Here is a 144,179-nt window from a genome sequence, read left to right as displayed (position 1 = left end):
GTTCTTGCAGCGACTTCGGTAATTTGCATGTCGTAGTGGCGCGGGAACTCCGACAGTTGCATTGAAGAATCATTCAAATTCCGCAGCGACAGCTGCACGGTTGAGGCCGCATATATGGACAGGCTCTGCAATCCCCGTTCCATGCCCCCCGTAACTCGAGACGTTAAAACTCCACAAAGCACTGCCCGTTTGTCCTTCGAGCTTTGTTTACCCAGTTTCTTCCGGTTGCGATCGCCGTTCCAAGAGTTTCTTTCCGGCCTTTCCACAGTCACCTTGGCGAGCTGTCAGTCGAGCATATTGCGTTACGCTCTTGAAACGAGGCCGCCACGAGACAGCAGTTCTTCGGCTAGCAAATTGGAGTAAGGAAATAAAAACACTAAAATGCGACTCGGGGTCGCGAAATTCGAAAGAGTGTCTCTTTCCGTTGGCGACAGTCTGGCGCCTCGTGGTTTAAGAAGTTGAAAACTAAACGACGCTCCTCAACACACGTACTGCTTCCCGCACAGAAAGCAAGAGGGATCGATCAAAGAAGGCAAACAACAATACATGGAATGCGCACGGCTCTATTTACACGCGGTCGCACTATGTTATCAGCAGCCTGGAAGATTCTGGGTCAGTTGAAGTTTACCTTCGAAGAAAGATAAATGAAAAAAGCCATTTTAATGTTACGTACAGCCTGAGATTATGTTCATTCGTCTGCAGTTCGGCCTTTATTTACATTGACGATGCGCTTCTTACCCAGACATTTTTCTAAAGAGACTGTTCCTTTTTTTTTTTTCGCAGTTCATATCCTGGTTACCCAACTATCTAGATGAAGAAAACAAAGCAATTGACCCTGACAAAACGAGTGAAATGCGTATGAAAAGAGAAATTTCCTCCGCTATCATGAACATAAGTCATTTATTCTCGTTCTCTTGGCAATAACTTTATTTTGTAAAATCTTAAAACAATATTTCTGGTGAAGTGGTTTAACGCAGAAAGTCACTATATTGCACTGAAACAGACAAGTGTGTTGATTCAGCATACTAAAGGTCACCTTGCACGGTGAATGTTTATTTGTTCAATCATTTATATGTTTATTATATGATTGCTATGTGGAATACCATGAACTTGAAACTCGAAACGGGAGAGCATGTGCATTCAATGTAAAAATTCCAATTACCTGAAACCTTGGGTAAAATGACAAGAAAGCAAGCCCTCGTAATAATCAATACAAATTACAAATATAGAGGTTTATAAAAATAATGTCTGCTAATACAAAAGTACCAATGCTACAGATGATAAATGTGTCATGTAAGTAAGGTTGTTGTGAGTTTAGTAGTAATGTATTTTATGTATGTATGATGTACTTGCGCTCGCCCATTCGTCTGCAAAACTGAATCTTTTCGCGCACAATTCTGGGTGCTTTTATTCATTTATACAACAGTACATGTTCATCTTCTCGGGAGTCCTGGACTCATGATCAGAGCTTTGTATATGTTCATTCTGACTGTGTTCAGGGTTTTCTTGCACATTTTACCATTTCATACTGTTTGCCATGCTAAGAGGAGTAGCCGGTGAAGCTTAAAGGCGCCAACTTCTGCATTAAAACCGATGTCATAAAAATTAGGAACAGAATAATTAGTTAGCTTATACAGTAGTAGAAAACAAACTGCTGTGATGATGGGAATGTGTCCCCTGCGGGGATTATTTTAATCAAAATTAATTTGAATTAATAAAGTAGTGCTAGCGAATGGTTATGTGAGTGTGGCGACGCTCTAGCTGCGTGGTTTATTACGTAATGCTGTGCTCGTATACAAAGCTTTTCGAAATATAGCAAAGATACGTTTAATTGGGCAGCCGCACTCACACAGACAAATGCTGTCAAAACCTTAAAACTGGGGAGAAGGCTTCACGCTCGTTCAGAGTGTTTACATGGGAAGCGATAAGTGTTATATAGTTTGGCATCAATGCTTCGGGGTCGAGCTCCTGACCAACTACCTTCGCTTCCATCTCCCTTCACGTTCGCAGTCGCCGTGGTGGTGGCGTTCTTCATCTGCTGGGCCCCGTTCCACGCTCAGCGCCTGATGGCCGTCTACGCCAAGGTGCCGACGCCCGCGCTCGAGATCGCCTTCAACCTGCTCACGTACGTCTCGGGCGTCACGTACTACGTGAGCGCCACCATCAACCCCATCCTGTACAGCATCATGTCGCTCAAGTTCCGCCAGGCCTTCCGGGACACGCTCATGCGCTGCTGCGGCCGCCACCGCGCCACGCGCCACGGTAAGTCGGTCGTGTCGGTCACCTTCCCGTCGGGCTTCCGGTCCACCTTCCGCTCCTCGCTGGCCTTCGAGACGTCCGACTTCACGCTCCTCACGGACGGCGGACCACCGCCCCCGTACACCGTCGAGGCGTTGCTCGCCCAGAGGGCGCGAAACGTCATCGTCTCCATCGACGAGTGCAGCGAACCGGGGACAAGCAGCAGTCGCAAGGCTAGCTCCATTTCCAACAGCAGCCTCCAGATGGTGCCCAGGGACGCGTTCGAGCGCGCGGAGCGCCTCTCCGATCGGATGGTCGAGCTAGGTAGCTGTGGTTGAGTGAGGCCCCGAAATCAATCGATGGTCGATCAGCTTAATTTGTTTGCGAGGAGCGACAGACGACGCTACAGTCGGACCTGTCAACCACTCCCGCTGACCTGTTCTGGGACTCTGCACGAGTTTCCATCCCGGTCACGTGGCTTCTTTCGCCAGTCGGGAACTTGTTTAATAGGCAGGGACTACACCCGGAAGTATCGACCAAGTCCTTGGAATACTGTTTCGTCAGCCTGGTACTGACGCCGGTACACGCCGCCACTTCCCTTTTACCATAGAAGGCAGAATCGGCACCGTCAACGCAGGCTCAGTCTATGGGCGTGGCCGATTTTTCGGCGTGCTTTTGGGACGCCTGCGTTTTATGACCGAGTTTGAGCGCAAATATCTTGGACCTCGCAGCCCTCTTGGTGTCTTCGGGCTCAGAACAACCATGGCCGGTTGTTCCAACCCCCACCTTCTGATCTTGTACAGGCGGGGTCGGTTTCTCGTCCTCAGGCTTTTGAAGTCGGTGGCCGCAATCCAGGTTTGCTTTCTGCAGACGACACACCCGGCGTGGCGTTTATGGCTTTCGGCACTTCTGCACCAGGTGGTCCGGGCCGTTGTTTAGAAGTCCTGGATTTTCTCACTCACTCCCCACGTCACCCTCAGTCTCGTCGTGATGACTTTCCAATTTACCACTACCGACTGCTTCAGCTTAAACGAGTAGCCTTGCCTGCGCTCCACCTTGTCTTGTGTGTACACTGTGCCGGTAATTTACACCAATTAGCTTTACCTCAAGGCACGCGACCTTAATGAAGCCGGAAATCTGGCCATTCAGTTATCCTATATAATTTTAATTATTCATAAACAGTAATAATTTTTATGACATACTTTGCGCGTAAGCCAACTACTAAAATACTGCAGCTGACCAATTTTATATTAGAACCACAGTGTCATTTTATTGCTTCTTTCCACGGTAGCCACTCTTTAGCTTTCATTGAAGACAATTAATTTCGACGTACCTATGGAGCCGCAGGTTCATTTCACGAGCTTTTAGAAGGATCACAAACTGCCATATTTTTAGAGCGCCAGTACACAAGGCACGGCACGCTTTAAGATCATCGTAAGAACATGACTATTTACAAGGCACGTTCTCAACGCTGACGTCCACATATATTTAGCTCGTAGAAAAAGGTGGGGATAAGTCAAGGCACACGTTTGTCCTCTGTAAAGTTTGCCTGACGCTGATCTCATTACGTTTCGCGACGCTGACTCCTTTGCTGTCGTTATGGTGTATAGACTAGAAAGTGAAGTGCATAGATAGGGCAGTGGTATAGCCGTGACGTTCGTAACCTCGTACCTAACCTCCCCTCTCTCTCTAGCGTAGGTACAAGTGTTTTGGTGTCGTCTGCTCTCCGCGAGTTTATCCGTTAAATGTATTTGCCTAGAGTAGTAGAGTGTGCGCGAGTGCATGTGTGACGTTGGGTCCTCCGTTTTAACAGCAGCCGTGTTGCGTCTGCTGCTTCCGTGATGTCGATGCACGTTCCGTTGGAGTCAGCTGGGCTACGGCGATTTCGATTTGCGCTGCCCACGTGTAGCGGTTTTGTCGTTCTGGCGTAGCAGTCTGTTGTTAAGTGTACTCCGTTTGTACAGCTGCCATTGTCAAAGGTGGCTCTTGCCTTGACAGTGGCAATAACTGTGTTCGATGTTATCGTGTACTCAGCTTTGTCCTGTGGTCTGATCAGTGTTATCTTCCCTTGTGGTGAGTGAGTGTGTACGTTTGAGGCAGAGAGATGGAATCCCGTCCTGACTAGCTTATTTTTGAGACAGAAGTTTGCAGGGGTGGATGAATGGTATTTAAAGAGTATTACTTGCGTACTTGTACTTGAAGGGTTATATTTGCCTGTGTTTAAGAGTATTTGAAGATGAATGTCAACAAATTTTAATCAAATCTATTTGTCTATACTATAACTTATGCATCACAACCGTTCAGTGTTTCTTTGAACTTGGTTTCTTTCAACGAGAGGCTGTAAAGACCTTCTAACCAGGTTTCGTCACTTAATTTATGCAGAGCGTATTTTTCTAGTAGAGATTAATCTCCAATCTGAAACAACGTCATCTGTCAGCCTCACACCATTCTGCATTCCGCAACACATAGAACGGCCTGGAAGCTATAAGTGTCAGAAGAAACCTTGACATAACTTTTGTGATATCCGTTTGCCTGTGTTAAAAACTATTCCTTCGTGTTGAGACAGAATGTGTAACGTAAATGAATTTATTCCATACTTCACAAATCAACACAAAGCAAGTTTTTGAATACTTGTTAAAGTAATTGACAGTTGTATTTTTTTCTTATCAGGATTGTTTTTTCTTACAAAAATTGAGCCTAGAATTCCTCTTAAGCAATTCTAGGCTCAAAACTGCCATGCCTGCGGCATGTGTGAGCAGATGAAAGTACCACTTGGTTCAAAAAAAGCAGGCTTCCCTGCAATGCATAGTATGCATGCTACTGTCGTTAGAAGCTTAAAGGCTGAGTATGGTCAAGCACCCAATTCAATAAAGCAATATTTCCATGCTTCATGTGGAGATCGTCTCACTCGCATGTGTACTCTGAGATGATGCTTGACCATCGAAACACAAACTACTAACTGAAATTACAGCACAATCAGCCTGAAAACTTCGCAGCATATGGGAAGCAATAGGAGAAAGTTTGCTTGCGAACAAAAAAACACTGCCATTTTTGCTAGCCAAACAAGTTTACACATTTGGAACAAACTAGCACCAATTTCTCATATACTGTCATTTCCATTTACGCCCTAAAGCAGCTTGCTAGCACTAATAATTATCATTAGTAAAGCTTCCATGAAATCTTTCCAAAGCAGCTCACGTAGCTTGCAGATATTAAGGCTTAGCAAAAATGTGCAGTTGATAGGTAATAGACAAGCAATTTCAACAATTCCGCATCGTAGTCGCGTAAATGCATTTTGCACTTGTATGCTTTCAAATTGCAATGTGCAGGCATAGTCTCAACCTAGTACTCACTCTAGACGCTGCTACAGTGCTCAGGTCACGTATCACCGTACTAGGCAAAACTGAGGTAGCTACCCTACTTCCAGGAATGAGCTTGATGTTCTATGCTTTTGCACTTTAAAGGTGTACTTTAGAGCTAAACGTCTAATAATACTGAAGAGATTTGTCCTATCACAATCTCTAACCGTAGTGCTGTCAGCTGTACGCGTGCACTATAGCAACCACAAACGCTTTGTCTCAAATTTAACGTACAAGAGTTCCGATACAGTAGAGGTTACCGATGATTACTCACTTCTCTGTCGCATTTTGTGTTCGATGCTGAATTGTGCCTGAGAATATGTTCAAATGTGTGATCATGCCACGCATCAGGGTATTTGATTAAAAGCAACAAGCAGTGTAATTTACCGCAAAGCACGAACTGGCGTCGGTGTTGTACTTATAGCAGCATGTCGTATCATTGCATGTTTGCTCTTTCGCATTCACTTCAATGTTGTATCTGTCAATGTCGCACAGGAACAGCACTGTACTCTGTATCCATTTAAAACGTGCAACATGCGTCTCTGGACTTACGACCGCTGCTTTTCATGGCTGAGAAGGCATTCAAAGCAAGAGCTTTGCCTAGTTTGAAATGCTTTCTAGGCAAGTTTGATTTAGAAAACTCCTGAAAATATGTCTTAAGGGACACGCTACAGACACGTGCATATAATCATGGCCTCTAAACTGGCCGCTATCTCAGACACTTGACTTATCTAATTGTTTTTGGCAGAATAAACCGTGCTCCATAGATGTTACTATTACGCCAATTAAGGTAACTTACGTTTACGGCGCACGTGGTTAATGCGCAGAGGTGATAGCGTGACAAGTATTGCAATGATAAGCTGCTTCAATGCTGTGCATCACGGTCATAGGTCCAGAATGAAGCTCGCGCTTATCGCGTCACTAGCTGCAGTCATCTTTCTCTCTCTGGCGTGCCTCTTTCAATGCTTTTTTCTCTGCCTGCTGCGAGCATTTTACCCTCCTGTCTGTTCTTTCTCGGCCATGCTAAATAAACCTCTCGGCGTCTGCCTCACATCACTTGCCTCCGTGTGTGTTCCTTTCCTAAACCCAGTTCAATGCATCGTGCGTCATTTCCGCTTGCGTAATCGCCTTCACTCCATTTCTGTTTTTCCTGCGTTACTGGATATCACAAACACACACCTTGCCGAGCCAAATCTAAATTTATTCCGTAGTCTGCGCACAGTTCGCAGTGTCAAAACTTAGTTGTCCAAAATAAACCTTTGCAATATAGAAAAAAAGTACTTTGTGAAATGTTTCTCTTAATGAGACCCAGATGACAATATATACTCTGCTATCTTCATTGCACAAATCTCCGCTACTGTCCACTACAACTGACATAAAAAAAACAAATATGTATACTTAGATAGCTAGAAAGATATTGATAGTTTCGAGTAATATTAGGCTGTAGTAACAAAAGCTTATCTCATGTTTATTTCGTGCAGTTGATCTAAGGTCATTCGGGCGATGATTTCTTCGTTCACACAGAAAAAGCACCAAAACTAACATATATACCACAAACGTCATTATGACAGCTATGCTTAGCTCATACGTTCATTTTCGTCTCCCCTGTCACCTGAGTTATCTTCTCTTTCTTGATGCCCAGTTATTCCTTCCACGAACATTTCAATTGCACCGTCGGAGACAATAGTTTAGCCACCAGAAAAGTTTCAGTAAGCGAAACAAAATAATCATACGAGTGACCAATGTTGTGTGGTCCCATTAGGTCAGCTATGAAACAACCACGAAACACCATCTGCAAACCACAAACTCATTGTTTCAACCTCTGTAACAAAACATCCCCACTTTTTTCAGCTAGCTTCACCCCTTTTCGCTTTCTGTACGCCTGACTGCCCTCAGAGACGCCAGAGACGTGTGCTAATGCTCACTGCGATGCCGCCCCCTTCTTCGAGCACTCATTGCGACCTTGTGCTCAGCTACCCACTCTGCAGCACTGTCCATCCGTGCCTGCAACCCTTCTCATTAGAGTCACAGCGTGCCTGACTGCATGCCTATCCTCCTACAGCTTTGGCCTTCACGGAACATCAAAACACCATACCAAACTCTGGCTACCAAGGCCGAGCGCATACTTTAAGGGAACAAGAATTTCTGCTTCTAGACGCAATCGTATTACCCACTCGTTAGCCCATTACACGTTTTTTCACAGAGATTCTTAAAGTTGTGGCAATCCATCACTGTCAACTTAGGGTGGAAAAACGGGTCGTGCTTCCTGACTGGCCGTCGAGCTGACCTCGTGAAGAAAAAACAACTAGCTGTCGGAGACACAGCATAAAATCGGGAAATGTACAAACTGCTAACTCGTTATACGGCGCAATTAGCATTCAAGAATGTCCCTCCTCACTTCTGTCTAAACAAGAATGCCCTGTGATGTAACAGGGTGTCTCTCTTTTGTTGGGTTAACCATGGCGGCAGCTGAAATCTGCAGATACCTTTCATATGCATCGATCTTGTTAAAGACCCGTATAACACTCAGATTTGTCAGTGATGCTCTTGGGAGTCATGTTTTTGGTTAGCGGGCAAAATTACAAAACACGCGGAAGCTTTCAGTGACTCTTAACGAATTCCCAAAGAATATACCCTGTTCTCTTGTTCCCACTCCTTGTCTTTAGAATGGAACTCTGCGGAGTGCTACGTCTCGAACCACCAGCTTCACACGACACCTTCGACTGTGTGAAGGTCGACCTTCGCTGCCAAGGACGGCATCCTCCTATTTTTTTTTTTTTTCAAGACTGTGCACTGTGCCTGTGGGAATGACCTACGCGAACGTCATGAAAAAAAAAACTTCTTGGACGTCTGGCCACTTAGAAGTGACAATGGTGAACGTGTTCCAGCTCTGAACAGACTCTCTGAACCAAGCAACTGAAACGAGCTCACTTTGGCTTGACCATTGCAAGAAAGGTATTAGACCTACGAGGCTTAGCGAGAGCTACTCTGACGACGAACGCAGTGTGTGCAAAGCTGGATAAATTAGGCGAAACTAGACCTAAACTCCAGCAAAATCATGTCTTGATTCAAAGAACTGAGCAGTGTTACAAGAAAGGCTGTCCTAATGGTCAGTGAAATTTGTTCAAGGCATGGCACTGTTCGTTCGTTGGCTTTTTAAAACAGGGTACATTCTATGCGGTAATCCTAAGCTGGAGTGAACAACATCGTGAGAGTAAATTCGAGCCGAGCATCTCAGTGACTTAGTCATGCAACTTGTAGCGCTGTGGAGCCGAGGGGAAAGCCTAATGAACATGGTGAAAATCTTCGGAGAGGTCCACTGCACAAAGATGACACTTTGTTCCCAGCCTTGAAAAATCTTTATTCGTATACTTGTCATGGCAATTTGTCCTAACAACGTGCTCTTCGCTTAGCCTGAATCAGGAAAAAATTATTACCGGCAAAGCTGAAAACTGAGCGTTGAAAATTGGTTTTCCGTTAACTTATTCATTTGTGTTAGCCCTTACTCTTGAAGTACTTAATGCTCAATCAAACATTAAGTAATTAACTTATCGCTGAATAGAGTTATTCCACTCGGTTCACGAAAGGCATGCTCCTGCGTACTTGTACTGGCTACGATAAAATCTCTTTATTCTCTCACTTTCCGTACATCAGCCATGCGATATGACCACAGTTTCCGTGCATGAGCAAAGCGCTTTCGCAGCCTTCCTGTGTGGCACATGAGTGCTTTTCGACATGACGGGCAGCGTACAACAAGACCTAACCTAACGCTCACGCTAGTTGACGCTCTGATCATCAAATCGTAAGAAAACCTGAATACAAGAACAGAGCTCCATGGGAAGTTCCTGAGCAAAACTTTACCTCTTGTTTTCGTTACATCATTGCAGCTCTCTTCATACAAACCCATGTGCGATGACGCTAAAATAATGAAGAAACATTGCGACAGTTAACTGATCCTTATAGTACTTTAAAGAATCTGAGTTGGCTAGGCAGAAGCTTCCTTTTTACTTCTCAAAGAAAGGTCATGTTCTCTTGCAGATGATAATATGAGATGGTTCATTTAACGGCATAACGTGCGCCAGAAGTTCATTAAAATAATGGCACTATGGTGACATGTCATTCAAGCCGAACCAGCAGCAGCTTCTGAGGTTGCGCGCGCTGTCGCTATCAGTGCCATAATATTTCGGGGAATGCACACTCGAAGGCAAGCAAACGAACCTAACATCAAGGTTACGCCATGTCATAAATACCTCTTGGGCGATAATCTGTCGTTTTCAGAGCAGCATCAATAAACGGAGTTGGAATGAAAAATTCACTGAGCTGGTATAAGGCAGGCCCTATTGTGTGGCACATGTGTTGGTTGGAACTTTTTTTTATCTAGTGACGTGGCCGAGACGCTAGTGTTGTTGGTGGCTCAGTTGAATCATGATCCGCGCACGACTTCATAGCACTCAATAATGGTACCTGAACATCCGCATGATGACCTTCCATGTAGGGTGACGCAGGCCTTAACCGCGGCCTCTTTTCTGGTCCTATCACTATTAAGCCGGAGCAAGGACCACCCTAAACGTATGTGTCATGGGGATGTCACGCTCAAACTAACTGCACACATCTAAGAACGAAAAACCTTCCAATGTAATTCAATACGGCTGTTTTGGTGACACACCGTGAGCACGGGGCATTATCGAAACAGCAGCTTGGGCAAATGGTAGGCAGCAGGCTTACTTTTTAAAAGGAATCTTTCAACACTGCTCGTCGGACAGTGATTCTTTTACTACTATTTCATTTCTTAATTCAAAGAGCTGTCTCTTGACTTCCTCTTTTGGCATTGTAAAAGCTTTTCACAAAACGTAAACATACACAGTTTAGTGTTCAGAACGCCCTCTCTAATGGGCATTAGCGGTGACGGTGCTCCTCTAAGTGTTCTCATCAATTTGTTCGTCAACGTAGTTTGTTTATTTGCACGTTGAAAAAGGAACTGCGAGAGGTGATATTTGTGAGAGGTGATATTTGTATTGTCTGTGGGATGACCCACATGTGCGGTTTTTAAGATTAATACATGGAAATGGGGAAATGGTATTACAGAAAGGCCAAGAGAAGGCATTGAACAATATGTTTTTGAGGACACTCAAACAATATTACGAGAGACAACTAAGAATGACGCGATTAACTTTTAATAGACCTATGGTACTCACATTTAATAGACCTATGGTGTTCGGTCATCAGACCTATGACGACCAGGTCCTATAATTGTATCATGCACCATTCTTTTAAATCTTTTTTTTTTCGTTGAAGAACTTGGCTAACGTTAGCTGGGACACCCTATACACGGGATGCAAGGGTGCGAGGAATTAGGATAACATCGAGAAGGTACTTGATACCCTTTTTGTGAAGATTAAGTGTCCTACAAAATACCGAGGAATATATATAGTAATGGACACACAGTTCTCGTACAGCAAAATGACAATGTTTTGCAAGTACGCACGTTCCATGTCGGAAAGAATATGCTATGTCTGCCTGAATTTCATAAAACATGTCGACTAAGTCCCAGTTAGAACAGTCTTAAAATATCATCCACCAATTTGCCTTCATAGTTCTGTAGCACCATTCAAAGAGAAATTCGGTCGAAAATAAGTTCGCCCAATTAAATCGAGGACCCTTGCAGGAACTGTCCTTTCACTTTGTCATTGTTAAACTAAATGCCTGTAAAACCCCATAGCGGTCATTTATAATCATGTGATTGCCCTAATTTTTATCGCGATTTTTATGTTTGCTAAGTATACAGTTACTCATACTAAAACGGTTACTTACGGATAATACATGCAGGCAGAGATAAAAAAAATCATACCTAATACAGGGTAGAAAAGCATTTCCGAGAACACAAGCCTGCCATTTTGTCTCAACAAAATCAATGAAACGAGCCTGACTGTATTGCAAGTTGGACAACTTTTCACACAACTTTCTTTTTTGAGGGCAGGGGGAGGGGTAAGCACAGTGCCAACAACTATGGCGTAAGCTGCTCTCACGTCAGCTAAGCTCACGTAACTGCTTGGCTTACAATGTTTTTATAAATATATTGCTATTTATTGCCATAGCTGAGCTCCATTCGCACGCTTTCAAGATGTCAAGAAAACCACAATTTGGTTGGAATAAGCTGGAACTGTCCTAGTCGTCGTAGTGCTATGGTGTTCCCTCAATGCTGCAGTGGCAAGCGTATTGGGTCTGTGTATGTTTAACCTCCAGTCCCTGAGAGACCATTCCCTGTGGGTATTAGGTCCAGGTACAGAAGTAATAAAGGAATAAAGCTTGTTTGGCAAAAAACGCGTCTCACTGACTTACACGTATAATAACAGTCTACAAATCCCACGTCGAGGTCTCCGCCCATTTGAAGAAGCCTCTCATGTCTGTTTTTTTTTTTTTTTTTTCTCACTGTGCATTTGTTTCTTGACAGAATTAATGTTCCTTTAGAGTTGTCGCTTGATCTGCTGCACAGTTGCTTGGTTTAAAAAAAAAGACATAAACAAGGGAGACAGCTGTAATAAAAAAATTCAAATGAGATTTTATTTTATTCTTGTGCACACCAACTATAGGCGCAAGCGGTCACATGAGTCTACATCGACGGCTCTTAAATGGCTGTAGGAACTTCGCAATAGTCACACTAATTTCATTTTATGATAAGTGTGGTGAATTCGGTTCAGAAACTCAACGCAGATGCACGAAAGCTTTAGGACAGGAACAAACAGCGCTAAGGCAGGACGAAGTGAGTAGACGTGAGGACGAAGCGATTTGTGAAGCGTATTGCATTCAATCGCACGGAAACTCCTGCGTCAGCGTACCCTCGGTTTCTCTGCATAGCTTCGAGATTAACTACTTCTTAAAAACATGATAACCTGCTATGACGACGCGCGTGATGTGATGATTTCATTCCCTCCCGGGCGCAGAAACCGTGTTTTTCCGGCCTTCTGCGCTGAACCTGTGTTTGTATATATTGCTTTCCCGGCAATGAACCGGTGGTTGTTAGTTCAGCGCCTTGTCTGTCTACTCACTTCGTCCCGTCCCAGTACTGTTTGTTCCTGTCCAAATGATGTACCAACCAGCCCAAACCAGCACACTCCTTCACAAAAGCTTTTCCGCTACGAACCACCATTTCAGGCCTTTTCAAAAGTAAATTTTACTTTGCAATCTTTGAAGTCGTGGTAATATGTTACAATAACGGACACGTGGCACAATTCGAGTTAGAACAAACTTGTGCAAGCGCCTGCCTTGACATTTTCAAGGATTATAAGCCTCGCTGAGAGCAAAGTAATTTCAATAAGTGCTCAACACTGCGTTTAAACTATGCCATGAAGATCATACAAATTCTGGTTCACATGCATTTGCATAAATATTGCTTGCTTATTTGCTTCAACAACGCGCGCCTTGTGCACCCTGACGTCTAAAAATCTAAAAATAAAAGGTTATAAGCCAATATAGCCCAAAGGATCTCGTAACACTTGCCGTTCCTTATCATCACCAGTTTTCGGTGGTATATATTTATTCAGAAAGACACACATACAACTCCAAAACCAATAGTTCAAAGGTTTTGTGAAAGCAGTAAATTATCATTGTTTAGCTCACACCTTCGCGTTAACCATGCGTAAAGCAGTGACAATTTGATTTGTAATGCAGCACAGACACTATCGTGTTTCTGCTCAGAAAACGGAGGTTTAATAACAAAGGCGCATAAAAAAAAAGAATGCACCAGAGTTGTCTGTGGATCAGGTGAGCAGAACAGGAATGGCACTTGTCCGACAAAAAAAATCTACAAGTGAACAGGAAATGTGCAGCGAAGTCGCCGATGGGACGAATCCATTAGGGAATCATAACAGCACCATACAAGGTAAGTTCAGCACAAGACCGGATCCAACTGCTCAAGTGGCGAAAGGTTTGTCTCTTTGATTTGAATTCAAGTTAAGAAAAGGTTTGCACAGACCTCAGCAGATATCAGAAACAAAACTCTTAAAACCGCCCTTGTCTTTAATTGGCATGGCGGCAAATGACATGGCAGATGCCACGGCAGGGGTATGGTATGGTATGTGGCTGGGATTTTAAATTTTCTAATGCGAACCAAGCGTTTCTAACGCCAGACCACGGCATTCTCGCTAAAGTGCGAAATGTAGAAGCATTTTATGGCAGCTTAACGCATGCTTAACCACTTCAGGCATGCTTCCTGGATGAATAGAGTTTGGCGTTGCAACGATTGAATCACTAAGCGTGGCAAAGAAAAGGTCGATATATTTGCGTGCAGCCCGATTTCCATGCGGTAAGTAAACCTGAAACACCTTTAAAGAGGAATATCAGTGGGTGAGCAGTCTTCAAACATCGTGATGTAGTATCAACACATCTAAACGACAAATCCGTTCTCAAGTGATTTTGTAAATGCATTTATCGGAGGAAACGCAGGTTTCTCATGGTCATCGCCATTACGTTTCATTCAGTTTCGAATGAGCCATTTTTGTTTTCTTCTGAAACCACATGAAAAATGCGTATCAGTTGCTATCAATGTAAAACGTTAATGAACTTGGGGTTTTACATTATCAGAATTTGGGCTAGATGCTAACAACTAGCTGCATTAGTTGTGACATCCGCAGGAGGGCGGCAGATTCATGAAATGGAAATGCAACATGCGCCTTTTACCTTTTCGGATAATATTTATATTTGCAAAATGCCTGTTTTTGTAATTTATATTGCTCTTGGTGACCAGCTGTTTGTACCTACTCCCACAACGCGCATTTATGCAGAACGCGTTCATTTACAGTGTGCCCAACGTTTCGGCTCTGTGCTAATCTACCTCCGAAGTGTAATAAATGAGCTCAATCAACCTGCATATTAAACCTACAAGAGTCACAAAAAGTCAACGAAACGCGTAGTGCACCAGTCACACAACGCCAAGGAAACGAAAGGATTTACGTGTACCACCCCTTAATAAGCGACACGGTGTCAGCAGAACGTCAAAAAGAGTGCGTGTGCTTAGACGTTAATTACAATGAAGTGTTCACCCTCTTTGATAGCCTCGACAACCTCGCGAGTGCACTATCCACCAATATTTGCTGCAAGTGAATCCGCAAACCTTACCCGTGCAAGCAACGAACGATACATCAACTACGCTACCTCAAATGTCCCCTGATGTAAAGATTCAAACACTGATACAATATACTCAGCAAACGTGATTCAATAGGGAGAAAGCATTGCGTAACATAAACCGCGAGCGCTGACCTCGAGAATTGAATGCCCAGCTCGTCAGTCTTGGGAGCTTCCTTTTCAATCGACACGTGAACCCACAAAATAAGCTTCCACGCCTTTACAGGGCTTTTACTGGCACCATCGCAGCAGCTATATAAAATGGACCTTGGCGGTCTAAGGAGCTGCGCCTCCGTCTCGTACTCGGAGCTTTGAATGGAGCCTTAATATGGCATCTGTGACGTCACTTGCAGCGACGTCGCTTGCAACTACAGAATTGTGCTAAAGCTAGAAGTAATTACATGAGCTTCACAAGTTCGCAAAATGACCCGTGCGAAAGACTTGCATCACCAACCACCACAGCCTTAACTAGCAAATATTTTGCTGGCTATCCAGATCAGCAAAAGCATGGGCGCCCCGGACTGATCACAAACGACGCCCACGTGCAAGAAGCGTTATGAGTTCTGGCTCCAACAAATCGGATTAGATCAAAGTTATCAAACATCAAAACGGTGTTAAGAGCACAGCCAGAAATTCCATCCGACGGGACGTGACGAGAAGTCTGTGCTACAGAAACTTGTGCTGAAATCTGTGCTCCAGATACAAACATTGATAGGCAGTCTCAAATAAATCACGTTCTCCAAGCAATTAAAAACAAAACCGTTAAGATGACCTGCGTACAGTAAGTCCTTCGGTACTATCGGCGTTAAAAATTTACAGGGCACCTCATCTGAGACACAGTAGAATCGCTAATTCACCTGGGAACACGTGCAGAATGGGAGCCATATTCTGCAATATCAAGCGTGACCAACTGTTCCGATCATTTAGAGGTTGCATTCCAGAGCTCCATACTGTTGCCACACCATGCACGAACATGAAGCACGTCGAGCAGAAGGTTTCAAATTGACTATCTCGCGTTCTCTAGTACACGACGAAATATTACCACAACTTTTTTTTCATTCTAACATCTTTAACTAATTGCGGCCGCCACAACTAACAATTCAACCAGCAACATCGCTCACATCAACAGAACGTCATATTCCATGAAGTTGCCATAAAAGTTTACTTCACCGAAATACAAGCCCCCAACATGGAACAGTTGCGAAACACGGTACCACCCCCCCCCCCTCCCCCCTTAATGAGTTTTCAAACCACGTTTGGTCTTTATTTGCACATTACGCATGTCACTTCAAGGCGACAGAGCGCAAGTGATTCAAAACGCCATTATGCAAGGGGCAAAGAACTGCCGATCCAGTGAGCCAACTACATCCGGGCGCTAAGGGACAGTCTTGCAACTGCTAGTACAGGCTTGCACTTAGGTGTCAGATTATGTAAGTACATAATGCGACACAAAGAAAGAACGGAACACACACACAGCGCTGTTTTAAGCAAGAAAACAAAGTACGCAAAAGATAAATGACACTGTAAAGGGTAATCGATAAATTACCATCGGTCAACAGAGCAAATGCCACGTGGCAAAAAGCGGTCTGCAAACCAAATGAGAAATTCAGTGTCATTCCACTCAGTTGTGTATGTGGTGATCGACCGTTGTTCCGGTGACACATTCCAAGTCTGCGGGATCGGGGCCACGTGTACGGCTATGTGCGGTTAGCATTTCCTTCCGCCTCGCGGTCCTGGCTGGAAGCACGCTTACGCTTGGCATCCGCGGTCCGCTCATCGTCGGTGGTCTCCTTTCGCCGCCGCCGCGCCCACCGACGGCAACATTACTACGGTATCGCAATTGGGGCTGATATAGGAAACCTACAAACTATGAAGCAGACCACACTAGCGAGTCTTTTTCACTGCTGTTCAACCGATGAAACTCCGCGACACGTTCTGTGCCCTTTAGTTGTCAAGGGTTGGTGTGCGTTCATCCGAGCGAAAGCTCTAACTACAGGACGCTGCAAGCACAGGGGAAGTCTTTCAACTGACATCCTGAGCAAAGTGAAGCCAGTGTACACAGACCTCTGTTCAGATGAACTTTTGACGAAGTGTCTGCATGTCAAAACGCAAAATGCCAATATATGTTATAATGGGGTGCTTTTGCAACGTGTGTATGTGAGCTAGGGCATTTTTTTTAACTTTTCGATTGTGTATGTCAGTTAAACAATGGAAACAGTGGCCTACTCGATATCTTGAGGCAGGCCGCCGTTGATCCTGGCTGCTACAGCACAGTAGCTTGTCTCAGCAGGGACCGTGCACGCCTGAGCAGTGCCGACCGTCAGTCGACTGTTGACGAAAAGCACGCCCGAAAGAAACGAAGAGTTAAACACGATCTAAAGGAGAACTCGCGGCAACTAAGGAAGGACCCACCAATGAGCCTGGAGGGTTCTGTTATGTCTATGTCTATTAGTTATGTCTATTAGTTGTTTAGGTAGTTAATTATTGTTTTTCTCTAAACCTGATGTTCAGATATTTTCGCTGCGTAGGAGCACGTAACTTTTCAATAAACCAACATTTTTCAATGAAACTTTCAATGCTTCTTTCTTAGGCATTAGGCTCTGCAACGAACAATGAGAATTGAAAACCATGAATAAGTGTTGGTGTTATATGGTTTCAGTTGAAATTCGACCACCTGAAGCGACACAATGTTTGGTTTTCGGGCTATAAGATTGATGACAGCGCAAAAATTTTAGTTCACTGCACAGCCTACATAATGCGTCTTTCAGCTTGCGTTGAAAAGCTTGGCTTTTCAACGCAAGAAAAGAAAATATAAACACGGTGCAAGATACAAGAACTACAGTGTTCGGACGTCGGAGGTCTGGCGACCGAACGCCGTTGTTCTTAAACTGCACTTGCACTATCTGTATTTTATCTCTTTTTTTTCGTTGAGCAGCTTAGCTAACGTTAGCGGAGACACCCTATGTTCCCCCAAAGCGCTTACAAGCCATTTTCTATTCGTGTGGTAGAATCAGCTGGCGTGAAGGGCATATTTTGAGTAAATTTTATTAGAATTATTTTTATAGGTTTTCTTTTTCATAACACACTTGAAGGGCTTTTAAACAGCCCTTCTGAAGGCAGACACAAAACAATCGCTTTAGGGTCAAATTCTGAAAAGATTTCTGAAAAAGTGGCGACATACCTTAAGTGGGGGAAAGTTTTTGAATACGGTGGTATGAGACACTCGGATGACCTTGCAATAAACGAACTAACGGTTACCAATAAAAATGGGGAGTTCAGTTTCAACGTTACGACGCACGTTGCCCCAGGAACACAACGGAAGACAGAGGAGCGCCGACTTGGCCATACCAAAATGCTTTTCGCACGACCAACTAGGGTGCAATCTTGAACGCGTTCCAATATGGAACGGAGGCAGTCCGTTCCATCGAGCCGCACACGATTGGTCAATGTCCAGGCGACGCATCGTGCCAAGGGATGGTATAATACATTTCTTTCGCTCAATTCCATACCTTTCTTATCATGCAACGGTCACAACGGGTAAATTCTGGTGACAATGTCGGCGAGCACCGCTCGGACCAATAGCGAAGCGCGATAAGGAATAGCAGTGGAACACAATCGCTGCATCATCCTGGCCCAGCTGTCTACAGTGCTCTCTTCCACCGTTTTTGCGCCATTGCAGCATACTCTCTCCTTCCTTTCTTCTGCTGTGTGTTACCACGAAATATACGTACCGCTGCACAAGCCGGAGCATCAAGAAGAAAAAAAGAAAAAAGGTCGCATGCCATCGACGTGTTTCAGCTTGTCGTTTGCAGCTGGAAAATTGTGCCATGCGTTTATCGCTGTTCCGATAGCTCGCGTATTGGCGGTGCAGGATGGCAGAGACGCCACGCAGCGTGGCTGTAGCTAGATGAATATGTAATATTCATATGGAATTACGAGCGCCCACTTTGTAACGCTATGGCGCTGGAAAGATCTTCTTTACCGTTCTAATTAATTATGGGGTTTTACGTGTCAAAACCACGATCTGATTATAAGGCACGCCGTAGTGAGTGACTCCGGAATAACTTCGACAAGCTAGGGTTCTTTGGCGTGCACCTAAATCTAAGTACACGGCCGTTTTCGCATTTCGCCCCCCATCGAAATGCGGCCGCCATGGCCGGGATTCGTTCCCGCGACCTCGTGCTTAGCAGCCCAATATCATAGCCTCTAAGCAACCACGGCGGGTTCTTTACCATTCCCAGGCGCTTATAAAGCACGACGCCACATATGTGTTGCTCCACGAAGTTTGAATCGGCAGATGTCGTAAATAAGACAGCCGTATGAGGCGATTCGGCATCTCCGTCTGTCTTACTCCGCGCGCTGGACGGCCAGTTAGGCAACAATACACGTTAGAAAAAGCGTCGTGCCTCTAAAACCCTGTGGCGTGCAACATCTGGCAGCGTCGCCCAAATCCACGCCTTCGAGAACGCTGCCTGCTGGAATGCCGTACGCATTCTTCTGAGCCGTCTGCGAGGAGTCGCAGTCGCGTCGGTGCCGAGCGTCATAGAAGCATCGGAAATTACACAAGCAATGGGTCGCCACCGAAGCTTGAAATTCTGTCTCAAATTGTAGCAGCACAAGGGACACAACCAGAGGTCGTGACGTGGAGAGGGATTACGAGTCCTACACGTCGTCATCGCTTAAGATGATTGTCAAAAACGAATTAAACGTCGGGGTCAGAATATCCCAATAATTAAGCGTCCATGTTAACCTCACTTCAGTTGACAATGAATGCGCGCGTGACCAACATTAAAAATTGCCCTGAATGCAAGTTATCTCGAGGGGAGTAAACTGCAATTACAAGAGAATATACTGCCTAACTTTGTTGAGTAAAGGGAGCCCGGAGCCTGCGAAAAAAAATCGAGATTTTGTCGGCAAACGGATAGAATTCAGCGACAAAGTGTAGCCGTAAGCTGTAGTACCTAATCGCTGAGCTAAGCCACTCCTTGTCGGGGCTCGGCAGTGACGTAATGCATCTAATTAGTGGTTTAGGAAAACGCGGCGCCTCGGAACGCCAACGAAGCCCAATCGACTCAGTACCAAGTGCCGACTCGGCGCTGTCTTCAATGTCACGTCCTATAAGCCGAAGCTTTAAGCGAAGTCATTCACACAAATTAGTGTTAGCCAAGCGAACAATGAATGTCAGCGCGGTCGCGTCACCCGAAATGCCTCCTATTGTGTATCGACGCTTTGTCATTCACGACATTCCAAACCACGCACATCTCAAGCTGGAGAAGACCTTGCGAAAGAGTTAGACCTCGAGAACGCTGACTTCGAGACTTTGACCCCTGTAGTTCACTAACCCTCGGTTCTTTTTTTTTTCAGACCGTTAGTAAATTCAAGAACAAACTTCGCCGCCTACTTGTCAAGCCGACCATCATTGGTCTCGAAGCTTCCATGCGGCCGCTATTGCTTCTAGGAAGCAATAGCGGTCGGCAGTTCACAGTTAATTCAAGACGCTTTGTGAACCTAGAAAAGCCGTTCACAAGACAACAGTGAGCAATGCAACACTGGCTATTAATGTTGACTGGCTTGCTGGCGTCGCGGGTATTCACGAACCACGGTTCCGCACGATAAGTTTGTGAATACGACGACGAATAAGTGAAGCGAGCTGTAACTTTTGTAATTGCATTCGGTTTTTTAAATAAACTGGGTATATTAGGTGCTCTACCACGATTATTGCGTCGTGGTTGAATTAAACGCCCGAAATCGCTGTAAGCAGAATACACAGGTGGCAGTAAACAAGAATAACATTATCGTTGAACAGCAAAACCCGTCCAACCGGCGCTTTTGTGTCGAATAATCGCAACAAAGCAATGAAAGTCATTCTAAAAGTGCAGTATATGACGTCGAAGACACTTCACGACAACTACATAGGGCAGTTACGAAACGGAGCGGTGACAAGACTTCAGTACACACAAGGTTCTACTGCCCCATTAAGTGGCGGGCGCAAATCGCGTTTGCAGTGAATCTCTACACGTGGCAATTAACGATAGTTCAGCGTACTATGCTCACAGCGTCTCGTTGTGCAAGGCGTGTGGGAGAGCGAACAATGTCGTAACTTTTCACGTGGGAGCCAAGTCGCTAAGTGCTATCCTCGCTAACGCCTGGCGTGGACTCCGGTTTGCGAGCCTGCTAGCGTGGGTCCCGTGCTTGACAGGAGTATAGAGAGACCTTAGAGGCGTCGTGCGAGGCAGACTCGAGAATGCCAAAATCAGTGTCGCAATTATAGACGCCGCGCGCTGTCGATTTCTCCCACTTGGCTGTCAAGTTAGTAGAGGCAGTGGGAGCTGCATTCAGCCTTCAAAGGCAGGATATAAGATATGGAGGAAATAAAAAGCAACACACCAACCTTTACTGCAGCAGGTGCGCTCTACCGACGACGGTGCAGTTAAGGAGCGGCTATCCAGTTGTCTTGGCAAGAAAACGAAACACAAAGGAGACTCTACTGTGCTATCGCCCGCATTATGAGCTACAACGCGCGAGTGCGTGAGAAAGCGTGCTCCCAGGTAGGACAGTAGCGTCGATCTCAACGGAGAGGGTCCTGCTGTTCCCGTTTCGAACATCACCCCTCCATGCCTGCTTTCACCCTCTCCGCCCGTTTAGTGCTCGAAATATTTGGCCTCGCAAAAGCGATAAGGACAGACGGTCGTCAGCTACCTTGCGCGGATGAAGTCCGGCGTTTCCAGCGTGCCAGGCAGCAGCCAGCGAAGTCGGATGCGTCACGCCGGTGATGACAGGAACGCCGAAAATGTAGGTCCCTGTATAGTTAAGCGCGTTGAACGTGCCCACCGCAGCAGCGCGTCGATGAACTGTTGCCGCAGCGCATGCGCACACGGGCTCGGCGAGCGAGTACTTTTTCGTTTCGCAAATGCGCAAACTCAGCAGTGGCGCTGAGCTGTGCTCCCTCAAGGGCTGCAGAAGATGGCGCCCACCTTTCCTTTCTCAAAACGAACCACTTAGTTGCTCAATCTCTTCTTTGCACCCGAACAGAAAGCCGGCCAGCCAAGCTATCGCGCGACGCACTCTGGTCTAGAGGCTTTGGCGCGTGATAAGACATGTTCGATTCCCGCGCTGGCCACGCCAAAGCACGCCGAATTCCGCCAGTCACGCTGGCTGCGTGGTGACGCTAGTGGCCACCGTGACACTACACTGTAGAGCGCACGATTAGCGCTAGATAACTGTGGCGCGCGCCCACGTTAGGGCGGACTAAATTCGCGCCTTAAGTGTGAGTTATGCGTCATTCATAGTTCCGAGCGCTTCAACCAGTCAAATATTGAACAGACAGCGAGTTCGCAGCAACGTCTCTTTATATGGCGATTGCACGCAGAAAGAGAGGAAGGACAGATGTAGGCATTGGGCTGTAATGCAGAAACGCGAGTGACGACGCATCGAGAGGTGATAAATCAAGCCTAAAATTATAAGGTGACGGCAGTTTTCATTTCCAGAAGCATGAATTATACCAAGCTCGCGCAAGAAGTTCCACCGGTCTGTTCAGAATATTTTCGTGAGACAAAGTTTCCCCCGTATTAAAAAATCCCACGCTTGACTTGAGTTAAAGGACACCTGTCATGAACGTATCAAAGGAAACGCAATGAGCGTCTTGGTAACGTTCCGACCAGGAGCTATCCCATCTAATCTCTTGTTCCTCGCTACTTCTTTATGGTCACCTGAAGATCAGTTAAAAGCATCGCTTAGCATTTTGTAGGACTATGCAAGTGCATCGGTAGTTAAGCGACGCTGTCCCTCGTTGTTATTACAACGAAGCTTCCTCAACCTGCGCTTCGCTAACACTCCGCGTCAATTCTTGACAAGTGCATCGCCTTCGTGAGCCAAGCGGTGGCACTGCGCTCAACTCGGTGAAGTGGAGGAAGAACTTCCGAGTCGAAAATGGTTTCAGAATACGACGGATATCTTGTATCGGCTCATGATGTGCATAATTCGGACCACTCATCCTGCACCTCTCCCACACTCTTCACTCTTATGAATATCTAATCAGCCCTGATCGACTGGGGCATTTGACTAAAGGTTGTGCGCTAAATGTTCTCCACCACGTGTTCACCAGAGAAATTGCCAAGATGGAAGCCGTTAAGTATGCGTCTTACCTTAGTGGCCACAGACCGCGACTATGCGCAAACACGCAAGAACCTGATTTCATGGAGACGTCGTAATCAAAAAAGACATACCATGTGTGGCGTTTAAATGCACTGTTCTCCAAAACTAAAGAAGCTTCGCTTAAATGACAAACATCAGGGACGTGTTCTGCTCGCCTTTTTTTTAACGCCAAACTGTGGGAATAAACTTTCAAGGATGGGTTTGTGTATGAAATGCGAAGCATTTCTTGGCGAACATTTCCCACTTTGACAGTATCTATCTATCTATCTATCTATCTATCTATCTATCTATCTATCTATCTATCTATCTATCTATCTATCTATCTATCTATCTATCTATCTATCTATCTATCTATCTATCTATCTATCTAGGCACGTACGTCTTGGTGCTCTCATGGCCGTTTCGTTTACTTGGGATGTACCAAAATTAGCATAGTGTAATAAGAGTGTATTACGAACATAAATGATATGTCATGACATGAATGTCATGACATGCGTGTCATGTAGGTCGTGAAACAGCCGCATAAAACGACAATGACCCAGCGAAAAAAAAGATTAACACTCAAAAACCACTGAAATGGGTTCGGACGTGAGTACTAAGTGAACTAAAAGGCTAAAGATTGATGGTCGAAGTCATAGTCATGACCATGACTCAGCAAAAATGACAATTAGTCAGCGAAACACTCAGGAACTAATGGAATGGGTTCGGATGTGGTACTAATTAAGTGAAAAAAATACGAATGATTGATGGTCGAAGTCATAGTCGTGAGCATGACTAAGGCTTTCGCCTTAAGGTCTCTTAGGCGTAGCTAAAGGGACTCCAGAGGTCTCATGACATGAATGACATGACATGCGTGTCATGTAAGTCATGAAACAGCCGCCTACGTCTTGGTGCTCTCATGGTCGTTTCATTAACTTGGTAGGCTCCCCGCGCACTGCTTCGAATAACACCGATTCCCACAGGGCATGGGATCTGCCGGCTTTTCTTTTTTTTTTTTTTTTACAGTCTACCTTGTCACAAAAAATTGCCCGCCAATCCACCCTGTGAAGGTGGTTGGAAAGCGAAGCTTTTTACGCCACCCTCACGGTGACTGCGGCGCACTTGATATTTCACACACTACAACGTAACTTTAACCACGGCCTTTATTATTATTTACTTTACAACAATGTTCACTACTGCTTTATGATCGGTGTGATATACACTACTAGACTACCCCATAGGACACGGGACCGAACGTTTCTTGTGGTCGCTGTTTCACTGCTGCCAAGGCGCGTGCAAAACCGACCATGCTTCTCCAAATGTTGCTTGTTGCCTTTAGCAGCCAAAAGATTGTACACCCGAGTAAGGTTCCAAAATCTTACAGCTTCTGAGCGTCTGTCGTCATCAAGGTAGACATGTTCCTCCGGAAGGGGCATTTATTCCAAGACAAACCAAATCATATCACATGTAATCACAATATTGTCGTACAACACAAGAAGTTAAACATACAATGAAATATACAGAAAAGGATCTCAAAGTAAGGACCCTAAAAAGCAATTACTATACGAAATTAACAGTCTAAAAATAATTTATTGAACCAAGTTATATATAAATCTTAAACGATGATAAAAGAAATTGAAACACCATAGCAGTATCAAATGCAAATTAAAAAATACATTTCGATCAATGCAAGAATAAGGAACAAAAATAGTACGAAAGACTATCAACCACAAATAAAGATTATTAAAAATAAAACCTTACCAGGGATAACTTAAATCTAGGATATGATTTAAGAATTTCAAAGCATCTGGCAAAAGTTTCCATAGTAGCTTTAAATGCCTGCCGAAGTAATTTTTCCATTACTATATTACGCACTCTAGGGAATGAATACAGCGAATCTAGTGGAATATTATTTATCGATAAATTACTTTCACTAAATACGAAAGAAAGTTGATTAGTATAATATCGTAATAAAGATTGCGTAAACAAAATCTTGTAATGACGTCGTTGGGAATGTACTATATCAGAAATGTACAAACTACCAGTGGTGATACCAAATAGTTCTGAATGCGCTCTGTGGGAGACCTGTGACAATTGCGTTTCCACAAGCGATAATTTTATAGTTGACATGAGTGTGTACAAAAGTTCTAAGATCGCTTAAGGGATTAGACTGATTTACGAGGAGAAAGATATAGCCGGATATTAATTAGAGCTGGTACACAAAACATTTCCCCGTGAATAACGTGGTAGCGGAGTTTTTATATTTGCATCTAAATGGAGCACGGATAACAGAAACGAAGTAGCAGGGAGTTATGTAATGAAAATCGAGTTAACGCAGGCTAATGCGAACGTCAGGTTGGCTGCGCAACTTCACACATCCGCCGCCAGATGTCGCGAACATTGAGGGTGGCCCCGCCCCTCGGAGGCAGTACTACGCATGCGTGGCCCGCGAGACGGAACGGTGGGGACCGGAGCCGGAGGTTCCCGTGGCCAGGGGCCAGTGTAGAAGACCTCGCACTCGTCCACGGATCCCTCGTAGCTCGTGCTCACGCCTCCGAACACCATCACAAACATGTCGGCTGCAATAGAAGCGCGTGGTACAGTTTATTGCTCGAGCTAAACCGACCGAGCCCTTCAGTTCCAAGGACGTACCATCTGGCGAGTGACGTCAAGACGCGCTTCAATCAACAGGAAAATTAAATTCGCAATCACGTAACTAGATTTACGCGCTTTACGTGTCATCTGCACTGTATCTCTGTAACCGTCGAACGTGTCTGGGTGACTACAGCTCCAACGTGAATAGTTGTTACTTCTCCAGACATCATTGTTTTTCTCTCGACGGATATTTCTCAACCATATCCATGACAGCAACGGTGCATACAACTCGCATTTCCAGCATACCCTGAGTAAGAAAGAGCAATGAATTAGAAAGAAACTACCTTATGTATGCGAACTAATCCTCCTGGAGTACCTAAAGCAAACAGAATTAACGTGTTACCGGTGGCTCTAAAACAGACCAATTGAAATGAGGCCGCGAAGCGCCCGGGGCTCAAACCCACGGCTTCGTGCTTAGCGGTAAAACGCTATACCCACTAAGCCACCCACGCGGGTTGTTGCCTTTCCATTGCGTTCCTGTCAACATAAATTTCATCTGACAGTCCGTGCCCATCTCGTGTGTTTAGCGCTGCTCCAAAAATGAAAAAAAAAAGAATAAAGGAAAGCTTTATTCTACCTCAAAGTGCAGCAACATTTATTCATCTCGCTTCAGCAGTCGTGTAAAACATTTAAGTGCGCAGGAAGCCGTTACAAGTGTTTACGGCCCCATTTATTGAAGAAACCTCTGTGGCGGAGCGGTCCTGGTGCACCAACCATTCTACACACAGGCTGATTGCGTTCTTTGTCGAACATTGCGCTCGTAATGCATTTCTCTTCCTGATGAACGGCGCTAAAAAAAAGCTCCACTGCAGATGCATCTCATGCGTATTTGACTATAGTATATATGTCCCGACCTAAGGCTGCCTGCATCTACCGACTTCTTAATGTCGCCTCAAACGTTCAAGGGCCACTAAAGCGAAAGAAGTGAGTTCAGCTGTATTATGGTAAATTGCGTTCTAACAATATCAAAAAAGTATCTCTAATTACCACAAGAAGAGTTTCGGCAATACAACAAAAGAAAATTACAAAAATGAATGATTAGGGACGACGCCGCCTTCAAGTTCTTGCATAAGCAATGCCGTGACGTCATAGATTTCGATGGCGCCTGCTGTGGCCTAGTTAAATGCTCGTCGAAAAAAGACTACAATGTGTTGTAAAAGAGCCGAAGTCTAATCATAGCAAGTTACGAGAACATTTATTGCGCCAATTCATGACGTCACACTGACGCACCGGCTTGGGTTTTGACGCGAAAATAGAAGCAGGAATGTTTTGCCCTCGTTTTCTTGTCTACTAATCAACCTGTTTACGCGAATTTAACGAATATAGACAGAGTTTAGGAAGAACTTGTTATCAATCCAAACTGATTACATGTTTCTCATTAGTGTCCTCTGTCCATCTGCGTCATCTGCCTCCCTCTTTAGTGTCCTCTGTCTTCCTTCCTTCAATGAACCCGGTCAGTCCAAATTCGAATAACTGTTCGACCATCTCTTTCACACTTAGTGGGTTCACATTTGCACTCGTGGCGTGTCTATACATAAGTACGGTGGCCCGAGATAGCTAGAGCTTCCACCAGTACTACACTTCACCCGCCGCGATGGCTTAGCGGCTACGGCGTTGCTCTGTTAAGCACGAATTCGTGGGTTCTATTCCCGCCTGGGACGGCCGCATTCCGATAGGGGCTGAATACAAGAATACTCGTGTACCGTTGCAATGGGTCAAAGAATCCCAGGTGGTCAAAATTATTCCGCAGTCCCTCCCTACAGCGTGCCGCAAAATCATATCGTAGTTTTCGCACACAAAACGCCAGGATTTAAATAATTTAAAAAACTACACCTTCATTGCGCAATTCTTGCGGTATAACACGTGAAATCGTGTCCTAACTGCAGCGGCAAGACACCCTCAAAACCACGGGACATGAAATGACGCAGGCAAGGCAAGTTCTCGTTCGAAATGTAACTATACACAAAGAAGCGATATATATATATATATATATATATATATATATATATATATATATATAGAGAGAGAGAGAGAGAGAGAGAGAGAGAGAGAGGCAAGACCACAGTCCGATGGTCACGCTCGGTGGCGTGAAGTATAGAAGTGACGGTGTCGCAAACGTTTCCTATAGCGTGGCGAGCCAGTGTTGCCACTTATCAGCAATCCGGTCCATGTAGCACCCGTCTGGCACGTCGCATTGACGTCATGACGGTCTGAGTCACGCAGTGCATTGGCGTAATTATAGAGGTTGTGCGGTGATTTTAAATCGGGTTTTCAATTCGTGTAGAAGGAAAATAAAAAAGACATGTAAAAGCGTATTGGCAGGCGTTTTCAGGGCTGGCTTAACGCTAACGCTTGTGTAACGCTTGCGTATTCACTTGTGTAAGGATGATGTGCTGTCACTAAGCAAAAACTAAATAGTTTGCATAAAATCTGTCGAATTAAAAAGAATCTCAAATTTTAGCAGCTCATAAGTGGAGAATCTTGATTTAATCCCTGACGCCGCCTGACGCTGCAAGCAAAACCCGCAGACTGGAGGCTCCGACGTACTACCCACATTTCCTGTTAATCAATTTTTCCTCCATTTATCTCGAATGATTTCCTAGGAAGTGAAAGCACTGCAAAACTTAGGTTCTAAAAGGACGAGTTTCCTGGCCCTTTGGAAACACATATAAGCAAATTATTGAAACAGCAAATCATAGTGATTTTAAAGGTGACGGATTTGTGTGCGCATAGCTAGCTAAACTGCAACCGTATTTTGTATATGCAATTTTTCAAAACCCACTTAACCAGAGTAACAAGCACCCGCATTGTGCTACCTAACATTTTCATTTGGCGCAATTTACATACTACCTAACCACGATTTGCGAGATTGCCACATGTGCGTTTGCTGTATAGTTATCGAATTGCAGACGAGCCTTTTCAAAACACCTGCTGAATTAATGAAATTTGCGAAATAATTGTTAGGTTTTCAATTTGTTTCTTTTCAATTCAACGAACCTCATTGACACCGTTTAAGCACCTTCCTATTTGCAAGGTTTCTGTGTTTCAGATTTCATGTGTATTGAATTTATAAAGAAAACACCCTTTTTTCAGATCAAGCTCGAACCGTCACGAGACGTTCTAGAGTTCTTAACTATTTCGTTACCGCGGAAAATGTGCTCATTTTAGGTGATTTTATGTGTTAACATTTTATCTGAAGACTTAGTAGCCGCATCGTATACTGCGATACCTAAAATTACAGCCTGATAAATGGTCTTTTGAATGAGTGTAACGCACGTAATAATTTCTCATGCTATTTTTGAGAATTCTTATGTGAAGCTTCAAAGAACCACCTGAACGAACACGAATGAAATTAATACTTTGGTATTTTTAAAATAAATACTGAAAGAAAGAAACTCTGAAGTACACTAAATATGCACCTGGTTCCCACTTTCCAACTTTTGTCAGATTACGCAAAAAAGATTCTTATGAAAATTTGTTGGCATCAGTACAAGCTACAGTGATGCTAATGCAACGCGGGAAAGGAGTAGCTTCGCAAATGTGAAAACGGGTAAGTTCCTAGTCTACAGGTAGGTTTTGTTTTTACTCATTGCAGCAAGCACCTGATTTGTTTTGTACTGCATCCTCTGGGCTCACAAGGCAATGATTGCCGGGTCAAGGAGCATGCAGAAGCCTCCTCATATTCGATTATTGTTTTCGATCAGCTTTTCTCTGCAATCAAGATGGTCTAGTGCGCGTTGAACTGACGCTGGAGCCTCTACGTGCTTTGTTCCGTTCCTATGCAGTGAGGTACAGTAATGTGAAGTGTTGGACAAGATATTTTCATTAAATTATGGGGAATTCCGTGCCAAAACCACGATCTGATTATGAGGCACGCCGCAGTGGGGGACTCCAGATTTGTTTTGACGACCTGGAATTCTTTAACGTTCATCCAATGCACGGTACACAGGCGTTCTTGCATTTCGCCCCCATCGAAACGCGGTCGCTGCGGCTGGCATTCGATCCCGCGACCTCGTGCTTAGCTGCGCAACACCAAAGCCACTAAGCAACCATGGTGGGTAGTGTTGTACGATACTGGACAGTAATGAATAAGGGCGCTTGCACAGGTGTTCAACATGTAAGCGATTAGACAGCCAATCAAGCTTCCGTCGAAGGTCGGTCTGAGATCGACTGCATGCTTTTGTGTGAGCGAGAAGCACCCCACACGACAGGAAGAATTGCTCGTAATAATTTGTGACTACGCTGTCGAAGTGCTGATGGATAAAAGCAACCCACAGTTTGAAAATAAAGTTGCACTTGATATTAGTCAAACACAATTATCAAAATAACATGCACTCATGAGCCCCTACCATTGTTTGAAACGTCTTTAAAGTAGCCTATACGTCGGATCGGAAATTTGACAACCCGAGAGAAGCTTCTGTGTCTTCACTGCTGCTGTCATTTAAAAATTACGTTGTGGAGCCAACCAAAGCGCACATCCTGTGCCTATTTATTGAAGAAGTGCTAGAGAGCACTGGAGGCCACTTTCGACGACACCTACAGTCGAAGTTTTATTTTCCCGATTTCCCAACCTGCCAAAGATTGTCTTTTTTTTTTCTTTTTGTCAAGACTGGTCAAGTGTTTAATAGTCATTTTAGACCATGCATGATGTTGTTAGTAGCAAAATTGGAAATGTTAAACAAATTAAAACAAGCACGACAACTGCAAATCAAATTGACTAATCTGTTTCTTAAATTGATTAATCTGGTAATGAAAAGGTTAGGCAGCGTCAAAATTTGGACTGTTGTGCTCCCTATAAAGTTTAAATTTTTCATCACATTTGCCATCCTACACAAGTTGCAGCAGCTTTTCTTTTTCTTTTTCAAAATTTGCCTTTAAGAATACGCATGGAGGAAGGAAAAAATTACCTCCATGAGAATACGTATTCCGACAAGCAGTTCTTTGATGGCTGTTTTCTTTTTGGCAGGCATATAGCGACAATCTCTTCATCGCTAAAGATAACAATTTACTCTTTACCAACAGTGTGTTTCTTACGTAGCCAGAATTTGAGCAGACCTCTGTAGAATTTTAAATTTGTGCAGACAGAAATTGTCCAGGCAGCACGAAAGGCACCAGAGGGCCTCTACAGAGTAAAGGCAAAAACGAACATGGCCTCTGGGATTGGGTGGTGCGCATTGTCTTGGAGGTCATGACTTAAATCTCGGAGGTCATAAAGTCAACAACATGCTTTTCCCGTTTCCAGTGAGAGGGAGCGACATGCTCGCCAGCAGCGATGAAGAGGTCAATAAAATTGCCAACCAGGCACAGGGTAAGTCGACAACCCGGAATCATCAAAATAAAAGTGGCAAAAACACACAGTAAATTGGATGCAAATTGCAAATGATGGAAACAAAGAAGACCATGGAGATTTACAAAAATGTCAAGAAATAAGCTGGAAAGGAAAATCTGTACGATAACACAAAGAGCAAAACCTTGCCATTTGGGGCCCGAGCTTGTTTTCTAAGGACAAAACTACCGGAGTATAAATTCGCCACAGGATCGAGGTGTGCTGCAGCAAAAATCCGGAGACAACACATCACATCGTAATGAAATACGAAGGGATTCATCCAGTGAGCTTCCATAAGTACTGGGATTTAAAACAGATGGAAGCATTAACCCGGTCAGCTGTCGAATAAGCAAGATATGTTTATAGTATTTCTGGAAGAAAGCAGAGAAGAAATTTACAAGACCGCATTCGTTATAGGTATAGTTAACTATACAAGGTGTCCCATCTAAATTTATCCAAGCTGTTCCAAGAATAATATTATATTAACGCGCCAGCGTTAAGGGCCCCGTGTCGCAGAAAATCCGGCGTCGGTGTCGGTCTCTTCGTCGGCGTTAAGCATCGGCGCTTGGCAGAAATAATAATGCCGAACCACATCATCCAAAACGACCCGTCCGTCCACACAGGCCCTCCGTGTGGCGTAAGGCGTTAGTGAACGAAATTTTAATTTCTCAAAATAAAATTCGTCAGAAAAATCATCAAGTACGACTTAACCACAACCTACAGACGTGAGAGCGTCGGCTTGCAATTTGAAAATATGAGAAAAAAACTTGATAAGCAGCCAGGGATCTTTGAATGCTATCGCGTTCCACTCTTTAAGGCGAAGCTTAAGCGTCCTCCAATTCTGATGGTGTTTCGTTGTATTTCGGTTCTAGGCAACATTCAGGGGAATGTTGAGAACCGAGCCTTTCTAAATTTTGATCGGGCCCCATGTCGCAGAAAATACGGTGTCGGTTTCGGTGTCAACGGCGTCCAATAACGCTATCGCGTACTCCAAGTTTTTTTTTTACAAAATCACGGTGCAACATATAATTATTACACCTGCGGGGTTCAACAGTCAGACCTCTGACAATTGAAAACCGCTGGTTTTATATTACGATCTTGCACCGCATTTTTTTAGTTAGCATGGCTAACTTTAGCTGGGACTTTAGCTAACTTTAGCTATACAGGCTGTAAGGAGACAAACAAAATGCAGGACTGATAAAAAAATGTGGTTGATCCCTCTTATATAGGAATCGGTATAGAACACGAAAGTGAAACGTGTCTTCACAGAAGTAGTGTAATGTTTATTGCACATTGATATATAATGTCTATTGGTGTTTTGTGGCTAAAGCGCCCTTAGGCGTTGATGCACCCACGCTGACGCCTGGTGGCACGTCTCCTCCATCACGACTACCAACGTCGATGACCATGAGCAACCGTCGTGCATATGGAAGCTGCACTACGCTGCACACGCTAGCACAACGCGAAAGACGAAGCACGTAACTGACACACTAATACAACGCGCAAGACAAAGCACGTAACTGAATCGTCACCGAGTCAAATCAGCGCGTACAGCGCGTCGTAATTGCAGCCTCCGCGATCAACTTCAGAAACATTTTCAGAGCTAATTGCGGAGGCCACGCTCCGCTGTGCTGAGTACGGTGAACGCCACCTAGGTGGCGTTGGTAGTGCTTCTTGATGCCAGCGTCCCTTCGAATGCTGGCATCGAGGCGTCGTAGTGCTGAGACCACCGAAGCGTTCACTGTCGGTGCGCGTTAGTGTCATAATGCAGTACTTCTCCTTTCTGCTCGTAGGCGGCGGCACCGCCCCGAGCAAGAGCGCGGGTACACGGAGGAGTGTTAGATATATAAGGCCAATGCCTCCTAAAAAAACTATGCCTGGGACGTCGCTTGCTTTGCCATTGGAGGTACGCTGCCGCGCGTTGCGAGCGGGCGCCGCGTGTTGGCGCTAGCAACTGTACTGCCGGAGTGACGCTGTCGGCAACGCTGTGTCGGCGCAGCTGACTACGCCACTTTAACTACGCGTTGTGCAGGCGGTTGCTTGCGCGCTCGTGGCGTGCATTGGAGGTACGGCGTAGAGCGCGCGCCTGCTGCGTGACAAAATTTTTCTTCGAAGGAAGACCAGCTCTGGGCCGTCCGGCAGAAGATGCCGCCCGGGTCAAGTCCTAGCTTTTTATAAGCGTTCGGCCGTCTTTCGACAATGCCGTGTAACGAGTTTTGAAGTTTTGAGCATTACAGTCACTTGGCGGATTTTCGAAGAAGAGTTAAAATTTTGTCAGGATTAGTTCGTGGTAAAAAAAAAATGCGTGGCGAAGAGAGCTACGCTCAAAATTTAACTCGTCTTTAACTCGTGTACAGCGTCGCGTGGCTAGCGCGTTGGAGATGCGTTTGAAGAACGCTGGCATTCTTTCTGCCGACGGTCAACCGCGCATGCTGTGTTTGCCGCTGCCGAATAGTTTCGCCAGAAGCTCGCTTATGGGCACAAGTTCGTCCAAATAAAGGCTACTGCTTTCCCTAGTCACCTTCTCTCTTTACCTACTGACAAAGACCGTCACTTCAACGCCACAATATGTAGCATGAATGTCGTCTGGTGAAGCAAAGATCACGGTAGGCAAGGGCGGGCGTGCGTCGTCTGCTCGAGTTACCATGGCATGGCGACGCGCCGCCGCCGCAGGTGTGTTGCAAGCGTTCGACGCGAGAGGCTCTAGGGGTTGTACTAAGTGGAGAGGAGGAAAACGGAAAGGGTAGGGCGCCGCGTCTCCGGCTCACGTCCCAGGCATAGTTTTTTTTAGGAGGCAATAAGGCGCGTCTGTGTAGCTCTCTGCAAATGCGTTTGTGGCGCAATGGGTTAAACGCTCGGCGATCTATCGTCGCGGACCGAGAGGTCGTGGGTTCGATTTCCAAATTTTGCATGTTTGTGGAACTTTTTCTTCTGGTTTCTTTCTTTGTATTATGTTCGTGTACATTGTAAGCTGACGTATTTCCGTGACGGAAATACGTCAGTGAAGTCTTAGTGGACCCCGGCATAAAACACTTTCGTGTTAAAATGTATAGATTACTTGATTAGCTCAAGCAAGCTAGTTGACTATTTGTCGCCGTCCTGTTTCGAAGGGGATGCTAATAAATCATTATCAACGTCGACCGCGGCAGCCGTAATCAATCTTTGGAAGGCTGTGGCGCCATCTGTGTGTGACTTGGAAAAGCGCGGACTTTGGTCTCTCTGCTCGGTCAGCCGAGGCGCCACGGTTGCTGATCAGTAGCGAAGCGAGCAGATTGGCGGTTCTTTTTCAAATAATAGTGCGCGGGTGACTGTCTCAAAAAAATTAGAAAGTCGAAATCAATGACAGCATAACTATTACACGCAGCAACAGGCTGGCGTCTTGTTTATTTCCTGGCATAAAAAAATACAGAGGTCAAGAAGGTCTAATCCAATTACAATGTTTTAATTGTTTCCACCTTACTGTACTTTGATGTCTCGCAGCAGTCCCTTTTCTTGTATGCAGGGAAGCATATAGTATGGCTGGTAGAAGCCAGTGACTCGAAGATGTTTGCTCTTTCCTACCAAATAACAGAATAACAGTGGAATGCAATTTTGTCTATAGTTAGAACTATCAGAAATGGGAAGGGGAACCGAAATGCTAGTAAGTCGTAAAGGTGCATAAAGGTAAAGGTTAGAGTCACTTTGACGCTAACACAAAATTAATGTGCCTCAACTATTAGCGTATGTAATCCCTGCTGAGCAACAGTGACTAGCTTTAACTAGTTTCCATTCAGAGTACCCAGAAGCCTCGAATATGAGCGCGTTGTGCTAGTGAGTTCGGAGTCAAAGCGCCACCTCTAGAAATCGATGCGAAAAACTCTGGAAGTCAGTATATTGCCTACGAGACTTGCGGCACGGTGCAAGGCGTTGTGCGAATGATTTCGGAGGCAATTTCCTACCTCAAAATGTAGTCCGTAATTTGCGGTTGCATTGAAATTGCCGTGTCTTTCTACCAGAAGGCGCGTTTTCTCTGAACAAGCTCATTTCTACTATAATTTTCCTGCACACCACTGGAGATCTCAGAGGCCAACATATGCTCCCGTTCACGACACGAAGTTTGCCGAATGTTTCCACTAGGGGGCTCCCATTTCGACAACAAATTGATCTGCGTATGTAGGATGTCTGATTTCAGCCACATCTTTGATGCGCATACTTTCGTACGGCGTTCGCCGCAATAGCAGCGTCGTCAACCAGTACCACCTCGTCGACCACCAGGAATAGAAAGAAGTCTATTAGGTCTATTTTGGCAAGCACGCGTCTTCCACAGTTGTCTTGTTCTTGAAGCCGCAGTGAAAAAGAATGTCAGGTGTTCGGTTTATTTTATGATGGTACTGCGCGAGCGGTTGCCTTTTATTCGCGCCCATGATCTCAAATCACCTGGAAAAGCCGTAGACAGTTCCATCAGTAACAATCGCCCCAGGCGAATGGCATAAATTTAACGACTGGGCAAAGTGGTACGCTCTTCAACCACGTGTGCTTGTTTTCAGCATCACTTTTGAAAGACAACGTGCACATCACCCGAGGAGATTCAAAGCTCTATAACCCCCCCCCCTCCCCTTCCCCACAAAAGGCTGCTTGTGACTCTCGAGTTAGAAAGCCGGCGTAGATGGTTAGTACAAGTTATAACGATCAGTCCAACGCAGGTGGTACACTGTTTTGAAGTGAAAGAAACTGTCAGCATTTTTGCACACGCAATGCCTCCTAATCATGGTTGTTGAACAAATATAAAAGGTGAAAATGAAGTTCACTGGTCCCTTATCGCGTATTGCCACACACGCAAAAGCACAAAAATTGTATGCCTTTACATTGAGTCTATACGTGTGAACACAAATGTATAATTTATAACTTTTAAACAATCAAGGAGTGCTAGAAAAGACGAGAAAAAATTACTAGCACTAGCAGAACGAGCAAGGCCAAACTATGTTACTGAACAACAAGCTTGCTATCCGTCTCGACTTCATTACCGATTTGCCCGAAGGTGGCCCATATGCCGTTGTGCTAACTCTCCGAGAGCGCTTCCGGGCATGATTGAATGCTCCCGGCTATACAGTGGTCACTGCCACGGAAGTAATCAAACAGTAATGATGCGCTCGGGAGGGCAACGTATAACGCAACGAGGGAATGAAGGGTGAGCGGCACTTGAACGCAGAAAAAGAAACAAATTGATTTCTCTGGTCTGCTTGTGCTTAGCACACTTCACTCTCTCACTCAAACGCGCAATGTACTTTTTTTTTTTCCTAGCTCGAGTGCGTGTGTGCATCGAAGATGCGAATTTCTGCTTCGAGTGCGTAGATGCTAATGAAACCCTGCCCTTGTGCATTAAGATATTTTTCACGCAAAAACAAATGAAAGATATGGCAAGCGACGTGAAGTGCTTACGCTTCGGATAGGATGCAGCCCTAAAATTTGATTCATCGCCCGAAGCGCCAGGAGAAAAAGAGGGCACCACTGGACGAGCTAACGATGATCAAAAAGGGCTTGAAGTTACACTTGCAAAAGCATTGGTACGGTAAAATATTTCAAATTAGGTAGAAATAGACGGTTTAACAAATAAAACAAGTTTTTTTTTTATGCTTAAGCTGCTCCTATCTATTCGTTGCTCATTTTGAAAAGCAAAATTACATTTCCGTACGTGCCTTGCTTACAGATAGTATCGTTACTCTGAGGAGGGACTGTGTGCTGCAAGAATTAGAGGGGAAGAAGCTCGGGCGCTTTTCTTCGTCTTCATAAAAGAAAAATATGTTTAAAAAGGACTGGCCATTTTACTCTAAGCTACCGCGCATACCAACTAAGTCCTAAAAAATATTCGAACTCCTATATGCACAATTAAACATTCGATTCACATCTAACAAATTACCCTGAGTGCTCGTCTTACCTTTTCAGACACTTATGTGGCTTGGTTGTGTACGCTGAATTGATAACGCCGTCATTTGGTGAAAAAGCTGTAATTACCAAAGTGGAGAGTTTATTGAAGCGCAGTCGATAGCTTGACTTGGAAACCTTTGCGTATCCAAGCTTTCAATGACACAGCGACAAAAAAAAGAAAAGGAGAGAGCTGCCTGTATTCGCAGAAAGGTTCTTACGCTCAAGCTGTTCGTAAGATCACGTAAAAGCCAATGGCGATATTCGACATATTAGACAAAGCGGTTGGCGACAGGAAAACAGCCTCCCTGGGATTTAAGAGAATAATGTGTGTATGCTTTGAGCATGCGCTGGTAACCCTACGTAAATATTGAAACGTTCGCTTTAAAAAAAATCAGAAGTTTGCGCCACGTGGTGTCCGTGTTTGTCCTTCTGTTCTTGCTTGCCAAGTGGTGCGCATGCACCGAAGTTGTGATTGATTGATTCATTGAATGATTTACCGTAGCTGGCAGCCGGAAAAGCGTGCCTGTTGAGGGAAAGGACGTCGTAGAACACCCAGGTATCGTCGTCGAGAACGTAGATGTTGCACGTGCTCCTTAGTTTGCCTCTCTCGTCTGGAGTCAAGCCACCACAGAGCCAGATTTGGTTGGCACTGACGGCGCCAGCTCCAAAGGCGCAAGGGAAAGGGAGGGCAGGCCCTTTAAAGCACCTGCAAGGCGAATTTTAACAGCGAAGCTGTTATAGCTGCAGGAGAAACGTCCGAAGTCCGCAGAGAACTCCGCGCCGTTGCCTAGCAACAACCAAGCCACAGCTGCGCACCACCTGGCCCAACCTAGTAGCGATGACGTCACCTCCCGTTGCCTAGTAACCGCCGGCGCAGGTGCACGCTCGCTTCGCCCGACACAGACATCCGCCGAGCTCCCGCCAGCTGCGCGCTACTGCGCATGCGCCGTGACGTCATCCCGGCGTGTCGTCTGCTGCGCGCCGCCCGTACACTGTGCATAGCTTTTGTCCCACTTCCCCTACGTAAGCTCGGACTGCAAGTGCTTCGCGAGGCGTTCCCCGATGTCACGGGCCACGAGGAAATTCTTAGCATCCCTTGGCATTACTTCGTATAACTTCGTATCATCACTTCGTATAGCCACGACCAGCTAGGAACCGATCAGCTCCGCGGTGTCTTTAGCCTTGCGCCACTAGTGCAAGCTACGCCGCATTTTTTTTTTCAGAATGAATGAATGAATCATTTTTTAGAGATGAGTAAAAAAAGAAAAGAGTGACTTAAGCGAAGACAGACGTAACTGAAATTTGATCTGTTCTGATCATCTCTCAGGCTCAAGAAGCACAAACAATATCTTCACAGCGTGTCATCGCAAATCACGTGGTCTTCTTTTTTTCCGAGATCTGGGCCGCTTTCCTCGGGGCTTTCACAAAAGCTTCCGGCTTAAATTCCGTGTTATTTCCGAATGCAGCAGATTTTTCTATCAGAACTTTTCTAACCACATTGTGTGTTGTCTAATGGAGCTCTTTTGGTAATTTAATGCTTGCGTTGCCACTTGTCTTAGACATTTACGTCGCTCACTGCTTTGCTCAGTGTTGCAGGGTGCACTTCGCTACGTGAGAGCTAGAGTCAACAACCTTAACCGGCATTGTTTTTTTTTATGTTTAAGCGCAGCGAGGCGTATTGTTTAGAGGACGCTTTAGCTCCGGAGCTCCAACCTAAATACATGAGAACCGAGAAACCCTTTTGCCCGGCAACTACCCCGCCAGTCCTCATAAGATTTATTTCATTTAAAAGAAAACGTTATAAGCTAGTGACTGCTGGAAGAGGATTTTTCTTTTGTGCCCATCAATTTGTTAAGAACAAAATCTTGAAGATTGCGATATTAAAAAAAACACCTAACTATGAAGTTTACGAAACTAACTTAGCAATGAGAATCGATATCACAATTCTGTAAACTACATGTACCAATACAGTTAAACCAGAGAAAATTGGTGTGTCATACACCGCACTGAAACGCACCATCAATTTGGGAGTAGAACTTTTGCAAGACCTTTGTAAACATTGCAACAAGTTCACGTAATTTCTAAACTCATACAGCAAGCTTGTCCGCTTGAGATCCTCTAACAGACGCAGTTTACGAACTGCGATATCTATTTTTGGTGCACACTTAGAGATTTGTAAACTCCGTGCTTCTACTTTGTTTCGGAACATGCCTATTTACGGCAACTTCTGTATAAAATTCGAAGTCCTAAATCAAATTTCTGCATCTTATTGCTGCTAAAACTTACCTATTCCTCTTAAATACAACAAGTTCGGTTCAAATCTGTCAAGCGGTTGTCTCATACAAGTATTTTTTGCGTTTTACACGTGTATGAATAAGGAAATCACAGTTGGTCTCAGGCTAAAACTTCTTCTTAAGCAGCAGATGTACAAAATACCAGACTGAAATGAAGACGATGGCAAGGTAAAAGCATAAGAAAGAAGCGAAGTGGTCATTAAGTTCTTTACATAAAACGTCAAACAAAGTTTCGGAAACATCGTACTGTAATCAGCGGCAATTTTTTGTATACATTTACATTAAATTTTCGACTCATGTTGCTGATCCGGTCAGCCGCAATGAAGTCGGTGATCCACTTTGCCAGATTACGAATAATGACAAACCGTCGTTAAAAAGATGGATGAGCCTGTAACTGTGCTAGTGACACAGAGCGAGATTGGTGAATTCAGCTAGACCCCGACAGAAATCAAGGCTCTGTGAAATCTCGGTTCAAGCCTTGTCAACGCCTCTTTCCCACGGGTCATGCAAAACAGCTCTATAGTCAAGAATAAGCCTAAGTCTTTCACTAACGCCACACAAATAGCTGGCTATCACGACGTTACCTGTAATCCACATTCCGCAATTATTTTTAAGGTATGACAAAATACTTGAAGCGAAAAATTATTTTCGGCCGAAAACATCCACATCAAAGCCTTCACAGCTGAATTCATCATCACCAGACTATAGTTTGCCGAGAATAAATAATATTTTATTGGAAAGCTTGTCTTTTTTCAAAGATGTCTTACGGCCTGCTATTTTTTTTTAAGGCATGGTATTGTTCTGCATGCTGGGACGCAGTGTTTTTTTTTTTTGTCTATTTTGAGCGCCTATTGCGTCCTTCAAAGTCTCTCCCACTAAAGTGCACGTGAACGGTATCCGCAGCTAACGACAAATAGTTAGTTGCCGCAATGACTGGGCAGTTATGATGTTTTTCTGATGAGCAGAAGTTCATTACTCAAGCCTGAAAGGCTGCGTCTCGATGGACGCTGAGCCAATCAGTGCCCGTGCCCCAAGATTTAGGTTTACGCCCACAATTTGACGCGGGCAATATCGCCGCGAGACATAAGAAGAAGCCACCACTAAGGAGCCCGTGTATAGTTTGAGAAGGTTTAACTTCAACGACTAAGAACGATGTTCATTTTGATAATCATCCTCGCCAGACATCATAAGCTTAACGAATAAAACTTAGCTAAAGCACCGTGCTGTCGGAGCTCACCTGCGACGGCGCGTGTCAACGATAAACACATCGTCCAGCGGGCGCTCCTTGGGAGAATTCGCGGGTGCACCTTTCTTGTCCAGGACGACTCCTCCGATCACCCATATTCTCCCTTGGTACGCCACAACCGCAGCTCCCATTAGAGCAACCGGCAAAGTCAGCAGCACAGACCAAGCATTCAGCATGGGGCTGTACACTGCAACCGTATCGAGGTAACTAGACAGAAAAGAAAAGAAAATCTTAAATCTCTATGTTTACGGACCACCAACGGATATCGCATTATGTTCCGCCTACGTCATTACTATAAAACCTTCAGGCACATTCGCGCGCACGGAATGCACGAATAATGAGAACGTGCGCTGGTACACTGAGCAGTGGTTGGAAACGAGTGCTTAAATTTTCATGTCTGCTGCAGCACGTACGTACGTCTTAATTGAGGTCAAAGCTGTCATCCTAGAAGTAAAGTGTAAAAGTTTGTGAACGGATAGCACAGGCATGGTACTTCTTCACCGTGAACCTTATAAAAAACAGTTTTGTTAGTGCTTTTTAATAATTATAAAAGCGCCAGACATTTAAAGTATTAGTTGAACTAGGAACATTGTCAATACGTTTTCTGTCGGTTAAATATCTCGTTGGGACATCATCTAGGTGTATGCGTATGTCAAAAAAATTGGCAGCCATAACTCCGCCGCAGCCACCGCGGCGGGTAATAATACTATATAGGTACATAGTTACATAGGTATATATATATATATATATATATATATATATATATATATATATATATATATGTCTTGGCTGTGGTTTCGACCGTGCCTTGGCTGGTGACATCACTGGTGGGTTCACTAGTTAAGGTGAAGTAAGCTCAATGTACGTCATTGATGACGTCAATGCACAGTTGTGGAATAACCCAGATGCATAATGCCTAGAATTCGATCGCTTATCGCTTGACAAATCCGGCGGATTTGTCAAGCGATAAGTGATTGCACATTGTTTCATCGGTGCTATCTGGGCGTTCGATAAGAGCTGCGCGCCCCAAATGTATTCCTAGGTCCCTGTGGTTTCAGACGCTGTGTTAGGCTACACTGCCTTCAGAATCAGCCCGCGAAAATGGTCAGGTATGCGCTAGAAAAAAAAACTGTCTACATTCGACCAGAATGCTTCACTTTATTAATATATATATATATATATATATATATATATATATATATATATATTAACTTCTTCTTCTTTCAGGGGTTTTACGTGCCAAAACCAGTTCTGATTATAAGGCATGCCGTAGTGGACGGCTCCGCGGCGGTAATAATACTATATAGGTACATAGTTACATAGGTATATATATATCTATATATATATATATATATATATATATATATATATATATATATATCGTGTGTGTCTGATTACGCTTCACATAAAGAAAGGTTTTTGCGTGCTGTCTGTCTAGTAGTGTGCGCTGCGCTGCATGCCGGAATTTGATAACTACGCAATGTTATTACACAGGAACCAATTTTGGCAAGATTAGGAGTCACTTTTGTCCAACCAAGCACCCGGTGGAGGTACTTGAGAGCTTGATTGTGGTCAAGACTTGAGAGCTTTACAGGTGACATTTTCCTACTTTCTTAGAATGGCTGTCATTCGTCTCTTCCACTGTCACTTGATTAAGGTGACGAAAACACCAAGGTCACTGCCCTCCAGCCTGCAGAATATTGCATGCGCTTCCGCCTTCTCCTTGCTGGGCAAAGTAAGACAAATGCTTCCGATATAGCATGGTCATGTCCGATCATGTCATGGTCATGGTCCGATATAGCATGGTTCACCAAGCTTAGTGTGTAGAGCTCCTTCACTTTCACGAAAAAGTTCCTCATGGAGTTGGATTTGTACCTTCTGCCCGCGGCCAATGAATTTGAAAGACATATGAAATCACATATGAAAGAAAATCGCAGCGCTAGTACCAATTCAAAATGTCGTCAACCACGAGCACCTCGTCAAGTTAACTATTTTCGTATTCCTCATGTAAAGAGTGCTTTGTTGCACGCACATAATATAAGTAACAGAGCATGCTTTACAAGACTTTCGCCAAAGAGAATTGGGATACCTCTTCTAGTCGATAATGTCAGCATTTCTTCTTCCACTGGTAAAGCGTAGTTTACGACAAATGTCAGCTTGTCTTCTTTCTCTTGTAAAGCGTGCTTCGTTGCAGACACAGTATGTATGTAACGGAGCACGCTTTACAGGGTCTTCGCTAAAAAGGACCTGACTTTTAATTGCCTCGGTGAAATGACCTGCCGAAGCCGACTTTCGAGGTACAAAGAAAAAGAGGGTGGAGAGGAGGAAAGTGTGTGTGTGTGCGTGTGCGTGTGCGTGTGTGTGTGTGTGTGTGTGTGTGCGTGCGTGCGTGTGTGCGTGCGTGCGTGCGTGCGTGCGTGCGTGCGTGCGTGCGTGCGTGCGTGCGTGCGTGCGTGCGTGCGTGCGTGCGTGCGTGCGTGCGTGCGTGCGTGCGTGCGTGCGTGCGTGCGCGCGCGGGGGGGGGGGGGGGGGGGGGAGACGGAGACAGCTGTGTCAGCAGTCTTACTGACTTGGCGTTGTGAACACAATTCGATGTTTTGTTCTTGGCGATATCTCTCGAAGGCGTAAGTTGTCCCTGTAAACGGCTCGTTTCCATCGGGCGCGCTTTACTCTATCGATGCTCACCTGCCACTATGGTCGCGACCTCCGACGACGTACAGTTGGTCGTCCACCACGGCGGCCCCGTGAAAAGCCCGCGCCTCGGGAAGCTTGGCCCTCTCGCTCCAGGACTGCTGGCCCTTCGAGAAGCAGAAGACCGAGTCCGAGGACAGCATCTCGTCACAGCGGGTCCGGCTCGGATCGCAGCCCCCTGAGAGGTTGGGCGGAGCTAAAGGTGGTACTGGCCCCTATTGAATAAGGCTCATTTCTACCCACGAAGTTTATTCCTCGACTTGAGTGTCCTTATGAACGTCACCGGTACACTGCCATTATCGCCGAAAACTGTTTAATATTTTACTATTAGGCGCGAGATCATTAACTAAAGTTCGTCAAAGAAGAACAGGCCTTCTCACTATGGTCAGGGCTAGGAAAAGAATATGGCAACATTAACATTGTATAATAAAATAAGGATTCGGTAAACTTTTTAATGGACTCGATGTGAGCATAAAGCCTTATGCTTGTCCTCCATGTTTATATTCCAGTGTTAGAGTTAACGAAATTTCCAAGTAACTACTCTTCGTTCATAAGGCGGTATAAAATAATAAAATTCTCGAAGTAACGGCTGTAACCCGTCGTAAGATATTTGGCGCAGTAACAATAACTCCTTACAGAGAAAGCAGCCACTTCTAGGCGTTATAAAAAACGTCATATAAGGTAAATAAGGTAGGACGCAGTGAATATTTGAAAAAGCGGCAATGTTAAAATACTCATATGCGACAGTGCTACTAACTAGCGCTTTTTTAATTAACTCCTAGAAACGAGAAAAAATATAGGGGCATTTAATTTCGACAATAGGCTTTGCGCGCTTTGCTAACGAACTCATCTCACTAGACTAATATGTCTTCGATCGCAAGGTAACCTCCTCCATTCACCCCAAGTTAACACACAAAGCTGCTCTTTTCGACTTGAGCAACATAAAAAAAAAGCAACGAGAAGCTCCCACAAACGCAGGGCAACAAACATTTCACGTTTTCATGTAGACACTTCTAATTGGCCGCTGCTCCCTTTAAGTCTCTCTTTATTCTTACAAACGTAAAAGGAGGAAGAACTAAGCTAACCGGACAAGTAAAAACCATCCCTTCCCAACTGCGTGTTATAAGGTACGCGCAGTACGCATGTATAAGAAGCTTTGCAAGGTACAAAAAAGTCCGAAGGCGTATTTGAGTTTAGCACCTTGAGTTTGCCTTCAATTAGCAACTTTCCTGATTAGATTTGCCAACGGAGATTCGTCTTCAGTTATACTTATTCAGCAGCGCCAGACGTGCTCTAACATCAACCGTTTGACTAGGGTTTTTTTTTTTTCTGGGGTTTTGTTACTTATTTCTCATTTTTAGTCACTCTTTCAGGAAGTGACCGACCTCTTATTTAGCGTCTGGCCTTACCTTCCGCCCGAACGATTCCTTTTCTTAGCCTCTTAGCTGAGTCCACGTATTTTGTGAAGTTTTAAATTTCTTGTTTTTTTGAGAAACTAGAAAGCTGATGGCAGCTTATCGTGTGCAGAATAATAAAACGTGGTCATGCGAAAGTCGTCTTGCAACTTACGGGTATCTAATTAAGCAACCTCGCTCAGGTTATTGTGTTAATCATGGCATCTTGCAATGATAACCAACGTATGCTTGGTTATTGTGGCTGCTCAACCCACGACCAATGGTCAGTTACGAAGCCTTCGCACCTAATTTTGTTCGAACTGTTAAACGCGGACACACAGACACAACTTCCAGTATACCCCTGATATTTGCAGTTTTCAAAACTCGCGTTACATGACGCATTTCCGGTGCTGGCGAAGCTCCACATCCAGTCTAGGCATTGTGTGGCGTATATTGGTGGTACGCAGCCTGTAAATTATGCTGCCATACTGTCCGGCACAAGGACCGCTGAAAAAAGAGCCGTATATGCATGTCACACAGAAATATATCGCATATAAATGGGTCGCTTAAGTACTGGTCCACTTAAAATCTAAGCCGCTTATAAGCGTCAAAATTTTGATTACAACTTTCTTGGTTGCATGCACTACCTTAAGCAGGTATTGAATAAAAAGAAAACTTGGAGTACGCTTAAGCTTCACCTTAAGAGTGCAACGCGATATCGCTATTGTACGCCGTTGACGCCGACACCGACACCGTATTTTCTGCGACATGGGGCCCGATCAAAATTTAGAAATGCTCGGTTTTCAACATTCCCCTCAATGTTGCCTAGAACCAAAGTACAGCGAAACACCAACAGAATTGGAGGACGCTTAAGCTACGCCTTTAAGAGTGGAACGCGATAGCATTCAAAGTTCCCTGGCTGCTTATCAGGCTTCTTTCTCGTATATTCAAATTACAATCCAACGCTATCACGTCTGTAGGTTGTGTTTAAGTCATACTTTACGATTTTTCTGACGGATCTTATTTTGAGAAATTCAATTTTTGTACACTAACGCCCACGCGAAGGGCCCGCCCGGTCGGGGTGGTTCGGGATGATGTGGGCCGGCATGATTATTTCCGCCAGACGCCGATGCTTACGCCGAACACCGACGCCGGAGTTTCGGCGACACGAGGAGGCTATCGCGTTAAAACTATTCAAGGGGTTATCAGCTGCACAATGTGGGAATACCGTTGGCTCTTGCGGCTCCTGGGCAGCAATTATCATTATTGTGATTATTATAACCCAGAATATCCTCATTTTTTGTTTCTATGGCGTCAACGACGGAAAGCTGCAGTATTACAGAGAATGGTCCACATAAGCAAAGGGCCACTTACAATCTGAGCCACTTATATGCGTCGAAACATTGTTTCACACTCTTTTGTACGCGTTATTTTAAGCAGGTATTAAAGAAGAGCACCGATCGAATGAAATACGAGATTAGGGTTTACTGTTACAGGTCCTCTAGCGCAGTGCAGCACGTCTGCTGAAATATACAGATGGCTATGCTATTTCACACCCAAAAATTGCTGCTGCCAGAGGTGCTTATAGAGAAGGCGCCCTGGCACTCACCAACGACGAAGACTTCGTCACCCACGACAGAAGCCGTGTGGTAGTTCCTCGGCTCGGGCATGGGGTCCAGCTTCTCCCAGCCATTCTTGAGTGCTCCAAAGTACAAGGCCAAACGACCTGACCGAATTGAACAAAACAGGAAATAAAAACACTTCATTGCTTTATTTTTCGAATAGTATGCAACTGACGCCGGCCAGTTCTAAAAGCTTGTCAATTTGCACGAAATTCCTGTGTTATATTCCGGCACGATTCATCCGCAACAACTACCTTAAGTTCCATACGTTTAACAAAAGCCCTACAGTTACTAATTAGGAAGTTGCATGGCTAATTCTTCGTAAACAGGCTATTTATTTATTTATTTATTTATTTATTTATTTATTTATTTATTTATTTATTATTTATTATTTATTATTTATTTATTTATTATTATTTATTCATTCATTCATTCATTCATTCATTCATTTTTTACCCTCAGGGTACATAGTACATTACAGAGGGGAGGGGCAAACGTAGTACATGAATATATCAGTCTGATAATAGGTGTGATATGTGAAGTGCGCGAGTGCCATAATCGTAGTGGGTAAGTGCCAGAAGTGAAGCAACAAGCAAGCAAGCGACAGCCATCGTGGGAGACGTTGAAGAGAAGAAGGAAGATGATGACCAGGGTGCGGGAGTAGCGGCCAGTCGAGTTCCTGGCCCAAGGCCGCTCCAGGCTCCCACCTAGGATCGACACGACAACCAACTTCTTCCTGCAGCCTGCGGTTGGCGAACGTCGGAAGTGCGTCCGACCCAGGCGACCCAGCGTCTCCAGCGCCGTGCCCGAACTCCGGCTGGCGAACGCCGCAAGGCCGTTACCCGTCTCCACTATGCATGTCTTCACAGCAGTGTCGATCATGGCTGCCTGATGATAAGGTGCCGACCGACATTGGAAGAAATGAAGCCCTTGTACCGGTCGCACAGCTGAAGCCCTTGGACTTGGTGTCCGGTGACAAGACCTCTACCGTACTAAGGTGACCTATGCAGGTTCCCAACGTCAGTGAAACTTGCGGAACTTCCTCCTGCATTACTGGATCCCTGGTGTTCGCTTGGGGGCGACCAGGATTTGCTTCGACGCCTTCTAGTTTCGCCACCACTACTCCACTTCGTGCTCCACCTTTGTTGCCGCTTCTAGTCCATCCCACAGCTCCAGTGCTAACCATGAAACTGTAGGCCCCTTCTGACTTTTCTGCTTTCTTTCTAGACTTATTCCTGTTTCGTTTTTGTGATTAGTTTTGATTAGTTTAGATTAGATCTTTTCGCTGTATTTTCTTTAATGAATGGCTTGTTGTGTTAACGAACGGCTTCGTCATTTCATGCGCTGAGGCTGTGCCTCAGTAGCGAGTAATTCATTGAAAGAACCTCATCACAATAGGCAAGGATTAATTGAGAAGATAACATGGGTTAGACAATATAGCAGCAATACATAAGCAAGGAAGCACATAAATATAATAATACATATACAATAAATCGATAAGACAACACGCAGAAATACAACAAGGAGAATAGAGTTACACAATGGTTAAAGACCAGCTAATCAACTGGTTAGCAAGGCATTTTTAAAACGTATGGGGTCCCGGATGCCCGTTATTGACCCAGGAAGCTGGTTCCAATCTCTTGCAGTCCTAGCCAAAAAGGACAATCAATGGGTAACTGTGCTACTTTTGGGTACGTGAACCTTCTGACGGTGGTCGAGGCACGCTGATATGAAAGGTGCGGCATGTATCAATAATGTGCGGCATGCATAAATAATGTCCGTAAGACACACTTCCTACTACTCATAACCTAGCAGGACGATAAAGACGACAGCCCAGCGTGTCGCTTCTTACGTGCCTTCACTTCGTTCTCGCCTTTAGCACTATTAACCTCCTGCAAGTTAATAACCAACTATCGGATTCTTCGACGTTACTGATAATGAGCTGCTTCAGGATATCGCTTCCTTATCTCTCGTACGTGGCCATGCGAAGAATGGGTAGATGACCTGAACTATACAAAACCACAGCATTAGAAGAAGAAAAGACGCGCTGGACGAGCGCTTGAAAACAACGAAACACTTTAATCGTCAAAAACAAACTACAGAGTGCCAAGCTTCGCTCGCGATAACAAGAAGCAAGGGGCGAGTAATTTTATCTTACCACCCATCAGCGATGTATAAGGGGCTGACGCGAAGATGTAGGGTTTATTTTTATTATTTTTTATGGAACACTCTGGCGTGCAGGTTGACATATTCAGGTGTTGACCTTCTGTATTTATTATTCGTTCTTTCTAATTAAATTTTCAGCTGTTTGTCAACGCTAGCCTTGTGCTCTTTCTGTTGCGTAGGCAGGGGCCGTATTTTATAGATTATTTTGTATTCTTTCATGTTGTCTTTTTTTCGGCTTATAACACTCGCGAGAATCCACTGCGCCACTCGCTGTTACTGGGATGGGTCGCTTGATGTAAAGGTTGATAAGAAACTATTAGAATTGGAGAAAACGTGTCCTTACAAAATATGAACCCAACTAGCCAGGCTATCCGCACTGCTGAAGAAAAGTGTAGACATGAGAAACATAAGGACGACGATGAGGGTGGAGTTAAATTGAATTTTTTTCTCCATTCTTGTAGACTTCAGAGGTGACTACATGTAGATACATTCATTTTATTCAGTTGTGATCCGTTGCGTTTCTATTTACGTTCAATGTTTTGTACTGCCGCCCAATCTAACGCGCATCTCCACGAAGTATTTGCGCCCTTTTTGAGATCATCATCAATATCATCATAATCATCAATATGACGCTTCCTATGGCCTAACAGCCCTGTAGCTTTAAGTTCTATCAGAAAACACAGTATTTCTTTTGACTTTTTAAAATTAAATGACCGTAACATGGCTGTAGCATTAAACGGCTGTAAATGGCATTTTGTTTGGGAGCAGAAGAACTTGTTTAGTAAAATTTACTGCTGTTAAAAGTACTAATTATAGTGACTGCTGGGCCCACTTAGTTCATGTCGTCTTTCTTATAAATATTATACAAATTCATATTTTCCGATCGATATTATATAACACCCGTACAATGCATTAACACCGACACAAAAACAAATATTGCATTTCCGTAAAACAATTCCTGCATATAAAATACGAAATCAACTTGTTACATAACCAATGACGCGCCATTGTTAATTTTGCTGCGTAAGGTAACTGAAGTTACGCTAACAAGCCTGTCTACTTTAAATTTACGTGTGGTATGGCACATTTACTTGATTCAAACGCTATAGCACAAACAGTAAATATGATAATATCTATTGTCGTAAAATTACAGAGTTGTAAACTCTGTGTTTTCTCTCTCTCTCTCTCTCTCTCAACAGCGGTTTATGTAATTCCGCATACTTAACGTCCGATTCCCAATTCCTCTATCACCAGTAATTCGAACTTACTTTTTGCTTATACTTTCAGTCACTAATTTCAGTCAGATAAGTTCTGTGGCTAGCTAATGAACGTATTTCTGCATTTAACCTGTATCAACATAAAAGTCGGAGTTCGCTACTCTCAATCAAACCATGTTCAATCTTGTAAAGCACCACAACCTTCATTTTAACAGAATACGAAAGTTACGTTGAAAGAAACACTTTCTGAGCAATTTCGTGCATTTCACACAATGTGAAGTGCAGCACACTTTTGTGTGCCATTTTTTCCCCATTCCGCGCACGCCCACTCAACGCATCAACTTTTTAGTATCAGGTTGCTTTCCTTAAACTTCATTCAAATAAAATAAAATATCTCATGCCGGAGCAGGGCACGCAATGTCACTTGAGAGCACGCAAATTGATGCATACAACTTTCCGATAAGCAATCGCACTGCCCAGTGTTTAAAGACGGCAAACAAGCGCGCCGAGTTTAACCTGTTTTCAAGAAAACGCATGGTTGGGATCCATGGACGCAAAAACAACAAGGCGCTCAGCCACAGCTCTCGAAGTGTTGTTAATCACTAGGCTAGGAGGAAAGAAATACAACTGACCGAGCTTTCTTTAAACTTGTAAAACATCAATAACAGCTTAGCGTTCGTGCGTCGTATGCAACAAAACGTAAAGAAACAAAAGGTACCCCACGCGTAACTACAGAGCTGGTCGCACCAGTGTTTAAGGGCACTGTGATAAGCCTAACGATACTCCGGAGGATCGGCTCTTTCCCCAGCTGATACCCAGCCATCACGCGGATACAAGGGGGCAAGGCGTAGCATCCAACAACCATTCATCACCTCACGGTCCAAAACTGTACCAAATGTCTGTCGGCTCCAACATCATATCTAGACACTCGCAAGTCTTCTTTTTTTATTTTGGGGGGGACAAGGTTGTTTTTCACCTTTGTCCCTTGTATACACGCATCATTGTGGTCGTTGTCTGCTGTTTACTGTGTGTTTGACGAAGTGCTTCCCTCGTTAGGGACACGCTTATCGCTTCGAGAACCGGTAAACAGGCAAGAGCATCGTTAATTATTCAAAAGCTTTGAGATCGAACCGGCCTCCACTAAACAAGAGTCGAGAACATCGGAACGCATGTACGGGCGTTCAAAATGTGGGGGTCAATTCGCTTGATTGCCCTCTCATAGTCCTCAGCCACTAGCCATTACATCGTTTTGATCTTCCCGCTGTGGCCACTGGTGCACCTTCACTCCGAAGCGCTGACTACGGCTTCGTAATGCAATCCAAGCCAGTTTCTTTTTCTACTCATCTGCTCAATGCTTAATACGTCGATGCAGATTAGGAGCACGAAGAACAGAATAACAATTGGAAAAGCAGGACGTATGACACATAAAGGGAAGAAGGAGTTCTGATGAGGACGACGCCTAATTCCCCACTGACAGCTCAACTCGACGTTGTCGATGTCCTACAAAACCGCAGTCTTTGCCTCTTAAAGTTTCGACAAGAACTTCAACATTTCTGTCTCCACCGCACTGCATTTAAGAAGCTAAATACAACACGCTACTAATGATGGTGCTTCGTTCCAAAGCAGCGCTCACTACTCAAGGCATTTAATTGGAGAGTTAGTCGGGCATTATGACCGTGTAAATACGCTTAACACACGTGGACAATTGAATTTAACACACGTGGACAACTGAAAGCGCTACGAAAATCTTATTCTGCAATTCTATTGTCCACGTCTATTAATCCGGAAACCGGACAGACAAAGAAAATGAAGGACAAAGTTCCATGTTTCAAATTTCTCGCCGCAAACCCAGAGCTTGTGACGTCAGTGTGACCTCACGGATTGCACATACTTTTTTTTTTCGTACTTGGGTCGTTGTGACGCAGCAGAAGTTTTCAAAAATTGTTAACTTCAGTCTTTGGCCTAATACAAGTAGTTCCTCTTTAACGATTACAAACGTTAACTAGGCCAGAGAAGACATCAAAATCTATGACGTCACAGCGAACTTCAAGACGGCGTCGTCATCGGTTTGTTTGCTTTATCATGCCCATTCCTACGCTAAGAGTTGTTTTTTTTTCTTTAGCATTGTAGCTTTAGTTCTGGGTTTCCTAAATAGAGGAAAAAGAAGAAATAGTTTTTCTCGGCAACCACTGCAACAAATTTGATGAGGTTTGCTGTATTTAAAAGAAAAAGTTAATATCTAGTGACTGTTGGTTGCGAATGTTTTATTTATGTCGTCAACTTTTTAATAAAGATTGGTAGAAATCGCAAATTGTCAGAAAATTATACTATCATGTTTGCAAATCTGTGCCTAAGCAATAAAGAAGGATATCAGAGTTTTGTAAATTGCACCTAATAGTACATCTAAAGCGGACAATATTGATATATTACACATGGCTTTAAAAAAACGACTAATATGTGAGTGGAGCTTTTGCAAAGCCCTTGTAAACAATGTAAGAAATTTATGTGAGATATAAATTTACACACCAAATTTCTCCGCTTTGGATGATCTAATTTATTCAGTTTACAGAACTGCGATATCTGTTCTTGGTGCAGAGCTACAAATTGTAAACTTCGTGCTTCTATTTTTTTCTTTCAAGCTTACAAATTTTTGAAATTTTCTTTTTAAGATGTCACGCCCTCAATCGAAATTCCGCTTCCAAATACAACTAGAAGTCATCGTTTTCTCTCAACTGCAACAAATTTCATTTAAATCGGTCCAGGAGTTATCTGCGAAAAGCGATTCTGCGTTTTAAATGTATTTGAATAGGCGGCATCGGAGGTGAGAGCTAAAGCTTCCTCTTAAGCGCATTTATAAATTTGTAATTCCATCTTTTTGCGATGGCGTAAAGAAACATAACGGCAAGTACGAGCAAGGAGAAAGCGCTTCACCTGTTCTTCACTTGTTTATCTTCCACTTCAACTATACAGGCTTGAGTTCCCTGTTCGTCTTTGCCTTCCAGTTTTCTTACGCTAGCGCACTGAGATGAAACTTCACCTAGCAGCCCAGTTACAAGCATAGTTAAAGGTGATAAGTCTAACTATACTCTAGCCGTCCTCATTCTTATTTAATCTCTGATCGCTGACCTCTTTATTAGTATTTATTTCTGTAGTACACAAGACCACACAGAGCCCAAATGGGCATCGCTGTAGACGAGAAGCACAATTTTAAGCCAGTTTCAATCATTGTACACACTATGGCTTAATATATTTTGAGGTTTCTCCTAATATACCACCTTTTTCATTAATTTCGCATATGAATGGAACCATATGCACCCGATAGTGACTTAAATGGGAGCATTTTTATTTTCTTTATGAATAGTTGGTCAAGCATAGCTGTTAGAATAAGGGCGCAAATAGACGCACATACACGCCTTGTGCACGCAAGTATACAAGTGTTCGTCTTGCCTCTCCTTATATGTGTATGTGTGTCCATTCGTACACATTTTCCAATAGTCACTGCAGTAGAAAGCTTCCTTTTAAGTGCAATAAACGTATCTCAAACGTCTTTAGCAGCGGTCATACGAAAGCCTTTGCGCGTTTCAAGTGTTTCGCGTGGTTTTGAACACGGAGGCTCAGTGGTGAAGTTGTAACCCTTTATCGATATTTCTTTTTTCTCTTCGGTACACGGCTCGTGAGTGCATCGCTTAATGCTCGTACCTATCTCTTGGCAAGCCGGTCGATTTAAATCGATGCCGCCGAAAGACAGGACGCCCCATGTGGCTGCGGAAGAGATCTTTTTGCACCGCCTGATGGAGTCGATCACCATCGCGGTATCCGAGTACGGGGCGCTGCTTCAAGGAAAGAACGCCACGAATAAGTCGCTGAACCTTGTACACATGTCCTCTTTTGTACACAGTCTGTTATAATAATGAATTATGGATTATGGATTCATGGTTCCGCAATTAAGTGCTGTAACGACCGTGTGTGTCTCCATCCTTCGTGCTCCGTTTTTTTGCGCTACAGCTCGAAATGGTCAACCTGTACCCACTCGCCCAGTTTTGTTAAAGTTCATCGCAGTGCGAAAGTTTCTCATTATACTGTCAATATCAATATGCTCTTCTGGTATTTTTCAATTAGTTATCCGTGTTATTTTGTTTCAAAACACCAAGAAGGAATTTATTTGTGTTTTGTTCGCTTACCGTGCCGAATATCATCAATAATTTAGGCTAGCTTGTTATGGTTATTTTACTACTGTGTCACCTACTATACTCGCAGGTAGCGCAACTTTTCTTTCATTCGGTATCAGTGTAGAAATTGTTGAAAATGACTGAAGAAAAAGCTTGCGCACCCCCAGATGCGCATTAATTGTTTACTTCGTCACTTTTATCTTTTTGCTCCATTGGTAATGCCATATTACATATTATGCGCGTATGCTCATCTTTGTTTATGCTTGTTGTCTGATCAAGAAAATATCGAAATATTCATCGCACACAACATAAACCTTCACAGTGGCTGTTCGAGTGACAAATTGCTTATGTCAGGGATAAGATGTCGCCATAAAATGATTATTCAATAAATGTTCCACTGAAAAGTGGAATCACACGTCACTTTTTTTTCGGCCCTGAATTCTCAGGACATCTAAAATATTCCAGCAGCAGCCCGAGCACGCTAGCTTTAGTAATGTGTGCCCACCCTGTGTCATTTATGTTGAAAGCTGCGATCCCACCAAGCCATCGTTAGTTTACATGCTCGATAAATAATGCCAGCCACATGTGAGACTCAAGGCGTAATAAGACAATACCTATGTCAGGGGTACAGGAAGACGGCATGGTAGGAAGTGAACAGGAATATAATACACAAAATCATACTATATCAGAGAACTGTTCCTCCAGCTTACAACGGAAATAGCTTTTATGAGTAGTTCCTATAAAAGATGTTAGCGTTACCCAGTCCCTCATCATCTAGGTAACGAATATTTGAAAACCTCATTCCAATAAAGCTGGAGAACTTGACATTGACACAAGTACAGTGGTCCACTTTTTCCGATTATCGTCTTTCACTGGCTAACCACTGTTACAATATTATCGCTCGGCGCAAGGACGCTTCCCGCATCCGGAGTGTCCTGAATGTTGTCGCCGGTTCTACAGCGAAACAGTCATGCCCAATCAGATTGCGTGCGTGACGCAATTAGTGGTGCACCTTCAACGCACGCGAGCACGAGAGACTACATTAGAATGTACTGTGAGTCATATAGAAACAGCCTATGCACTTCACCCATAGACCAGATTTCCACGACCGATGACCGTGCTGACCACTTTCGTTGTGCTTTGAGCGTTACTTTTTTTTTTTCAGTGCACAAGATCACCCAATAAAGCGTTAACGAAACGCATGCTTTTGGCAGTGTCTTATTCTTCACCGTCACAATATGACAATCGTCCTGCTCTTGTCTCGCTTCGCGACTATTAAGTGACCTTTAAGCAATCAACTTTGACACCAAGGCTAATATGTAACAGAGCATTAAAATTTTTAATTCTTTCACCTTTCTTCTTGTCAACAGATCGTTGGGAAAAGTTGTCGCTTAGACGATAGCTTGCGACTTTCGAAAGTTCCTTACCTGCACGTCTTGTCGTCGGATTCGAGCATGAGGGCGAGTCCCAGGTTTGGGTCGACCGAGGGAGCCAGGATCTGGTAAGAGTGCCGGCGACCTGTGGCCTCCGAACACAATGTCTCCTGGCCGCAGGAGATCATATATGGAGATAACTTTTTTCAAGTAGTTTTACGATAACGCCGCTCGTGAACAGTTACAGATCAATACAACTTCAGGGGAAGCTATAGCTGAGCGCCAATTCCAATTTCTCCTTTCAGGTATACAAGAAAAGATTATCTGTTATTAAGGAACCGCAAAACTGATATGAAGGAAATTTGTTCCTTCTAAGAGCAAGTTTGAATTAAAATTAAATTACTAACTTCAAAAATTTAATTAACTCCGCATTAAAACACATAACAAACATCTGTGAGTTGACCCTTTTAGAGAGCCCGAAGAGAAGAAATCTCATGTATTTTACTTGGCAACATTTGACAAGTTATTCATTTTGATCGCATAGCTTTTGCAAACTTCATGGTAATAAATTATTGGTGCATTTCAAGGCCGAGTGCATTTCGTGTAACCGATCAGTTTTATTCCCGTTAGACTGAAAAAAAAAATGTGTTTGCAAGATTGCCTAGTCTGCATTTTCTTTCAGATGTAAGTATTTGTAAACGTGGCGCTTTCATTCTCGTAAATTATGTTTTAGTAAATTACTCTAAAACACTTGAGGGTATTACATTACTCTCCGGAATGTAACTATTTGCTTTAAAGTAAACGGAGATCCTGCATGTTGGTTCAGCGTTCAAAGAATGGGAGCACTGACGCTCTTAGATGCCTTGAATAGGAACGACTCAAATGGTTTTTGCTAAGGCACATCGCCGCCTATAATAGCGTATAATGGCATAAAAAAGGGGGAAGGCATTATATCCAGCAAACAGCTCAATAAAGAAAGCAGGACGTGGTCGAGAATAAAGGAACTGACCACCAGCGAGCCAATGTTTAGTCCATCTTGACTATCATGCATGAGAGCACAATCAGCGAATGAAAAGAACGAGGACATACGATATCACTGATGTGAGTGCTGCGTCACGAAAATTTGTTTACCTTATTGAAGTGCAACTAAGAAAAAAGAAAAAGAAAGAAAGAAATCACACTAACGCTAGCGTCACTACCTTCACGAATGTCAAAGCACCAGGTGTGTGTGCGTACCTTTCATGTTTTACGTGTCAGCGTACCTGTGTGCAAGTTTCACCATTAAGCAGCGCAAGTTGCACCACCTAAGCAGTGCAAGTTGCACCATCAAATTATGCCGCACCAGCAATCTCCTGACGAAATACTTCTAAAGAACGTCATAGGCTTTGAAAATCTTGCGTTCACGTTGATTGTGGCATCTGCATAAAACTGAGCAGTCCAGTAAAATCCACTCAAAGACCATTTTTGGTCATGCTCAATCAAATGGCTGTCAACAGAACCCTTCAAGGAATCTGCTTCCTTCTGGTTCGTATACAGCGTGATCTTTACTTTCACGTTGCACTGTTGCATAGTGTTACCTCGATGTGATGTACTGTGCGAGTTCAACACTATATGCATACAATTTTGTCTGGTGCTATGTTTTGGCGGGGTTTGTTGCTGTTATTTACCTGTATGAACACCGGCAACCTTTTTGTGTTCCTCCCTTTTCTGTAATAAAAACAAATTCAATCGAAACTTACAACTTCCAAATTTAACCTCTTCATCGCGTTTTCTCTTCTTTCTTGAGCGCTGTGCCATTTACGTTCCAGAATTGGCCGATCGGCCCACGTTGCTACGTTTCTGAAGGAAAACCGAACAAGCAGCGTGCGTGATCGCATACCCTCTTTTTCTCGAGTTCCTTTCGCTGCTGCTTCGAGGTGTCTCGGATTTCCATAGCGAGGCGTTCTTCCTTCGTCCCATGTACTGGCGACTGTGAAGAGAGTGCATGTTATAAACACCAAGCATGAGCCCTAAAATGTTCTCACGTCAGTCCACAGCAGCGAAATTCGTAAAGATGTCCATAAGTACAGGGAAGAGATATCTTACACTGACGACAGAGTTACAATTTTTCGTTCCTGGACCCCGATCAAACCATTCGCCTGCTCATTATTTAGCCGTCTCGGCACCACGCACCGTCCGTGTGGTGTACCTGTCACCGCCCGCACTTTTGCGTTGTTTCCACGCCTTCTAATTTGAACCAGCTGGCCCAACGCCATGGAACACTAGCGTTGTACCAACAAGATGAGGTCGCGAGAATGGAAGATGAACGCACTGACACGGAGCCGTGTCCGTGTGTTCACGTGCTCGTCCCGTGATCTCATCTGGTTCGCTTTACGCTATAGCGTTCATAGACTGGTATACCAACACGCCCACATTGCAACACTAGCCCGAATTCGCCCACTTACGCGCTTTAGTTCTCGTTTACGAAACGTAGCATGATCGATGTCCAGAGGTTTTGATGAACAGGCTGATGTTACGGTTCTGGAAGCGATTGGTGGCCCATGTAATCGAGGTTAACCGAGGCTTGTAACTTTAAGTGGTTCCCGATTCGCTTTCCAACGTGCGTGTAGGACATTCGCATTACCCGAACGAGGTTTTTTTTTTTTTTTTGCATTCCATCTTCATGGAAATGCGGCCGTGATCGAAGCCGCGAACTCGTACTCAGCAGCGTAACGCCATTGCCACTGTGGTCGGTAATGCAAGCTGCGTTCATGAAAACTCCTACCACGGATATACAACGCCAGCTAACAGTCGTAACTTTCTGGGTGGCTCACCTGTTCCCTTAAAATTTCCTGGCGTCGTATTCTTGCGCTGTCAAAAGTCGAGTCCAAGATCCTCGTCGTTTCGTAGACGCCGACCGCGGGAAACTGCAAAAAACAAAGGAACATCAGAGATGCTGGGCGGCCCAGTGACATCGCCACTTACGAGTACCCTGTTTATCCGCAGAAATAAACATTTGTCACTTGAACTTCGCGTCTAGCGTCTGTGTTCCTACCGATTATCTTTAGTTTTCTGCGTAAATTTAGCTCAGAAGCAAAGGAAATATAGAAACAATTACACTAAAGGTCCTAAATTTCCATTTTTAAGCATTATTTTCACCGTGTGTTTGTGTGAATGAGCGCATTCGCGGTGCTAAACGTTACTTTACTTCCACACCTTCTTTTCATTCGTTCTTCTCAGACACTGAAAACTACACGTCATTATTACATACCATACGCGCTGACGCTTTCTTTTTTACTGGCTGTTTTCTCTCTTTATTTTTTGGCACCTACAGCAAAGGGTTTTGTAACTCTCGTGCATTGTGTTTATTTATGTGTAATGCATCACAGCTATCACATTGCTATTTGCGCGCACAAAGCAACGCAGGCATAATACTGAAAACATGTGGGTGCGGTTCCAACATGGGGCAAGATGTACTTTCGTCTACATTTCCATTAAACGTAATCAATATCCATTAGGCTTTCTTTAGGTTCATTATTTGTTGTTTTTTTTTTTTCACATGGTTGCAACCTAATAAATGACGTCACGTCGCATGACCCGCAGGCCACGCTACGTAAAAGGCGTTAAATCAGTCCTGCCCAGTGGCGCTGGTGCGATGGTCAAACACGCTTCCAACAAGAACACAAAAAGTAAGAAACGACGAACCTTTTTCACTGGAAGGTGTCGCTTCCCATTTTTAAGGCATGAATAATCAATTTATCTTCCAAAAACCCTACCCTGGCACTTTCTATAAGCTTGCGCGGAGTGTTTTCCAGAATAATTTGCCTTTACGACCCGCCTATTTGGTCAAATCTTAATGAAGCCAGGCATTGTGCAAACGAACGATCTTAAACCTTCTCGGGGGAGATCATTGATTATTAAACATTCGTAAAGCAGCGTCCCCGGCAAAGCCGAACGTTCACATGCAAGCACAACTGCGTCCAGCCTCTTTTCCTCAGCACTTAACGTACCACTTCGTGTTTTCTTCTGTCGAAAGTGCAGCTTACGTTTAACTCGGAACAAAGCATCCCGAACGTTCCGCACACGGCGGCTAGTAAAAGTTCTCAGAAGCGGCCTCTTCGCTTAAAGATAAAATGAAGGCAGGTGCACACACAAAAAAACACAGTTTTGACATTTACACGGTGTCTTGTTTCTCGGAACAAATAACTTCGCCTCAGCGAGAAAACCCGAAGAACGAAGAACAAGGGGGGAAGAAAAAAAAGAGAAACATCTACCGTGTCTTTGAACGTGAACCAGAGAGAGACCCTTCTGTTCCTCGCATCACGTTAACAGTTTTTTATGACTCTCTGTACTTTTCCTCGACCATTATCTCGTCCATAGTTCCTAGAAGAAAGCGTTTCTCAATATTCGAAATTGGGCGATCAATTCCGCGAGCCCCTGGGTGAGTGAGAAGCAGTAGCGAAGCCTTTCGTTCTGACTGTATGCACTAATGCACTTGGTACGCACCCTTCACTCCTTTTTTGCTGGACCCTATGAGTTCCCTCCTTCCCTGGCTACCATCACCACCCTTATTCTCCCGTTAAAGCTGCCAACGCAGTGCTTTCATTTTTCTCATTTTGAAAACGTACTTTCGCTTTTCTATGTGCCCCTTCCCGCTAGAACAGTGCAGTGCTGTGAACGCTATTGACTGGCATAAAACACCGAGAGGCCGAATTCACGGAGCTGTTCGCAGGTGGAAACAATTTGCGATTTACCAGCCCCCTTGCACTTGAATAACACGGTGCTCAACGTCCCAAGACCGGCTAAGACCGACCAATCAGGCACCACTCTTAAGTATGTGAAAGCAATGGCAAAATTAGGTATGGGACCAAATAATCAAACTTCTTTACACGTAAGCTGTTTTGTGGTTCGACATTGCTCGCGCACCCAGCAATTACGATAAGCAAAGATGCACGATGCACGCAATCAACAAAACAAGAACCAATCTCGGACTGCTGTTGCGAATGTTGAAGGAATCGGTGGCCCATGTATCCGATGCTTAACCTCCATATCTCCTAGCTCCCCGTTAGTGTTCGCCATTCGCTTGGCAACGCGTGTTGTACATTCCCATTAGCGGAAGGTGCGACGGCCACGCTACCTGACAATCTCTGACTGCTTATTTGCTTGCATAAGCGAGAGCTTTCAGCGTTCGGAAAACGAACGCTGGCGCCAGGTAACCAGGCTGTATTACATAAGGATTATTTGCGTCCAATTTTATTCATTGCTTATCTTCTGTCTTGTCGAGTAGCCGATTCCGGCGAAAGCAGGGGAGGGCTCCGTGCAGGCCAATGACGAATTGCGAATAAGAATGGAAATATTTTTTAAAAAACGTTTTTACCGAGTAGGTAGGCTCGTTTACGGAGCCGTGCATACGCTAAGCTTGTTTGTAAAAAACACAGGCGTCGGTCTTTCGCTATGTAAACATTTATTAGCGAAGGCTTCCGGCGATATCGCACTACAATCCACAGCACTGCACGCTATTAGGGGAGTCAACTTTCTACACATGGCCTGCCGGCTTGTTTTATTAATGCCCACTCGCCGCTTGTGTTTCGTAACCGTTTTAACGGACTTTGTACTACGCTCTGTCTCACGTACTTTATTTCTCCCTTGTGTTCTTTTGTTTCTTGTAGTGCGTGTTTTTTTTGTGTGTTTTTTTGCGTGACCGCGAGGTGAATGGCCGTCCCAGTTGGCGCGCGGTCCCAGCGATTGACTAAATGACAGCAGTGCCTGCCCCGTCGACCCGAGCTTCGGACGAAGTAAGGCGCCACCTACTAGGAACGGTAATGCGTTCAAGGCAGCAGAACGGGAGCAGCTTGCTTTTTCGATATGAATGCAATATGAAATTAACGGGAAATGATGCTGACCATGCCAAGGAACGTCATAATTTAAACCTTCAAGCTGTATACCTATGAAAAAAAATGCCGTCATTTCCTTGTGTTTGTTAGAATGTTAAAAGATCTGATGTGAGTTATGCAACGTAGTCGAGTACTTGAAGTAACATCATGTAACAAGTAACCATCATTGAAACAGAAACAGTTAAGTCATTTTGAAGAGGAAGAGTTACGCCTTTTTTAGTTTTTTTTTTAACCCGGTAATCACTGAGGCTGCGTATTATACAGCTAAATTTGTACAATAGTTAATATTGGGGGCAGTATAATGATTTTAAAATAACTATCTCACTCTTCCTTATTTATGTCGCATGGAGTATGACGGCTGGATGGTTGCTACTCGAGCTTAGTTATTATCTTTTTATTTCTTGCGGAAACAGAAATAGCAGGCATCTGCATGTCGAACAATCTATATTTTATTGGGGAGTTCATAATACAGCCGCAGTAACCAGTAACAACGGAACAGCAAGAAATGTTGCTGTCAAACAGTACATATGATGCGCTAAAGAATCGCAATGACGCAAAAGTACGTTTTCCTAGAAAGCTCCGCAGTGTACGCGAATCTACATATCGCATAACAAAAGTTTCAATTTGCTTCCCCACGCCCTCCCTATGAACGAAAGGAAAAATGGTGCAAATCTCACATTTTCACGGAGGAAGCGTAGTTGTTAACACGCCTCAAAACTCAGCACTTCCCAATATTGTGGACACTAAGAAGTTGCGAAACCAACACTTTCTGCACTTTTTTCTTGTGTGTCTTCGACTGTATTTCCTCGAGAAAGAACAGCCCACTCATGCTAATGCCGCGAAACGAAGGAACATTTTGCGACTACGCTAAATAGTTTCCAAACTCAGCTGCCGCAGCGGTATAAAATTACACGTTCAACGAAACACTGCGGCAGTTTCGTCAGTCAGCGTATCAGCAAGGTTAACTCGAAATAAAGAAAAGGTTCTGCAATGCTAATGTGCATGAAAACAAATCTATCGGCTTCCGAACGAGTTTCACAAGAAGCCTTTCTCCGGCTGTTTTTGATCATTGCGGGTGGAACGTTTAGCCCATGAAATTATCCAGGTACCTAACGTTTATTTCCTTTTGCTGGAAAAAGTGTCTGAATGTTGGATTGGAGGAGGACAATTAGCGAGAGGTCGGTGTCCTCAGCCTGCATTGCACAAATATGCGTAGTCTAGTAAAACCTCCATATGTGCAGAGTCCTTCACACCATCCAGAAGCCCACTAATGGTGATGATACGTTAGCACCAATCTTCACAAGCTTATAAATTCTGCTTTACCGTGCTTGACCGACCGACCAATTGACTTGTTTTGACTTACACCGAGGAGACAAACAAATAGACGCAGGCAGAAAGAGGCAGAGAGAACAGATAGAAAGAGAGACAGACAGAGAGACACAGATAGACGCATAGAACAGACACAGAGAGAGACACAGATAGACCAGGCAGAAGAGATAGACGAGACAGAGAAACAGATAGACGCAGGCAAAAAGACACAGATAGACAGAGAGACACAGATAGACGCAGGCATAAGACACAGGACAGAAGACAAGATAGACGCAGGCAAAGACACAATAGACAGAGAGACACAGAAGACGCAGCAAAAGACACATAACGCAGGCATAAAGACACACAGAGAGACACAGATAGACGCAGGGACACAGATAGACAGAGAGACACAGATAGACGCAGGAGACACAGATAGACAGAGAGACACAGATAGACGCAGGAGACACACAGAGAGACACAGATAGACGCAGGCATAAAGACACAGATAGACAGAGAGACACAGATAGACGCAGGCATAAGACACAGATAGACAGAGAGACACAGATAGACGCAGGCTAAAGACACAGATAGACAGAGAGACACAGATAGACGCAGGCATAAAGACACAGATAGACAGAGAGACACAGATAGACGCAGCATAAAGACACAGATAGACAGAGAGACACAGATAGACGCAGGCATAAAGACACAGATAGACAGAGAGACACAGATAGACGCAGGCATAAAGACACAGATAGACAGAGAGACACAGATAGACGCAGGCATAAAGACACAGATAGACAGAGAGACACAGATAGACGCAGGCATAAAGACACAGATAGACAGAGAGACACAGATAGACGCAGGCATAAAGACACAGATAGACAGAGAGACACAGATAGACGCAGGCATAAAGACACAGATAGACAGAGAGACACAGATAGACGCAGCAGCATAAAGACAGACAGAGAGACACAGATAGACGCAGGCATAGACACAGATAGAGAGACACAGATAGACGCAGGAATAAAGACAGACAGACAGACAGAGAGACACAGATAGACGCAGGCATAAAGACACAGACAGACAGAGAGACACAGATAGACGCAGGCATAAAGACAGACAGACAGAGAGACACAGATAGACGCAGGCATAAAGACAGACAGACAGAGAGACACAGATAGACGCAGGCATAAAGACACAGATAGACAGAGAGACACAGATAGACGCAGGCAGAGAGAGACACAGATAGACGCAGGCATAAAGACACAGATAGACAGAGAGACACAGATAGACGCAGGCATAAAGACACACAGAGAGACACAGATAGACGCAGGCATAAAGACACACAGAGAGACACAGATAGACGCAGGCATAAAGACAGATAGACAGAGAGACACAGATAGACGCAGGCACACAGACAGAAGACACAGATAGACGCAGGAGACACAGATAGACAGAGAGACACAGATAGACGCAGCATAAAGACACAGATAGACAGAGAGACACAGATAGACGCAGGCAGAAAGACACAGAGAGACACAGATAGACGCAGGCAGAAAGACACAGAGAGACACAGATAGACGCAGGCAGAAAGACACAGAGAGACACAGATAGACGCAGGCAGAAAGACACAGAGAGACACAGATAGACGCAGGCAGAAAGACACAGAGAGACACAGAGAGACGCAGGCAGAAAGACAGACAGACAGAGAGACACAGATAGACGCAGGCAGAAAGACACAGATAGACAGAGAGACACAGATAGACGCAGGCATAAAGACAGACAGACAGACAGAGAGACACAGATAGACGCAGGCATAAAGACACAGATAGACAGAGAGACACAGATAGACCAGGCATAAGGACACAGATAGACAGAGAGACACAGATAGACGCAGGCATAAAGACAAGATAGACAGAGAGACCAGATAGACGCAGCATAAAGACACAGATAGGACAGAGAGACACAGATAGACGCAGCATAAAAGGACACAGATAGCAGAGAGACACAGATAGACGCAGGCATAAAGACACAGATAGACAGAGAGACACAGATAGACGCAGGCATAAAGACACAGATAGACAGAGACACAGATAGCGCAGGCATAAAGACACGATAGACAGAGAGACACAGAAGACCGCAGGCATAAAGACACAGATAGACAGAGAGACACAGATAGACGCAGGCTAAAGACACGATAGACAGAGAGACACAGATAGACGCAGGCATAAAGACACAGATAGACAGAGAGACCAGATAGACGCAGGCATAAGACACAGATAGACAGAGAGACACAGATAGACGCAGGCATAAGACAAGATAGACAGAGAGACACAGATGACAGAGAGAAAGATAGACGCAGGCATAAAGACACAGATAGACAAGAGACAGAGAGACACAGATAGACGCAGGCAGAAAGACACAGATAGACAGAGAGACACAGATAGACGCAGGCATAAAGACACAGATAGACAGAGAGACACAGAGAGACACAGATAGACAGAGAGCAGGCATATAGACACAGATAGACAGAGAGACACAGATAGACGCAGGCATAAAGACACAGATAGACAGAGAGACACAGATAGACGCAGACACAGATAGACGCAGGCAGAAAGACACAGATAGACAGAGAGACACAGATAGACGCAGGCATAAAGACACAGATAGACGCAGGCAGAAAGACAGAGAGACACAGATAGACGCAGGCAGACACAGAGAGACACAGATAGACACAGAGAGACACAGATAGACGCAGGCATAAAGACACAGATAGACAGAGAGACACAGATAGACGCAGGCATAAAGACACAGATAGACAGAGAGACACAGATAGACGCAGGCAGACACAGAAGACACAGATAGACAGAGAGACACAGATAGACGCAGGCATAAAGACACAGATAGACAGAGAGACACAGATAGACGCAGGCAGAAAGACACAGATAGACAGAGAGACACAGATAGACGCAGGCATAAAGACACAGATAGACAGAGAGACACAGATAGACGCAGGCATAAAGACACAGATAGACAGAGAGACACAGATAGACGCAGGCATAAAGACACAGATAGACAGAGAGACACAGATAGACGCAGGCATAAAGACACAGATAGACAGAGAGACACAGATAGACGCAGGCATAAAGACACAGATAGACAGAGAGACACAGATAGACGCAGGCATAGAAGACACAGATAGACAGAGAGACACAGATAGACGCAGGCATAAAGACACAGATAGACAGAGAGACACAGATAGACGCAGGCATAAAGACACAGATAGACAGAGAGACACAGATAGACGCAGGCATAAAGACACAGATAGACAGAGAGACACAGATAGACGCAGGCATAAAGACACAGATAGACAGAGAGACACAGATAGACGCAGGCATAAAGACACAGATAGACAGAGAGACACAGATAGACGCAGGCATAAAGACACAGATAGACAGAGAGACACAGATAGACGCAGGCATAAAGACACAGATAGACAGAGAGACACAGATAGACGCAGGATAGATAGATAGATAGATAGATAGATAGATAGATAGATAGATAGATAGATAGATAGATAGATAGATAGATAGATAGATAGATAGATAGATAGATAGACACAGATAGATAGATAGATAGATAGATAGATAGATAGATAGATAGATAGATAGATAGATAGATAGATAGATAGATAGATAGATAGATAGACACAGATAGACGCAGGCAGATAGATAGATAGATAGATAGATAGATAGATAGATAGATAGATAGATAGATAGATAGATAGATAGATAGATAGATAGATAGATAGATAGATAGATAGATAGATAGATAGATAGATAGATAGATAGATAGATAGATAGATAGATAGATAGATAGATAGATAGATAGATAGATAGATAGATAGATCACAACGCACGAACTCGTGAGCAAATATAAACAGAAATGACGGTCCTCCGCATACATGCTGTACTTTTGCTACGCTGCTCCAACCACACAGAACGCACGTGTGCCTTATGCGCTGCCTACAAGCTACGAAAAAACCAACAAGCATATTCAGAGCGCCCTGTTGCGCGTAGGAAGGTATCGGGATGGCGACAATTGAATCTGGCTTTCGTACAGAACGCGGGGGAAACTGATGCTATTAGCATCCTGCCCAAGCGTTCACGAGGACGACCACTCACAAGCAAAAAGCTGCGCGAAGCGTAATACGTCAACAAAAGCTCACACCGCAAGCTGATTCGCCAAACGAAAAGTGGCACAAAGTTTCTATTAGAATTTGCGCCCCAGTACTCGCGATACGGTCAACTTTCGTTCGCAGACAAAAATGCCAACGGAACTCAAGCGAAAACAGCACGAGTCAACTGTAAGCACACACACACACACTGTCACAAGCGTGAGTCGAGTTGCGAAAGTAAAAGAATAAAGAAGAAGAAAGAAAGAGCAGGAATGGTTTCGCATGCAAAGTAGCCATTGCGAACGAGAGCACGCTGCAGCAAAATTGCTCTCGACGCATGCCTGCCCACCTCGGTGCCGTTAATTGATTTACGTGGTCCATCAGCGTTCAGCTTCCGTCTTCGCGAGGTACGCGAAGGCGCAAGCAGTACGGCGCGTAATCACTTTCTGTCCGTCAGGTGAGGCGTGACTTTCCAGAAGCTCATCAAGAACCCGCCTCCCCTCACTTTCATTTCTTCTCTTTTTCGGCGTTTTCGTTTTATCCCACGCATCTAATGGCGTTTTGCGCTACGCTCTGTCTTAAGTTTACCGTGCAGTGCCATCGAAGCTACTGGTTGCTTTATTTAATCTGAGAAGCGCAGCAGCGCAGTTTTCCTTGGACATTTACGCATAGAAACTGGGGGAAAAAAAGTAAATTTTTACGGCGGCAACACACAGCTTTTCAAGTGCAGGGCAGGACCACGCGCGACACCTATCGCAGAAGGGACATGATCGTGTGTTCAGCGGTGAATGATGTTTTTGTGAACATTAGGACCACACCGATTTACACTATGCCTATGTTACCGCAGTCACTGTGTCGTGGCTCCCTGCAAAAGTGTAGGTTTTCTCATAAAAACGTTGTCCACTAAGTGCAGTCATTCCATATGAGAACGTTTGCAGATTCTGTGCGGATACCGAAAAACACTGCCGATATATTGAATTCTGTATTGAGACGTGTAAGTCAATCTTGTGTGCTGCGTTTCGAATATGTCCAGTAATGCTAGGGTATAGTGTTTAATTTACGATTCATCGCTGTCTACATCGCGCACGTGGAACCTGACAACACTGTAGCGATCTTTTTTTTTTTTTTTTTCGTGTGTGCAATAAATAGAAATGGCGCAGATTTCAAGTGCACACATCCAGTTCACATCTTTTCTTTTTTTTTTTCGGGTGCTTGTGCTCGATTGCTTCAACGATTTTCATAAAATGAATACGTGCTAATAATTACTCAGCAAAGCGCATCTGCTAATGCGCTGATTGAGAACACATCACATTCACAGCGCAGAGGCATACCAGGCACAGTAGATACAAAATCGATTGTTCCCTTGCGCTGTGAAAGCGTGTTGGAAACAAACACATCATTTTTCAGTTGTACTGATTTGGCGATCCCTCTGCAGCTGTAATCCGAGTCACAATATTGGACTACATTCTTACGCGCACTACATCATGGCCGCAGCACATTCTGTAGCGTCGTCCGCACTGCACGGGAGGCACAAAGCAGACGCCATCGCGCTTTTTCTTTTTGCTACCTCGTTTTTGTACGAGCGCCCTCGGAGCACTTTCTTCAAATGACAGCGGCGCTCGGTGGCCGTCCATCCGCGCGCAGAGCGCAGGGTCATTGTTTGCTTTCGCGAGCTTGGCGATGCGAAAACATCACAAAGAAGAGTCGCCAGAGCGCGTTTGACGTGTCGCCGAGCGTGAGCGCCGGTGTCCGGTCCAAGGTTAAGCGGGCGTTCACTTGTTGACTCTCCCCGGAGCACCTGGTCCGACGGGTGCAACAGAGTAATTTCACTCCCTAATGACCTTTCTCAAGGCAAGCGAACTCACTTGTGCCCCACCCGTATACTGGAAGCAGATACAATGCAAGCAAGAAACAGGAAGTAACATTCGGGCGTGTTCGGTATTTAAAACTATGCGGCGGTGATTTTAGTGCTCTAGGACTAACTTATTCTGCCATTCAACCCAAAGGTGCTTGTATGACGAGAATTTTATTGCACGAGAAACAAAAAAAGAGACGACCGTAAATAATCTTGGGCCTGCTAATATGGTTGCCTTTAGAGTCTCGGTGTTATTATGGGACGTTAAATCTCATCAGTGAGTGAACCAACGCTAGAACAAATTGCTTGAACGGTCCCTTCGTGAATGTGTTAGGCGAACTTCCAGCAGCCAAAGCACAAGTGGCTACACTTCTACTTCCCACGCCCTACTCTGTGCTCCAGCTTATTCTTCGCCTCCTTTTCCATTGGGAACTTCGAACAATGAGCTATCGCACACAAACGGCACCAATCAAAGCATTTCCTGCCCTGACGAAAACAAGTCGACTTGCCGAAACACTGTCTCCAGCAACATTACTTGTTCAACTTTTGTGCGCTACTGTCGAGTTTTACTGCCCAAAACAAGACATGAATGTAATACTGGCCTTCTTTCAGTTTGTTTGTTCGTTCCTAAGGGACTCAACTGACGCAATTCATCGCTTAGTGCGGCTCCGCAAGCTGTTAACCAGATAGAACGCGAACTGCCACTGATAACAATGCCGCTTCTTGATGTCTTAGCTTGAGCATATGTCCACTTTTGTCCCGATATTAATAAGATTTTCACGTTTCAGTGACCGTGAAGAACCGTGAAAAAAAAAGTTAGTAAAAAATTTAGCTCCTAATTAGGCAGACTTGAGGCCAGAAAAACAAGTGACACTCAAACCACAACAACAGCAGCGAGCACAGTAGTCGGTGTGGTCTAACTCCTGTATTCCAGAACCTCTCGACATTTCACCTCAATTCAAAAACGTTAATGGCAGCGCCGACCCTCGGTAGGAGTGGTCACTGTGCTTCGCTGAAACCCTGCGACAATTCCTGAGGAGCGTAGTATCTCCTTCAGCCAATAGGCGACGCTGCGCCCAACTCGGTGGAGTGAAGGAACCATTTTTTCATAACAATTTTACACAATTTACATAACTGCGAGTCGGCCTAGTTGGAACAGATTCATTTTTTAAACCCTGTTTGTGCGCAAACAAACGGGGACACATCAACATCATCATTTACAAAAGTATTGTAATTCTTACAACAGCGTTACTTCTACACATGACTCATCGCACATGCCAGCGTAACCACTGATGCTAGCATACGTTCCAAAATGTGCACCACTGTTCCGCGTCACGCACGCAATCTGATTACACAAGATTTTTTGCCAACAGAATCGGCGACAACATAGGCAGAAAGTTCCGATACATTAAGGTGCGTCTTTGCACCGAGCGATAACATTGTAACAGTTATTAGCCGGTGAAAAACGGCCACTGGATAAAAGATATACAATGTACGCAGTGTAAATATTTATTGCGCAGAGCAGAAAGTCATGCACCAAAGTACGTGATAACGACGACAGAATATAAGAAGAAACGTGTATTGAGAGAGCGTTGGCCCGTTTATTTTGTCAATGACGAAGTGGAGAATTACTTCATTGCTACATACTGCTAGCATCTCTCCCTGTCACTGTTTATTAAGGCATTAGCATATTATCCGCCAAAGATGATCACCAACTTGTTTGTACCTATATCGTCGCCAATGAAAAAAAAATGGCTGTTCTCGCACAGAAGGCTGTATAAGAACCACGAGACGGACTTCAGAAACGAGGAAAACGCCTTTCGAGCTCACCAGTCAAAACGCTTATTGCCACTTCAGCGACAGTTAAAACTTATGCGGGCAAAAACTAGACGAGAACATTGGCGATAGACCGGACTAGAGCAAAGAACAGTCTCTGAACACTTCGATGGAAATGAATCTTCCGATGCCTTGCGCACAACAGTAGACGGTGCGCTTCCTCCCCGCATTCCTCCCTCGCGCGCCCAAGAATGAGCCACCATCGTCGGCTCATCCTCACACACTTTCATTCGCACATACAGCATACTGCTCGCGGCGACGATGTTATCGCCCTTGTACGTTTACGGAACATCACGTCGACGCCGACGGCGACGACGGCAGAAATGTGCCTGGAGTGTCCATATAATTGCTATCGCAATAAAATCTACCGAAACTATCGACGATTATAGTTAACGTAAGCGAACAATCGAAGGCTTCAAGAAAGATATTCACTTCATGCGTGGAATGGTGCGCGTGACGACATACGTTTGTTGCAGTGAGAAAATTTAGGCACCGTTCGTTGTTTCGTTGCGCAAATCAGTAGAGAACAGAACCAGCACATATCTGGGGGTAGCATAGCTGGACAGCACGTGTGTCTCAAGAATAGATTTCGTTCGACAACAAAAAAGCGGCCCCGCAGCGCGAGCGAGCGTGCTCTTTGCGTCGGTACCATTGTTCCAACCTCCTACTTCCCCCGGCTCCGACCGGCAACTACCCACCACGCAAACGGTCGAGAGGAGAAAGCTATTAGCTTTAAAATTACTGGATTCATTGATTCACGGTTGTTCAACGTCCCAAAGTAATTGACTCTCGAGCTATGGGGCATGCCGTAGTGAAGGGTGCCGGATTAAGTTTGACCACCCTTAGGTCCTTCAACGTGCACCTAAATTAAGTACACGAGAGTTTAAGCATTTTCAGCCCCATAGAGATGTGGTCGCAACGGCCGGAAATGAAACTTGCGCCATGTGCTTATAGAAAACTAGAAAAGAAAGAGGTTTCAACACTGAAGCGCTAGTTTTGACAGGAAGTGGCTGAACCCCCCCCCCCCCCCCCCCCCCCATTCATGGCGCGGCTGCCATATTTGGTTCTAGCGTGTTCTGACATGGGAAAACAATAAGTATGCCCTATTCAACCGCCCACGTTCTCGCTATTTGGGTTTAGGTTAGCGAAGGTCAGATTACGCCGACAACTAGGTGACGTTGAGAAGGTAAAAACAGTCGAAAGAATGAAATATTCACAAAGCGGAAAGCTTAGTGCTCTTTTGCAGTGCAAATCCGCGGAGAGTGGGCGGACATGTGCGAGGCCAAATGTGTCTGCGGCTGACTGATCATCGGTATTTTCGCCTATAATTTAGCAACCCTAACTCCGTATTCAGAAATGCATATTATGTTGATGCCCATTCTTGACTTGATGAAAATTACACCTAGTGTGAACATGCCCAAGACGCTCATTGCGTTTCCTGCGGCGCGTTCAAGACAGGCGTCATTTATATCAGCTCAAGCATGGGCTTCAAACTAAGATGAATTTCTGAATACAGGGGTAAGTATACTGCGTCCTCAAGGTCGCATTAGGTTCCTGTTCAAATGGCGGTCCCCCAGTGGCAGCTCTTTCTTAGGTACCTTCTTTAGCATTCATCTTACTCTCTGCGTTTCGTGTAATAGAATAGCAGTTATTTACGTGTACAATCATTGCATTCTATACCGGTACTAACACATGGGGTGTAAACTTTGGATATTGACAAAGAAGCGCGAACAGAAGCTAAGGTCGGCCCAACAAGCGATGGAACGAAAAGTGATAGGCTCAACGTGGAGGAACAGGAAGACAGCGACGTGGATTAGGGGGGAAACGGGGATAGACGATATCGCAGTTGAGATTAAGAGATAAAAAAATAGAGCCGGGCCATCCATGTAATGTGTAGCGCAGATAACTGATCAATCACAGTAGCATAATGGGTACCAAGGCAAGCGCTGTAGAGGACGGCGGGTAATCAGGTGGTGCGATAAGATTACGAAATTTGCAGGCATAGGGTGGTGTAAGCCGGCATAAGACAGGGACAATTGGAGATCACTGGCACAGCATCTTGCAGTGCGCGTAAGATAGGCTGATGATAATAACGATAACGGTGGTGAGGATGGTAAAACTGCTTTCACCACAGCCGCTGCTGTGCTCAGCCCATCTTACCTATCGTACTTTTCAACAGTCCATGGCGCTTACCTGCGATTCTGTCGTTTCATCGTCATCTTTCACTTTCCTGCGCTGGCGGTAGCGGCGGTACACGGTCCGCAAATTGCACACATTCCCGTCCGTACTATCGTCATCCTGAAAGGTAATTACAGTTTGGCTCATAAGTGCTGAAGCAATCGACAGGGTCGTGCAAGTCCAGGAACCTCGGACAACTGTCCCTTCGATTACCTGTAGAACTTCACCGCAGTGCACAAGCGTAACACTATGGCGAAATTCTAAAAAAATATATATTTCAGAAAGCCACCCGAATGTCAACAACTTTCAAGCAGCAACATCGTGAGTGTACGCCCATTTATTACCATACGTATTCATGTCACGTAGTCATAACGTCTTTGCTGCGCTATGGCAGTGCTTTGGTTAGGATTAAACTACTGCTATTACGCAGCATGGAAGTTACGCATAAGTGCCGTAAATGTGCATTTGCTTGAACTATTTTACATGTTATGCTATTTCATGCGAATTTCATTTTCGTCATTGCCATATTTACTATTGTTATTGCTTTTTTTCTATTGTACAGCGTTTTCGTTTATTGCATGAAAAATATTTAATTCCTCCTCCTTTACGACTGTTGCCGTTAATTATATATAATATCTTTATAGCGCGCATGTTTACCATTTCACACAATCTCTAAATTCTTTATTTTTGTGTAGATATTTTTTGTACACGCTGGTACATTTAGGAAATATATGTACAATCCCTAATTATTCTTTTTATTTTTATTGATTTTATAACATTATATTTATGTGTTGTGTACTAGCATTACATTACCATTTATTTACATATGTAGAGTTTTACTCTTCACTGTTTTATGCTTCTTAGGAGGTCTCCCTAACAGTCTTGAATTTTGGGAATTCCTCCTGTATCACTCTGCCGCTTGATAAATTTGAAATCTATTAGAACGGTGTACGCAACTCGATGTTGCTAACGGAAATTTCTTGAAAATGCTGCCCACTGAGTTACCCTGGTGCACTGCGGTGAAGTATAACAGATAGTCGAACAGGCAATGCACATAATTCCTGGGTATGCAGGTCAGTATATACAGTACACGGTTCACTGTAGTCAGGAAGCTACACCTCAAAAGAATCTATTTAAACACATAAGAATGGAGAAATCGCATTGCTCGGCACCCACAGTGCCAAATTTGGTGAAGTTTGTTGCATTTCAATGAAATAAAATTAACATATACTGACTGTAATGACTAAATATATGATTTACACCAGCGATTCTTTTACAAAAATTTTGAACATCGAGAAATTTTCGCACAGTTACGAAGAACGATGTCACAATTAAAAAACCCCGTACCTATCGAGAGATCTAAAGAGGACGACATTGATTCGTTATCGCACTATCCGCTCCTATAGATCTACTACTAATCTGCGAGTAGGACTTTTGCAAAACCTTTTGTATGCATTGTAACAATCCCACATACTCTGTAAAGTTGTATATTGTATTTTAGAGCGCTGCGTTGAGCGTCGGTGTGCCTCGGCGTCCTCGGCGAGCGAACGAGCAGAGTGAAGGATGAAAGAGCGAAAAGAGAAGAGAGCGCGAGGCAGGAAAGCGGAGGAGGAGGGTACCGCGTAACCATGCGGCGGAAAGTGGAGGAGGAGGGTATGGCGAAATCGTGTGAAGAAAAGCGTAGGGCCGCTCTGCGGCGACGATAGCTACGAGATGGCGCCAGAGTAGCGTGCGTCGTCTGTTCACCGATGGCCGGCGGCGTGCGCGTCCGTCGATACCATATATGAAAGCAAAGCGCTGCATAAGCGGAGGTCTGTTTGCGGCGGCTGCTGTAAATTGTGCCCACGCGTCACCCACGCGCTGGCTCTCGCGATCTCCTGATTACCGAGGCAAGTCACACCATGCTTCGCTCCGTTTACAACGTGCCGCACGAAACAGATCGTCCGTGACAGCCAATATGCGGAAACACGAATACAGCTCCGCTCAAATTTCGCATTAGGAAGCATCGTAATAGTCGGGTGAATTTTTTTCCGCTTCCGATTCTCTTATAGATGCAGTTCACATAACTACGATGTATATTTTTGGTGCTGAGTTATAATTTTTTTTCTAATCTTATCAATCTCTCGCATTTTTTTGTAAAAACGAAACATAGAAATTCTGCTTCCTACAGTGGGTAACTTCAGCTTTCGTTCTGAACAGTTTCAGCCACCAGATCTTTGTTCATTGAAAATTTGGTTTCACCACATTGCTTGAATCTTCAGAATCAAGAAACGCGCGAAGCTTCGGAACGAATTAAGAATTTCCAGTTCTTCGGCAAATTTTGTCAAGTTTACAGAATGTGGACTAGGTGCGAAAACGTTCTACAGCAACGGGAGCTATGAGAACACCAACACTTTTGTGCCTAGCTCACTTAGACAGCATCTATCAAGCCCCTTGAAAAATATGGCTTATGAAAAAAATTATGAAAATCAATGCCACGTGTGAAGCCGCTACACGACGTCATGCTGACAACGAGAGCAAACACCCAGCTTCTACCTTCCAACTCGTTTTAGTTAGACGTTTCCCAAATATGATTCTAACTGGCCGTGCTTATTCAATCAGAAGTGCTTCACGATGTTTGCTACATAGTTTAAATATTCTAACTTTAACCAGTGCTTTTCATTTCCAAGCACTACCTTCGCGTGCAGAATTGTGCACATGGCATTTGAAGATGTTAAATGCAAAAAAAATTAATTAGAAGCGAATCTATCGGTTGTCTAATGAAATCATTCCTGGGGTTTCATATGTACTTGAATAGAGAATTCGGAATGGGCCCCTAGGTGAAGCTTTCTTTTAAGACTGTTCATTTTAGACACTCTAATAAACGCATTAGAAGCATCACTAAAGTAGTATTTTGTAACTGACTAAACCTTGGTTTTGTAATAAAGGGATCGACAATTTTTTTTTTTTTACTAATAAATGTCTGCCTAACGCGTTACATCAAACCTGTGGTTTGATGTAACGCGTTAGGCAGACCTTAAATCAAACCTGCGGTTTGATGTAGCGTGTAATGTTTGATAAACCTGGACGTAGGGGCCCGGGAATTACTCAAGATTCTCACAAGTCTACGGTTCTAATTTTTTTTTTCATGCGCAGTGCTTGATGTTTTCACACGTGCAACGCTAAGATGCTAGCGGTCCACTGTTTTGATACCATGTACAAAGTGTACTGTTCTTTTTTCCTGTCTTGTCGACTGGCTATGCTTCTAAACTTTTATTTTTTTCATGCACAGTGCTAAGTGTTGTCACGCGCAGCGCTAACGTGCTATACACGGCATTTTGCAAATGTATTTCTTGTTTCTGTCCCGTTGTTTTGTTTAGTTACTATTGCTGTCTGCTACGCTGGGGCCGGCAGTATGTACTAAATAAATAAACACATCCAGGGACACCTAAGCACTTTTTATCAGTTGTAAATGCGAAAGCATTAATATCCAATTTAAAGCCACTGCGGGGTCCTTCAAGTTATAGACTCCTCGCGGTCATGCGAGCACGTTGAGACGCTTGGCGCGTTTTGATTTGGCCTCACCGAGGCGCAGTTAGAACGCAGGCGAGAGCTTGCACGGACAAGGAACGCGTGAATAACGTAGGCTTCCGAGAGCGAGAGTATAGTGTACTAGAATCTAGTACACTCTAGCGAGAGCAAGGGTGACGTGGCGTCGCGGCGATGCCCTCTCCCCTCACGCAACACCTGGCGCGCCAGCGGCCAATCAGGTGTTCTCTTTCGACCTCTCCGCTCCGTCGAGGCGCGATGGCGACGTGGCCTCGCAACCAATGAGAACGCCGTTTAGGCGCACTCGTGACGTGGCATCACAGCCAATAGGAATTTACCTGCCGCTTCGCTGCTACAGAAGACAGACGCCGGCTTTTTCACTCAATGGGCCATTTGACGCTCTCGCATCAGTAAATAAATAAATGACGACCACCCAGTCCCGCGCCAAGTGAGTCCGCGAGCCAGGCGAGCTTCAACCTGTTCGTCGCCAGAATTTATCTTGGCGTTACAGGATTTTTCTTTCCTACGATGTTCATTATACGTCAAGTGATGTTGGTTTGAAAGAACAGTTTGGTGTTCCCTTTAAAAGTGGCCCACACTGTAAATGTCCAACCGATTACACGAATACTGAGAATACAGTACACGACAAGTGCACAAGGCATTTACATCAAACAGCATTTCGGTGTCGCAATTAACATACAAGAGGAGCACTAAAAAAATTTACGTTTACACAATGCAAGTTGCGCATAGCACCCCTTGTTAGACGTAACACTACACTTTCTCACTCGACCACGCTTGCAACACAGTACAAGCAACTTCACGAGATCTCGCCATGCAACTATTGCGGCAAGCGGAACCACAAGTGCAGCAGCTGTTTACAAGGCAGGTTGTACTGTGCTGCTGGCATGCAATGAAAATATCGATATTAAAATGAATCTCAAGGATATTAAAATATAGCAAACAATAATAAATTATTATATAAGAGTACATAAATCCCGAGTACAATTCTCTTCGCTCTTTTTTTTTTTTTTTTTTTTTGGGGGGGGGGGGGGGGGGGGGCGCCAAATTCAGAAAGCGACGGCGCAAGTAGGGCCCGCAGAGCCCGTTTTTGGAGCGCACTCTGTCCGCGTGGCGTGTGTTGATGTCACGTGATCTGCTGCGAGATCCAGGCCGAGCATGCGAGAGTGAGCCGCAAGGCTAGTTTGTGGCTTGACGCGCGCTGTCCTCCCGCGAGTAGGTCACGCAATCTACCGAGCTTTAGAGACGTGGCACAGTTAAGATTGTGAAGGGAGCGTGTGCGTTTAGGCGCGCGGCACCACGCGTGTTCGGCTCGTAAGCGAATGATTATTGCAACTTATAACACGTATACCTACGTAGTCTTACTTGGTGTAATAGTCCAATAATTTGGTACAGTTGTTAATGCTCCGCCTCTCGAGCAAATATGAGATTTCCTAAACTATTAGCGCTTGCCGATCGACTCACCGAGTGCTGCGTGGTTAGAGCCGAAGGCGGCCTTTGTTGAGGTGGGATCACGACGGCGCTGGCTCCGGTCAAGGGGTACGGAAGAGGGCGGGCAGCGTAGACCTCTCTCGCGGCCACGTCGACCCGCGTGTTGGCGTCGGTGGCAGCTCGGGTTCGGGAGTCCGTGCCTCCCAGGATGCACATCAAGTCCCCTGGGAAACGGAGAAGAAAGCTGGTGGTGAAAAAGAAGTAGCAGGTCTTTGTTGCCTCATTGCAAGCACACGTCAAGAACAGCATCAAGGCTTACGAGTTCACCCATAATGGCCCGCATGGACTTACAATCTTTAGTGGATGCAGGAATCTTCAAGGAGGTCACTCAAGTCTGTAGTAGAAGTTTAGATAAAGACCGTTAGAAAATTCGAAGAAATTCTCCACGACTGCTGCAGCTCCTGCCGTGTCAACCAAGGTTCCTTTCAAACTCATTTATTGTGACAGCAGGCTTTAAAATTGTACCAAACACTCTTAAAGTGACCCAGTTTTCAGTTCGACACCTCTGCTCTCCAGCGAGTGAGAATTCTTCGGAGGTACCGTCAACTAATCCAAACTTCGCTGAAGGCCAGAGGAGGCAATTACCAACGGTTATTATCACACGAGTGAACTCTAAAAAACGTTTTCACAATATTCTCAATGGGGGGAAGACGATGAGCGTGGAGAACCGTAGATCATCTCCTAATGCATGACGTGGTAAAAATTGTGATACAGGGCACTGTGTTAGGATGGATAGCTGGGCGTGTTGGCTGAGCATGATCTGAAGTGAAAGGCGTGAATACGACGACGGGAAGAGAGGAACACACACACGTGGCGCCTGAACAACTTGCGTGTGTGTGTTTCTCTCTTTGTCCGTTGTCGTATTCGTGCCATTCCCTTCACGAACTTACATAACCACATCTAAAACGGTTTCTCTTTATCCGATTTTACGCGCATGTTAAATTACAATACTTTGTGTCGAACCTTTGTCGAACGCTCAGGACAGTTTGAAAGCCCGGCAGAACTTAAAAAACAGGGGGACTCAGTGGAGAAGCCATGCCATTACAGAGGCAGCATCGCGTAGCGTAAGTGGTGACCAGAGTACTTAGCTATGCAAGAGCGCACATCAAGTGACGAAAGTCACGCGTTACAGAGAGACGCTCTGCAATGTTCAAATGTGAAAAATATAGTCGACACCCAGTGTCTATACCCTGTCTTCACCGTTCTACGTCCGTGGTCTGCCATGTTGGGCAGCAACCATGAGCAACTCGACCAGCTTAGTATCTTGCTTGGATATTCGATTCGACCGTACGTATAGTATTCACCTATGGCGGCACCGCAGAATGCGTGTCGCGGACGCTGCAGCCGGCAGGTGGCCTTCCAGACACGCCGGTCTGGCTTCCACAGGCGTAGCTCGCCCACCGAGCGGCCTTTCTCGTCCGCGCCTCCCCACAGCCACAGCCGTTGGCCGGACGAGTCCGTTGTGGTCAGCGCCAGCGAGTGCGCCAGTGGCGTCCATAGGCTCACCGACTGGAACCAGCTGCGTCCAAGTACCAGGAATATTTGTAAAAAAAATGGAGGATTCTTAAGCTTCGCATTTAAGACTGGAACGCGATAGCATTAAAAGATCCCTGACTGCATGTCACGCTTCCCGGCAACTGCAGCTTATGTAGATCGTAATGTTTACCGGGAAACGCTGGCGGCGAACGCTGTGCACGAAGGCGAGCTTTCTGGTAGAAACGAGGCCTCTTGCGTGGGCCGATCTACTGTTATTGTTTCACCCTGTTAATATTTCAGTCTGAGAAGATTTAACATAAAAGGCATGCGCTGTCGCTATTTTGTTTCGTGACATTTGTTTGTGGGCTGTCATTCTCAAAATTCGAAGGAATAACTTTGTTATTCCTCTGCAGTGCTCTGCAGTGACCTGGATCATGCTTCCCGATTTGATAGCAATGATTATTTTCACACTTCCACTGTTTCAATAGTAACGTACTGCGAGTAACAATAAGCAAGCAATCAATAAAAAATTTAGGCACATCACTTGAGTAGCGCATCGCTGAAAAAAAGGACGACATGGTAAAAGATGAAGCACGTGCGTGCCTCTTCATGCAGCATGCTTTCAACGCATGCGCATGATCCCAGACAAGCTTCTGTCTCCTTAGAGGTAAGGGCTGAGATACAGGGCATCGAGATGACGTGGTCATTATCGTCTTGACTTGTACTGTTTTGTTGTGTGTTGTCCGCTCCCCAACATATGCAAGAACATTATTTGTGTAATCGTCTCCTTTATATAGAAAAAAGCTTCAAACGTGGACCCAAATGAGTAGTAGAGAAACCGGTAGACAACTAAATCATTAAAAAATTAACTGGCAAATTTTGAGTATCACGCGGGATTTGAATCCTTCTACAAGCGCACAAAAAGAACGACGCTGCCTGTCCTTCCTCCGGTGGACGGACTCGCGCTAGACTGTAACGATGAAGCCAATAGGTTTCCCTATTCTAACCTAACCAATCTGTTTTTCTCTCTTGGTCACTTTCACCCCGCATTGACACCTCTCCAGCGCAACTGGCTACAGCGACATGCCGGAAATCCGGGTTAATGGGTCATGTGAATAGAAAAAAAAATTTTTTCTGCTGATATTATAAAAAGTAAGTTACACGCGCATCGTTCTGTAGATGTTACTACCACTACCACGCCTCTATAGTTTGCTCGTTTAATGCGATTAGCATTCTTACTCTACTTCCGCCACTTTGCGGTTTGTATCGGGTTCCTAAATTCTTTAGTCCAGTGGTCGTCTTTTTTTTTCTCGTTTTTTCATGAATGAATAACACGGGCTGGGGAACGAGGGATTAATTCTCGGCGTTAGCACGCAGCGATGTGCCACCGATGCAATAGCGGATGCCACGCGAAAGGAGAGGCACTTCGCTCGGGCGCCTCGAGATCGTGCAGCATGTCCAGAGAGAAGCGCCAAACATGAAGCGTTACGGCGGTGCCTGTTTCACTTCTCTCTTGAATGCTAATCGTACTTACGATGATAAACAACCCCTAAAGGTTGGGGAAAAATTAAATTCTGGGGTTTTACGTGCCAAAGCCACGATCTGATTATGAGGCACGCCGTAGGGGGGGACTGCCGGAATAATTTCGACCACCTGGGGTTCATTAACGTGCCCCTAAACCCAAGTACCCGGGTGCTTTTCGCATTTCACCCCCATCGAAATGCGGCCACCATGGCCGGGTTTCGATCCCGCGATCTCGTACTCAGCAGCCCAGCACCATAGCCACTGAGCAACCACGGCGGGTAAGACATTTTGTTAATAACAGTTAATAACATGGTCGCAGTTTATAACATCCAGATCAAGTGACAGTTATGATGCCGGATGCATGGCGTATACTGAAGATCTAGAAAGCACAGCGTCTTAGCAACCGCGGTTGAACGCGATTGGCTGAAACGCCGCCGGCGACACTCTGATGTCACTGCCGTGAGGATTACTTGCCTTTGCCTGTCGCTCACGATAGGTTAGGTTAGGTTAGCGTAAAAGGCGTTAGGTGGCGCGGCATACTCTCACAGCGGTTACAAAGGGCGTCGCCGGTGGCGTTTCAGCCAATCGCGTTCAACCGCTGTTGCTAAGGCCTTCTAGATTTTCAATATGTGGTGCCGGGTGTAAAAGCATACCGGCCGTGCTGAAGGTCGAACTCGAAGACGGCGCCGGTGACTTTGCAGCGGTCGGCCCTCGAGTACGTGACACCGCCGAGAACCCAAATGCGGGAGTTGAAATGCGCGGCAGCCGACGCCATCAAGGGTCGTGGGAGGTTGGGAACGCTCACCCAACGACCGGCGTCGACATCGAAGAATTCAGCGGTGTTCGTTATCCTGGACGCAGAAACGAAGTTTGATTAGAATACATCGTAGCGTGGTCTACGCGTTCGTATAAGGCGGCAATTTTCGCATAAAGCGGGCCATTAATTAAGCTTTGCAGAAAATTGTGCTAGTAAACTCCGCTCCTGGTAAATTGTATGATAGTGTTACGCTACAAGAACTTTTTTCAAAAAGTTACCCATAAGAGCAATCTGCTAATAAACTGCACAGTTAGATAGGTGATATGTCCCAACTCACATTCTTGTATCGCGTTTTTGTTGTTCACGAACCCTTATATTATAAGCCATTACTACAATTGTGGCTACCATGGCTAGCTGCGGTTAGGCTGCTGTTATGCGGGCCGCGACACACGTAGGGCCTAAGCCTTGATGCGACATCTAGCGTGCGCTGCGCTAAACAGGCACGGATTTACGCGACTTACACTCGAAGCGGCACACCGTATATTCCGGAGGCGATGTTGCAATTACTGCAGCTCTTGAAGAGTTTGAAAGCTTGTCTGCTATGAGGCGCTACCATCGCTCAAGATGCGTGTACAGGCGATACGGTCAAGTTGGCAATTCACAGCCAGGGGCCACAAAAACGGAACGCTGTTCTCGCGTACTTGTTTACTAAAGTTCAAAACAGACGATCAAAGATGACCAGAGACGAAACGCCATACTTGTAACAACTATTTTAATATATTGCGACGCACGTAAGTGCACACATAGTAGTAATAAGCGCATCTTACACCCCCGCAGTGGCTATGTTAAGACGTCCGAGACGAAGCTCAGTTATCTGAGTCATTTGCGGAGGCAGGTTCGCCAAGTTGATATAGCATAATGAGCTTTATAATGCGTGCTTTCACATTTCGCGTCTTATCATCATTTATTGTGATGGTTCACTTTTTGTGTTTTCTATTGAGCTAACATATGCACATAGTGCGCGTGCGAGATGCGCTAACTTGCATATGTGTGGGTGCTGCATTGTAATGCTTTATTTGTATAATGTTTAGTGCTTCGTTCATCGTCACTTAGTTTGCTTTCGTTCTTCTTGAATCAATCAATAAATCAATCAACATGAAGCGTTATTACAGGATTAGTAAAATATCTGGACCGCTAGCCTAGATGGCTAATGACCAGTTCAATACAAACGAATGACAATACTGTGCAAACTATTACTTGTAATAAATACAAACAATTGCTATACATAAAAATTAATTATGAAACATCTATTTGTGCAACATGAACAACCGTATAACACTCGACAATAAAAAAAAAGAGAGAAAAAAGACCACTTAAGCAACGGACGTGCACATATCGCGTGATAATGAAAAGTATAACAGGGAAAGGTCAAGGCAATGCTTGAATGCACGCCTGGTCTACTGAATTAAGGGCTACTAACGCACCCAGTCGTCCAAACTCTCACGCTGCGCAGCTAACACAAAAATTGAAGGGCACTTAGTTATTGCTACGTGGATGAATGCGAAAGCATTGCGGCCGCGTACGACAGCAGAAGCTCGGCGACGTCGGGTGGCGCCCCTGGCGGAGTCACGTGACACGACCGGTCACGTCAGCAGAACCACCGCAACGTCACGTGACCAACGGTGTTCGTCACTATAGGCGCGCACAACACAAGGTCGTGCGTTCGACTCCCAACAAAAGGACGTGGGCTCGTGTGCCTTAATTAACTCTACCTTAATTAACCGTGCCTTAATTTAACTTCGCCATAATTAAAACCAAACGTCACGGGTTCGACTCGGTCGTGGGTTTGTAGCCTTTTTGGACCATCGTGTGGTCACGCCAACGCCGGATTTTTCGCCTCATGAACCATATAATGATTTCGTATTAATAAATGGCGGGTGTTTATAATGCCCTTGCTATTTCCCATGCGGCGCTTGAGTGATTTACCTGCCGGTGTTGTCCTTGCCTCCGGCGACGTAAATGCGCTCCTCCGACAGCCACGCAGGCGTGGCACGCCCTTGCCTGGCTCATGGGAGGACACTTCTTCCACGTCATCGTCTCGATGTCCAGGCAGAAGCAGTACGCGGACGGTGCGGGCCCTTCGTACTCCAGCGCGTCGAGATTGAAGCCGCCTTTCGAAGTGAAAACAATTATCATCGAACGAACAAAGAAGGGTGTGCTGCAGCGGAAACGTTTAAGATGCGACGCTTAACTGCAAGGTGCGCTGAATTTACTAAGGGCAGATCGTTCAGTCTACCTTCAGCGTCCTTGAGCGAAAACCGTGTCGTCGATGCGAAATCGTACAAAAATGGCTGACGGCGCAAAGAGTAAAGACACGATGCCGGGTTGCTGTACTACACAAACCCGGCATCCTGTCTTACCCATATGCAAACGCTCAGACAGCAATTTTGATAGTGTGCGGGTCAGCGTCGTCATCGTCTTCTATGAGTAAGCGAATTAAGAGGATAAGTAAGGAGAATGAATAAGCGAATTGTAATAAGCGAATTAAGGGAGTCAGTCTTTAATGCATCGGCACTTCAGCTTTCGCCTTCAAGTCGTCTTAGGGATAACATAACAGACCCTTTGAAATTTTCTGTTGTAGGAAGGCATCTCAAATATCCGCAAAACCGTATTTGCACCAAGAGGAAGTGTTTTAGCGAAGCTGTTAATGGGATATTAATGCGACCCTTTGGCCAATGTTCTGGCGAAGTAAAATTTGTTTCCATGAATTACTGACTTTTCTAAACATTTCTTAACAAGTGCTCGAAAGCGTTATATGCGGGCAAGGTTTGAAACGGACCAGTCATATAGGGGCAACGCTTTAAAGCATGTGATTCAATTACAGACAACTGAAACTGATTGCAACTGCTTAAAAGAAACAGCTTCGCTAGAAATTGTGCTGTAGTTCTGCAAGGTCGCACAAGTTTGCTGTTATCTTTAGCTCAGGCAAACAATAATTTCTCCATTCAAATGAGCGCGGAACCAGCAGGGGATGTTCGCATTAGGCTAGCTGGAACCAATTGAAATTAAATGTATTCCAACGACAGCAGTCGCCGTATCAAACAGGAACACTATCCCCCCCCCCCAAAAAAAAAAAAGGAATTGAGCCAAATCTGCACATAACAGCAGGTGCTAGACATTCGTGATAACGAACATATTAGCGAAACCAGCTGGCCAATGTCAAACAGAAACTGCAAAGGAGAAGCTTTGTAAATTCACCCCCGATTTCTTTTTCTGAAGTTATGGAATGTTTTACAAAAATTAATAAAATCGGCAAAGAACTGAAGTGCCAGTTTTGCTGCCCCACAACGCCACACCTAGAACAAATGCCGTTATTCTGTAAACTAAATATATTAGTACGTTAGAGCAAGGTTCGTCTATCGTTTACTTAGAATCATTGCTATGTTTATGTAAGTTTAGTGAAAAGTCCAGTTACGCAAAGGATTACAAATATAGTAAGATTTCTTGCCGCCAGCGCTCTGCTAAGTGAAACTAAGCAAGAAGGAGCAATTTTCGGGGGTTTTATTCGTGAGGTAATTAAGGTCTGCTACTTTTGGCGCTTTGTCCAGAAAAAAAGCGTCCATCGACTAATTTCTTCAAAATTGAAATTTTTGATGAAATTTCATTTTTCTCTCACCAATAACGTAAATACAGTTTCCCACGTGTGCGGTGGTGTGGTAGCTCCTGGCGTGAGGCATGAATCCACACAGTTCCCATTCGTCGTCGTCGAAGAGGTAACGAAGCATAGCAGACCCTAAAACCAACAAAAACAAAAGAATTTGACAAATTGTCTTGGCCGAGCGAAGAGTACTTCAATTTTAGAATTTATTGCCATTGCTGTATATCACCATTTACGTTTTCTCTACCATATGCAACGTTTGGGCCATGAACGTTCAGAGCAATACTGTAGTTTGTTCTAAAAAAAAATGTCACAGTTTCGCCCTAAGGGCGAAGCAATGAATGCGATAGCAACACAGCAATGTCATACGAAGTAAGGTGAGCGGCTTTGGTAGCAACAACACGCAGAACTGTTGTCGACGCCATCGGCGTTTTGCCCGCGTTAGCTCAAAATGCGTGCGGCGTTGGTGACTGTTGCTGGAGCCTCTCATATAAATAGGCACTTGGTGCCGCAGCTAAACGTCGCGTCCCTTCCTTCCCCCTCCCCCACGGCCTCTCGCGCGTCTGAAGAAGGCGCGTTTGCTCTACATATATGGTGATTGTAAAGGAGGAAAGAGACGCCTACTTCTGCAGCCCTTAAGGAAGCACGGCGCAGAACGCGCGTTTGTTCTCCGCCGTGCGTTCACTCCCCGTGAAAGAGCGCGTCCCTCGCGCCCTTTCACTCGCACATACAGCGTTCGGCGGCGCGCGGCCACGATTTCATCTCCATTGACGTCATACGGAACCTCACGGCGACGGCGACGGCGACGGCGACGGCGACGGCGACGCCGACGGCAGAAATCTGCTTTTGAGTGTCCATATAATTGCTATCGCAATAAAAACAAAAAAAAGCTTTTTGATAACAAAGCAAGTCTAACACAGGGACCAGAAATAAGTTGTAAATCACTGCCTACCAATGCAACGCTGTTAATTGGCATATATTTAGCTTGTTTTCGGTTCCAACAAACATCCTCGCTACTAGCGAACTAACTTTTTTTACCATTATGGATTTGAGGGTGCACGTTCTCTTGTGTAAGATTTTAAATGCGCCCATCGGCTATGTACAGTAAGTTGTACCCAAGTCCTCTCTCGTTGGATCTTCAGGATTGATGCCTCCTAACATGACCAACACCGAGCTGCCAGCATGAATCTGGTCCGCTGGACGAAGGGCTCGAAGGCGTGCGTGAAGGGACGAATGGGACCTGAAATAAGAGACGGAATAAATGCTCGAAAAACAAACGCAAAGAGAAAACGCCAAGCAAGCATGGACCAAGTTAACCCTTGTGCATTATAAATGTCAGTGCTAGGCACTGTTCAGCAGCACATTACAAGAACATCCGGGTCATCTGCCAATGGCATATCGTGATTCTATTTTCACTTCTTTATCGCCCCCTTCCCGATCACTGTAACTCTATTGTATTGGTGCCGTAACATGTATTTCGTACCTGTCTTCTCCCGCGCTGACTTAGTATACTGAATTAATATCAGATGCAGACACTGTTTCAGTTCGATGTCAGTAAAGCGGATTCTGACTTCATGAAGACATGGCTAGCGTATAATTAGTTCCAAATTGTCCAAAACTGACCAGCATCCTCAATCATTTCTAATTTCTCTACGTGATTTTCCTTAGCAAACGTATTATTGATATTCTATATCTTTTCTGATGAGTTCCTATAGCCTTCAATAAACTTTTTTTATAAAAAGCTGAATTCCCCCTTATGCCTTTGTAAGGGTGTGCTCGCCTTACGTTGTCGTTAGAGAAATATAACCACCCTTTTCACTTTAGAAAAATCCCGAAGCCCCAAAAACATATGGTTTGATAACGCGGTCACGCTAAACAGAAAGTGGCATGGCAGACCATTTCTATACGCTCGTCCTGAAAGTTTATTTACTGCAGTTATTTCGCTTATAAACATGGCGAATGATACGAAACGTTTCGCTCTTTTAGCCCGCACTTTCTAGTTACTGTCACCAATTTCAACAATTGAATCAAATAAATCCAGCCAATTAAATTTAAAATGCACCGCTCGCAGGTCCTGTCACACTGGTGTACTAGCTGGTCAACTTCACCCATCCCCAATGTTTTCTTCAACCTCACCGTTCAACCGGTGGTACAAAATAATTATCACTGTTAAAATGCATCACCAAAACACATATCTGAAGCAAACAGAATATCAAGCCAGAGAAACGAAGCGCAACTTAACTGTTATGCGAACTTGAAATGTAAATAAAGAAACAAGATATGAAAGTGTACTAAAAAAAAACTTGCAGCAGGTGGAAGTCGTATCTGCACCTCCCGCGTTACGTGTGCGGTGCCTTAGCATAAAGCTACCACGGCAGCCATCATCCTGTCAACTTTATTGGGTATTAGTGTATGTGTACAGGATTAGCCCTAGAAGTGTTAGCCAGCGCCCCCTCACGGCCATGGAGGCGGATGTAGAACAACCTATTTAACTACATGTGTCACGTAGTATGCATGCAAACTTGGAACGAGTCAACTGGCCAATAAACCCACGTATGCGACTACATGGCATCATAGCTCCCAATTTCCAGGCCTTCGCCATGCAATGAGCAAGAAGAATTTTTGTTAGCCCCCTCAGTCACAAACGTGATCGACTGTCAATAAATATGTGAAATTTACATAATTTTATGCCATCGTGCTGGAGACTCCATTGAAAGCAAATCAGGGTGGTAGAATGACTCTGTTCATTTCATAGGGAGTCATCATAATTACGGAGTAATTAAATATATAGTTATTGTACAGACAGCCATGCTACGTTTCTTTATAATCAACCACTGAAATAACGTGCACAACTTACTTATTTGCTACGAGCATTACTAAAACGAAAAAGAAAGTATTTCGCAATTCCTACTTGAACGTTCCAGGTCAAGAATACCGTCAAACACGGTAGTGCATTCACCAAAGTCATCGCCTGTAGCGATGAATTTCCCTCAGAAGTAAAATGGGGGTACTCTACATAAGCGTAATGTTGAATTCATCCTCAGATTTATTGTACGTGGTCTATTACTTGCGGCCACTGCACAGAAATGGGAAAAATATGTCGCGTACACAAACGTTTACGCCGTGACTGAAGCGGTGAGTTGCGACCATAGGAAGCAACCAATGAAGTTTTTTCGTCGACTTTCATTTCCCTCTTTCTCATTATTTCTATATTTTAATAAAACATAAGTTACTTTCCCTACGCTTTCTCAGGCTTCGTTCTCTGTTTGATTCATACAAACATCGAGCCTCTCAGTTCTGCTTATTCTCACTTATGAACAAAGCAAGCATCCTCCTAATTGTTCCTGCTTCGGAGTCAGCGGTAGCAAGCCGTTCGCGTCCGGTTAGGGCTGGTCTAATTGCAGCCTCATGTGGTTGCGCCCCAACCGAGCTGGACTCTCTGTCCATGCATTTGCGTAATTAGCTGATACTGCCCTGTCTCTTACAGTGCGATGCGCCGAAGACCCTTGCTGTGTCGTAAACAAAAAAAAGAAAGAAAAAAAGAAAAAGAAATATTTGTACCTTCGCAAGACAATGTTGCTGCGGCTCCGGAAGTCCCCCGTGAGAGGCGAATCCAGCCGAGCGTTTGCCGAATAGCCGCCTCCTGATACGTCACTTCCGGATGCCAGTGTTGGTGTGGTGCACCAACAGGAACTGGCCAGAGAGAAGCTCGTCGTTCCTTCCTCCTGCGTTCGACGTAGAAACAACTTTAACTGAGATATAATGATGGCATGCGCCGCCCGCCATTAAGGGCCCTCGTCTCAGTGCCCCTCTTTGAACGCTCGGGCTTTTATTCAGTTTAACATTTTTAACATAGGCTACCTGCCGTCTTCTAAAATACGGGGTGAATACCAAGCAGTTGTAGCTGTGAAGTAAAAAGGCGTAAAACTTTCTGGCCTTCGAAAACAGGCACGCTCACGCGTTACAGTCAGTTTGGCTCGGTTAATAGGGCGACAATAGTCACCGCCTTATGCAGTGGCAAAAAGTTACACTCACATTGTCAAACTTGCCGACAGCGTGTCTCTGGTCATAATCTCCGAAACTCCCAACACTCGAAACAATCGACCAACTCTGCGGCGTCTCACTGCGCAATGATTGGGACTCATCAGTGCCGTTTGCCGTGACATATTCGTCGTCCGTTCGTCGTCCCGAGTCGGAAACAAATTTCCGCTCAACCCTCGTCGACTCTTGGACGAATCTCCCACCGACGGCAATCACGTGTGCGGGGTGCTGCTTCATTCTCGGGTCGTCTTCGCCTTCCATCCACCTCGAAGCCACCGACGTAAATCGACTGTTGTCGTCTTCGACGAGTGCGTCCTCCGTACGTCGACATATACGGGGTCTTATAGTTTCGTCGCTGTCGGCATCTGAATATTCCGTCTCTAAATCACTAGTCATCCTGTAGCTTGGAGCATTGCGTACGGGGCCGCGGGCTACTTCCGGTTCATGACATGCTGACACGTACTTGCCCGAACTGTTTCCTCCTTCCCACCTTTGCGACGAGAGCTTTCCCGATTCACCAGTCCTGCAACTTTTGAAGGTCGCATCGCGTTCGTAATCGTAATCTTCTTCCGAGAGTTCCATGCCCGAACATTTCGTAGTCTGTTGCATCTTGAACACGAACGGCCTGCTCTTTTGCCCGCTTGCTGACGAGCTATACGGTAGGAAGGATGGCCCACCGCTGCTGACAGTCTTGTATTCGCTCGTTCTCTCAATTTTGTGCCCGCTGCCAGTCTCTGCTATTGTTGCTTAGAAGGTACTTGATCTCGTCGGCATTGTGGTCGAATCCCTCGTGTACCTCAGTAGCTACTTGAACAGAATTCTCAGTCAAACCGTCTCCGACAGCGACCTTTTCTGTCGGTGGATTCGATATCGCGTTCATAGTAGCCGTCCCTGCCTTCTGGGTACCTCTCGCCTGTGACGACAGCCCGAGACTTGACGACAATGTCCTCGCTACCGTCCTTGCAATGGGGATAGTCTTTGATAGCCATTGTCTCCATGGAGACCGCAGGGACCACCACTGGCTCTTCAACGATCGGCAACTGCTTCTGTCCGTTGCGCCTGGAGGACTGTTGCTCGGTGGCTCTCTTATCAACGAAGTTCTCTTCGGCAGACCCGTTCAGTGCTCTAGCCTCAACTTTGTTCCGCTTTCCTGTTCCATTGGGCAGCATCTTCCGAGCACTTTGGTCTGAGGACCTCAAGCGAAACCCTGGGGCCGGCACGCCGACCACGGAGCTTTCGGAGCTGACTGGAATGATTTCCTCGCCTACAGGTAAATCGGTGGCCCTAGACGCTGCAAAACCGGGCCCCGCGTCTTTCTCTAGCTTTGCCAAGCTTGCGTCGGCTGGCAGAAGTCCCTCCAGATCCAGCTTGTCGCCGAACGGACCTCCAAGTATACTAGACGAATCGGTTCTTTTTACTCCTTCCTTTTCATCGCCACGTTGCGTCTTAGTCTTCGCCTGTAACGAAGCAGCAACCGTCGGCAGAAGTTCGAACTCTTGAACGAAATTTCCTCGAGCATCGCTCTGGCCCTTGGCCGAAGTCCCGTTTGCGTTGAGAGCTTTCCCGTAGCGCTTGCCATTGTTCTTGCTCAAGCCATATCCTCCGTTCTTTGCTTTCGGATCTACGTCACTCACATGGTCCTTGTCGACATTTCTGTAGGCGACATCACCTCTGAATGCATCTCTTTCACTGTTGGGCTTGGCACCATCGCGCCTAGCACCAGGGGGAGATGTCACTGTCTTGGCAGCCACACTAATGGCTTCCACCGAGGTGTCACCATAGTACGAACTTTCTGATATCACGCCTGATACCGTGCTTGCATCTTTGGCACTAAAGTCGCGTTTGCCCACATTTGCATTGACTACATTAGAAGGCAAGGGCACCTTCTGGTCATCCTGTACTTCCGCCCGGTACGTCAGGTACGGCGTTTCCGTTTCCTGAATCCGGTCGTGGCGTTTTGCCGACCCTCCGCTATCGAGGCTTACGGGAGGCGACGCGCTGACCGAGCTTCTTTGAGCCGTGCATGGTCTCACCGTAACGGTCTCCGTAGCGGTCTTCGTAGCGGTCCCCGTAGCGGTCATCACGGCGTGGTTGGGGTTTGTTCTCGCGTTTGCGCCTCTCGTCGACGACTTCGTAGTCGGAGTCGTCGTAGAAGAAGTCGCCCCTGGACTTGCGCGATGACTCCGCACTGTAGAAGGTGCCATCCGTGCTGCGTCGTTGCATGGCTGCTCGCCTTCAACTTCTTCGCACGCGACACGCGCAGTGCAGGCATTGATGATGATGATGATGATGATGATGATGATGATGATGATGATGATGGTGATGATGATGATGATGATTATGATGATGATGATGATGATGAACCTCTGTTATGGCTCTTACTCACTAAGGGTGATATGCCAAGAATCGGGAGGCAGGAGGTAGGTCACAAAAATTTTATTTGAATATGAGAAATGCAAAGTAAAAGAAAAAACTAAGGAGCAGGCATTGGGCATCACGGTGATGATACTAATGATAACGATGATGATAGCGATGCAGCTGGCCGTACAGCTGCCTTCTTGTGTGACTTCAGCTTCGAGCACAACACGTGCGGTGTAGCATCGGAAGTATCATCGGGATGATAGTTGTGGCTGCGGTGATAGTGATGACAAATAATGAGCTATGTGTGTTCGTTTGTGTTTTTGACGGCCGACCACCTGAGAAATGAGCAATCTCATGACTTGATCTGGTGTTGCTTTCCTACAGTTTAGTTTTTAAAATTCAGAACTTATTCTATCGGGCCATAAACGTCTAGTGCGCTAAGTGAATGGTAAGTGATAGATGGTGTTTAACATATAAAATCAACAGAGAGCTAGGATAGACGTTGAGTAGAGGGCTCCGAATTGATTTTGGTCACCTGGAATTTTTCAAAGGCATATACCAGCGTTTTTAATGCAATGCTCGGTCGCCTCCTATTCTATTACTCGTTGTGAGCGCTGATTCAGCTGCATAGCAAGTGTTCGAGCAAGCCGAAGCCAGTGTCAAAACGTCGCAATGTCCTGCTCCCGCGTGACCACCTTCTGTGCCATGACATCATGGCTCTGTAGAAACGAAATCGAAACTTGCTGTGCAAACACTATTATACGAAATTATTTAGGGCGCTCTACGTCCTAACGGCATTCTTTGTGGGGTTTGGAGGTCCCATAACTTCATTCAACACAGAAGAGGCGAAAAATCGCGAACAAATTTAAAACTGTCATTTCCTTCTATGTTTCTCTTGCGCAAGTTTTTATTTGCTCAAAATTACACTCAGTAAATTCGATATATTATAATGGACAGAGGCATTCAAAGGCATAAGTAAAAAGTCAAGAAGATGCATATCCTCCTATAATTCCATGTATTTCGATACAAATGACAGCACACCTGCGTGTATAGATGGTTCAATGGATTCATTCTAAACGCCACGATGTCAACGACACATTTCCCCATTTGCACCTGCCAGCTAAAGGCGAGGTCCGCCGCTGTTACAGCATTGGTATACTAAAGTTCATATAGTAAGCCTGACGTCTTGCAGCGACAACAAATTTTTCTAGCGACACTACAACATTTGGGACAAATATTTTTATTCGCAAAAATTGTTTGTCCTAAACTAGCCACTTACTCTAATAATAAAATCTTTATAATTATGACACGGCATTTGTTCGCGTGAACAGCCTTAATATGTGAACTTCGTTGTCAATACGGGCACCGGTCTGGAATAACGTAAAGATTCCATTCTGTTATATTCTTCCTTTGCACTTTGTCATTAGGCGCAGGTCCATAACACGGTATTCCAACTCGAAACTTGACACTCTGGCCCCTGTGAAGTGTGGATATAGCGTATAACAAACAGTGCATATGCTTTCCCATACGAACCCGAGTCATTCAGTGTAACGAACGAACCTCGATCCTACGACGCTAGCTAGCGTTACGACACAGCGCGCTTACTTTTAAATGACGTGTCTTGAGATGTTCTCAGCTAACAATTACTGCTTTACATTCCTAAGTTGTCACACGACTACCTTTTCACCTGCAACTCACTCATGCTGGCAAGTTTAGTAAAAAAATACACGAAATAATGTCGCACTAAATACAAAAATTTGTCTCTGTGAGCTACGCCACCTCGCAGCGCTCGGGGTAGTACGTCATTTCAGAACTGATACGTCATTTCTCTATTTACGTCATAGGGCTGTGTAAGCGGAAAGAATTGGCCCTTACACTGGTATATAGACTGCTGCGTGAGAACTTTCGGGCACATCTCGAAGAGAGAGCAAAAGCGTGCAACAGTCCCTGTCACCGAACATGTCCCAGGGTGTAGAAGTCAGAAGCGAGGGCAGCCGAGTGCGGCTCGATAAATCCATAACTTCTTATTGAACCGTCTGTCAAGCGCCCAGCTCGCTACCTAATAGAGAGTGAAGAACTGGATATTGAAATTATTGATCATTGAGAGCCACTGACGTGTGCTAGCAAGCGCAGAGACCTGCCGAGGAAATCGAAAAAAAAAGTTAATAAAGGGAAGCGACGTACGGCTACATTGCACAGAAGTACGCGTACAGTGTAAGCACGCAGGTTCCGAATTTTGCTTCGGTTGCCGTGTGCACCTCTGGATGACATCTCGGTGTCACATCTAAATAAAAAAAAAGTTGAGAAAAAAAAAACAAGGCAGGTAACGTTGCAATAGACGCATATAGACTGCCACTCGTTGCACAAATACCATTACCTATTATTTTTCTTCGCAGCCATCGTGCCTGCCTCTCGATCGCATCTCCGCGTGGCGGCTAAATTGAACGCGTCGAGCTCCTTGAAAGTCCCCAGCCGTGTATGTCCCGAAGTAAAATACTGTTATCTTGCTCTTCAACGCTCGACGCAGACTCCGCGATCGGAAAGTGTCGCTCGTTTGACGCAAACGTAATTTCGGCACGACAAGTGCGTATCCGGGTGAATCTGCGAGGATGTCACCTTCTTCATGCGTTAACCAAGGAAGCCAATAATTCGTTCTTCCATTTTTTTTAATTTTTGATTAGCATTCAGCCTTCTGTGCTGAGGTTGTCAGCCGAATTTCGGAAAACTTTGAGCCCTAAAGTGGCCATTTGCAGAAATGATGCGGCGTATGCGCGAGAAAGGTTGTTTTCCAGCCGAAAACGACCGCACACTGGTGGAACAAAGTGTTGTTCCCATTCAACATCGCCGCCTTTGCCACTATCGAACCCCCGCACCTATTCCGCAGGGGTTTGCCGGTAGTAAAGGCTATTGAATGGGAGCAATATTTCCTCTCAGTGGATTGAACAAGTATCGGGGAACTACCGACGACGCGAAATTTTCGAAATAATTCTCGGAAAGCCTTCGTGTTCGCGCTTTCTTCCTGAGGAGACCGCACTTAGAGGAAACAATGCAGTTTGTGGATGATATCTTTTTGGTTGCGAGCCAGCCTTGCAGGGCAACCGACTTACAAAATTTTGCAAATGGCCCATTATATTGCGTGAGTTGACTGAGATTTCACAGTAAGAGCCGCAAATGTACCCTTTACGTCCTCCACATGTCCGGTTTTTACGTGGCACTTATTTGGGAAACCCGTAGTGCTGCAAAGCGCACTCGAAAGGTTCTCGCGAGTGGGCTCGCAGGCGTCGAGTTGGCTTACGAAGTGAACGTCAGGAGGAGCGTCATTCAATTAAGCGTGACAAACGCGTCAGTTAAGCGTGACCAAGGTAAGAGTGATTGACGCGGTGGTGTTGCGTACGGAATGCGCGTCGTTCCACTTGGAAATCGTTCACTGCTACGACTTACTACCGACGAGTCGTAGAACATCGACAAAATTAGGTTGCCTGCACGTGTGACTTAAAACATACACGACGGGAAAGTCAATCAGCGTAATAACGAAGACAGTGGGGCTAGATAGTGCATTTTTCATGACAACAAGCTGTCTGTTTCTGTTTCTTCAGATCCGCTACCTTTTCTCGTGCTTAACGTTGTCCCAGCCTTCGATAAGTCAAAACGAGATGGCGTACGTTTTGAGCCATATACAGCTCTGTTTCGTGTTCCACTTAACACTCTCCTTAGAAAAGCATACTGCGCGATTCTAGGATCTACATAATTCAACTATGAAGCCACTTCAGTTAGCCACTACATGATCGTTTTAATGTATATCTGCCAAATACGGATACGAATACGAAGAACTTTATTCAAGGCATCCTGAGCCAAATATGTACCGAAAGAGTCGACATGCCTCTACCTTTATGGAACAATTTCAAAGCCTTCTGAAAGGACGTGATCATCCCCTGCAGCTTCATCTCAATGCCCTCGCCTGTAAAACATTGCCCAACACCGAATAGAAAAAAGTTCCGTATTTGTCGACTGCTATTCTAACAAATTGTGAAATCCGCAAAATTCTGGAGCCTTTATTTGACCTCCATTCGGCCTTTTCTCCAACTCAACACTTGCAGTCTTCGAACTTTCTGCAGTGGGCTTTGCCCGAAGATACACTCATCGAACAGATCACACACGTGGCCACCGAAATCGGCGAACGGGCACAGGCCATTAGGAAATCCGCGAAATACCACCTGACTTCGCTCAAACCGTTCGATTACAATCACCCACCTGCCTCACTCATTTTATATATATAATCATCTTCATTGTCGCCATTTCTCTCACATTTGCAATAGCGTGCCAACGGCCCGTCGTTCATCAAGGCGCATGTAATACAGGTGGAGCGCCGACGGAAGTTTCCATATGCCTCTCTCTCGCGCTTAGTTGCGTGCAGCGTAAGAAAAGTTACGATACGTTCGACGACACCGGTGCTCAAGTTAGCCAATGGTCGTGGGTTCAATTACCGACCGCGAAGACCGCATTTCGATGGGGACGAAATGCAATAACGCTTGTGTACGTACATTTAAGTGCGCGTTTAAAAAAACCAGGTGGTCAAATCTAATCGGGAGTCCTCGCTACGGACTCCCTCATAGCCCACTGATCTTGATAGTTTACGAAAGAGCTCGTTCAGGGGTGTTAATGCCAACAATTTCTTTAACACTATAGCACATGCGAACTTGGAGACGTCTCTACATGGTCTACTCTACATGAATCTGAGTCAAATAACTAGCAGTCAAGATTAATCAAGTAAGTTTTTGCATGTCGGTGGTGTTATCTGCGCCCTCCGTGACAGGTGCGGGCTCGTCAACATTTTTTATAGCTTTTTCGTTCCGTCTTTCCCCGTTACGTGCGGTTATGTTATTTCCTTTCTAATAAAGACAATTCACTGAAACCTGAAAATTGCGGCTGTACTTAGAAAATTTTATTGTACGAGTATTTTAAGGCATTTACTTGAAACTCTTTCATTCATTTTATTTTATTGCTTGCCTCTGCAATGTCGGGAAAAAAAAGGTTGCTATTCCAGCGAAACAGCAAATCTATGCTTGTGTTGTGTCTCTCACCTTCGACTTCGTCACGCGGCTATTATTAGCAACGAACCAATACCAACTAACCCAGTTTTCAAACGTCTAAATGTGCCTTTTAACGGCTGAACCACATTTTTGAAATATGATGTAGTGATTGGCAGTCGCCTATGCACTAACACACCATATCCTGCTAAGGTGCCAACATATTTTGCAAACCGTTGTTCATCTGATTAACCTATTAACCTCCGTGTTCTTCCTTTGCCTCTCTCTCTCTCTCTCTCTCTCTATATATATATATATATATATATATATATATATATATATATATATATATCGCTTGCTCGCTCGCTCTCTTTCAACTGCATTGTGCATGTGAACCTAATTTTATGTTGTGTTCTCTGCAGAACTATTAGACTGTGCTTTCTACGTGCATCCATCGCTGTTCTACAATTTAGTTTTTCATCGTATTCTATTTTTTCCCGACAGAGTCAAGCTTTTCGCAATTGAAAAACACACACACACACACACACACACACAATCGGCGTTCAAGAGGCCCTTGAAATGACAAGGGTTGACTATTCGGTATTGATAGTTTTACGAAACACGAAACTTTTGTCTGCTGGCCGCTGCGCTCCAAGATTTGTTCAACATGAACGTAACTCCTGCGCAGCTAACACAGACCATCGAAGCTGCGTCTTCATTGTTAACGATGCTTCCGCATTGCTTTTTTTTATGTGCCACACGCCGGAATGACGTTAGAATGAACAAAAGTCCAAGCAAGGCAATGCCCAATTTAAAGCAATGTAGGACATGGCGCTGTGATAGAATTCATACCAGAAAGCAGCGGAGCGTACCGCGTCCTCATGGATACTTTCGCACATTGAACCCTTTCACCCTGATAATATTTACTCCGGTAAAACGACATCATCGAACTAGATTAGAGAGTGATTGTCAATGAACGCGCATCAATCATTTAATACGGGCTGTCAAAAGCACGCACCCGCCGAACTGTACTTCGGTGTGACCGCGGCTGCATTTACAACGCTCCTTTCCTTCGTGCATTTTGGTGAATTATATTTATATCATTCGTGCAGCCATTGTTCTCATTGTTGCTTTAGTGTCCACGTACTTATCAACTTAAACCTTTTCCTCTCGTCTGTTTTACTTAAGTGCTATAATGTTCGCCCAAAAATGAAATCACGACGATTTTTCGATCGATATTTCCACTTGTTGACAGATAACAAGGATCGACTTATACTGAAATGAAAAAGTTTGAACGTGACTCAACCTATAGTTGACATCGATCAGAGACAATGTCTTCCTGAGCGAGTATGAGGTTAGAATGGGGCGGAGTCACTGCGCACGGCACTGTATCCCGTCACCCCTCGGGTGAGGGCAGTAGGAGGAGCGTCGTAGAATGCACTATCTCCGGGATCGGCGCACGACAGAGGCTAGAATCAATCAACTAATCAACCGATCAATCGATCGATTGGCCAGTCAATCGATAACGCCCTTTTTTATTTCAATCATTGCAACCTATCACCATGTCGGTTGTTCAGTCGATGAACGATCATTTGATCGATTGTAGCGACACAGGTACAGGTGTATGCCGAATGGCTGAACTATTTTTCCCGCACCGTTTGATCTGCTGATCAGCAACCATTAGTGGTAGAAGTAAGTGCGCATTCACTAAACTTATAATTGAAGCTGAGCAGATTTCTGCCCTCAAGAAATCCTGTATGAGTAAGCCGTCATTGGTTCTCTCTGATAAAGAATTGGAAATTTTGCGCATGCCTTGAGATATCACTGTACAAAAAATAATAAATAAATCAATAATTTTTCATTTTGAATGTTTAACGTGTTCACGTGGTTGTGACTCATGATGGCCGAGTGTACAAGTACAGCCTGGTTTTCGATAGTAAACATTGTTGGAAGTTAGCGCCGTGTGTGTCCTGGTATGTCTTCTTTTATCCTGTCTTTTAATCACGCTACGATAAGCCTACTCAAGGTGCTGATTGGCCGACGCTAGCTTTAGTTGTCACAACGTTGCACGGTTTTATTCGCGCAGCGTATAATAGACCTCAGCCGCTCGCGTCCGAGGACACGTGCTAGCCGCACACACACGAACACACAGCGAACGAGAGAGCGGAGAAGAAATGATCCGGGAGGCGACGTATGTTCCGATGTGAAAACCCGCTGCTGCTGCTGCTGCTAGCCTTTCCTACCGACTCAGAGAAAACAAGACGACGGGAACAAAAGATAAAAATATACGAGAAAAGAAGCAAAGAATAAGCAGACGAGCGAAGGAGCAACGGGTAAGGAACGGTGCTCGTTTTCAGGCGTCATTTGTCCTGAGACATGATGTCAGCCGGCAGGGTCGCGGTGCCCTAAGAGAGAGGCCACGCCCATTTCGAGCAGGCGCTTCCAGCGCCACCGCCCTGTGTGGACGTACGCGTATGAAGGGTGAGCTAGAGCACCGCTAGCTCGACGAGAGAGCGGCCAGGACGCAATCGCTTTGCGGGGCAGGGCACTGAACGAATGGGAAGATGATTGTACCGCGTTTCCGCAAATACACATCACGCGAGCCTTTGTCCTCTCTTCTATTTTTTTTTTTTCAAAGCAAATAGGGTCATTCTACGCCACGCGTCCCAGACGTGTCGCTCGATCATTTCAGATTTTGCTTTAAGATGTCGAAGCTATTCACTGCCTTGCTGACAGCGATTTCCCCAAGATATTTTTGATTTTAAAAAAATATTGTTGTCACGGGACGTGCTTTCAAAGTTTTTCTCAAGTGCGCGAAACGTGGTCCTGCAAGAAAATTAATCTAAAAATTATTGAGTGCCTAACGCTTTGCCACTTCGCCTGCTGAACCTACCAGAACTCGTTTTCAATGTTGAAAGGGGCTTATTGGCCACTTCGGTTCCAAAAACTCCCTTAGGAGACAAAAATCTACCAAATTGACATTTTTTTTCCTGGCGAAACTGCTATTTATCTGTTCATTGGAATTGTTTTACTTGAAAATGATTATGTTTATTTTCGCATCAGTACAGCGTAATGACACGAAGGCGCGTGCGGAAAAATCTGTCATTTCAACAGCTTCACAAAATGAGTTTATTCTTCCAAAGCTGTAGATTACACTAAAATTATTTAGGCGCCAATACACTGTAGTAATTTCCAGAAATAGCAAGCCATACATACGACAATTTTCGTTATCGCCCACATTCGTTCACATTTTTCGCATTCAGGTGCTTTTCGTAAAAATATGACACAAATTGTATCAGATAGGCCTGCGGTGTTCTATTTCCGTCATTATCTCATTATGATTTTGTTTTCAGCAATATATGACTTTTTATTTATTTGGCCCCGCGGCTACGCTCGGCATAGTTCCGTGCTACTGCTTCACCTACAAAGCGCAGTGTCTGTCTCGCTTCAGACAGCCGGCGCACGAGTTTGGTAGCGCAACCTGACCTTCCGCAGCAACTGAGGGCTTGACTGCGTTCTCCAGTTCCACCGCCTAATGCAAAATTTCCCGTAGCGTTGTCCTCTTGTCGCTCCTCCCAGAGCGCGCAAAAATCCGGGAGGTCGGGCGAGCGAGCGAACCGGACAGCAGTGCTGAGAAGGGTGACGTATTGGGCTAGTTGTAATTCCTGTCATTTTAAAACAAAGCTAAATATTTCTTTGTACCCCCCACCTACACACACCGCATTTAACGGGTATAGGCTACTGCTGTCTTGTCGATTATACAGTTTGGGCCAGGGCCAATGTGCCTATGTGCCCGAATAGACAAGTTGGGCAACTGGCATATTTGCCACTGGCAATCCGGACATTCTCGGGAACAAAAAAAATTATCTCAGAATGCGTATGCGCAACGGGGTGGGTGCCCGTATATACAAGCAGTACAAGGCAAGACGTGAAGGCGAAAAATTCAGCAGGGACACTTCAGACAGCTCACGTGTTGGAGTGCGAGAGCATTATGCCGTTTGTAGAGCTCGGAAAGTCATGAACGCGCTCATTTTATACGCTGATGATGCGGCGACACCTCCTTCCCCATCGGTCTGCGCCATCACGTGCCCAATTACGCACGCGCTAGGCCACACCTTTAAGGCCAAACTACACGTACGCGTGCCGGCGCACGAAAGCTCGCGCCCACGCGCCTCGCGCATGCGCAGACGGTGCAGGACAAATCATACGCGTCGAAGCGCGGCGCAAGCACAGATATGTTAACGCACGCCATGACGCATGCTAAGAAATAGCGTTGTCCAACATGGCGGCACCCATGGCTCCCGCTTCAGCTTGAATTCTCGTGATGGCTACGTTCTCACTCGCGTTGATCGCCAGTAACTATTCAAACGAGCTTTCCCTTTCTCTAAACTCACCTGAAACGTTAGTTATGAGCGCAAAGCGTGTCCATCTTCTGAGGTCATTCTGCGATTCCGGCGCCCGCGTAGGCCTAACGAGAAGTATCCGCATAGCAACAACAGGATGGTTGCTAATTGATTGTCTTGGCTTGGGTATGTTTGGCACGAGACACCAGGCGAAACTATGTCTACCAAGGAGAAAATGCTGAGCCAAGTAGGCGCGCAAGGCAAACGCAAGGCGCGTGGGCGCGAGCTTACACGTGCCGGCACGCGTACGCAGCCAATTGAAGGCAGACGGCATATCTTTGTTTGCAATCAGGCATATATATATATATATATATATATATATATATATATATCCTGATTGCAAACAGGCATATATATATATATATATATATATATATATATGCTTAGTGACGTCACCACGCTTTCATATATAAAAGGTGACCCGTCTAGCAACTCATTCAGTTCATTCTAATACTGCCATGGGTAGACCACGGAAATTAAAGACGCCAGAAGCACAGCGTGAATACAATGTTCGACCATGTGGGGTGTTTGATACAGCATCGCAGGACATTCACGTTCGCAGGGCGGGATGGCGGCCAACTTTTTTTTTTTTTTTTTTTTTCGTTCTGTTTTTTTTTGCTTCGCGCTGTACTCCCTGCAGCAAAGATAACGAAGAACTGCGCGACAGTATGCGAGTATACACTTGGGGTTCGCGAAAGTGCGACGGCGGTTCCGTGGAAAGTCTATGGAAAATGATAAGCTATTAAGTATTCTTCGCGAAGGATCAATTTACTTACGTTTCAGCCTCCGAGAAACTAAGTGGCCGTGCTAATAACGCCAACGATAGTGTAACTAAAATGCAATTTCGATACTCATTCATTATGACGTACCACTCGGCAGTTAAATTTGCTTACTTTCTGTGTTATCAAGCTTATCGACTGAGGCATCCCCGATCACATGGATATGACTAGCAAGAACTGTTTTACGTAGTAATGGTGAATATGGCTTTGATAATTTGATGAATCATCGTAACCTTCATCAACCACATTTCTTTTATCTTTTTTTTTTTTTATAGCGAAGTTGTATAAGGCTATGTGAATACAAAATTCCTCGTCCAATGTGCGCAGAAACTATCACCATCAGCACTGGCTCAAGCGTCGTCGTAATAATATAATAATAATAATAATAATAATAATAATAATAATAATAATAATAATAATAATAATAATAATAATAATAATAATAATAATATGATTATTATTATTATTATTATGATTATTATTATTATTATTATTATTATTATTATTATTATTATTATTATTATTATTATTATTATTATTATTATTATTATTATTATTATTATTATTATTATTATTATTATTAGACGGCGCCGGCTATTCCTCTTCGCCGAACTTGCGAATAACCTCGAAAAAAAAGCGCCAAACAAAGAAAATAGAAAAGGGTATAGACACCAGTTCTAATCTTACATACGCAAAACAAAAACTATTGTTTCTGAGCAATTCACAAGCGTTCCAATTCCAGTAATAAAACTTAGTAACATATTATATATTCCCAGTTATTCCAGAAACTGTACCAATGCGCATGCGGCACCGTGTTACGAGTGTTTCGATGGCCATGCACCCGTAATTTTATCCATTGATATTGGCCTCCTATCTAGAGCATGTATCTTCTTTTCCTCATTCTGTGTATGTCGCAGGGCTTCATTGAGATGCAATAAATGCATCTCAATTTTTTTTTCTCAAATTGCTTCTACACTACTTCGTTAAAGTACGTGTCCTCGGAGATGGCAAACAAGAGTATTTCTGTACCAGCTCTACAGCTTTAAATCAGAGGGATTAAATTAAACCTCGTTCACCTGCAAGTTTCCGCGGCAACCAAAAATTGTTTTCAGATGAAAGATACACGTACCGAATAGCACAGCAACGGCCTTATCTTTAATGCATGCACTATCAAACTCAACTCATCTGATAGCAACAGCACCTGAAGCATACACCCACTTTTTTTTTACCTATAACGTACAAAATTATACGAAAACTGCTGCGCAGCGCATTTCCACAAGTACGTCGTGCGTGAAATATCTTGGGGAAATTTTAGGGAAAATATTTTAGAGAAATTGTTCGATCCGCTCAAGAGTAAGTGTTTTCAAGTCAGTTGCGCTCACGCCTGGCCACTGATTTGTTTATTGTGTATTCTTGTTCAGCGATAGTCACAATCAAGCAACCGAAGACAAAGGAAAAGAAATAATTGCATCATATATTTAAAAGTGCCTTTCATAAGTGTCTCGCGAAAAGAATAATATATACAATAAACGCGCTTATCTTATTTTCGCACTTGTCGCTGTCAAGTAAAAGCTTTAAGCCGAGCAGGCCCACCTCAAAAAAAAAAAAAAAGGAAAGTAAAACGTGCCCTCTTCGTGATTCAAGCGCGGGCTAGAATAGTGGGGAGAAACCGATAAAGACGAACCGGTATAAACGCAGCGCATTGCGCATGCACAAGTAAACACACGCAGTGGACTTATCCGAACCTGGGATCTAAACGTTATTGGATGCTCGCTTAGTCGTACAAGCCAATGTTTGCTTCCCGGAGAAGGGCCCTTTGTCATTCGCTCGAAGCTCGACGGTGCCGGGGCGTTTCCGGCCCAAAGCTGAATCGCAAATGCGAGCGAAAGCTGCGTAATGCATGCGTACACATTAAAGGTGAAGCGTCAAGGTACAGCCGGCAAAGAACAGGTTCAGAAGAAAAAAACAAATCAAAACCACTGGATCACAAACACCGATCCAACATATGGGGTAATTTTACAAGCTCCCCTCTCGAAAGGTGGCATAAGAGCACCGAAAAAGCTAGATCTTCACTGAAAAAGGGGCGGATAAGGCCCGGGACGGTGTAAGAAAAGAACGCTTGCATGAAAAAAAAAAAGGGGGGGGGCATGGCACAACGCAAATCAAAAAGACATTAAACGATGAATAAGCAAGTTTGATATGAAATAAACGAGGCATCAAACAAACGTAACAGTTGTGATAAGACAGCAGAAAAGGTGTGGCAGTCCCGAAAAGGCCACAGAAAAGAAATGGACGCGTGATAGAAACAGGCTATAAGAAACTGGAAAAACAAAAGCAGACGACTCCTTCCGCAGAACCGTTGGCTCACGCATACAATAAACGAGGTTTGTACAAGTATACTTTCTAAATGTCGCTAAAAGACACAAGAATGCTACAGAATGAAGAAGTAGGCAGTTACTAGTAAGCAAAGAACGAACGTGTGAACAAAATATGCGTAGACAAAAACGCAGAAGGAATATCGAAAGCTCGGTAGCATACGACGCCCTTCGCGTCGCCCGAACACCTGTGCTCGAGCGATGGCGTTGTCGAACGCTTCAATACCGCTCTCGACGATCGAAGCATCAAGGAGTCGCTTGTTTATGTATGGCATGGCAAATAAAGGAGGCCCTTGCGTTTTTGCGTACTGCTTCGCAAAGCGCAAGTAACGCATGCTGAAACTGTTAGCAGCAGCTCAAAATGTAAAGGGAGTGAAAGGAGGAATAATGATTTTGTTGGTGAATTCAAACACGAGAAAGTAAAAGAGATTCGGCGTACGTAGTGACGTACGTGAATCGCCTACGACTTGTTCCCTTCAGCCTAACATTTTGGGGTCGACACAGAAGCTGTTCAAATAAAAGGAACGACGTAGGCCGGCGTGGCTCGAACCAAGGAATTCGATGACGTTGGTACAGACAGGCTGCCTCGCCTTGCTTTGCATTTGACTGCTTCGACCTCGAGTGCTCCTTCGTGAACAAAACATTCCCAGTCTCTTCCAAAAATAAAATAAAATAATAATAGGATGGCAGCGTGTCGAGGGGGTTCGCAAGCCTCGTTTTAAACACCTCTCGTTCATTTATTCGTAATCATCTCTGGTCACGATAATGCCGCTGCCATGAAAAAGAGCTATGTGTCGAGTTATTACAATTGCAATGCCCTTTACACCGCAAAACTCTCTCTATATCTCCTATACACTGAAATGCGCCTGTACAATGTGCGCGAATAATGGCATCGTTCTAACCACTTTGTCTGTGCTTAAATGCCTGGCTGAATAAAAGCACAGGACATCCACAGGCCTGACTCAATCACGCCTGCTCTCTTGGCTCTGAAACATGTGTTATGCCTTTTTTTTTCATTTTGTTGTTGTTGTTGTTGTTGTTGTTGTTGTTGTTGTTGTTGTTGTTGTTGTTGTTGTTGTTGTTGTTGTTGTTGTTGTTGTTGTTGTTGTTGTTGTTGTTGTTGTTGTTGTTGTTCCGCGGTAGCAACATGTCACTGTGAAAGGACACTAATGTGTTGTTGGCATAAATATTTTTTTTCCGTTCTGGAAAAAAAGCTGAGTCACAGTTTTTGTGGTTTTGTGTATTTACATTTGATAATGTCCAAATAAACTTCCCTTTGCGGCAAATATGTATACAAATGCTCCGCGTTCCTTGGGTGTATCTATCGAAAAAAAAAAGATAGAATATACTTATCCAAGCAGAGCGCATGGTGGAGAGCAACGTAAAGCAGACTGAAGAAACAAGAAAATTTCATTTATGCAATCCTATTTAAGCTCACGTATATCGAATAAAAAAGTCGCAGTTTCGCCCGAAAGGCGAGGCATCAATTGCGACAGCAAATTTACTAGTAGAGTATACGGAGTAAGGATAGTAGTTTTATCAGCTGCATAAACTTGAACACATTCGCTTACTAACTGAATTAACAAGCATGGTGTCAGCGCGCACCAGCACGCATGAATAGATCACACTCAATGACCGCAGACAAGCATTGTGAAAACGCTGGCGTGAGCAAGCGTGTGGGAGCAGCGACCGAAGGCTCGTGCGATCTATCGCTTCAACGGAAACTAAGCGGCGAAAGCACAGCGCATACAAAGGTCAGCGCCGTGTGGAGATCGCGTTCAAGATACGGTGCGCGCGACAGCCCTCAGCCGTGCAAAGTACAAGTACGCAGTTGGTGGCAGAGTAGAAGCCGCGCCCCCTCCCTCCCGCGCTGCCTTGTCGCTTTCCTAGTTTCGCGTGGAGAGATTGAGTCGCCAGTTCCCATTGCGCCCGGTCGCAAGATACGCATTTAGTACCGCAGCTAAACCTCACCTCCCCTCCCTCCCTCCCCCCCTTCCCCCCACGGCCTTTCCCACGACGGGAGACGTTGCGTTTGCCCTCCGCCGTGCGTTCGCTCTATGTGAAAGCGCGCGTCCCTCGCGCGCTTTCACTCGCACGTACATACAGCATACGGCGCGCGGCGACGATTTTATCACCGTTGGACTATATACGGACTATATACGGTGACGACGACGACAGCGACGACTACGGCAGGAATGCACTTGGAGTGTCCATATAATTGCTATCGCAATAAAATTAGAAGCAACAAACAAGACAAAAGTCTAGTTATTAATCTCCCTGCCTGTCCTTCCCCCTCTTTTTCTCTGTCTTTCATCAATGGATATCTTCACTGCTGAAGACGCACGGGAGTTTTAGCAAATTCAATAGCCTGCATATGGCACTTATAGTACACCTAAAAACTTATTTATAAATGTGTGCGCTCATTAGTGCCTACATGCAAGGCGCGCTAGAAAGCCGACGTCTAAACGGGCTTCTCCGCAATTGTGGTCTTTGTGCGGCGAAGCCCACTTCTGGTAGTCACTTTGTTCGACGGGCACTTTCACCGCCTGTAGATGTTAGTGGAAGAAGCCGAAGTGCACCTGGTTGGCATAATCATACCATATCAATAAAACAGCAGCCATCTGCATCACGGGGCATGTGTATTTGGGTATTTGGGTCTGAAATTATTTCTCCTGATGGTAGAGTAAAACCGGTTAGGAAATTGTTCCATGATATCCAGTTCTTTGATTAGCCCTGTGCGGTTTGCGCAAGCGTGCAGCATAGCACTTCGTCGGTCTCTAACCACGGATAAGTTTGTCGCGAAATAACGCTCTTCTCGCGTCTCTTTCTCTCTCTCTCTCTCTCTCTACGCGTGCCTGCCAGTATCTTTGGATCCATATATGTTCATCCGCACGTTTCTGCGTGAAGGCTACAGTACCGCTTACGCGCAATTCAAGTACAAAAAGATTGAAAAATAATTGAAAGGGCGTGAAAGCGGACTATTGCCCCAACAGTTTACGAGGCGCCGTCTGCTTTACCGCGGCTCTTTCCCGTCTCTATTTACTTCGTTTTAAATTCTGCAGAACTCCGGGCTTGAAATCGGCTCTCGCTTGCACCGGAGGCGTTCGCGGTAATTATCCAAACTTCCCGGTCAGAGTCAGTCAGCCCGGAACGGGAAGGGGGTTGCTAATCCGGGGTTGGGAATCGCAGCCAAAATGTTCAGCCGTGCGTGGCGACAGAGCGGCTTCCGAGAACGCGTTCCCTGCGCGTTCTGGACTGTGCGGTAAATGGCGAACGTGGTTTCTTCTCCTTAAACTTGGTTCTTTCTTTCTTCGCTTTCTGCCACATCATGGAAGCGCTCGGTAATAAGAAGATGAAATGTTCTGCCCGTTCTGAAGCCTTGTGCGCGTACGTCTCGCCACAGTGCGCTCGCTGAAAACGAGTTTTCCGAGGAATCACCTTCGTTATGCGCTCACGATCTCCGAGCCGCACTTGATGTTACGCTGGAGGGCCTTGCGCGGAAGCTCGTTTCAGAATCACATCTTTAATGTCATTTATGTGCGGGGAGTTGTATAAGCCTAATAAAAGTTTTAATTTATTGTGGAGCAACTAAAAGATTCCTTCTTTCGCTTTCTCTGTGCTCCAAAATTTCAGTCCGTCATAATCATAACTCGATTCCCTTGCATGTAGCTTAACAATACGGCAAACAAAGCTAGATGGTGTTTACTTGTGGCTGACAACAGTTCATAGCAAACGACGGGACAGGCAAGGAACGATGATACAGGAGCTGAGCGAACGCGGAAGAAAGGAGAATGCACAAGAAAACTAAAGCGCTGTGGTCAATATTTATGACGTTCGTCGTTCGTATTGCGACGTGTCCAACCATGTTGCACGAACGGGTTTTGTGCCTCGGTGATCACGGCTAACACTGGCCGGCTTGTATGTAGATTAGTGCACGTTCGAAAGTGAATCGGCGTGAGAGAACAAGATAAAAGAGACGGGCAGGTAAACAGAGCTAGAAACGCAGGCATTGCAGGTGCAGCCCCTGAATTCGTGCGTGCGCAATTCAACGTGCTTGCAGTAGCAAAGAAAAAATAGTAACTCTCAGGGAAAGAATCGCACCATTGTGGAAGTGTGTTTTCTGGCCTCACTTAAGCTCCGAAGTTTGCAATAAGTGGCCTCAATCCTCGTCATAATTAAAATTAAATTATGGGGTTTTTATGTGCCAGAACCATGATCTGATTATGAGGCACGCCGTAGTGGCGTACTCGGGAAATTTGGACCACCTTGGGTTCGTTAACATGCACCTAAATCTAAGTTCGTGGGTGTTTTCGCGTTTCGCCCCCATCGAAATGCCGCCGCCGTGGCCGGGATTCGATCCCGCGACCTCGTGCTCCGCAGCCCACATAGCCCATAGCCACAGAGCAACCACGGCGGGTCTCGTCATAATTAACTAGGAGTGTGCGAATATCTAAGCTTTGGAATAAGTTTGGAATAAATAATCAAATATTGTTGTATATTAATGATAAAAACAGCTGTTTATTATTTCAAAACTATTCGAAAAGTAATCAGTTCGCTTCTGGCAATATTTGATTCGTATTTGGTGCGGTCTCAAAAGCTACTATTCGCACACTCCTAAAACTAATTCGGAAGCGATAACTTAAGATAGGCTTCCCTGATACGAAGCCAGATGCACGCGCAACTGTATGGAAGTGGTTTAATTGTTTTCTTGCTGACAGATTTCAAGAAATTTTACGCTAATTTAATCTACACAGCTGAGTCTTACACAGGACGAAAGGCAACCGTGAGGTATGAACGTTTCGAGTACCGCTAGCTCGCATAAAAATTCAAGATAGAGCGCTGACATGCCCAATCCACCACATGAAGTTACATCTTCATCCCCGTGTTTATGGGGGGAGGGGGGGGGGGGGAGGTGGTTTTGTGACAAATAAATTGTCAATTTTGCCAAAAGGCGAAGCATTGAAAGTGATAGCAAGGTTTGGCTTACCGCTGTAGGAGTGTTAGAACAGTGGCGTGATAAGGAGCGTGCCAAGGGGCGTTGCAGGCGTCGGTACTCGATGGTGCACTAGCTGAGACTGAAGGAATACCGTCGGCGTTGGCCAGCGTCCAAAGATAAGCTTGCATCAATTTAGTTGAACGTTCGCCACACCTTCAATAGCCGGACAACATGACAATGCCAACACCACCGCCAACGGCGATGGCACGAATGCGCATCAAGCGTCCATATAATTGCTATCCTAATAAAGACAACAGAATGAAGTTACTTTGTTCACGCATCGCGAGATGCTGTTGACATTCAATGATGGCATTAATCGAGTAGAAATTTTTTATAGTTTGTAAGATACCAGTCGGCAATAAGAAAAGGCTTGAAAACCGATTTTGTCCCTGAACTATATCTGTCTCTAAGGAGGTTACATGACATTTTAATTTTTTCATTTGTAATTTCCTTACAAAACAAAATCTGGCAATTCTCAGAGTGCCGTAAATAAATTATTATAATTGCTTTTCTCCAAACCAGCTTCGGTTTCATTTCCCAAAGTGTGTATGTGTCGTGACGTCAGGACACAAAAAAGTAGTCACGTTGGAGGAGAACCACGCGACGTTTCGGCACTTACTCGGGGTCGCTCGGCCATCTGTTATGCCGCTACATCGGGCCGCGCAACGAATAGCACCATAGCAGGGTAGCTTACGGGTAGCTTACGGGTAGCTTACGGGTAGCTTACGTGTGCATCCTTGTTCGTTCTTCGCGCGGGTATCTGGTGCCAATTGCAAGCCGTAAATTCGGCAGATACACTTAAGGCTGCTTACGTCTAGGAATGCGAAAGCATTATAGTCCCTTTGGTGAAACGTTTCCGATTAATGTGTTCGACATGAATTAAAGTTCTTTCTCCTGATTCGGTGTGTGTGTGTGTGTGTGTGTGTGTGTGTGTGTGTGTGTGTGTGTGTGTGTGTGTGTGTGTGTGTGTGTGTGTGTGTGTGTGTGTGTGTGTGTGTGTGTGTGTGTGTGTGTGTGTGTGTGTGTGTGTGTGTGTGTGTGTGTGTGTGTGTGTGTGTGTGTGTGTGTGTGTGTGTGTGTGTGTGTGTGTGTGTGTGTGTGTGTGTGTGTGTGTGTGTGTGTGTTTTCATATACGCTGGCCACAGACCGGCTCAATTTAAGCACTCATGACGTGGCGCCACCTCCTCCTCATTGGCTGCGCCGTCACGTGCCCATTGAAGCATGCACTAGGCCACACCTTTAGTCAGCCAGATGGCTGCGACGTGACGTGTGCAATGACGCACGCACTATAGGCACACCTTTAGTCAGTCCGAACACGGCAACGCCGTGGGCAGAGCCGTGGAACTGCCGTGGGGTCGTAGAAGCGTGCTTGTCTCAAACCCTGAGGCCCGGGCTCTATTCCCGCCGAGACCGAAATGCACCAAATTTTCGTTTCAAAGCCCTTAATTTACTTTGTTTACTGGAACCTATCTGAGAAATTTGAAGTCAATGTCAGTCTCTTTTCGTCGTCGGCCATTTTTGTGCCAGCGCTCGGCGAAAATCTGACGACGCCGGATTTTCGCGAAATCGTGCATGTAATGCTTTCGGCTTTAAAAAAAAACACGCTGTTTGATTAAACTAACATCCTTGCTAAACGTCGAGCTCCTCGGTTTCCCTCGTTCTTTTCCATCAGCTCTTTATGGCTTGATGAAAATGTAGTGCGAGTGTTAGATTGGCTCGCCGCTGTTTTCGCAACACGCTGTTTAGGCACGGGCAGCAGCTTTTCAAACTTGCTCTTTTCAAGCCGAAGGGCGAGCCGCCAAAGATCACACCCACAGCACTCTAAATAAGCCAAGCGGCGAGGAACAGTGTTGCAAGGCACCCACCTCGCCCTCCCTAACAGCCGGCCGAGTGACCACTGTGCCGTGAAGTTCTGGTAGGCCCGAGCACGCGCGTAGATTAACTTTCCGATGCTTCAGAGCGTCAGGTGGATTGCAAGGTTGGCGTGTTTTTTTTTTTCTTTTTGCGTGCTAACTGTGCCCTTATTTGTCATTTATCCTATGCCGTTTACTTGGGTGTGGCTGAGTGTTGCCATGCCGACAAGCACATTACCGCAACTTGCCGTCAGCGTAGCCTAACTGCAGAAGAGAAAACTCCTGCCGGAATGTGCACCGAGGTTGATCAAATATAAACGGATAAAAAGGGTGAAGCCGTAAGTGGACATCTTTGGCATTCCAAGGTTGCCGAAACTAAATCATTTGACAAGTTAAATCACTTTAAGGGATTTATTGTCCCAAACCAACAAACGTGCTATGAGGCACACCGTAATGGTTGTGGTGGTGAGGTACATACTACATACTACATAAATACTACTGTATGATTCAAAGGAACGAATGACAATGTTTACACATTTCCTTTCTTTGACTTTAACACACTCAACAATTGCACTCAACACCTCTGAGGCTAACTTGAAAAGAAAAAAAAAGATACGATCAATTGCGCTCAACAGCGAAGCACTGATAAGAATAGCCAATGAAACTTTGGAGGACGCCGCTTGTAATTGTAATATTTCTTCTTATTGGCCAGACTTTGGGCTTAGTGCCTCATAATCAAGACTGGTTTTGGCACGTAAAACCCCAGAAAGAAGAAGAAGAAGACTTTGGGCTTAGGCAGGCGCGGTTAAAATGGCGCACCGTGCCTGTACTTTTATTCTCTATTTGCTTCACCCATTGCTTTCTTCTTTCTCCTCCAACCGGAATGTGGACGGTATGGCCGAGAATCGAGCTCGGGACCTCGACCTAAATGCACGAAAGTTTTATTGCGATAGCAATTATATGGACACTTCTACCGGATTTCTGCTGTCGCCGTCGCCGTCGTCGTCGCCGTCGCCGTGATCTTCCCTATAGATAAAATCTTCGCCGCGCGCCGTATGCCCGAGCGGAAGCGTGCGGGGACGCGCGCTATCACGGAGAGCGAACGCACTCAATCACTCACGCGCAAGCAAGGAAGCGGGAAGCCAGCGCCGGAGGGAGCGCGAGGGGGGGGGGGGGGGGGGGGGGTGCACTTCTACGCTGCCAACAACCGCGCTCGTCGCTCGTCCGCACCGTCTCTTATCTCCACACGGCTCTGACTTTTATGCGCCGTGCATTCGCCGCTCAGTTTCCGTTGAAGCGATAGACCGCACGTACCTTCGCCGCTGCGGCGTAGGCGCTTGCTGCCAGCGTTTTGACAGTCGTTGTCTGCAGTCATTCAGTGCGATCTATTCATGTTTGTTTGTGCGCGCTCACACCACGCTTGTTCATTCAGTTAGTAATAGTCGGGCCACATTTTCCAACGCACGCTACACATGCAATGCTGCCCGGATCGGCAGTGCAGTGCTACAGGTGTGTCCCTTCGCACGCGCTGCCCACGGGAAGCGCTTCTCATCAACACCACCGTTTCACACGCGCCTTCTCGTGGTCATCGAGTCTCTCTTCAAGTCGGTCTACTTACGCCGCAGCACACCTGCTTACTTAATCAGCTCATGTTTACTCCCATTCATATTGCTACCAAAGCCGCTCACCTTACTTCGTATGACATTGCTGTGTTGCTATCGCATTCATTGCTTCGCCCTTAGGGCGAAACTGTGACATTTTTTTTTTTTGTTCGTGAGAACGTTTTCTGATTGGTCAGCGGCCTTCGATAATGATAAGTTAGCTGTTCCTATTGAACTGTTCTTGTTCTTACGAACTTTACTAGCGTAAGAACCTTTTGTGAATCCGGGCCCTCGTTCTTAGTAGCCTAATGCCACATTCAGTAAACCACCGCAGTGGGATGCTCAATGCCAGCGGGATGCGCCAGGTATCCAATAACCAGTTGATATAGCAGGAGCCTCGGAATTGCTTGTCATCTAGGGGTGCCTGCTGACCCCCCCCCCCCCCCCCCCCCCCCCAACTGCAGCGCTACTGGAAGATGGGTTGACAAGTGAACCAGAAATATCTGAATGGTGGCATCACACGTACAGGGTCGACCACATCTAAGGTGAACATCTCATTAGTATTCAAGACATCACAGACGCTGATGTTTAGTACATAATTCGAAAAATCATTATTGTGTTTATCGACACCATGATTACACATCGTATAACGAACATTTCACTCGTAAAGTAGAATAAACGCTGTAGTTTTACAGGCTTTAATACTAATGAGGTGTTCACCTTAGATATGGTCAACCCTGTACATTGTTGCACTTTTTTTTCGGTGACCATTTTTTTACCGACTATCGCTACTGTCAAATTATCGCACGTTGCACGAGACGCGTACTGTACCTAAAATCTGCTGAATGCAGTCACCAATTCCATAGCGAAAAAGACTTGTCTCTTATCCGATTGAGCACGCAACGCGAATAGCGTTGTAAACTCTCGAATGTATGTGATCACGACTGATTACTCTGGGATGAATGGCAAGACAAGTATAACCCCTTCGGTCACTGTGTACACACGTGTACGAGGCTTGCTTTGCTGAACTTGCTGAACTTTGTTGAACTTTGCTGAACGAACTATATCATATTTGACGGGATGTTGAACGTGTCGCGTTCCGTCGGCAAAGGCGAAATATTAAATTTTCCTGCCTCGTAATGCTTGCAGCCAATAAATAACTTGCGTGTGCGCTTTGAGCAGGGAATATTCTTCTTCTTGTGAAGAACGCAGGATTACTGACTGCGAAATAAATATATATTTAATTACTCTCTAATTACGATGACTCACGAGAAGGACCACGGATCATGGATAGAGCTCCAGGAAGTGTCGCGCATTCTTCTCACAATTTATGGAAGAGACTGGACTGGTTGAGCCCTGCATGGTGACATATTCAACGCTGAAACCGATGCTCAGGCTGAGCGACTGCAGGCCATGTCTGCACAGCTAACCCCGCCTGTAGCGACGTCATCACCACCACCATGACTCACTAGAAAACACACAAAGCATCATCCTATCCACCTTCACTTACTTTCAATGGAGTCTCGAGCTGCTCGGCACGAAGTTATGTTTCACACACTCATCGGCAGTCTACGCAATTCGTTACTGGAGGGGACAAATAGCGAATGGACTTGACCCGTGACTTTTTTTTTCGATGACCGATGACAGTCCTCGCAGAAAACATTACGATTTCAGTGTTGCGTGTCTTTCTCGGCACAAGTTCGCCCAATAAAGAGTTAGAATTTTAACTCGCGCTTCTCGCAGCGTTTCGTTCTTAACCGTCCTTAAAACGTGGCAATAGCTTACTGGCTTTCATACACAAACCTGTTGTTCTTTCACAATAGTGCACACACTTCGGCTTATCTCCCAAAAATAATTTTCTCCGTCTCCCTCACAACAAAATATTTTGAAGGCCAGCCCCAGTATTTCTTTATCCCTTTTCTCAAATTTCTTGTTTATATTGGCGCAGTAAGAGTACTCCAAGTGGAGTATCCTGCGAGGCGAAGCTGTCTCAACACTATACTTGTAATATTCGACCTTACCTCGCAAATCCTCGACGGCGCTTGTAACACGGGCCCAAGCAAAGAACAGAGCATTGCTCGAAAAAGATGCGCACAAATTTTTCAGGCAACCACATTGTTACATCCGTCGTGAAACACTTTTCAAATAGGTTCGCGCGGCGTCTACGGCATATGAAACCTGAAACGTCGACGCTGTTAACGCGACATCGCCCCGATGCGTCGTGTTCGCTCCTCTCACAACATCGGTATTTTGTTTCCGCGCACTTAGGCTCACCCCCCCCCCCCCCCCTGCCTCCCTCTACATCCCATTTTTACTTCCGTACTCAAAACGCACTTCGACGGTGCCTTTGGTTGCCTACGACGACACAAGAGTCCGGGTAAAATCTGCGTCAATTTTTACTGAAGCTAACGGCAACACGCTTAAACCGCTTCCGTTCGATTCTTCGTGCACCGGGATGAATATTTCACGTATTCACTTCCGATTTAACTTTGAAAAGGATACTGAAAGTGACGTGCAATATAACGTACAAGAAAGGGGTCGCGCGATGGTATGGATGCAGTGTCACGCGCGGATTCATTTGTGAATGCCTTTCTCGCGTGCTCCACCGATAGGCTTTTACAATTCGTCGTCGAATGCCCCGGTGCCAGCTACGGCTGCTACGTCTGCGCTGGAGGGCGTAAGTAGCCGATAGGGACGCGCATTTGCCATAGCCCGAAAAATATGGACTAAATTCCTTCTCGTTTTATCGGTGCCGCTCACGTTTCCCGGCGTTATCCTCTCCATTCAGGCTGTCATCGTTCTCCTCGAAATGACGCGCTGAGCGGCGCATTCACCGGCGCTGCGAGCTGCTCGAAGCTCGTTTCATCAGTAATAGGAGACCGGGCGTCGACCAGAACTTCGCTATCGTCATATTTCCAACCGGTGCGCACGCAAGCAGTAAAAAGCGAGCTTTAGCGCTGACTCGGGTGCCGAAAAAAAAATAAACGGTAACAATGGCTTTGGCGAGATTTCCGAATATCGGGCCGAAACGAACGGCATTCGCGATGCGAGCTGGCAAAGCTAAGCGCCAGAAAAACAGAACTTTCAGGCGCATGACTGTATCGGCTGCGCACTTATCAGCGCCTCGCTTAATATGAACGCGTGACAAGTTGAAAGCTATTGAAGAAGGAAAGGGTAACGTACAGTAGGCGTCAATAGTTTATGGAACGCGGCGGCTGAGAGAAGAAGCTGAATATTTCCGCAGCCTCGGTACTCAACCTGTCATTCGGATTTCGAACATCTGCTTGTATATGGGAACACCGTATAGCGATGTACGAATTTACTGGCTACGGTGATAAGTTGCCAGGATATGCAACATTTTCTCCGATCCCGAGATTCGCAAACGTCTGACACTGGCTCTACCTAAACATGCTTAAACGGTTTAATAAAGCATCTCCGCTATATTTTTCGTCGTGAAGCTGCAACTGCATGTGAAATTATTACGCACTTTCACGCGATAGCGTTTAGGGCCCCGTGTCGCAGAAAATCCGGCGTCGGCAACCGGCATGTGATCGCAGGTAACGGAGAAAGTAATCCAACCACATCGACCGCACAGGCCCTCCACGTGGTGCAAGGTTTTGGTGAACAAAAAATTGAATTTCTCACAGTGAAATCCGTCAGAAAAAATGGTGAAGTACGACTTTACCATTCGGCGTCAGATTCGCCGTCGGATTGTTTACCAATCGGCGTCGGATTGTAATTTGACTGTACGAGAAAACCTAATTCTGCTACGAGGAAACATTTCTACCAGACCTACGCGCGTCGGGGCAATAGCAAACAATTAATAAAAATAATATAAAAGGTGCTAGGGCCTTCACATTTTTTTTATTAAGGCACGGAAAGCAAGTGTCTGAGTACTACAGGAAGATTTTTTTATTGCGATAGCAATTATATGGACACTCCAAAGCATATTTCTGCCGTCGGCGTCGCCGTCGCCGTGAGGTTCCGTATGACGTCAATGGAGATGAAAGCGTCGCCGCGCGCCGCCGAACGCTGTATGTGCGAGTGAAAGGGCGCGATGGACGCGCGCTTTCACGGGGAGTGAACGCACGGCGGAGAACAAACGCGCGTTCTGTGCCGTGCTCCCTTAAGGGCTGCAGAAGTAGGCGTCTCTTTCCTCCTTTACAATCACCATATATGTAGAGCAAACGCGCCTTCTTCTGACGCACGAAAGGCCGATGGGGGGGGGGGGGGGGGGGGGGGCAGGGAAGGGAGGCGACGCTTAGCTGCGGCACCAAGTGCCTATTTATATCAGAGGCTCCGGCAACAGTCACCAACGCCGCACGCATTTTGTGCGAACGCGGGCAAAACGCCGACGGCGTCAACAACAGTGCTGTGTGTTGCCGGTGCTGCTGCATGTCCAAGTTTGTACAGCGGATAAAACTACTATCCTTACTCCGTATAGCTCTCTACTAAGTTGCTATCGCAATTGATGCTTCGCCTTTCGGGTGAAACTGCGACAACTTTTTCAGCAATTATTTTATTCTAAGCTTCGGCAGGCTGTGCTAATTGTTCATCGGGCTTTCGTTGTTCTTATACATATGACTTCCCTGCAATGTTACAAGTTTGTTAGGTTTAGGGACCTGTTGCTGTATTGCCAGCATGTAGGAAATCACTGCGCAATAAAAGTGGTTAAAGTGGTCTATCTTTAACAAGAAGCACATAATCTTCGACCCATTTCCATCTGTAAATCGCATTTTGGTAAGATGCTTTTAAATGTGCGCTTTTACTCTGATGCACATTACTTTCTGCGACATCATTCGTGCCCCCAGCAACAAGTGTCGACAAGAGCAGCCCAGCCCGCTTACGCCTTCTTTTACTCTCGCTTTTGCCTGGCTGGCATGCTTCCCTTAATTTCAAGAATACAAGCAAACGTAGTAGCGTCCACGCAAAGCATTGTACTCTTCCGACTTGTGGAGTGCGAAGCTGTGTACGTCACCTAAATAACTCCTGTGTCAGCAGTGAAAAAACTATCGGCACTAAATTCACCCCGAGCTGCGGCTCCTCAAGAGGGCTTAAAGTTAAGGGTGAGAGTGTGGGATCCCTTTGCTTCGATATATTGTTCGCAGTAACGCAAGTTGAAACATGCACCCTATAAATCACTTGCACAGCCATCTTAACGCCTGACAAACGAAGCAAAAAAAATCATCGAAAAGGCGCGCAGATTGTGGCCGCTCTTCGGTGCTCGCGCCGAGTCCTGGCTCAAGGAGTCACGCTTGCCAGCTTTACCAAGAACTTTAGCGGTTCACCGCTGAAAGCCGGACGTATATAAGAAACGTATCGATGTTATCGCGCACGGAGACCGAGGCTTCTGGCGTTAAAAAAAGAAATGAAAGCGAATAAGTACAGGCAAGAACAAACGCCATACATTTCGCAGGAAAGGATCCGTGGGAGAGTCGGAGGGGAGAGGGGGGTGCTATTGTTAACCTCTCGGGCGTCGTAATGAGTTTTTATTCCGTGCGCTGTGCCCGCGAAAGTCGGTTACCGAAAATTCCATTTTCGCAGCCATTCAGCCGCGTGCGAATAGAGTGCCACTTGGCTCGAATGAATGGAGATGCTCCTTCGAGATGGAGATTGAAGAAGGCAGAAGACCAGAAGGCCCGATAGCGAAGACAGAGAACACCTGGGTCAGTCCGAGTTGCACAGCCAATTATTCTGCGGGTATCGTTTCAGGTTTTCGCCATGCCGTGCTATCCACTTGGAACTTGAGCGTCATAACCACTACTGATGTCGCCAGGGTTCTTGATGAAAGCGATCCAGTCGCCACTTTATCGCCTCTAGTGTCATATCGGCAGTGAAAGCGCGGAAATCTGAGGAGAAAACCGCAAGGTGGAGTTGACTCGTTCGGAGTTGGCGCCGTACCCGTATGAGCGCAGAAATAGTTTCTGGATTAGGCGGCGAAGCAGGACAACGCATTCCGAGCATGTGCAGGTTTTGTTATACGTATTAACATTCAATCTCACTCAACTGGTTCCCTGCGGCTAGCTTTGGCGTGGCATTGCAACTCAGTAGTATTACAGCCGAGCCGAGTGATCAAAGGTAGAAGTCATACTAAGAAAGCTGTTTACAATTAAATGGAAGCTGCGGATTGCATGAAGTTCAATTAATTAGTTCATTAATTAGTTCAAGATTAATTCAAGATTAATTAGTGCGGCGATGTCTCTTTCAGTCTACCATCATCTGCTGTCTACGTTACACCTGATTTTTGAGCAGCGAAATGTCCTGAAACGAATATCCAAAGCGTGGCCAAATCATTTATATAACTAGACCCCTGTGCTGGACGCTCACTAGTAATAACGTCATCTTGACGTTATTACATGACAGATTGTTATGTATCCCAGCTTGTATTGTATTACATCCCAGCTTGTGACGTTAATTTTTGCAGGTGTATCCGCCTAGAATGACATCTTTGCCGCTTCATTCGTACGGGCGAAGAGGCATCCCGTGTTTCCTAAAGTGCCCTACCAATGACATTCAGCCTCCGCAGTGAGCCGAGATACAGTGCTTGTATATTCAATGCTAGTTAAAAGGCTCCCGAGCATCCCTTAAAGAGCCCTGTAACTTTAATGTTGCCATTTTCTACCTGAAAAGGTAGAAAAATGGCATTTGGAAAGGCCGCAAGTATGAGAACAATTGGATACGTGCGACATACATACTATGTGAAACAACTTTCGTAAGCGGCATACGTACATCTTATGTACAAAAGGTAGATTAGGGCCGACGCAAAATCTGTTCTTACTGAATGGCATGCGACGGGTAGAAGCAGCTTTGGGTAGCCATCGATCAGGTCCTTCCTCGTTATATTGCGTCTTTCAGCTCTCCATGCAAGCATGCGCATTTTAATCTTGCACCTGCGTTGTGCATTGCCGGGTACAGTTTCTTTCCTTGGCACTCGCTTTGTGCCACGCTACCGTCCTCATATTGATTCATTATCAACTAGACCGGTCGTCAGTATATAGACAATTTCATGTACAGTTCTCACGTACTCTTCAGCGAGCATCATCAGACATTCATGAAAGGCTGTGATGCCTTTAGCTACGGCACTCACTTAACCCATAGAATGTATAATGTAACGTGTGCATCTCGCACAACGAAGACACATTTAGCCTTCCTTAGACGTAAAGGTGTCAATAAGATACTTATATACAGTTTGTTTGGGTGTTGCTTGTTGTGGTGTGTTTGAAAGCGAAGCCTTCTGTGCGATCCCTCCCGGCACTTTCCTGACCGTGGGTGCTGGATGCTGTTCTTTCCTTGCCCAATAGTTCACACTTCTAAAGAAGCAAAGAACCACAGAAAAAAAACATGGAATTAAGTACCCGATGGTGGGATCCAATCTCGGTCCCCCAGTGCAAGTCTCTAACCATTATGGTATGGTAAAGCTTTGTTAAGGTCCTTCGGAACCCGCGTCAGCACGTAGCGGGCTGCTCCCACGTCGGTGCAGAAAGGCCGAGCCTTACTGCTGTGTCGCGGGCCCGATGGACAGCACATAGCTGTGCTTTAGGATCGGGGCCTGCTAACCATTAGCCCACAATTTTTACAAGCGAAGAACGTCCGTGTCTGTTCGCAGAAACTATCATCATCAGCAATGGCTCGAGCGTCGTCGTCTTCTTCCACAGCTGTCTCCGTTGCCACTCATCATTCCAGCGTAGCATTTCACTTCTCTTCTGTCGTCGTCGTGATGGGGAGGCCGCGTTTACGGGGGTATGAGCCATTGCTTAACGGGGTATGAGCCATTCATTGTTTTATGTGACGGACAGATTTATTTTGAAGCAATTCAGTTTTGAAGAATCGCAAGCGGCAGTGGCGAGCGGATGCTGCTAACCACGCCGCCGATCAAACTCGAGACATCGAACGCAAGCGTTCGTGGTTCGACAACAACTTGTCCCTCATCAGTGTGATCCGCTCCGATGAACAGCGACACAATGCCTTGGAAGTGTTGAATGAACATTACGCTACTCAGTGGAGAAGACCTTGGGGAATAGAGTTTACGTTACGTGTAAGGAATCTTTAATCAAGGCCTGCGTTACCTGCGTTCAGCACTGTGAATGGGTACGTATACCCTCCATTTGTTGTGATGGTGATCCATCTTCACGGAGTGGAAGGGCCGATTATTTTTTTTCTTGCATGGTATTTATTGCATCGTGTACACAGGTTGTATGCGAGAAACGTGCTCTACGAGAGAAACGAGCAAGCGCTAGCCAACACATCTCGTATTCATGGCCTAGAAAGGACCTATAAATCACGTCCAGCACACCATGTCCCACACAAAAAACTACAAGTAGCTCTGAACTTTAAAAAAAACTGGCAACGGCAAGCAACTTATCAAGAACTGGTACCAGTCTGGTTGAAACTCAATGTTAAGTCATACATGTCCTTCAAGTAATCGCACGTATTCTTCTATCTTGATATAACGCCAACTGTCTCTTCGACATGATCGCCGCGTGTGTCACATTGCGTAGCATTGGTGCTCGAGTACGCATGCGCGCGCGCGCCGGTTTCCTTTACGCCAAAGACGCACAAATGAAATGGCCAAATTTATAGCATTTGATTATGGCGGTTTACGGAAGCTTCGCTTCGCATAGATTCTAAGATGTGCGTCGAATCTGCATAACTGTTTTTTGCGTGTTGCGTATCTGTGACGTCCACTGCGCATGTAATTTCATTTGATCGTCTGGAAGCGAATCAATGTGTGCGATCGGGGGCCTAGTTAGTAAACCATTATAAGAACAGCACAACAGCGGACGGACGCTTGTGTTCGCTCTTTTAGTCCTCCGTCCGCTGTTGCGCTGTTCTTATAATGGAGTAGCAAGCTAAGCATGCCACCAGGCAAACCTCTGCGTTATTCATTAAGAAGATTTATCTCCCTCTCTACATCTGTCTCTTTGTCAGTACATTTAAGACTTCCCAGTTCGAGGGTTCCGGCTAATCAAGAACAGTATTAGGATAGGAAACGTTTTGAAGTTTTGGAACTCCGCATAGCTTGACGGCAGACACCCCCATTTTGGATAGTACGTGCTAACACAGGATACGGCGTCTCTGCGACTCTCTCTTGAGTACAAGTAGTTGGAGCCAACAAAACGACCGAACTTTGCCTACGAAAACCGGCAAGGCGTTTTCACAGGGACCCTTTCCTGCAAAGCTTTTGGATCTTTCGGCGTTATGTATCGCTTCGCATGGGCCACCTTTGGGTGGCGTTTGCGCTTATCCAGAACAGAAAAGGCGGAAAAGGCCTTTTCATAATATCTGCAGCAAACACTTCACTGCTGGCTGACTCAGGTGCTCTATAAACAGAGAGATGAGTTATTGGGTTTCTAAGCTTCACGGGGCCCGTAGCGGACGCCTCAGTGGTTCCTAAATGCGAGTAATCCGAAGTTAATTGGCTCCGGCTTCTTGCTACGTCACGCAGGCTTAAGGTGCAGTGTCAACACAGACGCAGTACAGGGAATAAAAGTTAAAAAGGAACGTCTTGTCGACGCACAAAGACGAGTAAACGTTCCTCTTCAGGCTGACCCGGAAGTTAGTTCCCCCTCTGCTGCCGCTACCAGGAAAAGAAGATCGCTAAATTCAAAGCCAGCGCGAAAGATTTATCCACTGCGAAAACTACAAGGACTGCTTGCCTTGGAAACGACACACTTGAAAGGCCTAGGTAAATAAATTAATTACTGTCGTTTAACGTTCCGTGGATTTATAACAGTGGATTTATAAGGGACGCCGTTAGTGGGGAGGCTCCGCTTTAATTTTGACCAACCGCGATTCTTTAACCTGCGCCCAACGCACGGTAGACGAACGTTTCTCGCACTCTAGCCCCATCCGAACGTGGTTGCCGTGGCATGGGTCGAAACCGCGACCTCGCGCTAAGCAGCGCAACGCCATACAGCTACTGAGCGTTCACGGCCGCGTATACCTATAGCCATGTCTGCTACAAAAGTGGCTAAGCTGCTCCGAACGCATGACTCATACGTGAGTCTAATCAACAAATAGAAAAGCATCTACTATCATATTACGAAACTTAAAGAAGGTATACAGCACGCAGGCGTCCGCAAATAAAAAAAAAGACAACTCCACGAACGTGCTCGAAAAGATGTAGCAGCATCCGCCCAGAGAAGTAAAACGCAACGTAGTGCTCGGGGAATAAGGTGAAGTGAATAACGATCCGGCGCGAATAAGGAAAGTAGCTCGAGCAGCACAATCATACGCGGTGGCGTCGTACGACCATGCGTCACGACGTCACGTGCGCTCGCGAAGCTGCAGCAACGTCGTCGCATCGCCCAGCCACAATGAAACCGCTTTTCGCATCCGGGGGCCTCTCGAAGACAGCGGTGTTGCACCACCCGGCCACAATGAAACCGCTTTCCTATCCAGAACTCTATCGCGACTCCAATCCACCGAACGGCAGCCAGGATCCCCCCCACCACGCCGAACGATTCACGTGAGACAGTACGACAAAGGCACGAGCAACGAAAATAACGCCGACGCAACCTTCCAAATTTCTTCTCCGGTCGATAGCGAAGGATCGTGCCTTTGTTGCCTCCGAAATGGGACGTTCTCATTCTTGCGCGGTCTGTACATTTTGCCCCGGTAAAAGCGTGCAGCGATACAGAAACTATGACTCGAGTCGGTCGGGCGAGAAGGTGAGGGTATTCGCACGAAGCTTACCCTTCGGCAGCTGCGGTAGCTGACATTGAGGATACGTAGAAGAAACCAAACCGGCATTGCGGTCTGTTATATCAAGCGCACAATGTTACAGAACACTAAATATCAGATGGCGCGACTAGTAAACGCCTGCTAAAACAGACAGGATTGTGTGAAAGACGGTGACTCTGTGACGCTGTGCATGTGTGAGTGCGACACTCACTTTGACACGGCGTGTGAGATTGTGTGACGCTTTAACAGACTGTGTGTGACAGCGCCCTGACTTGCTTCAGAGAGTTCTGTATTCTCTGTTTTCTCTTTTTCATCCCTGTAACCTGTTTAGCTCCTTTTTCCGTTGTTCACTTACGCGCAGCCACTGTAGATATTCTCTCAATGAACTCCTCTCATTCCTTTATCTTTCTCACTCACTCACTCACTTTAGTTATCGATAACTTCCAAAAGTACGAATTTATTCAAACTAGGAAATTACAGAAGGTGCGCATGAGGACGGTAAACAATGGTACCGACGTAAACACAATAGCGCAGAACGCACCATTAGGGGTCTTCTGCTCATTCCATTCAACTACACTAGTTCTTGTGATCATGGTTACCTTGTTAGTCTTCATTATCAGTCAAATTTCGTCCACTGCCATAAAGAAAGAAGAAGAGAAGTGTCCCCACTTTCTCTTACACTGTTCTTTTTATGTTTCTCGTTTCGAACAAGCTACATCAAATAGCTACAGAGGAAGCTTGCTAACCAGGATAAATCAAGTAGGCTTTTTTTTCGTAAATATTCTGATTTATTTATCTCCAATTATCTATGACTTCAGCCATTCTTTTCCTATCCTACCCCAAATAATTCGTAACCCATTGCGAGTGGCGCCATATGCAATAAGTGCACACAGAACAAAAAAAAAACGAAAAAAAAACGAAGGATGAGCTATGCTTCGTATACTTGTCATCAGTAAGTCATCAGTAATGGCGCTTACAAGAAATCGCTACCAATTATATCAATTTGATAACCTAATTGAAACGTATGTCGTCGAATTTGCAAACCATGTCATCGAAGTGAAATCGCACACGATGACGACTCGGTGCAGTAATTTGCTTACTACAGTGAGCCGGCATCGCGTCTTACCTATATGCAAACGCACACGCAGCAATTGTGATGGTGCGCGGGTCACCGTCGTCATCGTGTTAATTACGATAGAGTTAATTAAGGCACACGAAGCCACGACCTTTAGTGGGAGTCGAACGCTCGACTTTTGGTATTAATTAGAACGAGGTTAATTAAAGCATAATTAATTAAGGTAGCGTGAATTAGGGCACTCAAATCGGGAAAAAAACAAGTAATAAGGAGTAACAATGCATTCGAATGAGAATGTCAAGTAATGAATTGAATGTCTTTTGAGCGCGCAGACTTTCGCCTTCACTCTCTTTGGCATATGCTAAAGTGACTGTCAATTTTTTCATCCCCTTGTCATCATTGCTAAGACCAACATAGAGCGCCAGCAATGTGCTTTCCGCGTGGTAAATATAACGCAAGCGCATTTCGTAATTACCTAGAACATCATGAATTCCCGCGTGCTTTTTCTATAGAGTATGCAGTGGAAAAGAAAGGCAACGCAAACGCATCACTGCAGTGTTCGCTTCGTGCAAGCAAACCCACTGTGCAGCGCATCGCAGCCCCTGAAATACTGCACAGTTCTACTCTGATTGAAAGTATGTCTACCTGGCTCGGCAAAGTCAGCGGGGGAGCTTTTGTTCGACGACAGCACAAGTTATAGCGAAGCGTCTCTGAGTCGGACTCCAGATCGGTCAGCTTTAGATGACCGATATGGTAGTCTACACGATGGATTGCAAGAATAAAGAAAAGAAAAAAAACAACAACAATGAATGAATGAACAAAGAAAGACACTCACTGGTCTCCCACCCTGGCCTTCTCGGGAGTCGACTAGGCCGGAAGACCCCGCTCGAAAAGTGAACGAAATAAAAGCTCGGACCAAAATTTTCGCTGCACTTTTTGTTTGAATCTAAGGCTATCGACAGCTAAGCACATCGGCTTTGGGTTATCCACCATAGCACTTCCGCGTTAAGGGACGCGAACGTATAGTAGCATCTCGAGAAATGTAAGCCGTTTTCGGAAGTTGAATCCTTTCTGCTAAATATGCCTTCTTCCTTGAACCAGTACAGGAATCGCATAGTAAATGTATATCGAACAGAAGCTCACTGTAAGGGTGATGGTCCATCTTTTGCAGCCGATTAGTAGCTAATGACCAGTAGCCAAGTCCGGCGTTTATTCGAGTAGGCTGGGCTGGTTTAGCCACGCTGTAATCCTTTTATTGCGATAGCAATTATATGGACACTTCAACCGGATTTCTGCCGTCGCCGTCGTCGTCGCCGTCGCCGTGAAGTTTCCTATAGATAAAATCTTCGCCGCGCGCCGTATGCCCGAGCGGAAGCTCGGGCATACGGAGAGCGGAGAGCGAACGCACGGAGAAGCTCACGGAGAGCGAACGCACTCAATCACCCACGCGCAAGCAAGGAAGCGGGAAGCCAGCGCCGGAGGAAGCGCGGGGGGGGGGGGGGGGGGGGGGGCGCAATTCTACTCTGCCAACAACCGCGCTCGTCGCTCGCTCGCCCGCACCGTCTCTTATCGCCACACGGATCTGACCTTTATTCGCCGCATTCGCCGCTCAGTTTCCGTTGAAGCGATAGACCGCACGTACCTTCGCCCGCTGCAACGTATGCGCTCGCTGCCAGCGTTTTGACAGTCGTTGTCTGCAGTCATTCAGTGTGATCTATTCATGCTTGTTTGTGCGCGCTCACACCACGCTTGTTCATTCAGTTAGTAATAGTCGGGCCACATTTTCCAACACACGCTACACATGCAATGCTGCCCGGATTGGTAGTGCAGCACTACAGGTGTGTCCCTTCGCACGCGCTGCCCACGGGAAGCGCTTCTCATCAACACCACCGTTTCACACGCGCCTTCTCGTGGTCATCGAGTCTCTCTTCATGTCGGTCTACTTACGCCGCAGCACACCTGCTTACTTAATCAGCTCATGTTTACTACAATTCATATTGCTACCAAAGCCGCTCACCTTACTTCGTATGACATTGCTGTGTTGCTATCGCATTCATTGCATCGCCCTTAGGGCGAAACTGTGACATTTTTTCAAACAATTGAATGAATTTACGAAATTAGGGCGTTGCACCACTTAAAACAGTTCGTCCTGTGAGGTTAATGTTTCATTCATTCATTCATTCAATCAATCTGTCCCAGCTGAGGACTACAGCATAGGTCTGAACATAAAATTTATGCACCGGTTACGACTACTCTCTATTTACTTATCTATTCATTAGGGTTCGTTGAACTGTTCTTTGTGTTCTTTGCGTTTTGTTTCTTTGTGTTGTTTTGTTGATAGCACTCGCTCCTGCATGAGCCCTAGTAGGACCTGCAGTTTAGGTAGATAGATAAATAAATATGAACGGCGTTCTCATGAGGCGTATTCTACGGGTATGCAAGTGCACGTAAACTGCTAGATCTGGACTGTAAATGCATCATTCTCCAATATGCGTCATTACAAGAAATCTGCATCACCCAATTTCTTAGGCAATAGGGAGTAGCACGCCAGATCGTCAGCGAGGCTAACATCTCTAGCTTCTTAATAAAGTCATCGCCTCTGTGATCCTTCCCCACTATTTAGGGATAAGGCCCTCCAGGTTCTTCTTAAATTCATTCACAGTTCAAACATTCACTCCCGCCTCGTATGACGTGTGTGCTGCACTCTGTTACAGTACTAAATTATTGGCATAGTTCAGATCTGACGTATCCCTATTGAAGAATACCGTATGCCCATACGCCCTGTATCCATAAGCATATATAACTATATATTGGATCTTGTATGTTGCCATATAAGCCGATAGGATCATATAGTATTATGGTACGGGACATATGGGTCTTGTTTAAATAGGGATAGACCTTGCTCTTTTTTTTTTTCTTAAATATATTTCTTTACTACGTCACAATATCTACATTTGGCTGCGGCGGGTAGCCTTCTTGTTCTGTTGTTGTTGTTTTTCTCTCTCAACGTTCCCTGATCAAAAAAGTAAACGCAGAAAATAGGAGCTAGAAGAACTTTCTACATAAGAGATATCCCGTAGGCACCACCTTGCTCGCCCACAGGCTCCAATCTGGCAATGAGGTATAGTAACAAAAGCGTAGATTGCGAGACTTTAGGTCGCAAAATAGCATTTGGACTGCAAGACTCGCAGTAGTCAAAACATCTCGATTTTTAGTATGTGCGGCTCTTTAACGTAAGCGAACATTTTAGTACACGACTTTCATTACAGCCCCCCCCCCCCTTTTCTTTTTTTTTTTTTTGACCTAGAAACATGGGAAGGCAGGCTACGTCACAGTCAGCTATTCCAAAATCCCAAATTTGTTACTCAATCACGATAGCGAATAGCCCACTATGCCGAACAACGGACAGAAGAAACACGAAAAAAACGAGTACACAGCGCTGTTTTCCGGCTAAATTTCTTGCGACCACACTATGCTTACATAGGCAGAAAACAAAAAAAAATAAGAGTAAGAAAAACTGACGGAGAAATAAAATGACGAAGCTTAATATCCTGACACATGCGAAAAAGTAAACACGAGTAAGAAAGAATTCGAAAGTTGACGGCACCCAATAAAAACAAAGATGAAAAAAAGAACAGAAGGAGGAAAATTTCCTCCTACCTTCTTCGCTCTCCTCCCCCCCCCCCCCCCCCCCCCGACCACCCACACACACACAAGCACGCGCTGAAATGCGATCGCCGCGGTCGGAATCCGAACCCTGCTACCTCGAGTTCGGCAGCCCAACGCCACAGCCACACCAAGCCAGAGACAGCCGCACCGAGCCAGAGACGGCCAGTGTGAGGCAATAAGACAAACGAACCGCCTCGCGCGAGACTCCGCTTCCCAGACCTGGCGAATCGTCATCTCCCGTGACCGTGCATCTCTCCACACACGAGCAGCTCTACGGTTACACGGCAGCGCTGTTGAGGTCATCTGCGCGGCAATCTCCGGTGTCTCCTCACCCGTCGCTCGTTCCAGGAACAACCGAGCATCTCTCTCGAGAGAGAGAGACACCGCAAGCAACGACCAATGACAAAGCGCGTGAATCCATCCTGCTTTTCCGGCGACAAGTGCGCCGGCTCTCTTGGCACACGGTCAACAATGTCGTATCCCGTTGGCGTTGTCTCGACGCGTCTAGTAGCCCTCGACGCGACGCTATTGTCTATCCTGACCAGCCGCTATCCATCACGTCGCCTCGATAACCGCCGCTTCTCCAATGCGCTGGCTCGGTCAACGACTCTCTTCAGAGAGCGGATTCTCGCTCTCGGAATGGCGGCAATGACGCCTGAGGAGACGGGTGGAGTCCCGTTTGTCCAAAGAAGAAGCGTCTTTGACGTAATACTTTGTTTACTTTATTTTTCGTTGCGTTCTCTCTTTTATTGACGTACTGCAACGCCTCGCACACTGCGCGCAGTATTCCAATTCTAAAAGTGAAGCGCTCGAGAAGTCAATTTCGGAAGGAACCAACCAGAAATCTTGGACTGCTCGCAAAGAAAACGTCAAAGACCTAATTTGGACTAGCTTTAGCTAAGGAGAATCCTCCTGTTATAGATTGCTGGCATCCGTCATACATTGCAAGGCAGTAGTCTAGTGATAAATGCAAGAAAAAAAAACAAGATCAATGCCGCATTGGAAAGCGACGTTTCAGAAACTCGCGCGTCTCCTGAAAAACAGCGTAAGAATGGCAGAGCCAACACAAAAAAAAAGAAAGAAAGAAAAGCCACAACTTCAAGATCACCAAACCATGCAGTAGTGGCACAAAGAGCGGAAGCTATCAACGACGAAGTTATGATACGAAAAAACCGCTTCTGCTAGGCACATGAAATGGAAAGACAAACTACATACGTGACAGGATAGCAAAACTCCAAGATATCTGTAGCGTAGAATGACTACTTCAAAGCATGGTGTGTTCTATACTAAGATTACTATAGAGCCAAACCTGACGCTATATTACACAAGTTCATCCACCGTGTGGATCATGGATTTCTTTTTAAGATCAGGCTTGTGCTAAGGGAGACGGCGCACTTCGTTTATTTGGTAGTTCTTTGTTGTTCACCTGTGTTTAACGTATGGCTGCGTAGTCTACTAGCCTGCAGACATTCCTTTCAAGCAAATTGAACGTTTTACGTTCACAACTGAATCCCGACACTTTGATCACGCGCGTCGCTAGATCGAGATGGCATTTTTTTTTTCACCAACACTCGCCATGGTTGATTATGTCTGATATTTCAAGCAGTTCTGTTCGTGATTTTCTAAATATTTACGATGGGAGAAATTTGAGGCAGAATGAGGCGAACCATTGGCGTACAGGAAGCTTGTGATTACAGATTACGCTAACATAAGAAACCAGAACGTTGTTCGAAGCGATAGGTCGAAATTTAGAGAAACTCACGTACTATTGTTATTGTCGTGCTGAATGAAACGCTGTAGTCGGGGCGCGTGACAGACACTATAAGGTGGGACTTGTTTCTTCTATTCATAGTATGAATTCTGCGCTTCGAAGCACTCGGACAGTGTAAAAAGTGTGTCTTCCATAATCTGCGTTGCAAAGGTGGCGCTACAAAGGTGGCTACAAAGAAACGCAGCTACGATCACGTGGCTTCGATGCATGACTCGGCAGCTCGTCTGGTCTGCGACGGAAACACGCAAGAACCGGCGCCTGTCAATCCTGCTGCTTTATTCGAGCTTTCTTTCAACAAGTGAGCCGCCAAGAAAAAGAAAAATGGTTCTATCTGTGCGCAATAGCACAAAGTTTCGCAGTACGTTATCCTTTTAGGGTCTTTTTTTAGCAGTGATAGCTTAAGGTGAGTTTATGCTCACCTTATACTGACCTATTTTTTAGGATAGATTGTGGTTATTCCTATCATTTTAGCTAAACTGTAATGCCTGTCAGGGCACTGTAAATGTTGTGATAAATGAATAAATAAATTCTGAGATAACGAGACCAAAAAAAGCGAGTTTCGTGCAGGTACGGCCAGCGCTTGCATCTTAGAACCTGAAAGCACCAAACAATTGGAGTAAGCGTTCTGGTAGGTCTGGGACTAGAAGCACGTAACAACCCTCCATGTTTTAGGTTAAACGAAGCCTATAAGGGGCAGTGAGTTCTACGTTCATATTGTTCTTCCAGTTGTCGCAGGCAGCGTGTGTAGCTGCTTCAAAAACGGGTTCGGTGCGAACTGCTTTGGGTTACTTGCGTTTGCTGGTCGCATAGATAGAGCAAAAGAAGTGCTCGTTGAAGGACGTTTTTTTTTTTTTTTTTTTTCGCACGTTAGGATGTAGTGACTGAAGGCGTTCTTGGCGAACGCGTGCTCCAAGGCCACAACTCGAAAAATGGGACACTCTTTTGTAGAATGTGTGTGTCCGTCATGAATGAAGTTATATTGCAAACATTGAGAGCAAACAATCTAACAAAGGGACACAAGCGCTTGCTTCAACGACGCGTTAGTGAAGCCATTTTGCAGCGCGGTGTATTACATGCATGCGCAGTTGAAACCACTTCCGCAGTGAACAGCTAAGGAAACAGACAGACTGCCAAATAAGAATAAAACTCATTGAATTCTCATTAATTTATATATGCATTTATATGCATATGCATACACATATATGCATTTCTCATTGACATCATCTTGATGTTCTTTTCTCCGTGTTCAGTGAAGTTTTACCAGGAGTTACTACGCTTTTAGTTTCTATTTTATCATTTTCAATAATTTGGTTTAAACTAGGGACTCTCTTAAGCTGGAACCCGTACATCACTCTTTTATTAATGACACCTCGATGGTAGTTTCACGCTTAAAGCACCCACTGCCACCGCAAAAGCACACGCATGAAAGCGGAGCAATAGGAAGAGATCGATCTTCATCATCATTTCGTGGCTTATCAAGTGCGATCAGTCGCGGTCACAAAATGGATCATCCGCGAGGACAAGTTTTACAGCAGGTACGGGGCATGGCGCAACGGTGACCTCGTGCATTAAAAAAAAGAACAAGAAAAAACGAGATAACAACGAGAACACGCGAGACGATGGACGACGTAGCACACGACAGCCGTCGCACCACACCCTCATTACACCCGGCGGTGGGCTCGCTGTCTCGTTTATTTATTTTCTTTCCTGCCTCGGTGGTCACACAACAGCCCTTCCCTGCCCTTAACGGCCGTCTGTACCGTTGCCGCACCTTAGCGCACCAAAAGCATGCAGTGCTGCTAATCCTCGAAAGGGCGTTGGTCAATCAAAAGACATGAACGTACATACATACATACCTCAGCTCAGTGCATCGCCTGCCTATATGCGCCGGATGCGTTCACTGCTGCTGGTCGTCTGTTCTCTAGAACAGGGACAGGCAAAGCTGATGCTTAGCCCAAAGAAGGCACAAATTGTGTAAATTCTCCCTCTCTTCCTCTTTCTACTCCCCCTTTCCCTTACCCCCAAGTGTAGGGTAGCAAACCAGACGCTCGTCTGGTTGACCTCCCTGCTTTTCCTCTCCTTTGTCTCTCTCTCTCTCTCTCTCTTTATATATATATATATATATATATATATATCTGCGATATATGTGCATTCAGATCTTAGATCTGTTAACAGCAACATGCAAACACGTGGCTTATGCTATAGCGTCAGCGCCGTCTTCTGATGACGCCCGCTGTTGGATGCAAATCGGTGCCTGGAGACGCTATAGACGACCGTCTCCGGTCTGCCTTCAAATAACGGCACAAGTGGTTCTAGTGCGCGTTCGCATCACAGCGTGGAGGGGTAAGACAGCTAGTAATTACTTTGGTTTCACTGGCCAAAGAAACAATTTAGGATATGCGGCACATTGTAGAAAGGGAGGCAAGAAAAAAAAAAAGGGGGGGGGGGGGGTGATGAATGCCTACACTTGAAGGGGAAAAAAATGACATCCGCCCAAATGGAGCACGAAGCTCGAAAGGAAACCCGTACGGGTTTTTCGCAAGGCGACATTCGCAGTTGAAGAAACATTCATAGTGGGGGTTTCCTTTTTAACTTGTTATAACCGTCGGGTTGATGACAATTTTCCTTTTCATGAACCTTCCTCCAGCTTGCACACGCATTCAAACACACAATTTTCAGATTTATGTTTTCAATTTCATTTCGACGACATCCTTAGTCAATGAATGGACGGATGGACAGATGGACGGATGGATAGATATTTTGAGTCATATTAAGCAGTTCTTTCACTCCGTACACTAGAGTAAATGTGCTTATTCGCACCATTGCACAAAACATTACTGGAAATGCTCCCATCAGCAGTGCGAAATTTTCAAGCCGACAGCGTCGATCAATAATTATCAAACTCGTCACGAAGTAACGACAATCTGATGTACGTACTGCCAGAACTCGGTGATATTTTGAGCTGCGCAGTACCACTGTAACCTGCTGGGAGCACACCACACCCTTACACGGCGCTGTACGGTATTGCCGAGACAGCATATGTACCACGTAAAAGGCTGTTCGCCCTCTATAACGAACGCCTGCGCGCTGCCCTGTCCACAGACACGACTGACAGGTGCTGTTGCAAAGGTGAGAATTTATTTTCTTCCTTTCTCTTCAACCGCGCGAGTCGTTGTCCTCGCGAGAGCCTGTTGTTAACGTGTCCGCCCCTGCTGTGCGACGGTGTTCGTGTCGCTTACAGCGAGGTTGGCGTGACGAGGTGTGACCATTAAGGAGCAGCGCCTACGCGAAAGCCAGCTTCGAGGACAAGCGAAGGAGACGGACGAAGGAACGCTGCTCCGTTCACTTCAGTGTAGTTAATAGGTTGACTAACGAAACTTCAAATCTCTAGACATGTCATTAAAAACAAAATTTTGTGAATCCCACTAATATCTGCGAATCGTTGTTAAGCGAAGCTTTCGTTTATGCTTGCGCAAATAATAAAACAAAGGTGTTGAAAACGTAACATTAACGATATAAATATTCATGGGAATTGACACACATGCAATGTAATTTTTTCTGCAAATGTCTACTAACACGACACCAATTTAATGCGAAGTTTATGCAAATTTAACGCAGAAATGCACATGTTTCGATCTAGGTGCAGCGTGCGTTTTAATGGGACGCGAATGTGCATTAAACTTATTAGACATTGTACACATGTCACGTGGTTTCTTACACTGCGTCGCGAAGTATGGAACACAACGAGAAAGGCAACTTCAACGTGTCAATCCTTCTGGCAAACACGTGGTCATTCGCATCACCAGTTGCCATCGATGACTGGCTACAAGGTGACAGTTAACAAGACGCATACCGAATACGTCTTCTGTGTAGGTTGGTAACGACCGGCTTTCTGGTTTTCATGTGTTGCCATTACTCTACGGCGAAGACGAATAGCGTCGTATTGTCGTAGCCATTGTCATAGCTAGGGATCAGACGAATCGTTGCAGAGGGCAGTGAACGCGACGTCCATGTCCCCACAATTTACTCGTGCAACCCATCCATCACGCGCACCACCTGCGATGAAATCGCGGCCTCTCTGCCAGGTACTAGCAACGACTCCACCTGGCCGGCTTCGAGAGGCCGTTCTTATAAATTGCCACGCCGGCACACCTAGCGCACTTACGCCTTCCACTGACACACTAGCCAGCTCGAAAGCGGCGACCAGTCTCCACGTCTCCGACAATGCGAGAATGTTCGTTTCGAGCAACACGTGATGAGCTTCGATGCTGGCAGCATGACCATAATGACTCTGGACGTTGAGCCAGAGGACGGACATGGCTCGGTTTCCAGCTATGCCGTTTACCTCCGCTTCTGTTATTGACTTATTCACTGTTGCATATTTGTCTAGTTCTTGCTTCTGGTTGCCCCAGGTCACACACGGCCGGGGAAGTGAGTAGGGGCCTAGTGGGTGGTGTGGTATTGTGGTTGGTGGTGGTGGGGTAGTGTGTACTGGGTAATGGGCTTGGGTCTACTCTGTAAGACAGCAGCAGCCAGCACCCATAAAGAGGGGGAAGAGAGAGAGATGGGAGGAAGGAAAGGCAGGGAGGTGAACCAGACTTTGTCCAGTTTGCTACCCTTCACGTGGGAAAGGGATGGGGGAATGAGAGAGACAGAGATGAGACTAATCTTGATCGCACTTTCAAGTGCACTAAGCCAGGTGCAGCATATCTAAAGTCGGGCACTCAAGTTTGTCGCCTTCAGGTGCTGTAGAAGAGCTCCAATGGCTTTCTGTGACTGATGAGTTGTGAGGCCAGGCTTCGTAGGGCATAGACACCGTAATGACTATTCACCTTCACGACTTAATGGGTGCTTGCTGCTGCAAGCTCACACACAAGGTGATCCCATCTTAAGGTCCAGCGTGTGTCGCAGTCCCCGACAGCATCCGTTCGTGTATGCTACAGGGCCCATGTGTCGAGGTTGTCCCTTCTCAACTTCCGAGGTTTCTTAACTCAACCAGAAGTTTTAGCTATATGCTTAAGTTATCAGTCACCTGATTAATGACATGAATATGGTATATTCTTGAATATCGTCTTCTAAAACTCGCATGTTCCTTCGGGTTTTTTTAATTATTATTTCAAATAGGCGCGTGATTGAAACATCCGGTAACTTAGACGAGACACTCCAGACAGCTTTGTTTTATGAAATAAAACCACCAACTTTCTGCTGAAAAGTCCGATGGTTACGACACTGTCACAAGCCGCAGAACAATAATTCGGCGCTCCGTGGTCGTCAAAACGACGTGCGCATGGTGAAATTCCTTTTAGTTGATCATTAAGACGAATCACTTGAGCATTGGTCTTGCGCGAAATTGTTTCGCCTTTTCCGAGATCTCAATCTGCAAAAATAGAAAGAGAAAGAACGTTATTACGGCATCAAAGGACAACACTAGGCTACTACTCCACCACCGCACCACGTCACAATTCATTTATTAAGGCGAAAGCCTTATATGTCTCATCGTTCACTCGACCTTCAACGTCCTCGAGCGATAACTGCGTCGGCGAAGCGAAATCGTGTTTAGAAAAACGTTATTTCAACAAAAGACGATACGAACGCCGAGTCACAATGACGTCACAATTCCAATAGGACGATAACATATGCAAAGTACGGAGCACTGTATACACGGCACGTTTTCGTATAAATGTCCGAGTCCACACTCACTAACATGTTTTTCCCGATCGTGGTACTATCTTCACGAGTTCTATCTTGTCTTTACTACCACCGCCTCGGGTGTTAATGAAAGCACTGGGAAACTCACGTGTTTGTCTTCTGATTAGAACAATGTGGTTATTGCCGACGCATGTTAAAACGTTCTTGCATCGTCCCGACATTGTCCGCATATCCTCTCTTTTTCACTCTGGAGCCGCTGTTGTGTCGCATGCCCCCTGTGCGAATCTAGACATCTTGTTGTTGTCGTTGTCGTTGTCGTCGTCGTTGTCGTTGTCGTTGTTGTTGTCGTTGTCGTTGTTGTTGTTGTTGTTGTTGTTGTTTCTCCCGCTTCGTCAACGGTGAGGACACGTGGCAATTCCACGTGACTTTCCGACACCTTGGGAACGAACGTCTTGCGTATTCTCATTCACTCCGATGAAGGCCAGACCACCGGCCGAAACGTCAGTAAAATAATAGCATTTAATAATAATAAGTCGGTAAATATGTATTACTTACTATGTCGACGCCCTTTACGGGCAGCACCGCTCCGTGCTCCTTGAGACGCTTCAAAATCTGCTGGCGCTTGTTGGGCGAGGCGTCTCCGCCGGCGCCGTCACCCACCGCGCTGCTGTCGTCGCTGGAAGCGCCTTCTTCGTCATCGTCGCCTTCTCGAGAATCGTCCACCCCGACGCGCGCACGTGCTGTCCTGGTCGAAGACGACGAAGTCTTTTTCGTAGTTCTCGTCGTCGCTCTGCGAGATGGCCGCCGGGCGTCGCCGGCCCCGACGCAAGTGACGTCGCAGTCACTCTCAGGCGACGAGGTTTTTGGAGGCAGCTCGAAGGAACCACAGCTTAGAACCCGCGAGGAGAGAAACTCGTCGGAGAGCGACGACGTCAGCAAGGAAGTCGGCACAGCCTGCCACAGATGGAGTCGGTGTCAGTCACTATACTGTATTTATTTATTTTGACATACGGCAGCCCTATTAGGGCTATGGCAGGAGTGGAGCATTATGCAGCTGTAGAGCGTACACAAAGTGCAAATATAAGCAGCAAAGATAGATCAATAATACTTAAGTTTAGGCAAGAAATCGTCCAACGGAGGGTAACGAATGGCACAAGGCAGCGAGTTCCATGTATTCAATGGTTAAAAGGTAAAAACTATACTTAAATGCATCATTTCATGACCGATATTGCACAATATTCAGATGGTGACACCTCCTAGATGAGGAAGGTTCCGCAAATTTTATGTTTGTACTAAGGCAAGACGTGTTAGATAGGTTAATTAATGAGTTTAATAGCTTTAGAGATTCTATGTTGCGACGGATGCTGAGAGTAGTTAGATTTAACTCTGAAAGTTTAGAAGACGGAGAAAAGTTGCTATCATATCGACGGTAGATGAACCACATGGCTTTTAAAGACGATAGCCTTTCTTGGGCTACCTAAACGCGAAAAACTTTGTCTGTCACTCGATTCAACCGGCCAAAATGAAGCATGAGGAGAGGAGGTGCAGAGAGAGAAAGAAAGAGACTGACAGAGAGCGAGAGTAATAAATAAAATAAGCCTTGTTGGCGAGGCTGGATTCGAACCCGGGTAACCACGGTCCAAAGGCGAGCGTTATAACCACTAGGCTATACACCCACACTTGATGAACATGCATTTATGGGAACCATATGATTGCGTTGTACCAACGATTGTAACAGAACTTACGATGGGCGAGAGAAAGAGAAAATGTGTGAGAGAGACAGAGAGAGATTTAAAGAAAGAGAGAGAAAGAAAGAGAAACACAGATAGAGAGCAAGAGAGAGACAGAAAGAAATGAAACATGAAGCGCGGCCAATGAAAAATATACGCGTTATAAGTGATGTCCAAGGGACGCTACGCGTTAAAACAGGGCGACTGAAGCCGCGGCTCTGTAGCCGGCTTTAAGCCAACAGTAATAAAAAGCCCCAACAGATGGCGCGAGAGCAGTGCGAACACGGGAAATTTTAACTGAATTCGGCAAAACCTCCATTGCATCCATAATGGGAGGAGTGAAAGGGGAGGGGAAGAGCGTGAGGGGTGGGAGGTCGGAAAAGAGAAAGTGTTACGTATCAGGAGCGTCGTCTTTCGACGTCACTTGCGACGAAGCAAGCAGATATGCGGCCATTTTTTTTTCTGGACGATGTCCGACTTCATGGTGTCTGATTTCTTATGTGGATTCCATACCACAGATATCAAGACTGCCAGCTTGTAAACCTTGTTAGAGATTGTTCGGTTAACTCAATCGGCTAAAGTTTATTAATTATTGTTAGCTAGCTACATGGATTAAATACAAACAGAAGAATGCAACTAACAATATCACAAGGAAGGCAAACTCGACACAATATTACATCGTGTTTGTGTTCTTCGCAATGTACTTTCATTCTGCTCTTATTTGGTTGGTATCAAAGGTCTTTTCTAAAACCTTCTTGATCTGCATGAATCAACTATCTCGCATGCAACCCCTTTGCTAGCCAGCCACTCTGTTTAGAGCTAGAGTCAGTCTGTCAGTCAGTTCAACATTGTCTTATTAAACCAGAGTGCATCGAACTGTGTGGAGCAAGGCATCGTCTTGAGCAGTGAGCTGTGAAAGAATCACGCTGCCCACAGTCAGGAGGTGAACTGATGCGGTCGCACGCACGATTGCTGTGCACAACCCAATTTCGAGCTGTATCGTCTGATCGCGACAAAAAAAAAAAACTTTACCGAGCCATATCCAGGCATTTTGCTTCCTACGAAATAAGATGGTTGAACCCATGGTCTAATAAATGAATAGCTTTCATCAGCTACACGTCGTTAATAATTCTCCTTGGTCGCTAATAACCAAATATTCAAAGATTATACAGCTATCTTGTTTGGGACAAGTTCCTTTCACAGTTCCGTACTCGCGTCGCACTGGAACAAGATGAAGCTATGGATATATGTCAGCCGTGAGCAAGCACGTGGAAGGAAAGATAATAGACTGTTCTTGTAAAAGTTACTGCACAATTTAGAGATTAAAACGCTGCAAGTTCAGCGATTAGTATGCTAATTCATGTAGACATCTTACATGTCACACTGCAAGAATGCCACGTGCTTTGCAATCCGAACAGTTAGAATACTCGAGTGCATGTAGAAGTCACCCCGTTCCCAGCGCTAACCATTTCTCAACCGCAAGAGTTTTACACGCCCCGAGTGACGACGTATGCGCCTTTAACTGAAGAACGGCAACTGCTTCGAATTTCACGTAGTATTATTTTAATTACTTAAATTTAAGCCACGCGTTTAGTGTGCGCTGTCATTCCTTAACCGCGCACATTTTTTTTTTTTTTCGTTTTAAGCGTTGATTGCATGGATCGCAAGTCAAGCACGGATAAGGCGGTCATCGCGCGACACTAAAGATACCCGCAAATACGTTCAGTGCGGTTGCACAAACTTATAAAATTTTCGTCAGAATAAACTCACCTTTAAACGGGCGTTTCTTCTTGTTTTCAGCCAGAAGAGAATGAATCCTAGAATCAGCGACAACGAGCTGGAAGTTATGAAGCCGTACTTCATCACGAGGGCGACCAGACTCAACTGTAGAGCGCTGTCTGCAGCTGCCGGAGTTTTAAAGAAAAACATGCGAAGCGTTGAGAGCTCGTAAAACTTGAACATCACGCGAACTGCTTAACCGTTCGTATTGTATACGAGCGATCTATCGGCGCCTATTTTTTACAGCGACGCTATTAAGGGCTAGGTTCCCCAGGATCGTATCCGCGTGTAGAAAAAAAACTATCAGCATTTTCTTGAGCTCCATGTGCGTGGTGGTTTGACTCCATGTGCGTGGCGGTTTCCCGCCAGTTGTGCCTCAGCACAGGTGTCAAAACGGATGATGGATGGCCCACTGTTATACCCGTTGCCACCGTCGATGTCTCTTTCACAAGTGTCGCGATACTCGGTGGCGGCACGTCCCACCAATCGTTGTGCCTCTTTGTCTCGTGACGAAGAGATCGCGCTAGCGCTGTTATCAGCAGTTGCCCTTTGGACTCGCTATGGGACGGACGCTCGTTTAACCACATCTTCCAGGATCCTGACGTCATGATCCCGATGATGCCATGCGGTGTGCCGCGGCTATGAACGCTGTGGCTCATACACTAGTCTATGACGATGGGGCTGACTTGGCGCAGCAAACGCGCTACTTGGCCATCGGGGCGGGCGAAAACAAGACGCCGATGTCCTTGCTCTTTCACGAACATGCTGAAGACGCTCAATATAGTCCATAATTATAATATATAAATTCACTATAGCAATATTCACCATAACAGACCCACCATAGGTGTGGACTGCTAAGCACGTGGTCGCGGGAACGAATCCCGGCCACGGCGGCCGCATTTCTAAAGGGGCGAAATGCGAAAATACCCGTGTATTTAGATTTAGGAGCACGTTAAAGAACCCCAGGTGATCGAAATTTTCCGGAGTCCCCCACTACGGCGTGCCTCATAATCAGATCGGGGTTTTGGCACGTAAAACCCCATAGTTTAATTTAATCCGCCATAGTCACAGCTTTGCTGGCTTCCATCTTCACAGTAGTGGAAGGGCTCTGTCATTTCTTTTTCTGTATTCTGCTTCCTCCTGCGATTTACGTTCCATTATCGGCCATTGACAATCGGCTTATTACATTCCGGGCAAGCAAAAAACGCTGCATTAGGCACGTATACCGATTATGGAAGATGAGTGCGCGAAACGCATGTATGCCCAGGCTATTGACGGCGGGAGGCATGCAGCACCTCGTATCAGAATGTTTGGCGTTCTATTCACGGATGCGGTAATCTCTGCTGCCAGCATACTACCACTGTCCATCATAGAGCAAGGACAAACCAGATGGACAACTTAGCCGGAGAACGACGCACAGACAGAATACAAAGTAATCAGCAGAAGGAATATCAGTTGAATTTGTGCAGCGCAAGTGGACAGCGCATAAAGGATCGAAAACGACGAGGATGGGCTTATGTTTTGCTTCGCTTTGCTGTGCGTTGCTTCATTGCTTGCTTGCCTTCTTACTTGCTTGTTTAGTTCAAAGTCAACTTATTCATCCCGGATATGAAGCCAGATGCTTGTGTAACTGTATGGATGTGGTTTAATCATGTTGTACCCGTCAGCTTTCTATAAAAAAGGCAGTACCGCCCGAAGGCGAAGCCAACGAAAGCGATGGCAAGGTTTAACCTTGCGCTTGAACTCATCGGACATTGTTCTAACTATACGCAGGTGTGACTATACGCGGATACCACATACGCAGGTACACCAAAAATTTCTGGCACCTTTAAAAACTTCAACACGCCGTATAGGACCTGCAATTTCAGCGCACAGACGTAAAGTGCGGTGCCAGGGAAACTACATAACTTTCATATTGTGAGCACTAATATTGCTTTGCACCTTTTTTAATAGACTGAGAAGATTTAGGACACGCGCTGCGAATGAAATGTCTCATTACTTGTGCTTGCGCGCTACAATTTTCAAAAATTCTGAAGAATAATTCAGTCAATCAGCTAACACCTTGTTCGAGAAACTTTGTCGGTTGAATATTATGGCATCTATCTTGCACGTGCGACATTCAAAAACATGTGGTATGAATATACCTAAACACGTACGGAACGTCACGGCGACGGCGAAAATTCGCCCGGAGTGTCCATGTATTCGTTATCGCAATAAAATTGACATAAGTTTCATCTAGACTGTCGTGTCCTTATACGGACGGAGAAGACATCGGTGAAGTCCGTTTCGAATACCGCGAGATGACATGAATACAACAAGATGGATAGTTGGGCTCGTTGATAGTCCATTATTGGAAAAACTAGAGCGCATGAACGACAAGACACGAAGAGCATACCACCAAGAATGCCGCATTATATGTAAGCCAACCATCCTTGCCATTTTATGACAGTAATGAATTTATGTTAGACACGTGCCTTCCATGTTTGTTTTCAGCTCATCTTAACAGGAGCAATGTGCCTGTTTGTATTTCTTTCCGTATGGGCAATAAATGTTCAATTGTGAGTGCGCATTTGTTTGTCATTTTCGTGAGTCGTCGGTCCTGCGCCCTAGTCTTTTTCAAATAATTAAATTAACATAAAGGACGAAGCATCAATATACCAACCCATCACACCACGTTACATTTTCATCTCTGTGTGTTTATGTAAAGAAAAATGTTCTTGAGCCATCATTTAAATATATTACTCTCTCTTTCTCTGTGTTCTTTAGCATTACAAACATGAGGAGATAGCTATTCTGCCCAAGTACATCCAGATGTTGCTTTCAGCACCAAACCGTGGTAGCATTTTAAACCAAAAACTGGATGAAAGTGAAAAAAAAATATTTTTTTCTCATCCACCCGAATGTAACACGAAGTTACAGAACACAAAGAACGCTTTGCGGTTGAGGAAAAATTTCGTCAACTGCAAAGCGTTCTTTCTGAGAAACCCGTATGGATTTCTTTTGTAGCTTCCTGCTATATTCGGGTGGATAACAGTTTTTTTTTTTCCCTTTTACGATACTTTCTCCACCTTGCGGTATTTCGCAGAAGTGATTTGCCGAAAAAGTGGATTTTCACTTCCGTTTCATACCGGTAATGCGAACCGAGTCAAAATGCAATCATGCCCCGTGAGCTGTCCTCTGGTCTCGGGAGGTTAATAAGAGGCAGGCGATTATGGCCACTCACGATGGCATTGCGTGCCGACGTACGCTCCGGGCGGGCACGGCTGGCAGTACGCGGAGCCGGCCTTGAGGTTGTACGTGTTCGGAGGACAAGGCAGGCAGACACCGCGTCCGTACGTGCTCGCCGGACAGAGCTCTGTTTCACCGTGATGGCGGTGCGGAGAAAATAAAAGAGAGAAAAAAAATTTGTGCGGATTCCTGTCACTGTGGGAATCGACGTTATTTTGCAGGTACTTGGCTATCTGGTATGGTTTGAAGTTCCGCAGAGCGATACCAGGTGGACCAACGTGTTTGTGTAAATTGTTTGTGCGTATTGATTGGTTGTTTGTGTGAGTCGCGAGCAGTACCAGCCCGTCATGACATCCGCATGACGACGACCACGTTAAAGATGATCGTATGGCGGCAACAACAAGATTTCTATACGCCGGCTGTTCCACGCTCGCTTGCAACATGGCATTTGTTGGTTTCTGCATCAGTAGTGAACGATAATAAACGACACACACACACACACACACACACACACACACACACACACACACACACATTGTGACGTCGTCAGCGACTACGTGTTACGCAATCATACGCACATACGGCTACGTCACGTGGTGTATGTAAAACGACGATGGCATTTGTACTCCGGCGAAGAAATGCCAAAGCATGATTAACTTGGAAGATCACGAAGTCGGTGCAACGTTGCACAATACGGGGAAAGTACTGATGAAAGTTGGCCGCCCCCGGAGATAGTGCAGTCTAACACGGCCCCCCAGACCGCAGCTGTCACAAGGAACGAAAACAAGAAATGGCACGGGTGGGTTAGACTTCACCGATGGGTAGACATTATTTTTCTTTATTAAAGCGAGGCGAGACAGGAGCTTATCTACCTACCTACTAACCTACCTGCCAGCCGCAAAGTGTCAAGAATGAGGCAAAGAATGCTTCACATTAAAGACGTCTGTACACGCGAAACGTTCACAGAGTACGAGACAAAATAGGGGACGCTGCGCGTCGGCGCCACACTATACCGTTTATCACAATCCAGAGCAAAGAACTGAAAGAGAATACGTAAAACGTTTAGCGTGATTATATAGAAATGTAATATCGGCAGAACGCATTGCTATATATGCGTATTTCGGACTGTTACACGTGTGAAACATTGACGACCTGAAATAAAAAACAAAAAAAAACAAAGCAGCGCATTGTTTTTTTAACAAGTGCTTACGTGGTTATATTCGAGTTATCTTATATAGTTTAGTTTCAGTTCATTAATTTCACTATGAAATCACTGCGACACCTCAACTTATTTACGTAGAAAAATTCTGCCTGGCTAAACCCGTAATTCGTGCAGGAGCTTCCATTGATACCGCTAAGTTTAAAATCACGCAATAAAAAGCTGATCAGTTTGTTTCTCTGTAACTCCATTCGAACTTTCTTTTTCTGTAGTTATGCATTTCATTAGGTTATATTTCAAGTTTATTACATTATTTCAACGGTGTATCATTTACCTGACTGAATTGTGCATGGACACAATAATAAAAAATAAGAAAATGATAAGCCGACGCCACAAGACAATTACCACCGGTTTCATGTCCCCAAAGAAGCTTTTCAAATACGTGTAAAACGCAGAAACGTTCTCATTAAACATGCTTGAAGGCAACTTAATTTGAGGACATTTGTTGTATTTAGAAGACAATGTTCACTGTATTAAACAATAACTGCTTCAAGTTTTTACAGAAATTGGCTTGTACCATTCAGTTTTTAATTGAAATAGCTAGTTCGCAACACAAAAAGACAGACGTAGCGATTATGTAAACTGCGTCTATTATGGCGTCTAACGGGGACAACAACAGCCGCTTGTTGCCTATAGTAGGAGCTCATGTGTAGTTTGGCTCTCTCAACAGTTTTGGAGCGCTTCATCTGAAGCAGACCCAATTAAACGAAATTATATTTCCGTAAGGTTGTCGCAAAAAGTGAGCGAACTTGAGGCAGGCTCGCTATCTTAGTGTCTGTACAAGAATTCGACCAAGCACGCCATATGGTTAACACTGTTGCCTTAACGCCATATTGATCACAAATTGTCAGACGCAACGATAAGGCCCCCAAAAAATAAATCTGAAATGCTTCAAGAATGTTATGATTTAGAGCGTAAAACTAATTAATACCAACCGCACGAAGCCCCTTTTCGGCCATATCCAGGTGGGCATGCCGTTTCCATCAGGAGACAGTACTTTCTTCTTCGTCTTCTTCTGCTGCTTCGGTTGCCGTGTCCACCATAGGCTCGGACAATTACCGCGTTTTTCCGGTTCTAATAATCACTGACGCCCCAGCTCCCATCCCGATCTTTACCGTAACATTTCTGAATGGCTCGTCTTCGGGCTTTCTTGGTTATCAACAAAATGCTGAACTTGCCTTCACCGCTATGCATGCCTCTTCTATGCGATCATCGTCAATCAACACACCTTTAGGTTACCATGACCCCCTCTCCCCCCCCCCCCCCCGGCATGTGCAAATTTAGCAGGCTAGAGCGTTCTAGTTATAGCCTACCTCTCTGCCTTCCTTCAAATGAATTATCTCTCTTT

General features: G+C 45.3%; 4 protein-coding genes across 9 annotated transcripts in view; 1 reads left to right on the top strand and 3 right to left on the bottom strand.

Moving 5' to 3' along the window:
* Window positions 1–11,918, top strand: part of LOC119433455 (pyrokinin-1 receptor) — a 186,795-nt gene extending 174,877 nt beyond the window's left edge. Inside the window, exons 3-4 of the mRNA XM_037700664.2 lie at window positions 2,011–2,262; window positions 8,264–11,918. Of these exons, the coding sequence (XP_037556592.1) occupies window positions 2,011–2,262; window positions 8,264–8,328 (317 nt within the window). The 3' untranslated portion in view covers window positions 8,329–11,918. The remainder of the gene's footprint in view (window positions 1–2,010; window positions 2,263–8,263) is intronic.
* The window catches only part of LOC119432983 (proton-coupled folate transporter), a 611,776-nt gene extending 590,236 nt beyond the window's left edge, over window positions 1–21,540 (bottom strand). For 3 of the 4 annotated variants that reach the window (XM_049659089.1, XM_049659088.1, XM_037700123.2), the window contains exon 1: window positions 21,109–21,537. The gene's annotated coding sequence lies outside the window, so the exon portion shown is untranslated. Of the gene's footprint in view, window positions 1–21,108 lie in introns of all 4 variants that reach the window. The other variant, XM_049659090.1, reaches the window with a different exon arrangement.
* A 2,936-nt stretch (window positions 21,541–24,476) lies between these two features.
* On the bottom strand, window positions 24,477–88,859 carry LOC119433138 (beta-scruin-like). Its single transcript, XM_037700275.2, is given in 19 exon segments — window positions 24,477–25,345; window positions 25,347–25,429; window positions 37,233–37,441; window positions 40,267–40,482; window positions 42,961–43,144; window positions 45,970–46,086; window positions 53,065–53,195; window positions 54,962–55,077; window positions 56,787–56,876; window positions 57,721–57,813; window positions 72,156–72,260; window positions 77,151–77,341; window positions 78,482–78,696; window positions 80,831–81,028; window positions 82,921–83,105; window positions 84,611–84,727; window positions 85,708–85,832; window positions 88,154–88,317; window positions 88,628–88,859. Coding segments are annotated over 14 exon segments (2,016 nt in total). The 5' UTR covers window positions 80,953–81,028; window positions 82,921–83,105; window positions 84,611–84,727; window positions 85,708–85,832; window positions 88,154–88,317; window positions 88,628–88,859; the 3' UTR covers window positions 24,477–25,201.
* Window positions 88,860–134,512: 45,653 nt separating this feature from the next.
* The window catches only part of LOC119433508 (uncharacterized), a 47,930-nt gene continuing 38,263 nt past the window's right edge, over window positions 134,513–144,179 (bottom strand). For 2 of the 3 annotated variants that reach the window (XM_049658850.1, XM_049658851.1), the window contains exons 3-5: window positions 138,376–138,509; window positions 135,431–135,829; window positions 134,513–134,603 (exon numbers count right to left, since the gene is read on the bottom strand). In XM_049658850.1, coding sequence (XP_049514807.1) covers window positions 134,550–134,603; window positions 135,431–135,829; window positions 138,376–138,509 — 587 coding nt within the window. In that variant the 3' untranslated portion in view covers window positions 134,513–134,549. Of the gene's footprint in view, window positions 134,604–135,430; window positions 135,830–138,375; window positions 138,510–141,607; window positions 141,740–144,179 lie in introns of all 3 variants that reach the window. The other variant, XM_049658849.1, reaches the window with a different exon arrangement.

This window comes from Dermacentor silvarum, chromosome 11 (genome assembly GCF_013339745.2).
Source record: "Dermacentor silvarum isolate Dsil-2018 chromosome 11, BIME_Dsil_1.4, whole genome shotgun sequence".
Lineage (NCBI taxonomy): Eukaryota > Metazoa > Arthropoda > Arachnida > Ixodida > Ixodidae > Dermacentor > Dermacentor silvarum.
This window is presented reverse-complemented; position numbering and strand designations above follow the sequence as displayed.